At 45.4% G+C, this 131,947-nt stretch overlaps 5 protein-coding genes across 5 annotated transcripts; 4 read left to right on the forward strand and 1 right to left on the reverse strand.

The window, feature by feature from the left end:
- Positions 1-22,431: 22,431 nt before the first annotated feature.
- Positions 22,432-24,144, forward strand: HIC2 (HIC ZBTB transcriptional repressor 2; the record flags this gene model as incomplete). The annotated part of the gene is made up of 1 exon (XM_083373257.1): positions 22,432-24,144. The coding sequence occupies one exon, from the start codon at positions 22,432-22,434 to the stop codon at positions 24,142-24,144; it is 1,713 nt and encodes a 570-aa protein (XP_083229383.1).
- Positions 24,145-62,897: 38,753 nt separating this feature from the next.
- On the forward strand, positions 62,898-82,764 carry UBE2L3 (ubiquitin conjugating enzyme E2 L3). Its single transcript, XM_083373321.1, has 4 exons — positions 62,898-62,948; positions 76,387-76,482; positions 80,606-80,792; positions 82,342-82,764. Exons 1-4 carry the CDS (start codon positions 62,922-62,924, stop codon positions 82,494-82,496), a joined length of 465 nt encoding a protein of 154 aa, XP_083229447.1. The 5' UTR covers positions 62,898-62,921; the 3' UTR covers positions 82,497-82,764.
- Positions 82,765-86,747: 3,983 nt separating this feature from the next.
- On the reverse strand, positions 86,748-94,111 carry YDJC (YdjC chitooligosaccharide deacetylase homolog). Its single transcript, XM_083373296.1, has 5 exons — positions 93,808-94,111; positions 90,969-91,128; positions 89,893-89,992; positions 89,282-89,459; positions 86,748-88,522 (listed from the first exon to the last, which is right to left on the reverse strand). Exons 1-5 carry the CDS (start codon positions 93,969-93,971, stop codon positions 88,165-88,167), a joined length of 960 nt encoding a protein of 319 aa, XP_083229422.1. The 5' UTR covers positions 93,972-94,111; the 3' UTR covers positions 86,748-88,164.
- A 10,851-nt stretch (positions 94,112-104,962) lies between these two features.
- Positions 104,963-111,463, forward strand: CCDC116 (coiled-coil domain containing 116). Its single transcript, XM_083373249.1, has 4 exons — positions 104,963-105,113; positions 106,307-106,906; positions 108,377-109,063; positions 110,358-111,463. The coding sequence occupies exons 1-4, from the start codon at positions 105,054-105,056 to the stop codon at positions 111,201-111,203; spliced, it is 2,193 nt and encodes a 730-aa protein (XP_083229375.1). The 5' UTR covers positions 104,963-105,053; the 3' UTR covers positions 111,204-111,463.
- Positions 111,464-112,921: 1,458 nt separating this feature from the next.
- Positions 112,922-121,311, forward strand: SDF2L1 (stromal cell derived factor 2 like 1). Its single transcript, XM_083373313.1, has 3 exons — positions 112,922-113,192; positions 117,786-117,982; positions 119,777-121,311. Exons 1-3 carry the CDS (start codon positions 112,976-112,978, stop codon positions 120,053-120,055), a joined length of 693 nt encoding a protein of 230 aa, XP_083229439.1. The 5' UTR covers positions 112,922-112,975; the 3' UTR covers positions 120,056-121,311.
- The last annotated feature ends 10,636 nt before the right edge of the window (positions 121,312-131,947 follow it).

A 131,947-nucleotide genomic window follows, 5' to 3' on the forward strand; every position in this document is an offset into this window, starting at 1 on the left:
GTGCTGGAAGGGAGTGGGTTTTGTGGAGAGGAGGAGGGGTCTTTGGTGCTCTCTGAACTTGGTTGTTTCCAACTAGGGAACATCATCAATGCTAGAAGGGAAGGGAATTTGGAGGAAGAGGAGGAAGAAAAAAGGGGGAAGGAACGAAGGAAGGAAAGAAGGACTGTGAGGACCTTAGTGCTCTGAGCTTGGTTGGTTTCTTGCAGACGTTTCATGACCCAGCTAGGTAACGTTATCGATGCTAGAAGGAAATGTAATTTGGAGGAAGAGGAGGAAGAAAAAAGGGAGGAGGGAAGGAAGGAAGGAAGGAAGGAAGGAAGGAAGGAAGGAAGGAAGGAAGGAAGGAAGGAAAGGGGGACCTTATTGCTCTGAGCTTGGTTGTTTTCTTGCAGACGTTTCATGACCCAGCTAGGTAACGTTATCAATGCTAGAAGGAAATGTAATTGGAGGAAGAGGAGGAAGGAAGGAAGGAAGGAAAGAAGGAAGGAAGGAAGGAAGGAAGGAGGGAAGGAAGGAGGGACCTTAGTGCACTGAGCTTGGTTGTTTTTTTGCAGACGTTTCATGACCCAGCTAGGTAACGTTATCAGTGCTAGAAGGGAGTGGGGTTTGTGGAGTGGAGGAAGAGGAAGAGGACCGTGGGGTCCTTGGTGCTCTCTGAGCTTGGCTGTTTCCTTGCAGACGTTTCATTATCAAACTGGGTAACATCATCAGTGCTAGAAAGGAGCAAGGTTTCCTCTCTGTTTATGTACTAAAGCAAGCCTCACTCTCTTCTGGCCCTGATGATGTTACCTAGTTTGGTTAATGAAATATCTGCAAGAAAACCATCAAAAAAAGCGGGGAGAAACCCAGGACCCCACGGATGCAATTATAGTTGCGGTCTCCTTGGGGAGCACAGTTGTGCAGAGGAGAAGGACAATCTCCTGAAATCACCGGTGTCGGCTTTAATTGCAGGCCTCTGTTTGCCACTGCAGGCTGAGCGAAACTGGGTTTCAACACGCTTGCTTTGCAAACAGTTGTGGTGTTTGTCGAGGATTAAAAACCTTCTCGGCCTGAGTTTCACTGGGTTGGGTCTTGGAGGCAGATGCCTCTTTCCACAAACTCACTTTGTCTTTCATCGACCCCAGCCGCTTTTGAACAACCTCGCGCAGTTTCAAAGGGTCGTGTTTTTTTTTCCCCCTTTTTCGTTCCAAACCTATTATTTAAATCAAGTGAAGGCTGAATTGGGGTTCTCATTTTTGAAGGAAAAAAAAAGCTTCCAGTAAAACCTGCGCTTTGTAAATTCTTAACTTTATATGGGGGTAGGTAGGCAGAACAAGAAGGGACGCTGTGGCTCAGTGGGTTAGGACGCTGAGCTTGTCGATCAGAAGGTCGGCAGTTTGGCGGGTCGAATCCCGAGTGCCGCGTAACAGAGTGAGCGCCTGTTACGCGTCCCAGCTTCTGCCAACCTAGCAGTTCGAAAGCACGTAAAACTGCAAGTAGAAAAATAGGGACCACTCCGGTGGGAAGGTAACAGCGTTCCGTGCGCCTTTGGCGTCTAGTCATGCCGGCCACATGACCACGGAGACGTCCTCGGACAAGCGCTGGCTCTTCGGCTTTGAAACGGAGATGAGCACCGGCCCCTAGAGTCGGAAACGACTAGCACGCATGTGCGGGGGAACCTCTACCTTTACCTTTTAGGCAGGACAAGAAGCAATGGATGGACGCTAAAGCAAGGAGAGAAGCAACCTAGAACTAAGGAGGAATTCCCTGGCAGGGAGAAGAGTTAGCCAGCGGAACGACCTGCCTCCAGAAGTTGTGGGTGCTCCAGCACTGGAGGTTTTCAAGAAGAGATTGGACAACCACTTGTCTGGAATTGGGCGTAGGGTTTCCTGCCTAAGCAGGGGGGGTCGGACTAGAAGACCTCCAAGGTCCCTTCCGACTCTGCTCTTCTGTATTGGTTTCTGGTATAGGTAATTGACAAATTAACAACCACAATTGGAACCAGAACTTCCATCACGGAGTGAGATGGTTGTTCAATGAGTCACCCCCATTTTATGACCCCTCACTGTTAAGTGAATCATGGCGGTTTTAAGAGAATCCGGCTCCCTCCCCATTCTCCTCCTCCCTCTCTATTTCCTCCTCCTCCTCCTCTGTTCTTCCTCCTCTCTCCTCTCTCTCTCTCCCTCCTCTTCCTCCTCTTTCTCCTTCCTCCTCTTGGTTCTTCCTCCTGTCTCTCTCCCTCCTCTTCCTCTGTTCTTCCTCTTCTCTCTCTCTCTCCCTCCTCTTCCTCCTCTCTCTCTCCCTCCTCTTCCTCTCTGTTCCTCCTCTCCCTCCTCTTCCTCTCTGTTCTTCCTCTTCTCTCTCTCTCTCTCTCTCTCTCCCTCCCTCCCTCCCTCCTCTTCCTCCTCTCTTTCTCCCTCCTCTTGGTTCTTCCTGTCTCTCTCCCTCCTCTTCCTCTGTTCTTCCTCTTCTCTCTCTCCCTCCTCTTCATCCTGTCTCTCTCCCTCCTCTTCCTCTCTGTTCTTCTTCTTCTCTCTCTCTCTCTCTCCCTCCTCTTCCTCCTCTCTTTCTCCTCCCTCCTCTCTGTTCCTTCCTCCTCCTCCTCCTCCTCTCTGTTCCTCCACCTGCTCCTCTCCTCCTCCTCCTCCTCCTCCTCCTCCAAGGTCATCCAACTGGCGTTGTGCCTAAGGAGGGACTAGAACTCAATGACCAATTAATTTGGGGGGCCCTTAGAAGAGTCTTAAATCCACTGCCATTAACCAGTGGCAGAAATTGATTTTTGCTTGGTTGTTGACTTGCCAGCAAACCCAACCAAAAACATCTCCCTCTTTTTGTGTCTTTCTTCCCTAGGCAATGTTAGATGTTGCCCCAGGCCGAATTCCCCTGTTGGTAGCTGAGGTAAGAGAGATCTCACTTTATTTCCTGGAGCTGCTTACCAAAGGATCCTTAGACACCTATCGGGAGACAAGGGCTACCCGAAACTGGTTCCCTGGCTTCACATTCCCTTAAGTCAGAGGCATTTTGAGGTTCACATCCCAATGGGACCGCCAAGCTCACAAGTCACCCCATCCACACAACTTGCTTTAACCAAGTGGATGTGGAGATGAAAGAAACCAGATTCCTAGGGGGGAAAAATGGAGCAGAAATGTAGCCGTGAAGAGGGCGGGCAATAATGGGTGGGTGGGTGGTAATAACAGCAATAAGAATAGAACTGTGGCAAAAGGAAGCAAAAGTAGTGCCGATGGCAATAGGTGCCTTGGGTGCAATCCCCAAACACTTGAGCACCATCATCGGCATTGACAAATTCGCCATCGGTCAATTGCAAAAGGCAGCTTTACTGGGAACAACGATAGCCATGACACCATCAGAAACATCCAACTCTACCCATCCCAGGTCCTTGGTGAGGACTCAATAGGTAGACCAACATGCCAAACCCAATCTGAACATCTGGATGACTGCGATGAACCATAATGATCGGCCATGACAAAATCCCCATCGGTCAGTTGCAAAAGGCAGCTTTACTGTGTACAGCTGACCTCCTGCGACGAGACCTTTTAACACCATCAAATGTCCAGATCTGCTTAGCCCAAATCCTTGGAGGAAGAACTCGATAGGTGGAGAAAAGGATCAGATCCAGTCTGAACGTCTGGCTGACTGTGCAACCAACCATAATAATAGCAATAATAATACCATTTTCCAGAGCAGGTCTGTGATTAGAACGGAGGTTTATAGTAGACTATAGGGACGCGGTGGCTCAGTGGGTTAGGACGCTGAGCTTGTCGATCAAAAGGTCGGCAGTTTGGCGGGTCGAATCCCGAGTGCCGCGATTGCCTGTTACTCATCCCAGCTTCTGCCAACCTAGCAGTTTGAAAGCACGTAAAAATGCAAGTAGAAAAATAGGGACCACTCCGGTGGGAAGGTAACAGCGTTCCGTGCGCCTTTGGCGTCTAGTCATGCCGGCCACAGGACCACGGAGACGTCCTCGGACAAGCGCTGGCTCTTTGGCTTTGAAACGGAGATGAGCACCGGCCCCTAGAGTCGGAAACGACTAGCACGCATGTGCGGGGGAACATTGACCTTTTACCTTATAGTAGACTGGAATGAACATGTTGGTGGAGCTGAGTTTTTTTTTTCTTTGAATTTTTAGGATGGGAGCCTGGGTTCCCTTTTGCCATTTTTTTTACGTGAAGCGACAAACTTAAGTTAGGATTTCTTGACCTGTGCTGCCAATGTACTGCCATCGTGCCTCCAAAATTGGACATGGAGGTCAGAGGAAGACTCTAGAGATCACTTGCAAGCTCAACGTAATAGCTACACCAGGCTTTCTCAACCTTGGCAAGCTTGAGACGGGTGGACCTTCAACTCTGGCTGGGGAATTCTGGGAGCTAAAGTCCACCCATCTTAAACTGGCCAAGGCTGAGAAACATTGAGCTAGCTAGACTGTCCTTGGTCCATGTTTCTGCTCCATCTTGAGCTTGCAACAGGGCAAAACATGGGGAGATCTCTCAATAAGCAAGAGCTTTTGATTGTTCTGAAGAACGCCGGTTATTGATTTGGAGGGGGTGGGGGTGGGGTGGGGCCGAAGGAAAAGCATCAATCGCGCAAGAATCACAGGGGACATCCACAGTTGGACTTCACGTTCTCCAGCCCATCATTGGGATCCTCCTGGAGCCAACGCTCGGTTTTGCAGTTGGCTTCTTGATGCAGAAAATGTTTAGGCCGTGTCATCTGCATTCCCCTGTTTTAAAAGGGGGAGGCGAATAATGAAGTGATGGTCTTGTTGGATGAGGGCCAGGGGGAAGTGGCAAACTCAGGTGAATTGCACATCTGCAAACTTGACGGTGGGAAGAGACGGCTTAGTGTTGGGTTTCCATGGAAATGTTTTTGGCAAGCCAGCCCTCGCCCTCCCCAGCTTGCTTTCCTGGACATTTCCTGTTGTAATCATGTGTTCCATCTTTTTGTCCAAGAGACACATGTTTCATATTTTCCCATAACCTTCTCCTGACCCGTTTGGCAAAGGAGCAGATACAGGCTTGTCTTCTGCCGCCTCTCTCCTACTCTTGATTATAATGGCTTACCCAGAATGGAAAAAGTACGTGTCAACTTTGGTCTTCCCCTTCGTCTAGTGTCTCTGTGTGTGCGTGAGTGAGTGTGTATTCTCCCTTGGAACCTTACTTTGTTGAGAGAGGGGGTCAGCCAAGATCCAGGCATTTGATGCTGCTCAGAAGTCAACTTCAGTTTAGCTTCTTGGTTCGGGCTGTTTCTTGGTTCCCAAACTTTTCCTTGAAAAGGTTGAGGAGCGGCTGTTGACTGGGACCAAAACTGAGATGGTCCTCACCCCCATAAGTTGGAAGAAACGCCCTTCCAGGCCTACCTAAGTTTGGGTTTCTGCTGTTGAGGAAAGAGATGAACATCAAGGAGAAATTGGACTTCTTGGGCTGAGCTACAGCATTGCCTTTGATGGGAACTAGTCGAGGAGACAATTAAGGAGGAACTTCCTGGTAGTTGAGAGCAATTAATCAACAGAATATCTTGCCTCCCTCTCTGGAGATTTCAAAAATAGGCTGGGCAACCATTTGACTGGGATGGCATAAGGTCTCCTGTCTTGAGCAGGGGGTTGGATTAGAAGACCTCCAAGGTCCCATCCTCCTCCTCCTCCTCCTCCTCCTCCTCCTCCTCCTCCTCCCTTGCACGTGTTCGGTTTGGTGCCTCACTTCTCCCTTTGGGAGGCGCTCAGCTGTGGGAAACACAGAGGCCAGATTAGGTGTCTTTAGCACATGGATCCTGTGTCCGATTACATTACCAGCCCCTTGATTTTGCCTCTGCTTCTCTCTCTCTCTCTCTCTCTCTCTCTCTCTCTCTCTCTCTCTCTCTCTCTCTGTGTGTGTGTGTGTCTGTCTCTGTCTCTCTTTTTCTCTCTCTGTCTCTCTCTCCTCTGTCTGTCTGTCTGTCTCTCTCTGTCTCTCTCTCTCTCTGTGTGTGTGTGTGTGTGTGTGATTCAGTGGTTCCCAACCCTTTAAGGCACCAGGGGCCGGTTCCATGGAAAAAGGTTTTCCTGTGGACCGGAGGCGCGTGGTTTTCTGTGTTGCCTGCATCCCACAGAGGGCACTTCACTTTTTCGCACGGACCGGTACCGGTCGACAGTCCCGGGGGTTGGGGACCCTTACTCTCATTGAATATCCGGGCCGGCGCAGAACTTTTAGATTGTTCGGGAAGCAAATTGGAAACCCCGGCGACTTCCTGCATTTGAACTCGCGCTGCCCATATGCTCAGATTCCTCTTCTCCGCTTGGTGTGCAATTCTCGCCTGCCTCTTCCTTTCCAAAATATTCCTTTTGGCAGCTGTCGTGGAAGCAGCGCTTGGCTTCCAGATCTCACCTCCTGATTGCTTCCAGAGAGGGTCATTGCGATGCCAGAAAAGTTTCCTCTCCATCCTGATCCATGCCAGATGTTCTCATAATCTCGGGACAGGATCATCCGCGGGCTTACTTGGATTCTGGAGAGCATTTCCTGCTGGAAAATGGGTGCTCTTTCTTACCAGGTGCCGTGCTGAATAGAACTTTTCCCAGGCCTTAAAAAATTTTTTTAACTAACTAAGCCTCACCTCCATGCAGATGTCCCGCATTTGCTCATTCTCCAGAAATCCTCTTTTAATTTTTTTTTAAAAATGACATCATTCTCTTTTCAAGTGCTACAAATCAGTTTTAATTTACCGGCGGGGAGTGGGGGGCTGGGGTGGGTGTACAGGATCCAACCCAGGCCTAACATTTGCTTTTTTGGAAGGTGGCTCTGCCAAGGGGCGGCGAGGGTGGGGGTGAGGGGGGGTGAACGAGCCACCGAGAGCCAAGTGTGCATTCTTGCATTTTTGGGAGCACAAATGTTCTTTGCTCCGCGCATTCTGCAAGGTCAGAGGCCAAGGGGGTTTGCCGTGCGCTTTCGAAAAATATCTTTGCCTTTTGAGGGCAGTTATGAGATACCCAGATAGGGCAAGCTCCAGCTGGTGAGCCGAGGTAGAAGCCTAATCCTTGGCTGGACGTCGTCGTCTTCTCGCTGCAAATGTGTCAGTTGATATTTAAAGGGACACACCTGTCGAGGGAAGGGCGTTGCGTGCCTTGGGAAAGGGGGAGGAGGGCACGGGCGAAGGGGTGCGGGGGATGCTCCGTTTTTCATCCGACTGGGGCGATATTTGCACGAGATCTATAGCAGAGACGTTTCGTTCTCCTCTAGTGGGTTTTTTTTTTCTTTCTCTCCTCCGAAACATTTGGAACAGGCTGGAATTCTCCAATAATTCCCCCAGGTGAGAGGAGTTATTATACACAGGTAGCTCCTGACTTACGACTGCTCACTTAAGCAATTGTTTAAAGTTATGACAGGTCTCCCGGGGGTGGGGGTGGGTGGGATGGAGGTAAATCCTCGACTTACGACCACGGGGGAGCCCAGCTTTCTGTCATTAAGCGAGACCGCTGTTAAAGATAGTTTGGCCCTGTTTTACGACCTTCTTTGCCACCGCTGCCAAGTGAATCACTGCAGCGGTTCAGTTAGTAACACGGATGTTAAGCGAATCTGGCTCCCCCCCCCCCCCATTGGCTTGGCTTGTCAGAAGGTGGCCAAAGGGGATCACGTGACCCAACACACACACACACACACACACACACACACACACACACACACACACACACCCCGGACACTGCGACCGTCATAAATATGAGTCAGTTGCTAAGCATCCAAATTTTGATCATGCGACTACGGTCATAAGTGTGGAAAAGGTTTTTTTCCCCCAGTGCTGCTGCAACTTTGCACGGTACCTTGACTTACAACCCTGATTCAAAATTCTGGCGGTCAGGAACCCCACCCCCCATCATCAGAATAACAGTGTTGGAAGGGACCTTGGAGGTCTTCTAGTCCAACCCCCTGCAGAAGCAAGAAACCAATTTCAGACAAATGGTTGTCCAAAATCTGTTCTTAAAAGCCTCTGGTGCAACTGTACTTCGGTCACCTTACTAAACCAGGATTTGTTGAATAAGCCACAGTAAGTTGGCAGTAAGGCAGAGCGAAACACACACACACACACACACACACACACACACACGGGTGTCAGTTTGCATTTTACTGGATGGAACGGATTGAAAACCTGGCTCAACGCTTGGAAGGCCCTTGATGTTGATCCCGAGAGATTTAATGTTCTCTCCAGTCCGTAAGCCGAGTTTCCATCCTCTCCTCTGCAAATGTTGGCTTGTCGGGAGAGTTCCAGAGGGGATGCAAATCCATAATGGAGCCGGTGAAATCAGGAGATGATGAATGAGCTGGTGAGGGGTTTTTTTTTCTCCCTGACTCAGGATAATCAGAGAGCTGAGTCCTAAGTTTTAGGCTGATGGATTGCAAGGAAGAGTTTTGGTTGTTGTTTTTTTTAAAAAACACAACAACAACGTTTGCCTGGATTTTAACCAAGAATAAATGTCACGCCTGCTAACTAGACCAAAATCGATCTCTGCTTTTATTGAGATTGGCTGTATAATAAGACCTTTCTGATTCGGTTGAACCTTTTCTTTCTATCTCCTCCTCAAAATTCAGTGAGTTGGGGAGGTCTCCACCACTTCCAAGTGGGTTACTTCTGGACGTTCAAAATGCTGCAGCCCATTTTGCCTGCATGGAGCTCCTGTTCCAGGTTGTCCTCGCCTTACAACAGTTCATTTAATGACCCTTCAAAAAGTCAACTCACGACCCCTTTTAACACAATTATCGCAGCATCCCCAATGTCGAGGGATCCAAATTCAGAAGCTTGGCAACCGACTAATATTTATGACGGTCGCAGTGTCCCGGGTGTGTGTGTGTGTGTCACGTGATCCCCTTTTGCGACCTTTCGACAAGCAAAGTCAATGGGGGAAGCCAGATTCGCTTAAGAACCGTGTTACTAACGGAACAGTTGCGGTGATTCTCTTAACAACTGTGGCAAGAAAGGTCGTAAAACGGGACAACGTTCACTTAAGTGCCTCAGCAGCGTAAAGGTTGGGCTCCATTGTGGCCATAAGCTGAGGACAACCTGTAAATCTCCTATCGAGATTATCTTCTTTAGCATCTTCACAAGATGCTTCAAATGCAGTGAGCAGCGTTTGGGAGCGAAGATTATTAAACATTCATTAAAAAACAAAAATTGGTTTCCCAGTGCTATTTAAGCCGTGTTGGCTTTAACTCACCAAGTGTCCGGCCTGAAAGATTCGAAGTGAAGATTCGATTAAAGTGATTTATTGCTAAAAATCTATGCACAGGAATCTGCTGCGCATTAAATAAGAGTCAACTTATCCACTTGTGGCTATGTAGGGATTCTAGGCTGATGCCTCTTTTGACTCCGCCTCTCGGGTTTTGCCATCTCTTCTCCTACATCAAGCCCTATACAGATAGCCTTTCATCCACGGCCATGACTTGGGCCTAGACTCTGGTTTGTAAGTTGTGGCAGCTGTTAAGCAGGTTACCACATGAGCATGCCCAATTTTACGACCCTTTTTGAGCAGTTGATAAGCAAACACTGCAGCCCTCAAACAAATCCCAAAGGGCATCTTTTGCCCCAAACTGGAATCGAACACCAGAAACTAGCAAATAACACACAGTTCACACACACACACACACACACACACAAACACACCCCCCCCAAAAAAAATATTGAAAAAAAATCACAAGTCGCCTGACTGCAGGACCCAGCAAATGGCCATAAACGCAACTTCCCAAAATGCAACCACGTACCTATAGATGTGTAGGTGTGTGCAGCCATTGTAAATTTGAAATGGGGTCATAAATGCATTTGGGGGCTTCCGTCATAACTCTGAATGCTGATTGCTACCAGCCAGTCCTTAAAGTGAGGACTTCTATTTAATTTTTAAACATTCCTCCAGATGTCTTCATCCATGCAAACAGGCTGCGTTCTTACCATCTTTTTAGAATTACATTGCGTTTAAAGCGGGGGGGGGGGGGTGCCACCATATTCTGTTGCAAAAGTCGTCATTTGTACTTTCTGCTTTCCTTTGCACTCTTTAAGAAGTCAGCTCTTAACTCCTGATTTATTTACTCATTGCACACACCTACACAAACCACAAACCAACCTGATATAGAGGGGGTAATCAATCAGCAGCTTCGCTGGGATCCCAGGATTTAAAAAAAAACCCAAGAAAAGTCCTACATAACTTTCATAGAAACTTAAACTCTGTCTCTAAGCCTGTTGTGTGATTTGTCGTAGCAGCCAGACCAGTTCAGCTTGCCTTCTGTCTGAGATACAACTGGGAAGCTGCCTTAGCAAGAAAAAAGAAAAGAATTCTTTTGACAAAATTGTGCAACTGTCTTCAAACCCCAGACTTGCCTTTTCTAGTTGTTTTAAGTTGCTTTGTATATATAATAGAATGTAAGAAAAGAGGGCTGTTTTCTTTTAAAGACAGGATTTCGTTTTGTTAGAAAAATCTGTTTGCTTCAACACTTCTTCCAAATTTATTCAAGTAGTATTACCTGAATTTCAAACTACACCGTGGCTAAATGGACTTTGCACTTTGAAAATCTGCATTTAATAAAAGGTAACCCAAAACATGTAGAAATCCAGAAGGGAAACTGTTTGGAAAAAAATTGCATAGATTAGATAAAAGATCATTCAAAAATATGTGCAGATTTTTTTTTAAGCTACAAAACGTTGCAGGACCAGAAAGAAGTAGCATGATGAGCAAATTGAATTGGAATTAAATCTGAAGATATTGCTGGCGTAGGTTTGTGAGACAAAATATTACAACGCAGCATTACAATAATTTAAAGTGATTTTTTTCTCCACAATAGTTTGGTTTCGCTTCAGATTCTATCATTCTTTCTCAGCTTCAGAGCTGAATTTAATACTCTTTAGCGTTGTCCATATCGCAGCCTGAGGAGACTTTAATTCTATTTTTTTAAGGAAATTAAAAAGGATGAAAATTGCCTGGCCCCTCTGAACCAATTCGCATCCCAATTTTTGTGTGGTCCGATCTCCAGCGTCAAAAATCTAAACTCTTGCTTAGAGCCAAGTTGGTTAAGGGAAGGTGTTGAAGATGTACAGAACAAACACAGAACGTGGAAAATGTGAACAAAGTGTTTCTTTTCTCCTCTTTCACATTTTAAGTTCTCACTTAAACGGAGCCCACAGAGAATCAGGATGATGGAGAAAAAAAGAATCTTAGTTAATGAGAACATGAATTCTGCTGGTACAGGAATGGAATGGAATGGAATGGAGTAGAGTAGAGTAGAGTAGAATAGAATAGAGAGAAGAGAAGAGAAGAGAAGAGAAGAGAAGAGAAGAGAAGAGAAGAGAAAAGAGGAGTGGAATGGAATGGAATGGAATGGAATGGAATAGAATAGAATAGAATAGAATAGAATAGAATAGAATAGAATAGAATAGAATAGAATAGAATAGAATAGAATAGAATAGAATAGCAGAGTTGAAAGGGACCTTGGAGGTCATCTAGTCCAGCCCCCTGTTCAGGCAGGAGACCCTATACCATTTCAGACAAATGGCTGTCCAGTCTCTTCTTAAAAACCTCCAGTGTTGGAGCATTCACCACTTCTGGAGGCAGGTTGTTCCACTGGTTAATTGTTCTCACTGTCAGGAAGTTTCTCCTTAGTTCTAGGTTGCTTCTCTCCTTGGTTAGTTTCCATCCGTTGCTTCTTGTCCTGCTCTCAGGTCCTTTGGAGAATAGCTTGACTCCCTCTTGTTTGGGGCAGCCCCTGAGATATTGGAAGACTGCTATCATGTCACCCCTCATCTTTCTCTTCACTAGACTAGACATTCCCAATTCCAGCAACCGTTCCTCATATGTTTTAGCCTCCGGTCCACTGATCATCTTTGTTGCTCTTCTCTGCACTCTTTCTAGAGTCTCAACATCTTTTTTACATCGTGGTGAGCAAAACTGGATGCAGTATTCCAGGTGTGGCCTTACCAAGGCATTGTAAAGTGCTATTAATACTTCACGTGATCTTCGTTCTGTCCCTCTGTTAATGCAGCCTAGCACTGTGTTGGTGTTTTAGGCAGCTGCAGCACACGGCTGGCTCGTATCTAAGTAAGTCCTCAACTTATGACAACAATTGAGATCCAGATTTCCATAGGCAAGTGAGGCAGTTGTGAGTTGTGCTTCATTTTATGTCATGGGGAGTTTTTTTGGTCACAGTTGCTAAACAGATCACTGACCATTTTTCACACTTATGACCATGGCAGCATCCCCATGGTCACATGGTTTACATTCGGATCCTTAACAAGTGGTTCGTATTTATGACGATCGCAGTGCCTCAGGATCACGTGATTCCCCTTTTGCGATCTTCCGACAAGCGAAGTCAACGGGGAAGCTGGGTTCACTTAACAACCGGTTTACTAATTTAACAACTGCAGTGATTCACTTAACAACAGCAGCGAAAAAGGTGGTAAAATGGGGCAAAACTCGCCTCACAAATGTCTCACTTAGCAACGTAAATTTTGGGCTCCGTTGTGGTTGTAAGTTGTGGGGGTGTGAATACATAAAGGTGGAAATTAAGCATTGAGACTCGGAGTATCTCAGTCCCAGACTGACAATTTAAAAAAGGCTTCATCCCCTGCACCACACACGCAGTTGCATCAAAAAAAAATATTTTTTTTCTTGAATTGTTTGTAATTATTTTGGAGTAATTATCTTTTTTAAAAGGTATATGGGCCCGGTGCCGGCTAGGTCTTTTGAACTAGGTTTCTTGGGATTTCCATTTTTTTAAATGAAATGCCAGAAATGCAATCACCAAATAGATGTAATTATATAATTAAGATAAGGAAAACTTCATGGAATGATGAACGTTTCTCCTCCAGTGAGCCCCCCCGCCCTCTCCCTTCAATTGGTCTTTCTTTGTTCTCTTCTCCTCCCCAGTGCAAATTAATTTAAAAATATTATTCTATTTTTAAAAGGGGTTAAAATAGCCGGGACTGGGTAACGGGTTATCCATTTCAGTCAATCAAAATTTTACACTTTGCTTTGCTTTACTTTACTTTACTTATTTTATTTTTTATTTTAGCTTCCTATTCTTCTTCTCCTTCTCCTTCTCATTTTTATTTTTATTTTTATTGTTGTTGTTATTAAATGAAGAAACGTGACACTGAAAAGCAGAGATTCGTAGAACTTTCTAACCACAGTTCAATATTGTAGCATGGAAAGCGGCTGTGAATTTTGGAATTATAGTAGGACCTGTTGTGAAGAAACCGCCCACTGTGTTGTAATGGTGGTGGATCTTTTGAACAAAGTTTGCTATCAAGTTCTTGGAGCTTTGGGAGATCAGGATTAAGATATTGATCAGGTTTTGCACAGGTGTTTTGCCCCAGGGCAATTGCCGAAAATGTGTTAGCAATTCAGATCAGTTCAACATTTTTTTTTTAAATTCCATTTATATCCCACCCTTCTCCGAAGACTCAGGGCGGCTTACAAGCTTAGCAGTAGCCTTCATTCTATGTATATGCCTGCTTATTAGGGCTTTCATACACCCCCCAAGCGGCATTATTACAAAGTCAGCTTATTGCCCCCAACAATCTGGGTCCTCATTTTACCTACCTCGGAAGGATGGAAGGCTGAGTCAACCTTGAGCCTGGTGGGACGCGAACCTGCACTCATTGCAGGCAGCTGGTGTTACTTAAGGAGGCATTAGCCCACTGCTCCACCATTTTAGATCAGGGATGTCCATCCTTGGCAACTTTAAGACCCGTAGACTTCAACTCCCAGAATTCCCAAGCCATCTGCTTCTTAAAAGTTGGTGGGAAAACTGAAGACACCCGTGGAGCCGTGATGTGCGGCCGATGCACACAAACTGCAGGTTGGTGTTTTTCAAGCAGCAAAAACACAAGTTTTTCAAATTTAAGACGGGAGGACTTCAACTCCCAGAATCCCCCAGCCAGCGTGTTGGCTGGGGGATTCTGGGAGTTGAGATCCACATATGCTGGCTGGGGAATTCTGGGAGTTGAAGTCTGCAAGTCTTAAAGTTGCCCAGGTTGGACATCCCCGATCTAAAACGTTGAACCGATCGGAACGGCTAACACATCTTAAACAATTTTACATCCTTCACACATCCTTTGGTGGGATGTGGGCCAACAGGTTTGCAGAAAAACATGTTAAATATCTTGGTATTTATCTCCTGAAGCCTAGAAAAACCCAACTACTGGGAATCCATAAAACCAGGTTTTATTTATTTATTCATTGTACATTCCTTGATAAGCCCTTTAGAAGGATGGGAGCATCATGTGCTGGGATTGTGTTTGTTTTTGCAGAGATTCAGATTAGACCTTTTTGCTGGCCATAAGCCTAAATGGACATACATATATATTTATTTTTACATTTCGGCAAACACAAGAATTCTCGTGCTTGCTTGCTTTTGATTGTGGCTTCAGTTTTAAGCCTTTCTCAAATATCGATTTACTCCTTGGAGTAGAATCGTCTCCTTACAGAGCAGGCATCCCACGTCTATCTAATCTAAATGACTTCTTGAGTTAGCATCTTGTTTTTCTTCTATTCTCTCTCTCTCTCTCTCCCTCCCTCCCTCTCTCTCTCTCTCTCTCTCTCTCTCTCTCTCTCTGTCTCTCTCTCTCTCTCTGTCTCTCTCTGTCTCTCTCTCTCTGTCTCTCTCTCTCTGTCTCTCTCTCTTTGGCCTATCATTTCTTCTTTTTTTCCCTCCACTCATTTCCCCATTGTTTTTCTTTTAAAAAGATACACTTTTAAAACTCTGGCTTCCCCATTGAGTTGGCTTGTCAGAACATCCTAAAAGGGTGGATCCCGTGATCTCGGGAACACTGCACCCGTCATAAATACGGGCCAGTTTGCCAAGGGTCCGAATTTTGATCCCATGGGGGTGCTGCAGGGGTCATAAGTCATAAGTCGCTTTTTTCAGCGCTGTTGTAACTACAGACGGTTGCTAAATGCAAGTTGTAAGTCGAAAACTACCCGGAATTTGATGCATCCTGGCCATGGTAGCACAATCAGAAGTAAAGCTAAGTTAGATATTTTAGCTGGGCTCCTGTTTTTTCTAGGTAAGGGTTAGTTCTGCTTCAGTTTGAAGGCAGGCAGTGTTGTTCAGTCTTGCGAGTCTTAAAATGATGGCAACATCTAGATGAAAAGATTGCATATCTATGAAGGAAGAGAACAAACTGTCGCTTGGGTCGATGGAAGAATGCAACGCATTGTGGCATCTTTTGCTGGAGGCCTTTGGAACACACGTCCCATCGTTCTCGACTGCCGGCCGTGGGAGTTGATAAAAGTCCAGAACATCTGGAGGGACCACGTCTTAGCGGGAAGGCTGGGTGAAAACCAAGTTAGTTTCTCTTCAGGTTACCCTTGAAACCTCAGAGCTGCAGTTTTATTGATTTGGTGGTCGATTTAGCCAATGAAAGTGGTTCAGGGCAAGGGACCTTTTCTCCAAAAGGTGTCTTTTTTTTTGGTAAAATTAGTGGCAGGCGGGGAAGACGAGTCACGAGAGGCGAAGGTCCACGACAAAAGGGTGTGGGGAAAAGGGATGTTGACGCTCCCAGCCTCAACCACTTGAAGCCGTGTGGACCTCAAGCTCCAGAATGCCCCAGTCGGCGTATGTGGTTTTCCAACTCCCGGAATCCCTCTGGCCTGGGGGATTCTGGGAGTTGGAAGTCTACTCATCTTAAAGTTGGGTTTACTGGTTGAAAAACACCAACGTGAAGTTGGCGTGCATCGGTTGCACGACGCTGCGCAAGACGGCTCCGCGGTGTCTTGGGTCTTGCCCCCCCCAAAAAAAATTTCAGGAAGCCGTGCCTGGCACGTCCCATGCAGGCGGGCTGCCCTCCCAAGCTTTAAACCGAGATTCGGAAATGACTTCCTCCCTTCTCTCTCTCTCTCTCTCTCTCTCTCTCTCTCTCTCTCTCTCTCTCTCTCTCTCTCTCTCTCTCTCTCTCTCTTCCTTTCCCCTTTCTGTTTGCTACGGACGTTTCCGTTTGATTGCAGTTTCTTAATTGCATTTAACAGTGAACTCCGCTGGTTCTCCATTCGGCGTGCCTGTTGCGTGTTCAATGGAACGGCATGGGGACCGTCGGAGGGTCTGGAATGGAGTTACCTTTAGCCCCGTCTACCTGCCATGGTAAGCGGCATCCACAACAGGACTAGCCTGCCTTTTTAAAAACCTCCCCCCCCCTCCCGAAGCCTTCACGTCTGCATCAAGCGCCCCCCCCCATCTGCTCCCTGTGCCCCTCCCCTCCTCCCTTGCCCTTTCGCTCGGACGCAGCTTTTGCATGGCGGTCGTTAAGCAGCTTTAGCGCGTGTCCACGCGACCCATCTTATGACCAAGCCCTGGTGGCGCAGTGGGTTAGAATGCAGCGCTGCAGGCTGACTCTGCCCACAGCCTGGAGTTCGATCCTGACCAACTCGGCCGTCTATCCTTCCGAGGTCGGTAAAACGAGGACTGCCTGTACTTGAGAAAATGCCTCCTTTTAAATATATATATATATATATATATATATATATATATATATATATATATATATATATATATATATATATATTTTAAAAAAATCAATCTTGCAGCAAGCCCACTTGGCTTGTGTCTTTGCAACGCGCCGGGAGTTGCAACAAGCACGGCTAGCATCTCTGCTCTGAATCCCAGAGGAGAGGAGAGGATGGAAAGAATAGGGCACGGCGCCAAGCAATCTGGCAAGAAGAAGGAAGGGGGCGGGAAACAGCCAGCAAAAGGGATTTTTTCTTGAGTCAGCAAAGCTGGGGCAGAGCAAGGCTGCTGTTTCCCTCCCCCCCCACCTAACCCTACCCCGTTGCAACAGAGGTCCCCGTCCAGCGTTCAGCTAGTGGCTGCGTGCTGCTGCGGAGGAGTTTGCATTTTCTCTCTGCATCCCCTGGCTGCTGCATTTCCTCCTGCATCCTTCAGCTTGCCCTGTTCTGCAAAGTGTGTGAACGGGGTGGAAGAGAGATGACCCCATACAGGCAGTCCATGATTTACAACTGTTTTGGACGGCACTGGGGAAAAAAAAAAAAGCGCGACTTAAGAACCATCTTTCGCCTTTAACAGTGATCGTAGGGGATGTTGCGGTATCCCCCGGGGGTCATGTGATCAAAATACGGAGACTCGGCAACTGGCATGTTCTTAGGACGGTTGCAGCGTCCCTCTGTGTGTGTGTGTGTGTGTGTGTGTCACGCGATCCCCTTTCGCGACCTGCTGAGAAGCAGAGACATGGGTAAGCTGGATCCATTTGACAACTGTGTTACTGACTTAACAACGGTAGCGATTCCCTTAGCAACCGAGGCAAGGCAGGTCGTAAAATGGGCCAACGCTCACTTAAGAAATGTCTCGCTCAGCACCCTAAACGTCGGGCTCCGTTGTGGTCGTAAGTCAAGGACTACTGGTTCTTCTCTTCTCTTCTTTTCCTTCCTTTTTCCTTTTTCTTTTTAGAAATAAGCTGCACATGCTCCACTTGGGGCTGGTAAGGCTGTCACAAACGTGGAGCGAGCGAGGCTGTGGAATTTTATTTTATTTTTAACGTTTTAGTTTGGGGGGGCGGGAAATGGAATAACTCTGCAGCAGGATGTTTGTAAAATGCCAGTTCTCTCGGCAGGCAATAGAAGCTTAAAGCTTTGGAAGGAAGCAAAATATTTATCTGTTTTTCTCGCTCTGGGGGTGGGAGGCACGGCTCCTAACTTTTACGGCTGCAGGAAGGACCATGTGGAACATTGAAAAGCTTACCAGTAAAGGGGAATATTTGCAGCTCAGAGTTGAAAGAGCTCGGGGGTTTTGTTGCAGACGTTTCATGACCCAACTAGATAACATCATCTGTGCTAAAGGGAGTGGGGTTTGCGGCGAGGAGGAAAGGGGGAAGGAGGAGGAAGAGGAAGAGGACTGCGGAGCTTGGTTGTTTCCTTGCAGATGTTTTATGACCCAAGTAGGTAACGTCATCAATGGAAGAAGGAAGTGGGGTGTGTGGATAGGAGGGGAAGACCAAGGAAGAGGATTGTGGGATCCTTAATGCTCTCTCAGCTTGCTTCTTCCCTTGCAGACCTTTCATGACCCAACTAGGGAACATCATCAGTGTGAGAAGAGAGTGGGGTTTCCGGAGTAGAGGCGGGAGAAAGAGGATTGTGCGTTCCTGGGTGCTCTCTGAGCTGGGTGGTGGGATTCAGATTAAACCCTTTCAGACAAACGGTTGTCCAGTCTCTTCTTAAAAACCTCCAGTGATGGAGCACCCAGAACTTCTGGAGGCAAGTTGTTCCACTGAATTGTTCTCACCGTCAAGGAATTTCTCCTTAGTTCCAGATTGTTTCTCTCCTTGACGAGTTTCCATCCGTTGCTTCTTGTCCTGCCTTCAGGCACTTTGGAGAATAGCTTGACTCCCTCTTGTTTGGGGCAGCCCCTGAGATATTGGAAGGCTGCTATCATGTCCCCCCTCGTCCTTCTCTTCATTAAACTAGACATATCCAATTCCAGCCACCGTTCCTTATAGGTTTTAGCCTCCGGTCCCTTCATCATCTTCGTTGCTCTTCTCTGCCCTCTTTCCAGAGTCTCAACGACTTTTTTATATTGGGGCCACCAAAACCGGATGCGGGATTCCAAGGGTGGCCTTACCAAGGCTTAATAAAGTGGTATTCAGACTTTACGTAATCTTGATCCTGTCTCTCTTGTCAATGCAGCCCTTTGTGGGCGAGGTTTCGCCATCTCTGCCTTCAGATCTGGCACTTTGCCTGCGCTTCCAAGAGTGAAGGATTTCTTCTTCTTCTTTTTTTGCGATGGTAACCTCAGCAAAAACGATGCTTTTGCTGACTCATCTCTTCTCTTAATTACTTCGCCCCTTAAAGCTTTTGGGGGGGCGGGGGGGGGGGAAGAGAGCAAATAATAACTTTATCAGAAGAATGCCCAAGGACTTGCTGAGCACTTCTCCTGGGGTTTTAATAAATCTCTTCCAGCTGTTTTTTAATAGATAGATAGATAAGAGAGAGAGAGAGAGAGAGAGAGAGAGAGAGAGAGAGAGAGGGAGAGATACGTAGATAGAGAGATACGTGTATATATAGAGAGAGAGAAAGAGAGAGAGATACGTAGATAGAGATACGTGTATATATATGTATATATATATATATATGTATATATATGTATATATATATATATATATATATATATATATATATATATATATATATATATATATATATATATATATAGAGAGAGAGAGAGAGAGAGAGAGAGAGAGAGAGAGAGAGAGAGAGAGAGAGAGAGATCAGATTTCTTTTTGATCCAATACAGTCTGGTTAGCAATGATTTGCTATAGTACAGCTAAGTAGAAATTCCGAGTTTGGAGGACAAAACTCTGCCTCCGTTCCCAAGGAATGTTGTCAGCAAGAGAGACTCCTATATCCTATTTTCCTGCATTCCCCTGCAGGGATTAGAAGAGGGCAAGAAGGACTTGAGGTTTAATCCAGCAAGAACTTGCATCACGTTCTGATGTCAGCTGTGGATATTAAAGCTGGCCCCCGACCCATCCCATGTCATTATTCTTTAGCTGATGGATCAATTCCATCTGCCTAGATTTGCGTAGGTGTGTGTGTGGGGGGGAGAACTTCAGAGGAAAGCCGTGGTGTGTGATTTGGTGGTGCACAAGCACTTAAGTTGGTGCATTGCAGAAACGTCGGAGTCAAAAGGCAATTCCTTTCCCCTTGCTTTCTCAGGAGCGGAAAGGCTTCTTAAGATGAAGTTTGCCAGTTGCAAACTTTATAAAAAGTCATCATCATAATGAAGTTGGAAGGGACCTTGGAGGTCATCTAGTGCAACCCCCTTGCTAAAGGTTTCCCTGCCCGATTGTTTCTAGTTCTAGGGCAGGGGGGTCCCAAAACCCTGGTCTGTGGACCAGTACTGGGCTGCAGCATGCCAGCAACCGGTCCGCACACCGGTTCCGTGGAGGGAGGTTTTTCCGCGGACCGGAGAGTGCGTGGTTTTGCGTGCTGCCTGCATCCCACAGATGGGGCTTTGCTTGTTTGTGTGGACCGGTTGCTGGCATCCCGCGGCCCGGTGCCGGTCCACAGACCAGGGGCATTGGGGACCTCTGATGTAAAGTTTAGTGGGGCATCTCTCCACAATAGCTACGTCAGAATGCTGGGAGGTAATTGTTCTACCTGGCTACTCAAAAACCCTTTGAGTGAATGGATTTGGACGTTACACTTAACAATCGAATTGGACTGACCCAGTTTTTGAAATCAGTTTGATGAATTAAGACGCGAGCTGGTTTCCACACTCGCCCTGTTTTTATGGCTGGAGAGAGCATACCGCTTTATATCTTCTTGTCCCGAATTTATCATTCCTCCCCTTCTTAAATTTGACTTTCTTTTTTTTTTTTTTTTTTTTTTGCCCTTTTGTTCCAGAGACGTGTGTGTTCTCTGACCTGGGCCAGCTGTCCCAAGCTGTTTAATTTTTCTATCCCGTTATTTCCCATCACGGAGATGTAATCAAAACAGAGGCAGACTTTTTAAAATCCTAGCTTGGAAGAAATAGACACAAGAAGTGCCCAGGGCCCTCCTTTGACTCTGTGGTCTTCCAAATTGAACGTTGCTAACTTAACAACCGATTACAGGAAGTCCTCGATTTACCGCGCTTCATTTAGTGACCCTTCTGCATTACAACGGTGCTGAAAAGGGGGACTTACGACCATTTTTCACACTTACGACCGTCGCAGCGTCTCCCATGGTCACCTGCTCAAAATTTGGACACTTGGCACCTGGTTAATATTTAGGACAGTTGTAGCGTCCCCCGGGGTGGTGGTGGTGGTGGTGTCACATGATCAAAATGCAGATGCTTGGCAACTGACTGGTCTTTATGTCGGTTGCAGCGTCTCGGGGTCGCGTTGCAAACTTCTAACCAGCAAAGTCGATGGGGGAGGCTAGATTCACTTGGTGACCGCGTGACTAACTTACAAACCGTCTTGCTTGGCCACAGAACATTTGGGCTCAATTGTGGTCGTACGTCGAGGGCTGAATCCTGAATCCCATTGTCACCAGCGTCATCCTGTGAAATCGGAACCGTCCTATGGTTGTTTTGTGGGGGGGTTTTTTTCCCAGGAGAACACGGGTCTTTTGAAATTTAGGCCAGCCTTTTTTGTTCCGTCCCTGGATTGAACTTTCTAATCTTGAAAAAGCAAAGAGAAAGAGGGTGGGGGGGGGAAGGAAACCACAATAGCATCTTATGGCTGCCCACAGGGATGGTCAGCTTTCGCGTACTGGTCGTTCCTGGGAGAAGACGGATCCAAAAACCCATCGAATTGCACACGTTAGATCTGAGCACTGTCTTAAGCCAGTGGTGGTGCTGGTGGCGGCGAACCTATGGCACCTCTCTGTGGGCACGCGCGCCATCGCCCCAGCAGGGTTCGCCAGAGTAGCGAGCACGTGGTGTTTGGAAACGGGGGCAGGAAGTGAGAGGACAAGCGGTGTTGCCCCCCCCAGGGATGCCCCGGAGATGGCAAGGGACTGGTCCCCGTCCTGCCCAGCCCGGTGGCCCCCAAGGCCTCGCCTCACCTCGCCTCACCCTGTAAGATTTAAATTAAATTTTAAATTTTATTGAATGTATATACCGCCCTTTCCCGAAGGACTCAGGGCGGTTTACGGGGTATATAAAACATCGATACAAAAATTAAGACCAATTTAAAAAGATTAAACTAAGTCCCTGCAACATGTAAAACCCCAGTTAAAACCCCAATTAAAACTCAGCCTGAGCCGGAAAGCTCGAAGAGCCAGGTCTTCAGGACTCGGCGGAATGATCGAAGGTCGGGGGCAGTCCTCAGCTCCACGGGCAGCTGGTTCCAGAGGGCAGGCGCCCCCACAGAGAAGGCCCTCCCCCTGGGTGTCATCCGCCGGCAATCTTTGACCGGCGGCACCCTGAGAAGACCCTCCCTGTGGGAGCGCACAGGACGAAGGGAGCTTGATGCCGGCAGCAGATGAGCCTCCTGCCCACCGCCCCACTCGCCAGAGAGCCCCTGGATCTCCCCCAACCCTGCCTGGCCACCACAGGCGTCCCCCCCCAAGAGCAATATCAAGTTGACCACTCCCGCTCAGTGGGCCACGCCCCCCTGTCCCCCCCGCCTTCCCGAGAGTACCACAATGCTGATGCGGCCCTGGCACGTTGCGATAAATAAGTGGGTTTTGGGTTGCAGTTTGGGCAGTTGGTCTCTAAAAGGTTCGCCATCGCTGTCTTAAGCAATAGATCATTCATGTCCCCCAGCCTAGGTCCCTGCCGGATTAGGTGAACTTTACCTCCCAGAATTCCTAGCTCGGATAACCATTAGCAGAGAATTCTGGGGATTGAAGTCCATTCCCCCCTTGGGTACCTAGGAGAGGAACAGTTGAAATTCCATGCCGATGGAGTTGCGAAACGGACTCACGTGTGTTGTGCTTCTTTTCCCGTCCTCTCTCTTAGGTGATCAGGTGACCAGGACAGGGAAGACAAGGTGGAGATGGAACTGCCAAATCATGCCAAACATTTGCTCCTGCAGCTTAACCAGCAACGAGCCAAAGGTTTCCTTTGCGACGTGATCATTGTTGTCGAAAATGCCCTCTTCCGTGCCCACAAGAACATCCTGGCAGCCAGCAGCATGTACTTCAAGTCCCTCATCTTGCACGACAACCTGATCAACTTGGACACTGACATGGTCAACCCGACCGTGTTCCGGCAAATCTTGGACTTTATTTATACTGGGAAGCTCTTAATGACCGACCAGCCCGGGGAACAGAACTTCAACGCTCTCCTCACCGCCGCAAGCTACCTCCAACTTCCTGACTTGGCGGCCCTTTGCAGGAAGAAGCTCAAACGCAGCGGGAGGTCCTTCACCGGCCGGGCTGGTGGAGCCTCCAGCGTTGGGCGGCCGCCTCGGAGTCAGAGGCTGGCCACCGCTTCCGTCATCACTCGTTATTCAGGGTCAACCGAAGGGGTGAAGGGCTCTCAGCCGAAGGAGATGCCAAAGGCGAAGGTCTCAGGGGATGAGGTCTTCATGAACAGTTCCAACCAAGAGAATTCCCACGCCTTGAGTAGAGGGCTTGGAGAGGGGAGTAACAGCACCAATGGGAGCTGCGTGGACCAGGAACTTGGGCTGGACCTGTCCAAGAAAAGCCCCTCCCTGCCCACTGCAGCCCCCCAAGATGAGCCCCCACACGGCGAGAGTCAGCGTGGCTCCCCCCGGCCTGCCTCAGCCCCCACAGCCAACAGTGCCTCATCGTTCGAAGACGCCACCTCCGGAGCCCCACCCACCCTAATAGACAACTGTGAGCCCATGGAAATGGATCTGAGCGAAGACCGCCAGTCTCTGCCCGAAGGCAGCCAGCGGAAGAGCCTACGCCATTCCTCGCGCAAGAAGGAGTGGATCAAGAAGGATTGCGCCTTTGACCGGAAGGAGGGTGGGGGCAAAGGCTGCGAGGAGGGCGAGGGGATGCCCAACGGCATCCTGATGGGCCCCTTGTGCAAGTCCGCAGAGCGCAGTCTAGGCTTGAGCCCCTACGGGCCGGAGCCACCCTTGCACGCCTGCAAAGAAGACGTGGAGAACGGCAAGGAGAACAGCGAGGACAGCGGGCAGAGTGAGAGCGAGAACGGCGGTCACAGCAGCGCCAACTACGTCTACCGTCAGGAAGGCTACGAACCCGTCGCCTTTGGGGACAACTTGTACGTCTGCATCCCATGCGGGAAGGGGTTCCCCAGCTCGGAGCAGCTGAACGCCCACGTGGAGAAGCACACGGAAGAAGAGCTGTACATCAAGGAGGAAGGGACGTTTGATGACAAAGAAGAAGAGGCCGAGGACCTCTCGAACCCCAACCAGCCCTACGCCTCGGAGTCGCGGCCGTTCAAGTGCTCGGTCTGCGAGAAGAGCTACAAAGATCCGGCCACTCTCCGGCAGCACGAGAAGACTCACTGGCTGACGCGGCCCTTCCCGTGCAACATCTGCGGCAAGATGTTCACCCAGCGGGGCACTATGACTCGGCACATGCGCAGCCACTTGGGACTCAAGCCCTTTGCCTGCGAGGAGTGCGGGATGCGCTTCACCCGGCAGTACCGGTTGACCGAGCACATGCGCGTCCACTCAGGGGAAAAGCCCTACGAATGTCAACTCTGCGGCGGGAAATTTACCCAGCAACGAAACCTCATCAGCCACTTGAGAATGCATACCTCTCCTACATGAAGCCAAAGTCTCTCCAAGGAGCTCTGAGCCCCACCCACCTGTCCACCATAAATATCCCTTAGACTTGCTGCTTTAAAACAAACTATACAAAACACGGGACGTTCGTCTCCCCCCCCCTCTTCAGTCATGGAAAGCAACAACCAAACAAAGCTTTACTTCTTTCTTTCTCTTCCTTGTTTTCCCCTCTCCCCCCCCCCCCCCGGTTTTCCCCCTTTCCCCTCTCCCAAGAAAAAAAAATCCCCCAGCCCCAATTTAACTTCCAGACTCCTTCCGTTTGTATCAGCTTTTCTCTCAGGGCCTGTCGGGGAGGGGGGGGTCAAAAGTGGAGCAAGGAACGCCACTGGAGTTGACGTGAACCTTCAGAGGATCTTCACTGTAGGGAACGGGGAGGGGGGGATGTTCTAGGAACTCCTTCCTGGTTGATGCCAAGTCAAATTGAGGGCCCCATGGGAAGGGAGAAGGGTGTTGTGGGGGGGGCTAAGGTGGTCTTAGTAATGGAAACTAGGGACTTGCCCTCACTGCCTCGGATTACTTTCTCAGCACTTTGGAATTGCTACGATAGGACTTCCACCACAGTATTATTTTTCTTTCTTCTGGCCAACTCCAGGGATGCCCTTTTGTGGCCAACGGACGGCCTTCTTGGGTTGTTGTTGGTTTTTTTTTTTTTTGCTTCTTTAATCCTTTGGGGTTTTGAATGGGGGGGTTTAGTTGGATCTAGTTTAAATGGATGGTCGTCCCTCAAAGCTGCCATGGGAGACGTTCCTTGCCGATGGAAACCAGCCTGTTCTTCCTTGGTTCTTTCCTTGGGGAAGGCGGTGGGTCTCTTCGTGTCTCCTGAAGAGCAGAAGGGACGTTTCCATTGGCTGAAAGAGAAGCAGGTCCTGTGGCCGCCCTTCCATTTTGACGTGGCGTGGTGCTGTCCATCTTCCAACTGTCCCTTCTCCGTCAAGTTCTAAGGGAAGAGCTGGTCCGCCTTAACCTTCACACCCCTAGTCTTGGAACTTCTTCTGGTCCAACTTTCCTTCTCAACCTCTTTTGATCTCTCTAGCCTTATCCATGACTGAATGGGGGGGGCTAGTGACACCCCCCCCGCAGGAATTTCTTTCAAATGTGCAGGGGGTCATATATCTGTGTTAATTTCCTTCCCCCTTCCCTTCCTTTAGTTTTTGTATGAATATTTTTTTTTTGCTTAGAGGTACTTGTTCTATTAAGAGGAAAACATGTTCACGTTGATGTAACTGTCGGAACGAAAAGCTCTGAGGGACCTCGGGCGGGGCAGCGGGAATTGAAGTAGGCTGGAATGGCTACAAGTTCCTTTAGGTACCTTTTCATTTTTTTTATTATTATTATTATTATTATTATTTTTAAAATTTGGGGTGCGTGTGTGTGTCTGTCTGCACGCGTGCATGGGTGTGTGTATGCGTGCACTTAGCTTTCTCCTCCTTCACTAAAGAATTGGGTCGAGATGGCAAGACCTACTTCCTTTTTCTACCTCTTGAATTCACAAGAACAATAAGATGGTTAGTGAAATAATTAGACGTGGTGTTTTGCCCCAGCCCTCCCAAACTATCCCTCCAGTGGTAAAGTTTAGTGTACAAAGTAGAAATTAAACTAAGGTTAAGGGACTACTTTTTTTTTTAACCACCTCATTCTTCCATCAGAAAGTCAGTTGAAAAGATAGAAACGCAAAAAGCATGGCCAAAGACGATAGGTTAGACTCTTAAGCTGGAGATCCGGAGAAGATACATGGTGCCACCAAATTGAGGTTTCTGTCCACACACACACACACAAACCTTTTTAGAAAAGCTTCTGGGTAGCCTTGTTTATTGAACCTGGATGCCGTGGTGGGAAAAACGCCCTTTCTCCGTTGCTTGTCCATCATTAGATAGATAGGTGCCAGATAAGACGAGACAACGGCGTAGCTGGTGGTCCCACTAGGATCCAGAGTGCAATAAGAATGTGGAGAACCCAACCAAAGTCTTTCGTTTCGTTTCCTTTTTTTGGTGGTGGTGGGATGGTGGCCTGGGTGGGTGCTTCTTCCACCTTTCATCTTCATGCTTAAGGGCGTGCACGGATCCACATGTTCAGGTTGGGGCGACCAGGAGAACGGAAAGCCATACACTTGTGAAAAGATCTCCCCACCAACAGCTGCTATAGGTGTAGGAGATGAGGGACAGAAAACCGCCCGCTGTTTGGTGGCCCTCGACTTTGTGGGCACGACCAGGTATGGAACGCGATGGCTGCACCCCAACCCGTACAGGTGGGACTCTAGCGGTTAAAAACCCCGACACTCTCTTGAGCGTCAAGCCTGTCTGAATGGAGTAAGGTTTACATTGCCCTTGCCTCTGCTTTAACTTCCTTGCTTGAAACCATTGTTCTGTTTATAATTGTTATGATAATGATGATGATGATGATTAATATTATTGTTATTACGGTTAGGGGGTCACCAAAGCCCTATGTCTTTTTTTTTTCTTAAAAAAAGAGGAAAAAACCCTTTTTGTCTTTAAGTTTAGACCAAAAAAAAAAAAGAAAGTCAGCGTGTTCAAATAAAACAAAGGGAAGTTTGGATTTTTCCATTCCCACCACCACCGTTAAACCTTTTCCTCCCCTCTTTATTAGGATAGAGACAAACACGTATTGAATTAAGGAAGCCTAGATTCCCCATTTCTCCCACTATGCATTCAGATGACCAACCATTTGCCCTTGTCCAGGGAAATTTGTCCTCTTCTTCCCTTCCTAAGGATCTTTACCTCACGTTTCCTTGCAGACTATTGTTTCAGTTCCATACGTCCTCCAAGTTTGGGGATTTTTGTGTAGTGCCGCAGCTCGATTTATTATTTTTTTTTATTTTATTTTTTTGTGGGTCACTAATTTGTGTCTCATTTTTGTGGAACATTAATGTGAAAACTGTACTCCCCACCCTCAGCAACCCATCTTCCTGTGAAACCTCATTCTCTCTTTTTTTCCATTTTTCTAAAATTTGACGCATCATTCCTTGCTTTTTGCAGGCAATGCAACACTCCCACCAACAACAACAAAAAAGCTCCACCAGATCCCCATCAACCCTTTATCCTTAAACTTTATGCACAGAGCACTGAAACACATTTCATATTTCCAGATAATTGTTGAGGATCTCTTCCCCCCCCTTCCCCCCCCCCGTTCTTGAAGGTGGAGACAGCTGCATCTTGATGGAGTTGTTTCATCTAGTGGTAAAGAAGGGGGTTTGTTAGCAAAAGTGCTTTATGCCAAGACCCCAAAGGTTTAATGAGCTGGGAGGAACCATGCAATGCCCTAGATGTGTGCAGAATTTCTCAGTTCTGTGACTCAAATGTTGCAGCCACCATCTGGCTTTTGAGAGGAACCTCAATAGATGGTTCACTTCTGGTTAAAACAAAACAAAACCTCGAGTCAGCATTTGTGGAGTAGTAGTTTGATAGTAGAAAGCCTCAATGGGCTGTCTTTTGACCTGATGCTCGGGCATCATAATTTTCAAGAATACAAATCCCCAGACTACACTCCCACTTCTGTTCATCTCCAGACTTTATCTGACTCTTGAGATGCCTTCAAAAGCCACGTCTTGGGCTAGCCAACCGTCTGGTCTAAAGTTGAGAGTTGAGGATGATATTTTGTTCCTACCTCACCATCCTTTCAGAAAAAGGACACTTAAATCACCAACCCCCAACTATCTTTGTTCCCGAAGCATGGCCATTGCTGGCCCATGTCGTTCTTTCTGGAATGGCTCCTCTTCCAGCTGGTACTGTTTTGATCTTTAGGCCAACCGAGCTGAAGAACTTTAGGAAGTATTAGTTATTAAGCCAGAACTTTGGAGGTCCAACCACCTACGGAAGTGAGTTATCAACTTCCGCGTGGTACTTCTACTTTGCCATCCAGAAAAGGCCCACTTAGTTAATCCAAAGAGGAGCCCAGGAGCGTGGGACAAGTGCAAAGAGGCAACCATGCCTCTGTCTTTACTGGAAATGTTGAGTTGAGATTCAAGACTTCAGGGGTATTGAGGCTGGGCGGAGGAGATAACTTCAAGTTGACTTAGGACTTTTTTTTTGTTGGGTTTCCGATTGAAGTTTTGGAATCTTGGAAGTTTCAGGACCCACGATAATTGGGTCGCCTCTTCTTCCTTTTTTTTTTCCTTCTTAAGCTTGCTTTTTTTTTCTTTCACCCCCTCTCAGCACTTAAACAATACGACAAAAAGTCTGTGTACAGCGTGAGTATTGTACAAAAATGAAAAAAAAAGGAACGCCCCCGTTTCTTTTTCATTCTTTCACCCCTTTTTGACAAAAGTAGCCGTGTAGAAGTGTTCCATAGATAGAATTTCGATGTCCTTCCCATCCTTTCCCTCCCCCCCCGATTCCTCCCTCAAGATGGTGACAATAATAATGAAAAAAAAATCAAATAATTCTCAAAACTTCAGGGAATGTTCAAGGCTCGCTTAAAGGGTCTGGACACTCAAAACTACATTTATATGACATAGTATTGTATCAAAACGTTTTCTGTATTAATGGGGGGGAAAAAGCAAAACACTAGTTTCATATTTAAGATTTTAAGAATTCTAGGGTTGGGTGGGGAAGGGAAGTACACGTGGTTTCGGTTTCTCTTTCTCTTTGTTCCTTTTTTAAAAAAATTTATTTTAATTTGCTACTTTTTTTGAGATACAGAAAAGAGCCTCTTGAGGTTGGGTTTTGTTCTGATTTTTTTTTTAAAAAAAAAAAGTAAGATTACAGAGGCCTGACAGCTTAACACTCTATGCTTTAATCAATTTAGATCCAGAATGTTTTCGGAGTTCCCAGAGTGGATTATAAATAATAATAATAACTTAGAAAAAGTTGTATTCAAAGATAGCTCCTATCCAAATTCACACGAAAATACCCCCCCTATTTTTTAAACCAAAGCACATTTAAATGACTATGGAACCTCACTTGGCTCGGAAAAAAAAATTAATATATTTATCTCATTGTTTACATAAACTTTTACAGTTACAGACCTCAGCAGATCTAAGGGCCAGTCAAAATTAATGATTGCTTTTTCCGTTGGTTTATCTGACAAAAGAGTCACAGGTACGGTGTGTAGGATGTTTGGTATGTGCCATTTTTTTGTAAAGGAAGAAAAGAAAAAAAACAAATCACCAGTTCAATTAGAACTAATTTGTACTCCAGGGTTGTTAAGGTGGTTTAGGAATAGGAAGAGGAGCCCTTAAGATCTTCAGAAGAACTTTGCGTTCCATCAGCCTTGCCAGCATGACCAGTGGCCAGTAGAATCACAGTAGGGACGGTAGTCCTTCCATCAAATGATGTTCTTCGAAACCATAGGACCACAAATCGGGTGAGAACGAACTACCATTTGTTTTAAAAAAAAGAAAGCAATTTATCACAAAAAGCCGTGACAACTTTCCATAGCAAATTGCATATGGTGCTGGACCCCTCCCCCAAGAAGTTCTCCAATCAGAGGGATGGAGACAGTGGCATGTTTCCTCCAGGTGGTCCTCTGTGAAATTGTCCACGCGTGGTAGAGAAGACCAAGAGGACGTCTCTCTCGGGAGAAGAAACGAGCGTTTAATGTCAGGTGTATTAGGGTGCTGGCCATCTGTCAACGTTCTTGAAGAATTGTCCCAAAGTATGTGTTTAACTCAGTTTTACCTCCCACTAAAAAGAGGGGGAGAAGTTTGCTGAAGACCTTAAAATGGTCCAGTCGATAGCTTTGATCTTGGGCATGAGTCTCAAGAAGCCCTGAGGTTGCTTCTCCGGTGCTCAAGGACATCCTCTGGTGATGTCCCACAGGTGTAACTTTGCTAAGTAAGTGGAGATCAAGGCTTAGAGGAAGCCTTGAGTTCCAGGTGACCTCCCAATTTTTTGCTGTATTTACAGCACACTTAACATTTGGCAACATCTGGAAGATATGGTGATGTTTCCTAGCTCCTCCAGTATTAGGCGTCCTCTCTAGCTTCTGGATTGCTGCTTCTAGCCCAAAATGTTTTTTTCAAGTTAGATGACAGTTGTGTTTTTGCTGGGGAGATGCTAGCGAATTTGAGAGAGACCCTCCTCAATCTGGTTTGCAATCTGGTGGACTTCGAGGAGAGGGAAAATGTTTTCAGTCTGCGCTAGCTAGGGATGTATCTGATCAAAGAACTGTAAGAGTCTTTTTCTTATCAATTCCCCCCCCCCTTTTTTTAAAATGTGTATTTTTCCTGCTCCAGTGAGTTGGCCAGATTGTAAACTAGAGTGAGTGGATCTTAGCCCGAATGTTTAGAAATGCACCTTCAGTCTTATTTTCTGTAAAGAAAAAAATAATAATTCTCTAATGAGACATCTTTTGAATTATTATTATTATTATTTTTGCATCATGCAAGTTTGAAGAAAAATCAAACTTATCCATTCTTCACGGAGTGCTGTTTTTTCCTCTGCTTTTTTTTTCTTCTTCTTCCCCCACGTCCTTTATAAAAGCAAAAGCGAACGCATAAAAATAGTCTGAAATCTTTAGGGTGCAAAAAAAGGTAGGGAAGAGGCTGATGGAAAACAAACTTTATTAATTTTGCCTGGTCTTGAATATCTAACAAAGATGGTGCAAACACTATTTGACAGTGTTGTTTGTTTTTGTATCAATATGTATGTGCTTTATTGAATGTATTTATTTCTCAAGATTCTGTATGCACAGTTTTGCAAGGAGAAAAAAAAATAATAAATAAACCTCAGCATTTGCAAAAAGACAAACGACGCATCAGCAGGGTCTTCGCTACAGGATTTAAAAAAAAAAAGTTTAAAAAAAGTTTTAAAACTTTAAAAAAAAAAAACCTCAGAGACTCTCTGGGCATAGCCATAAACCATAAACCTGTGAAGACAATACAAACCGTGGACTTTTGTAGCTCTTTATTATTATTATTTTTTCCATAAAAGACAAAATATTGTTTTCGCTGTATTTAAATGTTTCCAGTTATAGCAACGTCAACTCTTATACAATTTCCTTCCTTGTTATTTTTTTTTTTTAAAAAAACTCTCATTTGTTTGTATGTGTGAGGGTGTGTACGTGCATGAGTAAACAAATGTTTAAAGCGCTTTTTTTTTTTTGAGCGGTGCAGGTCAAGTCTAGGTTAACAGTATTTTTTTATTAAAAAAAAATCTGCCATGTCACTTCTGTTCTAAAAAATTTTTTTTTAAAAAAAGAGGAACTTCAGCTCCTAAGAGGAAACATTTGGGGCCTTTGCTGCAGAAAGCAAAATCGGTGATCTTGAGAGAATGTATCGTCGTTAATGTTATTATTATTATTATTATTATTATTTCCCCATGCCGTTCAGACCAATCTAGAGAGCAGTTTGGAGAATAGAGCCTTACACAGTTCTAGGAAAATCTTTTCGGAGGTTGGCAAATATTTCCTCCACAATGCCTAACGGAGAACGTTTCTCCTCTTCTTTTTGGTCATCGGTGACCTTCTGATGTTTACAGTGCAAGCAATAATAAGCAATTTGGGGAAATGGTTTTGTCTTAAGGGGGCTTGTAAGGGATGGGCACGGGACACCGAAAAAGTGTTACCCACCTGGCTTGCAAGAACCAAGGAGAACGGTGACATCCAGCTGTCATTTGTGCCCTTCCACATGCTCAACCATCAACTGGTCCCAATGCAGATCTCCAAGCTCTTGAGAAAGCTCCACCCCCCCCCCCCGGGGACATTTTGATACCAGTTTTGGAGAATTCTGGAAATTGTCATTGCCACTCAAAAGCTGAAAGTCCCGGGAGATTGGGAGCTACTAATAAAACATCTCTCCTTCTGGTGCCTTTTCATCCTGCTAAGCTGGAGTTGAGGTGGACCATTTCTTAGCCGGACTAAATTAACTCATTTCAGGTGTGCATTGATGGGAGCGTGTGTGCCTCCTCGTTCTCTCAACTCCCCAAAGAGCAAATTGGGAGCAAGAACGGGAGCCGGGGGGCAATTTTTATCCTTGTCTCTTGGTGGTTTGAAATCCTGCCACCCTCTGTGCCGAGTTCTGAACGCAGATGATTTGGGGAAGGAAAAACAAGTCAATTGAAAGACTGAAGTGTCTCTTAGCGCTCTCTCCTTAAGTTTACACGTTTATTAAAATCTTCATTTCAAGACGCACACCGTATGAAGAGGAAGGACTGCAGCAGAAGTTTCCTTCGGTTTTTCATTTTGGGGGGGGGGCAATTTCCCATTCATGCACTACATTAACTCATTGCAAAGTCCTAAGACACAGCTATTGTGCAGCCCCCCCTGGCCAATTTTTTTTAGGAAGACCTTTTTTTTAAAAAAAAATGAAAATAGGCTGCTTTATCTCACTTTCTTCCCCCCCCCCACTTCCCCCCTATCTGGAAAATGTCCAAGACCATTCCTTCTCGGAACACAAGAGGCATCTTGGGTGAGATCTGTGTGCAATTCTAAGCTTGGGCTCTTTGCAAATCCCTTTTTCTACCTCACTTATATCTCTAAAAGAATTATCAAAAAGGAGAAAGTTCCTCCTTTTGGCAAATAGTTCCATTTTTTTTTTACTAGCGTTTCCCATTCCAACTTCTTTCCGTCTTCTACACAGTGTTGCACATGTGGCATTGACATATTGGCAGCTGGAAGTTATTCCCACCAGGAACAGATAAGATGGATCCAAGATTTTCTTTCTTTGTTTTCTGATGTGTTTTTTTTTAGTTGATTCCTGCTGGGCAAAATTAATGCAAACATCCGTTCCTAGGTTTTGCTTTTAACAGCCACTTCTGTCTATGGCATGGATGTTGCTCTTTGAACCTCATGGACTTGACGGTGAGTCAATTTCACTCACGGCGAGTCAATTTCACCAATCTGGTTTGGGCTGACAATTGGAAGAGAAAAAATTGCCAGTGTCGAGTAGGTGGCTTTGCTGAATTGTCAAGGTCGACTGGAGAAATGGGAATCTGTGGTTCCCCTGCCTCTTTCTTGAGCCTTAATTTCTCTCGCTCGCTCGCCCGCTTTCTGACTGAATCCCCAAATGTTTTTTTGCAAATGTAACTGACGTTCCTATCAAACCGTTCTTGTTTCCTTCAAAAGCTTGAATTCAGGTTAAAGAGTTGCAGACGGCTGTGACTGCAACTCGCGTGTCATATGGGGGGAAAATAAATAATAATAAAAATGCAGAAATTATAATATGATCTCAGCATTCAGTAATTTGCAGTCTTAATGTACAGTAATGAAAAACTGTTATTTTATGAACTTTTCATTAAAAGGTTGATTGAAAAGTAGGATTTGTGGGCTGGCGTTTCTGGGTTTGCTCATTCTTCATGCACATACAACTACCAGGTGAGTAAGTTTTAAGATTCCTATTTGCATCTCTGTTTTAGAAAAAGGAAAGTTTTGTATTTTGATACTTCAATACAAATGTCTTTGTGCCTCTTGATAGAAATATTTTGGCAGGTTTTCTGCAATCGAACCATACATAAAAATAAAGGATAAGTGACTTAAGAGAGAAGGGAACTTGGAAATTGCCTTTAAATTATATGACATGCTATTATTGCACTAGGTTTGAGGCGATTTTCTGGCTGCGATTTTGAAGTTTAGCAGTTTTGCTAAATTTTGAAGTTTCTGCAGAAACGTTTAGTGTGCAGCATTTAAAGCAATAGGATCACATTTTGGCCATCAGTCCCCTGCTTGGTTCAGGAATCAGAATTAAAACATCACCAAGGACTGTTTTTCCAAAGCCTGCTTGAAGTCAGTCCCATGAGGTAGACCAGAGCAAAAAATTGATCCCACAAGAAAACTAAAATTTTATTAAAATTGGCTGTCCTCAACTTACAAACATGGGTTTAGTGAGCGTTCAACTTAATCGTTGTTTTAGCAACTGAAAACTTGGCTTATGACCGGTCCTCGCACTTATAACCGTTGCAGCAATCCCACAGTCATGACAAAAGTCAGGCACTTGGCAACCGGTGTGTAGAGGTGATTGTCAGCTTACAGGAGTTCGCTTATTGAGTGTTCAAAGCTAACAACAGCACTGGAAAAAGTGATTTATTCATGTTTTTTCAGAGTTAGGACTTTTGCGGCGTCCCCATGTTCATGCGATCAAAATTCAGATGCTTGGGAACTGGTTCCTAATTATGACCAAGGTCACGTGATACCCTTTTGTGACCTTCTGAGAAGCAAAAGTCCATGGAGAAGACAGGTTGGCTGAACAACCAGGTTACCAACTTATCAACGGCACCGATTGACTTAACAACCTTGGCAGGACAGGTCGTAATTTGGGGCTCGATGATGGTCATAAGCCGAGGACTACCTGTATTTGTGATGGTTGCACTGTCCCGCGATCACGTGATTCCCCATTTGCAACCTGACTGACCCAGCCGGTTTCTGACAAAGCCAAGTCAATGGGGGAAGCCAGATTTTCTTAAGGACCTTGCGACTCCTTTAACGGCTGCAGCGAGTTGCGTAAGCTCGGCCCAAACAGTCAAAACTGAGGGCGAGTCGCTTAGCCACCTTTGCTTAGCAGTAGAAATCCTGGCCTTGGCTGCGGTTGCAGGTAGAGGTCTATGTGTGTAGTGACAATCTTGCAAGTTTGACTAGTCTTGGCCTTCTCCCCTTCGTACACGCTGGTGAATCAGGGGCTTCTGAATGCTGTCGTGTTTCTCTGGATTAAAAAAAAAGGTTTTTCGGTCCCTTGGTCACGCTCGTAGACATCATTGTCCTTACTCTGCACTTGAGCATATCCAGGAAACAAGCTCACCCCACAAGCCTCGGGGAAATTGAAAGATTCAGGCAGCTCAAATGAGTAGAAAGATTTATTGCAAGCTTAAGCTCCTGGCAAGAACCTGACCAACCAACAGTCAAGGGAAATGAGCGGGAGATAAGAAAGGCATTCAAGGTGGGCTGGATTTAGATCCCTTGTGGGCGTGCAGGCACTCGTGACTGATGACACCTTTGACCACCCATCCCTCGGGCTCGGCCTGGTCATCTCCTACATCACCCTCCTCTTGGATCATTGGCTCTGCAGCCCCCTTGTTACTAAGCAGACTATTTAACCCCCCTTCCATCCAAACAATATACTACAGGTAGTCCTGGACTTACAACAGCATGTTTAATGACCGTTTGAAGTTTCCACAGCCCTGAAAAAAGACCGTTTTTCACACGACCACGGTGGCCTCCACACGGCCGGGTGATCAAAATTGGGGTGCTTGGCAACTGGTTTGTAATTAGGACGCTTGCTTTTTCCCCTGATAAGCAAGGCCAATGGGGGAGCCAGCTTCGCTTAACGACGGTGTTACTAACGTGACAACCGCGGCGGTTCACTTAGAAAGGTCGTCAAATGGGGCAGAACTCTGCAAGTGTCTCACTTAGTGACATAAATTGTCATAAATCGAGGGCTGCTTGTAATGTTGGCTTTCGGTGGTATTATTATTATTATTATTATTATTATTATTATTATTATTATTATTATTATTATTATTATTATTATTATTATTATTCCCCCTCTCTCCTTCAGCTTCCAGGCCAGCTGCAGGATAATAGTTTTGTATGTGGTGCCCTGTAACCTACTTCCTTTAAATTCCTAAACTCTTCTCTTTTTTGTTTCTTCCTTCCGGAGATATTCTCAAGGGTGGCGTATATTTTAAAATGCCTGATGCTTGGACCTCTGCACGTTGGTTGGCTTGCCTGACGAGTTGCAAAGTCAGCAGGCCTGCTTAGAAAATCCACTTCATCTGTCCTTGGGAGATGCTTTTGCCCAAGAAGAGAGAGAGAGAGAGAAACAGAGACAGAGAGAGACAGAGAGAGAGAGAGAGAGAGAGAAACAGAGAGAGAGAGAGAGAGAGAGAGAGAGAGAAAAGGATCTGGTAGATGTTTGATAGCTTCGTTCTGTCACAGGACGCACCAACTTGGGATATGCTAGTGTTGTGTTTTTTTTGTTAGCGAAAGCTAAAGGCCAGCTGATTCTTGTAGTATTATGAAATATTCCGTTGTTAAAATGCAGCTGTCGATAACGGCTGCCGCTTCCAGGTAGGTTCACTCCGTTCCTGCTGCTGGGGATCCTGTGCTTAAAAAGAAATGCAGAGAAAAGGATTTAGAGGAGGTGTAAATGAGACCCTTGGATTCCTTGAAATGTTGAGATGGATCAACCGACGTTTGATTTCGTCTTCGAGATCCGGGCCAAGTTGCCATGCCTGTGTTTGTCAAGCTGGGCATTTACAGAATACAGAACGACAAAAGAGTTGGAAGGGACCTGGGAGGTCTTCTAGTCCAACCCCATGCTCAAGCAGGAGACCCTATTCCACTGGGGACAAATGGCTGCGTAGTCTCTTCTCAAAAGCCTCCAGCGATGGAGCATCCACAATTTCTGGAGATGAGCTATTCAACTGATTAATTGTTCTCGCTGTCAGGAAATTTCTCCTTCGTTCTAAGTTGCTTCTCTCCTTGACGAGTTTCCATCCCTTCCTTCTTGTCCTGCTTTCGGGCGCTTTGGAGAATAGATTGACTCCCTCTTCTTTGGGGCAGCCCCTGAGATATTGGAAGGCTGCTATCATGTCCCCCCCTTGTCCTTCTCTTCATTGGACTAGAGCAGGGGTGTCAAACTCAATTTCATTGAGGGCCGCATCAGCATTGCGGTTGCCCTCAAGGGGCCGGGTGGGTGTGGTCGGGGTGGGCGTGGCCTACTGGGTGGGTGTGGCTAGAGTGCGTATGGCCCGCTGGGTGGGCGTGGCCAGCTCTACATCGTTGGCATCAAGGGTGCCTATGGGGGCCTGGGCAGGAGTGGGACAGATCTGAGGGTCTCTGGCAGAAGGAGGGTCTCTGGGCCAAGGCAGTGGGGGCTGTTCCCTCACTGTTTCCAGGATGGCTTCGCGGGCCGTGTGAAACCACTTGGCGGGCCGGATCCGGCACCCGGGCCTTGCATTTGACATGTCTAGACTAGACAGACCCAATTCCTGCAACCCTTCGATCATATGCTTTAGCCTCCAGTCGCCTAATCGCCAGGAGACTGGGAATTCTAGTTCCTCCTTAGGCACAACATCCGGCTGTGTGACTCTGGGCCAGTCACCAGAAAAATCAGGCATTCTAGTCCTGCCTGAGCTATGAAAGCCAGCCGGGTAACGTTGGGGCCAGTCCTTCACTTTTTCAGCCCAACCCACCTCACAAGGTTGTTGTAGGGGGGGAAAAGGAGGAGGAAATAGCGTTAGGTATGTTGCCCGCCCTGAATTATATCCCAAAATAATAATAGGCAGGATAAAAAAAATAAATAACTATAATAAATAAGGGCTGGGTTTTGTCTGTGGAGATTCTCAAGTCATCCGGGTCAAGGTGATTTTTTTTTCGGGAGGCAACTGGACTTCCTTGGTTTTTTTCTTTGAAGACGTTTCACTTCTCCTCCAAGAAGCTTCTTCAGCTCTGACTTGGATGGTGGGGATAGTGGGAAGGCTCCACACCCATTTGCACCACTCAGTTGAACCTGAGGACACAGGTAAAGCTCCAACTCTCTAAAAGGATGCAAAGGACCAGCTCTCTGCAAGGAGTATAAATCCTTCCACTCCCCACCATCCAGCCAGAGCTGAGGAAGCTTCCTGAAGGAGAAGCGAAACTACTTCAAAGGGAAAAAAAGCAGTTGCCTCCTGAAAAAAAAAATCACCTTTGGGCTGGGCTATTTTCATTTTAGGTAAGGGACGCGGTGGCTCAGTGGGTTAGGACGCTGAGCTTGTCGATCAGAAGATTGGCAGTTTGGCGGGTCAAATCCCGAGTGCCGCGTAACAGAGTGAGCGCCTGTTACTCGTCCCAGCTTCTGCCAACCTAGCAGTTCGAAAGCACATAAAAATGCAAGTAGAAAAATAGGGACCACTACGGTGGGAAGGTAACAGCGTTCCGTGCGCCTTTGGCGTCCAGTCATGCCGGCCACATGACCACGGAGACGTCCTCGGACAAGCGCTGGCTCTTCGGCTTTGAAATGGAGATGAGCACTGGCCCCTAGAGTCGGAAACGACTAGCACGCATGTGCGGGGGAACCTTTGCCTTTATTTTCATTTTAAGGCGTGCCGTTTCCCAACACCTGCAACAGAAGCCCTCGCTTTTAGAAAAGGCGCCTACAGCCACCCTTCCTCGTACCGAGCGATCTGCTCTCTCATTATCCACTTATTAAAAGCAATTCCCTTCCTCGCCACCCTCCCTTTCATTTTTGCCACGTCAGCATTTTTTGCAAAGAGCCAGCATCTGTCCTGGCCCCCTGCTTGCTAGCTTCTAGATCAGGATGCTTGCTGGCTTTGAAAAATGGCCCGTTAAAATCTGCCTCTTCCCCAGAACGCCTTTTAAACCTCGGTTTCTTTAAATCGAGGTCCGGTTCACCCGCGCCACCCTGTTCTCCTTTCTCTTCACTGGTTTTCTGGCCTGCTTTTCACTAGCCCTCGTCGGTTGCCTCCAAATATTAGATGAATCTTTCCCAAGGTTCCTGCTCTGGGCCTTTGCTGGTATTTTGACTCAGCCTTCCATCCTTCCGAGGTAGGTAAAATGAGGACCCAGATTGTTGGGGGCAATAAGCTGACTTTGTAATAATGCCGCTTGGGGGTGTGTGTGAAAGCCCTAATAAGCAGGCATATACATAGAATGAAGGCTACTGCTAAGCTTGTAAGCCGCCCTGAGTCTTCGGAGAAGGGCGGGATATAAATGGGATTAAAATAAAAAATTCCGACGAAAAGCTTCCCAGAGCCGTTTCCAATGGTTGCTTTCTTAACCATCGACTTTGGGTACATTTCCTTGACTTCTTAGAAGCGCTATGAGATCACGCTTGGCTCTCGGTCTTCCTCTGCCCTTAAGTTGCTTGGAAGGGGCTCCGTTTGGGGAATTAGGGTTACAGATGGAAGCTTATCAGCCCTCAAGTGGAAAGCTCTGGCAAGGAAAAGCAGGAGAAAGAACCATACGTGGCCCAGATGCAGTTGGAACGAAGTCTTAAGTTGACTTGGATACTCTCGGAACGGAGCGAAACAAGATGCGTCCTGCTGGATCGAGCTACGGTGGATCAAACTCAGGTCCAGCAGCCAGCCAGATGTTCCTGGAGCTCACAAACGGCCCCAAAGGGCAGTAGACCGGGCAAACCATTTGACCAAGATGGTATAAGGCAGGGGTCCTCAAACTTGGCCACTTTGAGACTTGTGGACTTCAACTCCCAGAAGTTGACTATTAAGGGCGTAACTTGAGGACTACCTGGGCATACCTGGCCGTACCAAATCCCGAAGGCATTCTTGTGGTAAACCCAATGGGTTTAAAAAGCAGAGCTGTGCAAGGCATCCGATTGTACTCCAGCAATGGGACACGCAAGCAGCCAACGCAGCATCTGTCGGGAACTCTTGAACCCTGCAGAATTTTGGCAAGGAAAGCAACTATTGTAAAGCTTTTTTTTCTTCTTCTTCTTCTTTTCTGGAGGGAAATCTAAACAATTAAAAACAGGTCCTCAGGTTCTTTCTTTATCAAAAATGTGTTAGACCTTGGCCGTAGTCTCGAGAATAGCATGGCTTATATTTTAATGCTGTTTTATTCAGCTGATAGAAGGTTATTTAATAACTGCTTCGTTTTACCAGCGGGAGTTTCATTTAGAAGGCAAGTTAAAAATTTAGATTTTTGTGGAAGGGTTCCAAGTGTTGCATTTTCTATTTATTTTTTTTTAAACCTAGTTGAAATAAACCGGCGCAAACCTTGACGGTTTAATGGGGGAAACACGCCATGACTATATATTGCATGGGCCTTGACTTAAGACTAAAATTGAGGTCAGAATTTCCATTGCTAAGCCAGGCCGTTTTTAAGTGAGTTGCGCCCCGTTTCATGACCTTTTTTGTCACCGTTGTTAAGTGAATCATGAGGTCACGGAACAAATCTGGATCCCCCCATTGACTTTGCTTAGGAGGGTGCTGACTTTTCGATCCCTCCTTATCTAGGTTTCCTGTTAAATACAAGGCAAAAATCCCATGTGGGGGGCAAATCCACTTAGATCAGAGGTCCCCCAACCTTTGGGGCACCAGGAACCGGTAACGTGGAGAGATGTTTTTCCACGGACCGGAGGGTGCGTGGTTTTGTCTGCTGCCTGCATCCCACGGATGGGGCTTTGCTTGTTTGTGCAGACCGGTTGCTAGCATGCCGCGGCCCGGTACCGGTCCACGGAGCAGGGGTTGAGGACCCCTGACTTACAGTTAAGGTTAAGTCCCCATGAATTCAGAGAGCAAAATGGACATCGCCAATGGATTCCTGGCGTGTTGGTATGCTTAGAAGATTTGCTGACTTTTGAAGCCCTCCTTATCTGCCTTTTACAGAAAGAGGGGGGTGAAAAAGTACATTGAAAAATCCCATATAGCCCGTTCTATCTACCTTCCGTGGTAACATACATGGGAAAATCCCATTGGGGCGCAAATCTGGTTAGGGTTTACATGAATTGGGAGAGTGGAAGATTCCTCGGTGTGCTTAGGATTGCTCTGGCTTTTCCAGCCTACCTTATCTAACGTTTCCGGGTAAAAGACACGAGGGAAATCTCATTGTGGGACAAATCCACTTAGGATGACGACAGTTTCCCCATGACTTGGAGAATGAAATAGGCATTGTCAATTGAAAAAATTGCTTAGGAGGGCTCTGACATTTTGTGGCTGCCTTTATTTACTCCCTCTGTCTCTGTCTCTCTCTCTCTCTCTCTCTCTCTCTAACAGCTGTAAAGAAGAGAAAAGAAAGAGGGAGGGAAGAAGTGAAAGGAGGAAGGACCCCATCTCTCTATCTCTTCTCTTCTCCTCCTTCTCCCTCTCCCTCTCCTCTTCTCTTCTCTTCTCCTTCTCCTTCTCTCCTCCTCTTCTCTTCTCTTCTCTTCTTCTCCTCTCCTCCTCTTCTCTTCTCCTTCTCCTTCTCCTTCTCCTTCTCCTTCTCCTCCTCTTCTCTTCTCCTTCTCCTTCTCCTTCTCCTCCTCTTCTCTTCTCTTCTCTTCTCTTCTCCTTCTCCTTCTCCTTCTCCTTCTCCTTCTCCTTCTCCTCTTCTCTTCTCTTCTCTTCTCTTCTCTTCTCTTCTCTTCTCCTTCTCCTTCTCCTACTCTTCTCTTCTCTTCTCCTTCTCCTTCTCCTTCTCCTCCTTCTCTCCTCCTCTTCTCTTCTCCTTCTCCTTCTCCTTCTCTTCTCTTCTCTTCTCTTCTCTTCTCTTCTCTTCTCTTCTCTTCTCCTTCTCCTTCTCCTTCTCCTTCTCCTTCTCCTCCTCTTCTCTTCTCTTCTCTTCTCTTCTCTTTTCTTCTTCTCCTTCTCCTTCTCCTTCTCCTTCTCCTCTTCTCTTCTCTTCTCTTCTCTTCTCTTCTCCTTCTCCTTCTCCTCCTTCTCCTCTCCTCCTCTTCTCTTCTCTTCTCTTCTCTTCTCTTCTCTTCCCTTCTCCTTCTCCTTCTCCTCCTCTTCTCTTCTCTTCTCTTCTCTTCTCTTCTCTTCTCTTCTCCTTCTCCTTCTCCTTCTCCTTCTCCTTCTCCTTCTCTTCTCTTCTCTTCTCTTCTCTTCTCTTCTCTTCTCTTCTCTTCTCTTCTCTTCTCTTCTCCTTCTCCTTCTTCTCCTCCTCTTCTCTTCTCTTCTCTTCTCCTTCTTCTCCTTCTCCTTCTCCTTCTCCCTCTCCTCTCCTCCTCTTCTCTTCTCTTCTCTTCTCCTTCTCCTTCTCCTCCTCTTCTCTTCTCTTCTCTTCTTCTCTTCTCTACAGCTGTTTTCCATCTTGGTGTAGGAAGCATGTTTAACAAAAGAAGAAGGGGGGGGGAAACTTCCTTTCCATCCTGTTCCTCCTGAGGTTTATTTTATGAGGAAAAAAAATAATCCCATCCAGGGTGGAATTTTGGCAGAGAACAGGCTCAACCAGGAGGACGTAATTCTGGAATCCCTTTGTATCCTGCGTGGAGGCAATGGCCAATCTTGGCTGATGCTTGCAGAAGCCAAGATGCGCCTGGGGCAGACTCTGCAGCGGAGGGCTTGCAATGGCACACTCCCCCCCCACCCCATCTTTTTTCCCCTCCTCTCCTCTCCTTCCTTCCTCCCAGCCCCCACCCCATATTCGGGTGCTTAAGGGGAAATACTTGGCGAGTTTCTCCTTCTCCCCGCTGCTTCTCGAAACCAGCCGCAAGCAAAAGCAGAGGTGTGTTTTTCTAATCCCCTTTTTCCAGCCTCCCAACACACACACACACACACAAACACACACACACACACACACACACACCGCACGCATCCCCCCAATCATGTGGAAAGAAAACTCAGGAAGACAGCTGTAATAATATCAGAGCCTGGCGTTTCTTGCAAGGCTAATATTTGGCCGAGGCCTTCTGTAAGCCGATCGGGCTTTGCAGTGCCGTAGGGATGGTTTGCACCCAACAAAGCTCCCCGCCTGTAGAAAGCTAGCTCGTCAAGGCTTGAAGGAGATTCCTCTCTTCCCCCCCCCCACCCGCCCCCAGAATAGAGGGTGGGGAAAAGGAGTTACATCTGAATTAAAATTAAAATTAAATCCGTGGTATTCTCTTAAAGCGCCTCATCTGTTAAGGATTTAGGTTCTCCTTCTGGTCAATTAAGCCCTTGGCCCTTCAACGCTGCAGCCCTTGAGCTGAGAAAATTTGCTAAGCTCTGCTTTCCAAGGTCAGTGAATCATACCCCAACTTCCCCAGCTGGATGCTCCGATGGGCTGGGATTATTTTAAAAAGGAAAAAACAACCCAATTCGTGCCCAAATTCTCGGGAAATGACAGTCCTCCTTCTTAGGAAGAAGATTGTCTTACTCATAGCTGGTGGGGTTTTTTTTTTTAAACTGTGGCCAACTTTCCTTGCCAGCACAAATGATGCCAACCCTCTGGTCTTTTGAGATCTGCTGGTCTACAACTCCCATCGGTGGGTGGGGGTTTTTTTTTGGAGGGTGGGGGGAGAAAGGTGGGGAGATGCAGTCCTAAACTGGTCTGGCCAGGAGGATGAGCTCAGCTATCCCCTTTTTTAAAGCCCCCCCCTCCCTCAGGGTGAAATGTTCAACAAAGACCCAAATTGCTGTATACTGAGTCACCGTCTGGATGAGAATCAGCATTATGTCTTCAAATGACATAATTTCTGAAGGTGGAACAGCCTTTCTTGGGGAGTGTGGTGGGGGGAGGACGGGAGTTTATGAGAAAAAAAATAATCTTTGGGATAGGCAGTAACCCTCCCTTCAAATCTGGCTCGGTTTTTTTTTACCTTTCAGGGGAAGTGGTAAAGCCACATTTTCTTTTGGAGTAAGAAGAGATGCGGTGTTGCAATCAGCTTCCCTCTGTCAATTTGCCAATCTTATTTTCCACCCTACAATGGGCCACCGTAACCCTCTAACTCCAGGCTCTGCAGCTCTTTCGTCTTTCATCTCTCTGGGTGAAAAGTTCTAGGTAGACAGACAGACAGACAGACACAGAGAGATAAATATGGATGGACAGAGAGATACAAACCGAGACAGACAGATATGGATAGACAGACAAATGCAAACTAGATTGACAGAACAAACAGATTAGGTGGGGTGGATGGATGGATGGATGGAGATAGAGAAAGAGAGACTGATGGAGACAGAGATAGATAGATAGATAGATAGATAGATAGATAGATAGATAGATAGATAGATAGATAGATAGATAGATAGATTCCAGTAGATACAGCAGATAGACAGATATAGAAAATGGATGGATGGATGGAGAGATAGATTATAGAGATAGATAGATAGATGATAGATAGATAGATAGATAGATAGATAGATAGATAGATAGATAGATAGATAGATAGATAGATTCCAGTAGATACAGCAGATAGACAGATATAGAAAATGGATGGATGGAGAGATAGATTATAGAGATAGATAGATAGATAGATAGATAGATAGATAGATACCAGTAGATACAACAGATAGATATAGGATGGATGGATGGAGAGATAGATTAGATAGATAGATAGATAGATAGATAGATGATAGATAGATACCAGTAGATACAACAGATAGACAATATAGAAAATGGATGGATGGAGAGATAGATTATAGAGATAGATAGATAGATAGATAGATAGATAGATAGATAGATAGATGATAGATAGATAGATACCAGTAGATACAACAGATAGATATAGGATGGATGGATAGAGAGATAGATTAGATAGATAGATAGATAGATAGATAGATAGATAGATAGATAGATGATAGATAGATAGATAGATAGATAGATAGATAGATAGATAGATAGATAGATAGATAGCAGTAGATACAACAGATAGACAATATAGAAAATGGATGGATGGAGAGATAGATTATAGAGATAGATAGATAGATAGATAGATAGATAGATAGATAGATAGATAGATAGCAGTAGATACAACAGATAGATATAGGATGGATGGATGGAGAGATAGATTAGATAGATAGATAGATAGATAGATAGATAGATAGATAGATAGATGATAGATAGATACCAGTAGATACAACAGATAGACAATATAGAAAATGGATGGATGGAGAGATAGATTATAGATATAGATAGATAGAAAGATGGATGTAGATACAGCAGATAGATATGATAGAAGATGGATGGATGAACAGTTTAAGTATAGAGACATAAATAGATAGACAGACAGACAGACAGACGGTTGTAAAGGGACTGGCTTCCCCGTGGCCTTTGCTCATCGGCAGGTCGCCAAAGGGGATCACGCGACCCTGGGGTGCCGCAACAGTCATAAATACACGCCAGTTGCCAAGCCTCTGAATTTTGATCACCTGACCAAGGAGAGCTGCCATGGTTGTAAGTGTGAAAAACAAGTCACTTTTTTAGTGCTGAACTGCAGGAACTGTTGCAATTTGAGGACCACCTATTCCTCTGCACTGTCCCGCAGAGAGTGAATGTTGTTCATGGGTCCCCCGGGTCTCACAGGTAGAGCTGGTTTTATTCCTGTTTCGAGCCACACCTGGCCCATCTCTTGTTTGCCAAGCTTTCACCCCGGGGTGAATTTTTGCAGGTAAGCTGTCAGGTTCACTGCTTTTCCTTCCCCTCCTCACTCATCCTGCTCTCTCACCCAGCCCTTAAGTGGTTTTTCTGGTCCAATTGCTCCTCACAAGAAGCTCTTTAGGTCCTGGGGACTGGAAATCGGAAAGGAGACCAGGCTGAAAACTTTGAGCCAAAGCAGGTTTGCCAGGCAGGTAGCAGTCGGTACTGGCCACAATTTGACTACAGAATCTCCAATATATATATATATATATATATATGTGTGTGTGTGTGTGTGTGTGTGTGTGTGTGTGTGTGTGTGTGTGTGTGTATTATCTATATATCTGTATCTATATCTATATTATATCTATATATCTGTCAACACTGCTAACACCATAACACTGTCTGTCTGTCTGTCTATCTATCTATCTATCTATCTATCTATCTATCTATCTATCTATCTATCTATATCTATCTATATCTATCCATCCATCCATCCATCCATCTCTATCTCTATATATCAACAATAATTCATCACAGCACACTAATTATATATATATATATGTTATTAAATGTTGTTTAGCATTCAGAATACACTTGCTCGGTCCCAGACACGGGACAAATCTTATTTCCTGTTTCAGCCTAGCCCAAGGCCATCTACAGGCAGTAGCCACAGCAGTGGAAGCTCATATTTGTGTAAATTTTTTGGCTTGCTAACAAAGAATAAAGGGAGATCGATATGATCATTTCACTTATTTGTTCTCATCAGTCAGCCATATATATATATATATATATATATATATATATATATATATATATATATATATATATATATATATATATATATATAATTTTAATAGGTTTGCTCCTATTATTCCTAACAGAAACAATTCTGCCTTAAAATCTATATAACACACTAATAATATTAATAGAGTCTTTCAGGGGTTGTCTGCTAAATGTCTGTAAAATCCAGCTTGGCAGATAGTCCTCGACGTACAACAGTTCGTTTAGAGGCCGTTCAAAGCTACAACGGCACTGAAAAAAAGCGACTTTATGTCCAGCTTTCCCACTTAACGACCGCCATACCAGGATCAAAACTCAGCCACTTTGGCAACCGACTCGTATTTATGACAGTCACGGTGTCCCCCTAACCCTTTGGCGACCTTCTGACAAGCAAACCTGATGGGGGAGCCGGATTGACTCAACCCCCGTGCGACTAACTTAACAACGGCAGCGATTCACTTTACGACCTGGGCAAGAAAGGTCGTAAAATGGGGGAGGGGGCCCAAAACTGACTTAACCGATGCCTCGCTTAGCAACAGAAACGTTGGGCTCGGTCGCAAACGGAGAGCTGCCTGTATCTTTCTACGGTTTCCTGGAAGGCGTTTGCAGTCTGGGATGGTTGCCCGGCTATTTACAGAGAGTTCTTAGCCGCCGAGCTGAGTCTGCAGCGCTGGCGGTCTGTGTATTTGAGGAATGTGAAAACCTGGCACAGCCCGACGCCCGACTCAGCCAAAACGATGTGTTGCGGCACGGCTGATGTTAATTTAAAACAAGGAGGAATCCATTATAGAGGCAAAAGGGACAGGAAAGCAGAGGGAGATGTCCCGATTTAAAGAGGCGATTAGTTTAAAGGCTGGTTTTTCCAGAATTGAAGGCTGGCGGTGGGGCAGGGAGGGGGGAAGGAGAAACTGTCCCGGAGCGGAGGGCTTTCTCCCCTCTTAAAAATGACAAAGCACTCTTGGATCAGGAAAAGCTTGGATCAGAAAAAAACAGCCATTTCTGTCTTGTGTTTAAGATTCAAAGAACGCAGGAAATGTCATCAGGCACATCTGGTAGATTTGCCTGGCTGAAAAACAGGCCGGCTCCCATCTCTGCCCTTACCTCTGCTTTGTTGCCAATGCTTTTGATTTCATTAGGGCCGTTGTTGCTTTGATAACAAGTTGAAGTGGGAGGTAGGGGATGGGGAGAAACGCAGGAAGCTGCACAGAGCCAGGCCAGAATCAGAATACAGCTGGAAGGGACCTCGGAGATCATTTAGTCCAACCCTCTGCTCAGGCAGGAAACCTTATCCCATTTCAGACAAATGGCTGGCCAGTCTCTTCTTGAAAACTTCCAGTGTTGGAGCATTCACCACTTCTGGAGGCAGGTTGTTCCACTGGTTAATTGTTCTAAATGTCAGGAAGTTTCTCCTTAGTTCTAGGCTGCTTCTCTCCTTGACTAGTTTCCATCCATTGCTTCTTGTCCTGCCATCGGATGCTTGGGAAAGTAAGTTGGTCCCGTCTTCTTTGTGGCAGCCCCTCAAATACTGGAATACTGCTATCACGTCCCCCCCCCCGGTCCTTCTTTTCTCTAGACTGGCCATACCCAAATCCTGCAAACGTTCTTCATACGTTTGAGTCTCCCGGCCTTTAATCATCTTAGTTGCTCTTCTTTGCACTTTTCCCCCCAAGGTCTCAACATCTGTTTTTGTAATGTGGTGACCATTAACCCTTGAGGATTGCAACAGTGATGGGCCATGTTACACAATCCGACAATTTATAGAACCTTCATTTACTTTAGAAATTTGGCTAGGACAACATCCCCCCAGTTGACTTCCAAAAGGAAGGTCAGTCAACAAGCATTATGGAACTGTCCAAGGTGCTGTTTTTTTTGTTGTTTTTTTGCTGTCTTCTTCCCAAGGATTCGCGCAATGCAAACTTGAGAAGTCTAATTGTGTTGGATTCTCTGTGTTTACAGAATCCAGAATGACAGAGTTGGAAGGGACCTTGGAGGCCTTCTAGTCCAACCCCTGGCTTATGCAGGAGACCCTATACCAGCGGCTCGCCACATTTTCTATACTCTGCACCCCTAGTACGCTTCTGATATATTCTCGCACCCCTTACAAAAGTGTGAAAGAACAGCACTAGATTATGTCTATATACGCTGTAATTTTGAAAACCCAAGCTTTCACACAGCCCTGGAATATCGTCTCGCACCCCTGGTTGGGAACCCCTACCCTATACCCGGTACAGTGGCTGAGGAATTCTGGGATACAAGTCATAAAAGGGCTGAGTTTGAAGGCCCCTGCCCAAACAGAATGCATCGCTGCAATCTAGACAAGAAGCGACAATGGTTTAGGTCAGGACATGTCAATTTGGAATTTGTGCAGGCCGTTCAGATCCACCCGCCCTCTTCTACCGACTTTGCTTTGATCTCAGCTCTTCTGCTACCCAAAGAGGATGTCACTTCATTGAGTTGCAAATGGAAGGGTGGGTGTGAGTGAGTTGTGATTCCTTTTGGAAAACCATCACGGCATTGTGCAATATTTGCATTTGCAGTTAGGGAGGTTGAGGGCTGTTGAAAATACAGGGCTCAAACATGCTTCCTACATATCTTCTCATCGGATCTGCAACAGGTCTGCATCCCACCCTAGTCCTAGTCCTCCAAACTCTTATTTCTTCTTACTATTACTTGTACAGATTTTATTTTCCTGGGCTCCAAGATCACCGCAGATGGGGACTGCAGCCAAGAAATTAAAAGACACTTGCTCCTCGGGAGGAAAGCCATGGCAAATCTAGACAGCACACTAAAAAGCAGAGACATCACCCTGCCAACAAAAGTGCGTATAGTCAAGGCTATGGTCTTCCCAGTTGCAATGTATGGCTGTGAAAGTTGGACCATAAGAAAGTCTGAGCACCAAAGAATGGAGGCCTTTGAACTGGAGAAGACTCCTGCGAGTCCCTTGGACTGCAAGGCGATCAAACCGGTCAGTCCTAGAGGAGATCAACCCGGACTGCTCTTTAGATCCTGAAGTTGAAACTCAAAGACTTTGGCCACCTAATGAGAAGGAAGGACTCACTGGAGAAGAGCCTCATGCTGGGAAATGTGGAGGGCAATAGAAGAAGGGGACGACAGAGAACGAGGTGGCTGGATGGTGTCACTGAAGCAGGAGGCGTGAGCTTAAATGGACTCCAGAAGATGGTAGAGGACAGGAAGGCCTGGAGGAACGTGGTCCATGGGGTCGCGATGGGTCGGACACAACTTCGCAACTAAACAACAACAACAAATTACTTGTAGAATTTTCCCTGTTATTTTTACAGCATTCTACCGAGGATCCCTTTTCCTCTTCCACCCTCCAACATCCTAAATCACAAGGGATGGGCCACGGGATTATTTGCTACAGCAAAACAATCCTCATTTCCTGATCCAAGGATAGGTTACATCACACTTCAGAGAAGATCTGGACAGGGCGAAGGACTGGCAAACAAGAAAGAAAAGATTATTTTAATTTGTAAAGTATCCTAGGCGAAGGATACGGAACAAAGCAACTCTAACCCCCTCCGTTTTTTAATCATGCTGTTCCTGCTTCTCCACACACTCGCCCTCTCCCCGCCAAAAAGCAGACGTAGTTCAAAATCTGTTTAATCCCTTCCCAGTCTTGAACACTTTTGGGTTGTATCTAGAGACTGTAAGGCTTGGAGTGGGATATATATACTGATGAAAAATATTGGAAATAAGTATATTTCTTTTAGCCTCTGTGCGGAAGGATGATCTTGTTATTACTCTTCCTGAACCATTTTTGTACCGTTGTCAGGAAGGAAGGAAGGAAGGAAGGAAGGAAGGAAGGAAGGAAGGAAGGAAGGAAGGAAAGAGGGAGGAAGAGAAGGAAGGAAGGAAAAACAGGAAGGAAGGAGGGAGAGAAGGAAGGAAGGAAGAAAAAAGAGGAAGGAAGGAGGGAGAGAAGGAAGGAAAAACAGGAAGCAAGGAGGGAGAGAAGGAAGGAAAAACAGGAAGGAAGGAGGGAGAGAAGGAAGGAAAAACAGGAAGGAAGGAGGGAGAGAAGGAAGGAAAAACAGGAAGGAAGGAGGGAGAGAAGGAAGGAAGGAAGAAAAAAGAGGAAGGAAGGAGGGAGAGAAGGAAGGAAGGAGGGAGAGAAGGAAGGAAAAACAGGAAGGAAGGAAGGAAGGAAGGAGGGAGAGAAGGAAGGAAAAACAGGAAGGAAAGAGGGAGAGAATGAAGGAAAAACAGGAAGGAAGGAAGGAGGGAGAGAAGGAAGGAAGGAAAAACAGGAAGGAAGGAGGGAGGGAAGGAAGGACTTCCAACGTTTTTCAGTGCAATAGTATACAGAAAATTTACACTTTCAACCTTTTGCTTTGCATTTCTCCTTCATTTAAACCATTGACATGTCAATCTAATCATCCAAACTCCAAATTTCATTTCCCCCCGCCCCCCATTTCAAACATAAAAAGTCCAGAAGCAGTTTCCAAGTAAGTGGAAACGAAAACTAAACAAATTCTCCTTTCTCAGTCCATTTTCTCATCTTTGGCCGTGCCATCCCCTTTAACCACCCCTTCTTCCAGGGTGAAAACAGATGTCTCTGTCCACCTTTGGGCCTATAAATTCCTCGCCGGTGCCTGGGGGGGGCAAAAAAAAAAAGAAAAAGAAAAAGAAAAAAGAAAAGGGCCTTGTGAGAATGAACGATACAACACCGGCTGAGTTTGCGTGCCAAGGACCCAAACCACATTTCCGTGCAGCGTGCTACAGGATCTCCGCCGACGTCTTTCAGCTTCTGTCTCGGGGAGCTCTCAGAAAATTGTCCGCCTCCGCTCAAGCCACCGTTCCCTGAATTGTGGTTTTAAGGGTTAGTGCAAAACCCAGAGCTGGCATTTTCCCAGCCTAAGAAAAATATCTGTTCCCACAGCTGGCAAAGCAGCTTGGAAAGGGTGGAGCAAGGGTTAAATTGCACCGGAGGGTCTCCTGGGAATTATTTGTGCGTGAGAGAGAAAGAGAGAGGCGGCGAGAGCTTGGCATGGGGGCTTCTCCTCCCCACCCAGCCTAAATCCAGAGGCCTTTTTCCCACTGCAGACACCTGTTTCTGCAGCCCTTCCCAGAAATATACCTTCATCTGGTGCCCCTTGCCAAACCTCTCTCTCTCAACAGGGTGGGGTGGGAATCCCAGACAAAAGTCTTGCTGATGTGAGCCAACGTTTCCCCACCTTGCTCAGAGGTTTTAACCCTTGAGGACTGCAACGGCGCTGGTGCTTGATGCATCTCGCCCGAGCGACGCATTAGGAATTGGGTGGGAAAGATCGGCCCGCTCTCTTTGATTTCCAAGCTTGGTTTTAGAGCAGAGCGCCCCTTGTCTAGCCTCTGAGCATGCATGCTGCTTGGCATGGCTCCCCAAAGGCTAAAATAAAGATAAAGAACAGTTCCAGTCATTTGAAACGTCTCATTTAATGAAAAGAAGGACTAAGGGCGACACGATAGCAGTGTTCCAATATTTGAGGGGCTGTCACAGAGAAGATGGGGGTCAAGCTATTCTCCAAAGCCCCTGAAGGCAGGACAAGGAGCAACGGATGGAAACTCATTAAGGAGAGAAGCAACCTGGAACTAAGGAGAAACTTCCTGACAGTTAGAACAATTAACCAGTGGAACAACTTGCCTCCAGAAGTTGCGGGTGCTCCAACACAACACAACACAAAGGGATGGACACCCATTTGTCTGGAATGGTATAGGGTCTCCTGTTGGGCCAGGGGTTGGGCTAGAAGACCTCCAAGGTCCCTTTCCACTCTGCTATTCTTCTCAGAGGAGTAGGAAAGGATATGGGGGGCTACACCGGATTCTGGGTTTGTTTTTTCCAAAGATTTGCCGAAGGAGAAGGATACTTCGCATGACCTTGATTTTATGCCTCTGTTCCAGGATTGTTTGACCCTGTCCTCGGGCTCAACCTGGTCATTTGCTAAATCTAGCAAAAATTGGCAATTTGCCCCTAAAATTACAGCCACCTGTTCAAAAGTGACTTCTAGGAGCCTTGAGGACCGTATGGCTGCCTCTTCTATGCCCACTCTCCGTGACGGATCGTCAAGGGGCTTCACAAAATAGAAAAGAGTTAGGAATCTGTTGGAAGTGGTATGAGGGGAGAGAGAAGAGAGAGAGAGAGAGAGAGAGAGAGAGAGAGAGAGAGAGAGAGAGAGAGAGAGAGAGAGAGAGAGAGAGAGAGAGAGAGAGGTCCAAAGGACAAGTGTGGAAAGTCATGAACTGTAATAACATCTCTTTTTTGCGAGATTTAAGATCTAGTTATTGGGAAGGGTTTTTTTTCTTCCTTTTTTTGCTTTTCATCAAACATCCCAAATGCAATTGGCCCTAGCTGTTTTGCTCATTCCATTTCTTTCTTTCTTTTCAGTAATCAGTCCCAGGTGTGACATTGATCACAACATCTGGCTCTGCGCCTCCCTCCCTCCCCATTCACAAATGGCAGGAAAGCCGACAAGCTAAATCTCAAATATTTCACACTCCACTTTCTGCCAGAAGAGATGGGAGAAATGTGTCTTGCATCTTGTCACTCGGTCCAAGCAGAGAAAGCCAACGCTCCGAGCCTGCCGCCTTCCGGACACCTCGGAGTAGATGGAGAACAGGCGGCGACGCGCCTTGAGGCCGTCATCTGTCGGCCTTGCATAGTCAAGCAGATGAGAAGCAAGAGTGGATGAGTTAAATAGAAAAGAGCTGGAAGGGACCTTGGAGGTCTTCTAGTCCAGCCCCCTGCTCAAGCAGGAGAACCTATACCTTCTCAGACAAATGACTGTCCAGTCTCTTCTTAAAAATCTCCAGTGATGGAGCACCCACGATTTCTGGTGGCAAAGCTGTTCCACTGGTTAATTGTCCTCACTGTCAGGAAGTTTCTCCTTAATTCCAGGTTGTTTTTCTCTTCGATCAGTTTCCAACCATTGTTTCTTGTCCTTCCCTCTGGTGCTCTGAACAACCTGGTCCCCTCAGCCTTGTGGTCGCCCCTCAAGTACTGGAACGCTGCTATCATGTCACCCCTGTTTCTTCTTTTCTTTAGTCACTAGCCAAACCGAACTCCCGCAGCCGTTCTTCGTATGTTTTAGCCTTCAGGCCTTTGATCGTCTTAGTTGCTCTTCTCTGAATTTTCTCCAAACTCTCGACCTCTTTTTTGTGATATGGTGACCAAAATTGGCTGCAGTATTCCAGGTGGGGTCTTACTAGGGCTTTATAAGGCGGTAATCGTCCTTCGCGAGTTAATTGACAAAGGTACATCGGCAGAATTTTGCGAGTGTGAAAATACATTTCAATCCCCATTATGCAGCGGTGGGCTATGCCGTCTCTTAGCTGATTCTTCCCTCGGCTCTTCACCCAGGCTTCCAAGGTCTTTCTCACATGCCATTACATCGTCCTGTCTGGAGCCTAACCTGGCCACTTCCAGTCAAGATTGGGGGGAGGGGGGCTGTTTGTAGAAGAGAACTCCGGGGATCTTTCTGCAAAAGATGCTCGTCTCCATTTTTATAGCCGAGGGAAGCCAGCATTGTCCGAAGACATCGCCATGTTCATGTGGCCAGCATGACTATATGCCGAGGCACACGGTACCCCTGAAGTGGTACCCATTTAATCTACTCACATTTGCCTGCTTTCGAACTGCTAGGTTGGGCAGGAACCGGAGCGAAGAACAGGAGCTCACCCCATCATGTAGTAGAAAGTAATAATAATAATAAGTTGGAAGGGACCTTGGAGGTCATCTAGTCCAACCCCCTGCTCAGGCAGGAAACCCTATACCATTTCAGACAAATGGCTGGCCAGTCTCTTCTTAAAAACTTCCAGTGTTGGAGCATTCACCGCTTCTGGAGGCACTTCTGCTTTGGTTTCAAACCCAGACTTGTCAGCTTTCTAGCTGACAAGCTCGGCATCTTTAACCCCTGAGCCGTCACCCCCTCTATGTGCATAATGTAGAGGGAAACAAATTTTCCCAGGAAAGATGGCAAAAGAACACTTGCCTATCTCCCCATACAGCTCTGGATACAAACCTCCCAGATCCATTTCAAACCCGGGCTGCCCTTTTTCGCCCATTCCTTTGCACAAAAGATGTCCACCTACTGTTGGGACGCCGAAGAAAAGGACAAAATTCAGGGCGAGTTCAGAGGCCAACCTCACCCTTGTTCATTCCAGGGGACCCCCCCCCCCCGCAACCGGCTTCCTCTCCTTATCAGCCAAGGCTTAGCGAATACCACATTTATTCGTCTGGTTTAGATCTTTTGCATTATCACCATCATCATCATTATCATCATCATTTTTGCAAGACTGGAACTTTTCTCAGACTGGCAAATTATTACCGTGCTGTAATGCCACGATGGAAGAAAGTTCACTGCCTTTGGCACAGCCAGGACTATTTGCTTTATCGTTACTGCTGTTGTTGGTCCCAAATGCATTGCAGATGTTGCGGGCTGCGAAGTGCAGCCCTGGCGATTTGGCAGCCGGCCAGCCAAATGCTAAAAATCTTTACCCGCCGCGGGTTGGAAGCAGCAACAGAGGGAGATCGAGTCACCGTGAGGGCAGCAGCAGAGAAAGGGGGCCCAGCTCAGCTCTCCACCCTTGGCATGGAAAGTGATTCAGATCAGCTTAGCTGGCTCCCAAATCAGCTTTAAACAACCTGAAGGGAGGGAGGCTCTGGAGATGCCTGAACTCTGACCCAGGGTAACCACTCAGACACGTCAGTCTGGGAAGCTGGGTTTGATTCCATTTAATGTAGAAATGAGAGCCGGCTTTTCTTCAACAGGCAGGCCTCAACACTTAAGAATGCAGTCTTGTTAAAATAGGATTGGACTCCTTCGTTCTAAGAAGTTGCATTTAGCAGGCAGAGGCTTGCTAGAACCTGGGTCCTAATCATAAAAGAAAATGGGGTCTTTGGTGCTCTCCAAGCTTTGTTGCTTTCTTGAGATGTGAAGAATTAGGATAGGATAGGATAGGATAGGATAGGATAGGATAGGATAGGAATTAGAATGGAATGGAATGGAATGGAATGGAATGAAGAATAGAATAGAATAGAGTAACAGAAAGAATAGAATAGAATAGAATAGAATAGAATAGAATAGAATAGAATAGAATAGAATAGAATAGAATAGAATAGAATAGAATAGAATAGAATAGAATACAATAGAATACAATAGAATAAGGAATAGAATAAGGAATAGAATAGAATAGAATAGAATAGAATAGAATAATAGAATAGAATAGAATAGAATAGAATAGAATAGAATAGAATAGAATAGAATAGAATAGAATAGAATAGAATAGAATTATAGAATAGAATAGAATAGAATAGAATAGAATAGAATAGAATAGAATAGAATAGAATAGAATAGAATAGAATAAGGAATGGAATGGAGAATAGAATAGAATAGAATAGAATAGAATAGAATAGAATAGAATAGAATAGAATAGAATAGAATAGAATAGAATAGAATAGAATAGAATAAGGAATGGAATGGAGAATAGAATAGAATAGAATAGAATAGAATAGAATAGAATAGAATAGAATAGAATAGAATAGAATAGAATAGAATAGAAATTAGAATGGAATAGAATAGAATAGAATAGAATCTGGAAGGGACCTTAGAGGTCTTCTAGTCCAGCCCCCTGCTCAAGCAAGAGAACCTATACCATTTCAGACAAGTGGTCCTTGGTGCTCTCTGGGCTGGGTGGCTTTCTTGCAGACATTTCATTACCCAACTAGGCAACATCATCAGTGCTAGAAGGGAGTGGGGTTTGCTCTCTCTTTATATACAATGGCTTGCCCTGTCAATATTGATTAGGCTGTTCTTTACTGTGATGCTCTGAGTTGGTAGTTCCTTGTTTACGGTTTGATTTTTGCTCTGGTGTTGAATCTTGGTGTTCATCTCTATTAATCTGGACGTTGATTGCTGACAAGGTGGTGTTCTTGGCCTTTTTGTCATTTCCGCACACCTGAAGTATAATTCATAATTGGATGTGTTTTAAAGATCAAGGGGTGTTTGTGCTCTGTTTGTGTGTGTGTGTGTGTGTGTGTGTGTGTTTGAAGATTCCGAGGGAAGTTCATTCTTTTTAGAATATCAGCCAAGCATGTCTATAAGCAACGCAACTCAGGAGTCAGACAATTTTCTCAGAGGACTAGGTTGACAGGCAGCGAAGAAGTCTCTCCTAAAAAAATAAGTGAGGTCCAGGCTGATTGAATGTCGTTGGCCCTGCATGAAAACTAAGCTTAAAAACTGCTTCGTGGGGTTGGCCTCTGTGAAGTGTGTAAGCGCTGCCTTTTTTTCTGTAAGATCTGGAAGAGTTTTTGAGGATTTCATCCAGACGCTTGAACCGCACGGAGTCTTGAGGCCTTCCAGTCCGTTGTGTCTTTTGGAAGACCAGGTCAACGTTTGACCTGGAATTTGCTTCTCTTTTTCCTCTCTTTCCCCCCCCCCCTACCTTTTGTCTCAAGAGTTCAGATATTGTCCAAGGCATCCGACAGCTTTACATATTACGCTCACATAGTCCGGGCAGCGATCCAGAACTGTGAGCAGGAGAGGAACTGGATAGCCCAGCCAGGAAATTTTACATCCATCAATTGAGGACTGGTGCCAAAGCTGACACGAAAATGCAGTATGTACGCAAGGCCAGCAACTTCACACACACACACACGGTCTGCAGAGATTCAGCGCCTCCCTCTTCCATATATATATATTTATTGCAGAAATCTTGCTGGAATGGCAAAGAAAATTGTTATTGGAAGTGCCTGGAAAATTATCACCTCCTTTATCTGGTTGGGGACGCTTTAGTGAAAGCAGATTGCAATGCAAATTTTCACTGCAGGCACACCCGTGAGTTTAGAATTATGATCGTTGTTATATAAACGACAATGTGAAAACGCAGCTGCTGGCTCTTTAGATGGTGTTGGCGGTAATTTGCACTGCCTTCTTCCCAAGAACCTCCTAGGATATCGTAATAGATCAGCGGAGTACAGGGTAGGTTCTCGACTTACGACCACAGTTCAGTCCCAGATTTCCACTGCTAAGCAAGGCAGTTGTCCAGTGAGTTTTGCTCCATTGCACGAACTTTCTTGCCAGCGTTGTTAAAGTGAATCACTCCAGTCGTTAAGTTAGTGGCACGGTTGTGAAGTGGATCTGGTTTCCCCATGGGCTTTCCTTGTCAGAAGCTCACAAAAGGGGATCGCGTGACCCTCCCAGGGATCACGTTATGCAACTGTCATAAATGTGAGCCAGCTGCCAAGCGCCCGAATTTTGATCAGGTGACCACTGGGGTTGCTGCGACGGTTGTGTGAAAAATGGTCATACGTCACCTTGAACAGTCGCTAAAGAAGAGGCTAGACCAGGGGTAGGCAACCTGGGAGTTGAAGTCCATGAGTCATAAAAGAGCCGAGGTTGCCTACCCCTGGGCTAGACAGTCACTTGTCTGAGATGGTAGAGGCTCTCCTGCTTGAGCAGGGGGCTGGACTAGAAGACCTCCAAGGTCCCTTCCAGCTCTATTCTATTCTATTCTATTCTATTCTATTCTATTCTATTCTATTCTATTCTATTCTTATTCTTATTCTATTCTATTCTATTCTTATTCTATTCTATTCTAATTCTATTCTATTCTATTCTAATTCTATTCTATATTCTATTCTATTCTTATTCTATTCTAATTCTATTCTATATTCTATTCTATATTCTATTCTATTCTATTCTATATTCTATTCTATATTTTATTCTATTCTAATTCTATTCTATATTCTATTCTATATTCTATTCTATTCTATATATTCTATTCTATTCTATTCTATTCTATTCTATTCTAATTCTATTCTATATTCTATATTCTATATTCTATATTCTATATTCTATATTCTATATTCTATATTCTATATTCTATATTCTATATTCTATATTCTATATTCTATATTCTATTCCATTCCATATGAACAGTTGTAACTCAAGGACTTCCTGTGGTTGATCAGGGTAACTGCTTAGTAAACTCTTGTGCAACCTCGAGGATTCTTTTAAAAACCCAAAACCACATTGCTCTAGCAAACTCAAGCAATCCAAAATCTCTTCGGGATCAGCCATGTGGAAATGCCTATCCGTTTTCCCCCATCCGAAAAGGAAAAAGGAAAAAAAAGTTCGCCTGTGAAAGTCACGGAAAGAGAACGATGGTTGTTATTATTTATCACAATTTCTGGCTCTGAAGTGACAGGATTTAGCGGAGGGCCTGACGTAACGTCTCCCCAGCGAGTCGAGTGGAATTAGCAGGTGTGACCAAAGTCTTGGGGGAGGAACGGGAGAGATAAATCTCTGACAAAGAGGCAAGATTGGTGGTGGGTATTTTTTTTTTTTGTATTTTTAAATATATATCTAAGATCAAAGATTTAGAGACAGGACTCCAGCTGGGTTCATCTGACGCTGAAATGTCCTGAAAGTTTTTCACCCCTCCGAGCGAGACATCTGTTTTTGCGTCTTACCTCGGATGGTTTTAGATTTTTTTTCTCCTGACTTTGGAAGGAAGAAGGGATGGACTTCTTGATTTCATCTCTCTGAAGGTTTTCTGAGTAACAGAAGAGAATAACCAAGTTGGAAGGGTTACCTCAGAGGTCTTCTAGTCCAACCCCCCCCGCTAAAAGATTTGGCAGTCCAATCTCTTCTTAAAAACTTCCACAACTTCTGGAGGCAAGTGTTCCACCGATTGTTCTCACTGTCAGGAAATGTCACCTTAATTCTACGTTTGATCTTTCCTGGATTGATTTCCATCCATTGTTTCCTGTTCTGCCTTCAGAAGTTTTGGAGAAGAGGTTGACCCCCCTTATTCTTTGTGGCAACCCCTCAAATACTGGAACGCTGCTATCCTGTCACCCCTAGCCCTTCTTTTCATTAAACTAGACAGACCCGAATCTCAGTTCTAATCCAGACAAAAACATCCTGTGTGTTTTCAGCAAGCCAGACCAGAAATATTTGATTTCTCTCGGTCCCGTTCCCTGCACCCTTCTCAATTTGAGGAAAATCCTGACGGACAGACGCCATTGAGATGTCTTCCTTGAGTCGACGGCCGTGGTGGGGAAAGCAGAAAAGAACATGGAAGATGGGCTTTTTGAGGCCACTTGAACACCACAAAGGTCAACATCGTCCAAGAAACGTGGATTTCCCCTGGCTCACTTCAATTAGTGCAATCCTAGGCTGCATTAACAGAGGGACAGAATCAAAGTCACGTGAAGTTCTAGTACCGCTTTACAAAGCCTTAGTAAGACCACACTTAGAATACTATGTCCACTTTTGGTCACCACAATATAAAAAAGATGTTTAGACTCTGGAAAAGAGAAGAGCAACAGGGATGATTTGTGGGGGAGGGGGAGCAGAGGCTAAAACATGATGAACGGCTATAGGAATTGGGTATGTCTAGTCTAATGAACGCGGTGTTTAAGCGACGTGGTGGCTCAGTGGGTTAGGACGCTGAGCTTGTCAATCAGATGGTCGGCAGTTTGGCGGGTCGAATCCCGAGTGCTGCGTAACAGAGTGAGCGCCTGTTACTCGTCCCAGCTTCTGCCAACCTAGCAGTTCGAAAGCACGTAAAAAAAAATGCAAGTAGAAAAATAGGGACCACTACGGTGGGAAGGTAACAGCGTTCCATGCACCTTTGGCGTCTAGTCATGCCAGCCACATGACCACGGAGACGTCCTCGGACAAGCGCTGGCTCTTCAGCTTTGAAACGGAGATGAGCACCGGCCCCTAGAGACAGAAACGACTAGCACACACGTGCGGGGGAACCTTTACCTTAAGTCTAATGAAAAGGACTAGGAGAAATATTATAGCATGCCTTCCAATCTTTGAAGGGCTGCCACCAAAAGTGGGGTCAACGTATTCTCCAAAACACCTGAAGGGAGGACAAGATGCAACGGATGGAAACTAATCATGGAGCGAAGCAACCCAGAACTAAGGAGAAATTTCCCGACAGTGAGAACAATTAATCTTGCCTCCAGAATTTGTGAGCGCTCCATCCCTGGATGTTTTTAAGAAGAGGCTGGGCCACCATTTGTTCTGAGATGGAATATAAGGTCTCCGGCTTGGGCAGGGGGTTGGACTAGAAGACCTCCAAGGTCCCTTCCACCTCTGTTATTGTTATCTTAAGAGGAAAACTTAGCTCCGGTTGTAAAAGAGAGCGTCCCCTAGATTATTTTTGAGGGTTTTCTGCCATCCAGTGGCACACATGAGCATTACTTAGGAAATTAAAGGCACCACATGCCGTTGGAAGAGTATCAAAGCAGCCCTTAAGATCCTGAGAACTCAAAGGCACTTTTTATTTTGGGTGACTCAAACAATACATGCAGTCCTTGACTCACCACCATTTGTTTAGCGATCATTTGAAGTTGCAGAGTCACTTACTGACTGTTGCAGCATCCCCACATCACATGATCAAAATTCGGGCTCTTGCGCAATCGACGGTTGCAGCAATCTGCTAATGCCACTCTGTGCTTCTTTGGTGTTTAACTGCTAATTTATTTATTTCATTTATACCCTGCCGTTCTACTGCAGGAAGAATGCCAAGACAACTACAAAGGGAATTGTCTGTGCCGGGAAAAGCAACGTGCATCTTTCTTGCATAATCAAAAAGCCGTCCATTATTTTTGCTTCACCGGCTAATTTAAGCTACTCTGTAAAATAGGTTACATGGATTATTAATGGCTTCAAAATCTTACACCGGCTGCTAAGTAAGAAAGTACTGGTGCTATCCTTGCCCACTACTCTCCTATCAATACACAGTTGTATTTTTAAGCATCTAAAAGCAGCCAGTAAGAAAATACACATCAAAATCAAAACAAACCAACCTTTATCAACCGGAGCTGAGCCTTAGGAATTTGCTGATCTACCTATATTTCCGTTTACATCCTATGTTTCTGCATATTGTATACAAAGCCATCAAGAACAATGAAAGACATCATACTCTTAAGGCAATTTATTATTTTACAAGACAGTCTCAGTCCACGGTGCAAAGGAGAAAGAATATTGCTTGCTTTTAGGGGGTTTAGTTTTCCAGGCCTGATCAAATGCACATTTTAAAAATGTTTTGCTCTAAATTAATCGGAGATATAACCAGATGAGGGCAGCAAATCAAATCAAATCTAACGCAATCAGAAAGCCAACAGGAAAAAGGGACGAGTTTCAGAAGATTGCAAAACAACGGGTTCACTTTTAAAATACTGGAGGAATAGTTGAATCAATTTCACTCTCCTCTTTATTTTCTACATTCTTCCTTTTCATTGTCCTTCATTCTTTTTCTTCATCACTTTCTTCCCCCTCCTTTGCAGTTTGCACTTTTTTCTCACTTTCTTCTTGGCCATCAAGATGTTGTTCCTCTAATTCAGCGTTTCCCAACCTTAGGAACTTGAAGATGCGTGGACTTCAACTCCCAGAATTCCCCAGCCAGCATAGCTGGCTGGGGAATTCTGGGAGTTGAAGTCCACGCATCTTCAAGTTCCTAAGGTTGGGAAACGCTGCTCTAATTCACCTTTCTCCTCCTCTCCTCTATTTCAGCTTCCTCCTTCCTCCCTCCTCACTTGCTCCCATATCATCACCCTGCCTCCTCCTTCATCATCTCCACATTCCTTTTTTCCTCTTCCTTCTTCCTCACCGTCACTTTGTTCCTCTTCTCCACCTTCTTCTTCTCCATATTCAGTCTGCCTCCTTTTTTTTTCCTCCATCTTCTTCTTCTCACTTGGTCCTCCACCATCATTTTGTCTTCTTCATCTCCACACTCCTCCCATTCTACATCCCTTCTTTCTTCTTCATCACCATCAAGGCTTTATTGCTTCTCCACCTTCACGTTTTTCTCCCTCCTCTTCTTCCCGCTTGGTCCTTCACCGTCATCCTCTCTTCTTCGTCATCTCCACCTTCTTCCCATCTTTCAACCCCATCTTGCTGTTCATCAATACCCTCACTTTGCTCCTCTCCCCCTTCCTCCTCCTCTTCTCCTTTTTCCATCCTCTTCCTTGCTTGCTCCTCCATCATCTTGTCTTCATCTCCACCTTCTTCCCACTTGTCATCCCTTCTTTCTTCTTCACCATCTAGAGGTTGTTGCTCCTCTTCGCCTTCCTCCTCCTCCTCCTCCATCCTCAGGACCTTCCTCCTTTTTTCCATCCTCTTCTCCTGACTTGCTCCTTCATCCTCCTCTTCTTTGTCATCTCATCCTTCATCATCCCTTTTTCTGCTTCATCTTTGCCATCACTTTGTTCCGCTTTTTCACCTCCCTCCTCCTCTTTCGCTCTCTTCCTCCTTTCCTTCCCACTTTCTCCTCCACCCTCCTCCTCCTCTTCTCCACCCTCTCCCCCCTCCCTTCCTTCTTCACCCTTTTTCTTCCCCTCCTCCTCTTCACCTTCCTCTTGTTCTCCTCTACTCTTCCTCCTCCTCCACCCTCTCCATCCTCCCTTCCTTCTCCTCCACTCTTCTCCTCCTCCACTCTTCCTCCTTTTCTTCTCCACCCTCTTCCTTTTCTTCTCCTCCACCCTCTTCCGCCTCCCTTCCTTCTTCACCCTCCTTTTCTCCTCCTCCTCCTCTTCTTCTTCTTCACCTTCCTCTTCTCCTCCACTCTTCCTCCTTTTCTTCTCCACCCTCTTCTTTTTCTTCTCCTCCACCCTCTCCCTCCCTTCTTCACCCTCCTTTTCTCCTCCTCCTCTTCTTCTTCTTCACCTTCCTCTTCTCCTCCTCCACTCTTCCTCCTTTTCTTCTCCACCCTCTTCCTTTTCTTCTCCTCCACCCTCTCCCTCCCTTCTTCACCCTCCTTTTCTCCTCCTCCTCTTCTTCTTCTTCACCTTCCTCTTCTCCTCCTCCACTCTTCCTCCTTTTCTTCTCCACCCTCTTCCTTTTCTTCTCCTCCACCCTCTCCCTCCTCCCTCCCTTCTTCACCCTCCTTTTCTCCTCCCCCCTTTCTTCTTCTTCTCCTCCACCCTCCGATTTCCGCCCTCCCGACCGCTCTCTCTCCCCCCCCCTCCCAGACTCGCCTCGCGCGGCCCAGCAGCCCGCTTCTCGCGCCCGCCCGCCCGCCCTTCCAGGAAGCGCCGCCGCCGCCGCCGCGATGCATTGTGGGGCGGCGGCAGCAGATCCAAGATGGCGGCCAGCAGGAGGCTGATGAAGGTAACATCCAGGCCGGGCCGTCGGGCAGGGCCGTCGGCAGGCGGGGCGCGGGCCGGCCGGGGCGCGGGCGGCCGAGCGGGCGAGCGGGCCGGAGGGGCGGCGGGCTCCTCCTCGCCTTCGGGCCCGGCTCGCCCTCGGGGCCGCGCTTCCGCCCCGCCGGGGCCTGAGGGGGGGCCAGGAGGCCCGAGCGCGCCGCCTCGGTGGCCCGGGGGGGGGGTCGAGGGGGGGTCCCGCTGCCCAAGCGGCGGAGGGGAGCGGCCCGCGCTTCGGCCCCGGCTGGAGAAAGGGGGGGGGTCCCGCCGGGTGACTAAGCAAGGCGGGGCGGGGGGGCATAAATAAATAAATAAATAAATAAATAAATAAATAAATAAATCTGAGCCTGGAGGGCCCCCCCCCCGAAGAGGAGGGGGCAAAATTAGGGCGGGGGAGAGGGAGGGAGGGAGGGAGGGAAGGGAGGAGGGGCGTCTCCCCACTCCTGCCCCCCCTCCTCCTCCTCTTCCTCCTCTTTCCCCCCCCCCCCGCGGCTTCGGATGGGCGGCGGCGCCTTCTGACGTTACGAAAGCGGCGCTGGGCGAAGCGGCGGCCCGGCTGGGCTGCTCGGCCTCTCTCTCTCTCTCTCTCTCTCTCTCTCTCTCTCTCCCCAGCGTCCCCCCCCCCCCGCGACACAGACACAGCTGGAAGGTCCTTCCCTTGGCTCCGGTTCCTCGGAGGGGGTTCCCTCCCTGTCTGGCAGGGGAAAGGGAGCCACCAGGAGATCCTCCGGTTAAAGAAGGCTCCCCCTTGGGGGTTTTCTGGCCGGCGTTTCAGGGGCCAGTTAGGTCTCTTCATCGGGGCTGGAAGGGAGTGGGGTTTGGGGAGAGGGAGGGAGGAAGGAAGGAAGGAAGGATGATGGGGTTTCAAGGTACTCTCTTGAGTTTGGTGGCTTTCTTTGCAGACGTTTCGTTGCCCAAACTAGGTAGCATCATCAGTGCTAGAAGGGATTGAATTTAGGGAGGGAGGGAGGGAGGGAGGGAGGGAGGGAGGAAGGAAGGAAGGAAGGAAGGAAGGAAGGAAGGACGGACTATGGGGTCCTGGGTGCCCTCTGAGCCTGCTTGTTTTCTTGCAGATGTTTCATTGCCCAAACTAGGTAACATCATCAGTGCTAGAAGGGTATGGAATATATGGAGAGGAAGGAAGGAAGGAACGGAAGGAAGGAGGGAGGGAGGGAGGGAGAGAGAGAGAGAGAGAGAAAGAAAAAGAAAGAAAGAAAGAGAGAAAGAAAGAAAGAAAAAGAAAGAAAGAAAGAAAGAAAAAGAAAGACTACAGGGTCCTGGGTGTTCTCTGAGCTTGCTTGTTTTCTTGCAGACGTTTCATTACCCAAACTAGGTAACATCATCAAGGCTAGGAGGGAGAGGGGTTTGCAGAGAGGAGGAGGAGGAGAGGAAAAGGGGGATTGTGGGATTACCTAGTCGACTAACAAAACATTTGCAAGAAAACAAATCTCAGAGAGCACCAAGGACTCCACAGTCGTCGTCCTCCACCACCACCACCGCCGCATTGCAAACCCCACATCCTTTTAGCACTGATGACCCTTCCTAGTTGGGTAACGAAAAGTCTACAAGAAAACAACCAAGCTCAAGAAGCGAGAAGGACCCCCTCACAGAAACAAGGTTTGATGGGGTACTTGAAGGGTTTCTGGGTTAAGGTCTTTTGCTGACTCTAATAAAAGGGGGTTCATAAATGATTAAAGGTCTCTTTCTTCAATGCATGGCTTGATTATGGATTCCCCGCCCCCCCCCCCCTTCTCCCCTTGGAGACTTTTACAAAGGTAGTGAACAAATCAATGTGCTGCTGCATCTGGTGGATCTTGCTGAACCATCCAGAAACAGAAATCTGGGTTAAAATTAAAACAGTTTATTTAGCACACTGTGAGAAAGCATCCCCAAATTTAGATGTCAACTGAAGTCTGCTTACAAAAACACAAGTCTCTGTGTGGGATGAGTGGGGGGGTGACCTTCCCCCATCCTCAGCTCCTCCTTAAATTTAAATAATCTCTTTTCTAGGATCAGATAATAAATGGAATCACACCGTAAGCGAGTGGTCTGCTTCACGCAGTATGCTAAATCACCCCCCTCCAAAAAAAATCTCTCCTAAACTAAGGTTAAGGCTAGGTAACCCTAACTGCCCTGCTTAATGCTATTGTGCAAAGTTAAGTTTGCAGGTGAGATGGTTGGCTTGGTCTTAATTTATTTAATGTGCTCCTAAAACCTTCAGGTCTCTGAAGTTGCTTTGTTCAGCCACAAGAAAACAATTCAAAAGGATTGCGTTTATTAACTACCCGGATTGTGTAAAGTGGAAAATTCATAAGAACAGATTTGGCAGAATAGAGGCAACAAAGCGGTCCATTTGGGTCTTAAAAATAATAAGCTGGCAAGGAAGAACTGCAAGTCATATAGACATAACACCACACAGCGCTGAATGGGATTTACACATGTTACAATCTGTGCACGTTTGTGTTAAACAATCCAGTGAGGTTTATTTCCAGATAACGTAATAACAGCATAAACCCTGTCAATGTCAGAACTTGCTTAGGCATCACTTAAATGAATTTGAGATACAGTTTCTCTTTCGTTCTTTTTATAGCAGGCTATCTACTTTCTGTTTTCACTTTCTAACTTCATCCTGTCTAGCATTGTGAGGTTTGGGAAATGGGAAGATACTTTGCAACCAAGCTGTTGTTGCTGTGTTGTAAATTTTGTTCGTGGCTCTTAAAATATCTAGATTAGAAGTTTCTCTTGGAATGGACCTTTTATCGTATATTCCTTGCTGTTAATAGGGGTGTGTGTGGGTGTGTGTGTGTGTGTGTGTGTATACATACATATATATTTTTTTCAGGTAAAACGTTTGCTAGCATTGCATCATAACGAGAGTTGTGAAGTTGGCTACCACGCTTTGATTGACCTTTTTGTTTTAGAAGGCTTAAATCTCTCATTCTTAATATATTTTTACATACGATTTTAGATTTGGGATAAACCTCTTAACGTTTTAAACTCCACGAACAAGATTTAGTTAGAAGAATTCAAGAAATACTTGGACTTTAAGTAATGATGTCACTAATTGGATATAATTGTCCAAATGCTGCCTGAAATTGGAACATTTCTCCCACATTCATCCACCTACAGAGTAGTCCTGGTTGGTGCTTCTGTAAACTTTGAGAAGGGAAAAACTGATTTTACAAATATAGTAGATATTATTAATTTTGTCATGTACTCTGTACTTTATTGTAATTGCTTGTTTGGACACTGGTGTGTCAAAGTCATATCCTTATAGTTAGCAGCAAAAGTAGAGTTTGGCCCTTTCTGTTTTTAACCCTTTATTTACTTGCATGTTTATAGTTAAAACAGGTAGTCCTGAACTTACAACAGTTTAGTGACCGCTCGAAGTTACAGCGGCCTGAAAAAAAACTGATTTATGACTGTTTTTCATATTTAGGAACTGTTGTAGCCTCCCCATTTCATGGGATCAGAATTTGAATGCTTGGCAACTGACTCATGACGGTTGCAGTGCCCTGGGATCATGTGATCCCCTTTTCTGGCAGGCCAAGTCAATGGGGAAGCCAGATTCTTTCTTAACAACCGTCATAATTTAATAACTGCAGTGATTCACTTAACATCTGTGGCAAGAAAGGCCATAAAATGGGGCAATTCTTACTTGGCAGCAGAGTCATAATTCGAGGACCACCTGTAATATACCGTACGTTTTAGGTGTGTGTCATGTATGTGTTTCACTTTGAGAGCGGGCAACTCAATTTCATTTTTTGATATGTGGCGTTGTGCCCGCAGTAAAGAAAAATGACAATAAAGATTATCTTATCTATCTTATCTTTCTTTTCCTGAAAAGAAAGCAAGAAGGTACTTCAAACCACATGCAAAAAATATGCTGGATTTTATACATTCCCAACCCAGACGCAAGGGTGACATACAACCGACACAGTTCATAACACTGCCAGTATATTTAAGCATTAAAACAAGCATGCAAACCTTGTTCATCAGAGCTGGAGTACAGAGCCAGTTTGGTCTAGTGGTTAAGGCACCAGGCTAGAAACTTGGAGAGCTGAGTTCCAGTCCTGCCTCAAGGCATGAAAACTGACCCGGTGACTTCGGGCCATTCACTTTCTCTCAACCAATTCACTTCACAGGGTTGTTATTGTGATGAAAGATATGCTTGCTGCCTTGAGCTGTTTATAAAAACAATAACGGTGGGATACAGATAGATGCATGAACAAATCAAACATTGCTTATTTTGCAGAATATTGGAGTGTATTGGACAACCCCCCACCCCAATAACCTATAGTCCTATAACATTGGACACCCCCCCAAACTGAGTAACTAGGTTTTGGATGTTAATGTAATACAGTTTGCAGGTTTATTGTATTACTGGATTTGTGTTCCCTCCTTTGTTGCAGGCATGTCTTTTTTCTTCCTTTTTCTTTTGCTAACACAAAGGAAGCAGCTCCGTGTTGTGTTTAATCTAACTGAAAACGAAACTGTATTATTAAAATTCTGTGAGCTAGGAGAAGTAATGTTCCTCTCCGGCCTTCTTTTGGTGCAGTTGTCGATTTAATGATATCTGTGAATTGTAGACTAATTGAACGGAGAGTTGTTTTTTTTTTATAAAAAAAACACACCCTCCCTTTAATCTTTGTGCCCTTCAGTAGCACAGAATATTAAAAGAGCTGATTGTTCATTAGTTCTGTAATTTAAGCCTGTCTTGTGTTAATATTAATTTCAGGCAGAGTTTACAGGATGATCAAAACCTCTGGAATGTTTCTGAAGCCTTGGCTCACTTTATAGGAACCTGTTTTAATACATACCTGGCTTGTATTCCCGCTCCTGAACTTGTGATGGTTTTTTTTGTTTTAATGCCACAAAGAAGAATGTGTGCTGTAAAAGTTTGGGATCCTCTCATAAAGTGGATGGTAATTCTGCAGTTTATCCTCCCCCCCCACACACTCATTTACATACAGATGCCTAAATGAAGGTTTATTTACTTTTATCACATTTATATCTCACGGTTCCTATGAGGCATTCGCAGCAGCATTATTACTCATCATTTTAGCCTCACAGTGACCACACTGTAAGATCACCGTTGGGCCGAGACAAGGTTACCAGCCAGAATTACCCAGTAAATCCAGAGTTTAGAAGTTATCCCCAATCCCCTACTTAATGATGTACTTAACTTGAAATATTTCTCTTTCCGAAAGAAATACGCTCTGAAATAGTTATTCTTACAGGTGATTTTTGATCTCGCTTTCTATATGGAGAACAGAAAGTGGTGGAATTAATGATAAAAGTAGAAGTTCCTAAACCTTGTTATTAAAAACCAGCCTCCTTTAGGCAAGCAGTTGGAGATGTGAGACACTCCGGCATACATACAAGCCTAGATATCGTGGTTAGTCACCAGGAATGAAGCAGGCTGAGCAATCTAAACATAATCTGTGTGATCAGAAATTCCACATCTGAAGGCAAAATATTTTTAAAACTTTCCACATCGAAACGGATGGCAGAAATCCGTAGAAGCGTTCCAAATAATAAGAGAAGCATCCTTCTCGGAATAGGAGACTTTAGACAGCGCAGCTAATGTTTCCTGAAGATTGCACTTGCTTAATTTTCCTAACAGGAACACTGGAGCTAGGAAATTGATGTTACCTGGTGGTGAAGTCATTTGTTTGCATTTTAACTCTGCTCCCTGAAATCCTCATGCCTGCTTAAGTGTTAGAAATTGATGACAAACCAAGTGACTTTGAGCTTTTTTAAAAAAAATGTTCCTATTTAATACAGTCAACAACAGCAAATGTAACCTTATTTTTTTTTTATAAAAAAACCACCCACAAGCAGTCAGCCCTTTTTTGGCACCGCAGCAGTCAAAATGTTTCCATTTCAAAAAACCTACATAAATAAAATTCTTCCCCTCGCAGAAGGACAATAAAGGGGAAACTCCAATGCCTCCCACAGGTATTAAATGATCAGTGTTAAGGTCCTTTCTTGTATCCCCAGGATTTGCGTTTCTAGTGGTGGATTAAAACGTTAAGGCACGGGAAAAACTCTCGATACAATGCAGGCGATCCTCAGGTCACGACCGCATTTCCGTTGCTAAGCAAGGCAGCTGCTTAGTGAGTTTTGCCCCGACTTTTCTTGCTACAGTGGCTAAGTGAATTACTGCGTAAGTTAAGTTAGTAACACGGTTTGTTCAGTCCATCCGGCTTTCCCATCGACTTTGCTTGTCAGACCGGGTCACAAAGGGTGGTTGACACGACCCCAGGGCACTGCAACCGTCATAAGTGCATGCCAGTTTCCAAGCATCTGAATCCTGATCACATGACCATAGGCGATACTGCAACAGGACTGCCTGTACTGTGGCCACTCCTTCCTGAAACAAAAAAACAACACGTTTTTTTTATAGGCAGGTTGTGCGGCTCAATTTCTCTACCTTGCGTGGATTTCAACTCCCAGAATTCCCCAGTCAGCTAGGGACTTCTGGGAGTTGAGGTCTATGCGTCTTAAAGCTGCCGGGGTTGAGAAACATTGGTCTGGCTGTAACCTTCCCGCCCAATTGAAGCTTATAAATATTTCTAGAAGAAGCTCGACGCTTCAGAATTTAATCATTCCAAATAAGACGTAACTTAGATACATCTTGCTGTGGCCACTGCTGATATTTTCAGCCACGGGTGTAGCTGACCAACTGGTCTTAATTGTTCAGGCATATTTGAATATGGAATGGCATTTCAGCCTGAATTCAGACGCACCCCCAAGCTGTGAACCTGCATCTTGAATTGAAGGGTAACTTTGTCCAGCTGAAGTTGAGTCCATATGCCTGGATCTGAGCACCTCCTTTTTGCCCTGTGCTAAAAACAGATCCTAGGGATGCGGTGGCTCAGTGGGTTAGGACGCTGAGCTTGTTGATCAGAAGGTTGGCAGTTTGGCGGGTCGAATCCCGAGGGCTGCGTAACAGAGTGAGCGCCTGTTACTCGTCCCAGCTTCTGCCAACCTAGCAGTTCGAGAGCACGTAAAATGCAAGTAGAAAAATAGGGACCACTCCGGTGGGAAGGTAACAGCGTTCCGTGCACCTTTGGCGTCTAGTCATGCCGGCCACATGACCACGGAGACGTCCTCGGACAAGCGCTGGCTCTTCGGCTTTGAAACGGAGATGAGCACCGGCCCCTAGAGTCGGAAACGACTAGCACGCATGTACGGGGGAACCTTTACCTTTTTTAAAAACACATCCTAATTTGGAACTCAGCAGTTTGATGGAAAGGAAATACAGAACTGAAGATTCTTGGCATAATGGTGGCACTGTTTAGTTTTGGCCTAGCGTTGTAACTTTAAAACATGGTTTATTGAATAAGCTTTGTTAGCTAAGCTCATGAAATCTGTCTATATCTATCTAGCTATCCATACATCATCTAGCTATCCATCCAACCATCCTTATCTATCTTTACCTAGCTTACCTAGCTCCAGCTATCTATCCCTATTTATCTACACCTATCTATTTTATCTATCTCTTGTCTGCCTGCCTGCCTATCTATCCCTTTTTGTCTACACCTATCTATCTTATCTAGCTCTATTTATCTTTCCATCCATCCCTATCTATCTACATCTATCTAATCTAGCTCTGTCTCTATCTGTCTGTCTATCTATCTATCTATCTATCTATCTATCTATCTATCTATCTATCTATCTATCTATCTATCTATCTATCTATCTGTATCTAATTTATTTGATGCCCATCTTGTAACAAAACTACTCTGGGCAGCTTACAGCATTAATTAAATCATAATTAGCTACTCATAGTCACTTCGAACTGCGAGATGGGTGGCAAATAAATTTGATAATAAAAAAAATGTTTTATAAATAATAGACGGGAATGGCCTCAGGCCTTAGAAATGGAACTAGAACATAGAGCAACATAGCCTTTCAACTGAAGCAAGAATCATAGTGGTTTCCTTAGCAAGCCAGAGATGCACCAGGGTTTGAAGTTGGCTAACGGTTGTTGCCTTTAGAGCCACGAAAAGGTAGAATCTGATATAATGCTGGTTTATTCCTGCTTACAGTCATCACTAGTGGGGAGAGCCAAATGGGTGGTTAACCGTGACTCAGGAGATATTTCATGTGGCCGATATACCAACAATAATCCTGGGAGAATTCATCCCCGCCCAAGGTCACAGGTTCTCCCATGAGTCTTGTGATATATGACTATCCGTTGGCATTTTCTTTTTATTTCAGTTTCTAAAAGAAGCAAGATAATTGGCCTGGGTTCTGACGAAACTCTGTGTAAACCTGTGCAGAAAGTGTAAAAGTATGGAACACTGGATACGATCAGTAAACGGTGACACACTCCTAAAACTTTCCTAGCCACATATTACGACATCGTCTTTAATTCTACCGGGGTGATGCCAACTCCTTGGGAAATTCCTGACTGCTGAACGTAGCCCAGTGACTAAGTTTTAAGATCTCCGTCTTGTTTTTTTCACTTCTTGAATTTGGAGCACTCGATGGTTTGAAAGACTTACTCTAGTTTGGCTTTGAAAGTTTGCCTTAAAAACAAGGAAGCAGCAAGCTGGTTTATTAGTGTTTGCCTGCACAACTAAATGGTCAAACATTTACTCGGCTGACCTTCTGCAGAAGCTTGAATGCATCAGGCACACACCCGTGAAACCGAACCAAGATTTGTACACTGTATGTCCGAACCCTCATGAGAGATTTCTATTCTTGTTAGTAGTAAAATTAATAGTCGTACCTAATTATATCCATATTACTATGTGTATTTTGTGGGTGGTCTCCTGTTCCAGCCAGATCTTCATGGCTTCACCAAATCATGTGAATTCATGATGGTGATGTTCTTGACCCAAGCTTAAAACAGAATCAGAGAATAAGAATTGGAAGGGTCCTTGGAGGTCACCTAGTCCAACCCCCCCCCCCCGCTCAAGCAGGAGAACCTATACCACCTCAGATAAGTGACTGTCTAGTCTCTTTTTAAAAACCTCCAGTGTTGGAGCACCCACAACTTCTGGAGGCAAAGCTGTTCCGCTGGTTAATTGTTCTCACTGTCAGGAAATTTCTCCTTAGTTCTAGGTTGCTTCTCTCCTTGATCGGTTTCCATCTTGTCTTGTCCTCAAGTGTTTTGGAGAATAGATATATTCTCCAAAAACAGCATAGACTAATTCAAGTCTATTTATTTAACTGACATTTTATTGGCTGCTCTGGTCTTTTTCTTTTTTTTTTAACCTTACGAGCAGAATAAATTAACACTCAGGTTTATACAAAGTTAAGTTTGTTTCTATGTTTATATTGTAAATGGTCTTCTCTTGACCTGAAAACCTCTTTGAAGGTTAGAATTGTCAGTTGGGAAGTCCGTCTCAGATGGAGTCGCTCTGATGGGGGGAAAAAAGTGGTGATTCTCCTAAATTAGATATCCTGCCTTCCATTTAGGCTTCTGTTGCATTAAAATTTATTACCGATTGGCAGTCCCCGTTATCGGCTGCATCGCAGTCTTTATCATCCTATCTTTACCCTTGTGTGTATTCCCTTGGAGTGACTTTTAAGCACTTGCTGGAAGTGAAAAAGATGTATTTTTTAAATTTATTTTTATTTATTTACAAATAACTCGAGGTGGTGAACGTATCCGGCACACCTTCGTCCTCCCAATTTTCCCCACCGCAACAACAACCTTATGAGGCGTGTTGGGGCAAGAGAGAGAGAGAGTGCCCAAATGTAATGCAAACTCTTGTGGTGCCAGCCACTAACGGTGGAAACCAACGTTGCGCAAGTGGTTTTGCTGATCCATGTATGCCGTGTGTCATCACGGACATCCATCTGTCTGAATGTGTGTCCTAGGTAAAGTGGTTATCTTTGTAGCCGAACAATCAACAACAATCAACATCTTCTTTGTGTGTTATTCTTGATGTTTCCTTTTCAAGCTTTTGTTGCTCTGTTGGGCCTTTGCTAACTATATTCAATATTGGGATAGGAGCGGTGGCCTCAATTTGAAAGAAAAAAAAACAGTCTTTCTTCCTCTCCTTTTTCTTAGGATGGGAGGACTGTCGCATGCTCATTTGCTGAAGGAGAGGTGTTTTTTTGTGTTTTTTTTTACTAGCTAAGGGCATAACTCTTATTTGGGTTAATTTCCTCTTTTTTTTTTCTTTCCTGTTTAAAATGTTTCTTTCCTTTGTAGTTCTGGCCAAGTTGACTGCCTTACGTTGGCTGCAGTTGTAGGGAACGGTGCTGCCTTTCTATCTGATGTTTCTTTCAGGCTGCAATGTGATATGCGGTGGAAAATATATAATATAATCTGAATAACAGAATAACGGTTGGAAGGGACCTTGAAGGTAGAATAGAATAGAGCTGGAAGGGACCTTGGAGGTCTTCTAGTCCAGCCCCCTACTCAAGCAGGAGAACCTAGACTGTCTCAGACAAGTGACTGTCTAGCCTCTTCTTAAAAACCTCCAGTGATGGGAGTGCCCACGATTTCTGGAGGCAAGCAGTTCCACTGGTTAATTGTCCTCACTGTCAGGAAATTTCTCCTTAATTACAGGTCGCTTCTCTCCTGGATTGGTTTCCATCTGTTATTCTTGTCCTGCCTTCAGATGCTCTGGAGAATAGAAAGAATAAGAATAGAATAGAATAGAATAGAATAGAATAGAATAGAATAGAATAGAATAGAATAGAATAGAATAGAACAGATAGATTGTAGAATAGAGTAAAATATAGAATAGAATTAGAGTAGAATAGAATTAGAATAGAATGGAATGGAATGGAATGGAATAGAGTAGAATAGAATGGAATGGAATGGAATGGAATGGAATGGAATGGAATGGAAGAACAGAAGAACAGAACAGAATAGAATGGGCTAATGCCTCCTTAAGTAACACCAGCTGCCTGCAATTAGTGCAGGTTCGCATCCCACCAGGCTCAAGGTTGACTCAGCCTTCCATCCTTCCGAGGTAGGTAAATGAGGACCCAGATTGTTGGGGGCAATAAGCTGACTTTGTAATAATGCTGCTTGGGAGGGGGTGTGAAAGCTCTAATAAGCAGGCAGATACATAGAATGAAGGCTACTGCTAAGCTTGTAAGCCGCCCTGAGTCTTCGGAGAAGGGCAGGATATAAATGGAATTAAAATAATAATAAAAAAAGAATAATAGGGTAGGGTAGAAGAATAGAGTAGAGTAGGAGTAGAATAGAATAGAATAGAATAGCTGGAAGGGAACTTGGAGGTTAGGGTTCTATATAAAGTAGTCTTTATAAATTTATCCAACCAACTAGCCGTTCCTAAACCTCCCCATAGCAGATATAAATAAAATTCAGTTTTTTCTGTCCAGTAAGAAATATATCATTTCTGTCCATGGAGGGAAAAAAAGGAACCATTGAAGGTTGTTTTAACCATCAGGATTTATAATCCAAAGTGTTCCGTATGTTTCTTCTACAAGAAAATAAATCCACCATACAGTTCTGAAAGCCAGTATTTGTATTCAAAATTCAGACAGGCCAAATTTAGAATAGTGGAAGCAGGCGATTTTAAAGAAGGCTCCTGCCACCTTCCTTCAGCCTGTTGGAGCAGAGAGGGAAGTAGACGGATCCGTTAAAGCAGAATGCCTCGATTGAAATTTGTCGCGTATAGTAACCGGGCGGTTAAAAAAGGGAAGTTTTTTTTTTTAAAAAAATCGTAAAGCGGTTATTATAAGAAGTGTTCTGTGTTTTAAGAGGCAGAGCTATTTTAAGGGGAAAACTTAATTGAGGCAAGCGCGCTGAAAAGTCTACGCAGAAATTTTAACCTCTCTTCGCACACTCTGCTTAATGGAAAGAAAGGTGTGCGGGAACGCATAGATTGTGTTGCTCCCTCCTGGGAGGAGGTTTCAAAGTATTCCTAGCCGGAGTACCCGATTGTGTAGTAGCTTTGTTCCCTATGCCACCTGTCTGGTAAACTCGCCAGATTCGTTTTTCCCGCCATGCACAACTAGACTGTTGTTTCTCTTTGTCCTATAATATATGTGGGTATATGCATAATTCTGAATGTATTTTTGTCATATTTGTGTAGTGTATGTTGGAGGTGGTGGTGACCCCTTGAGAGCTGAGTGTGACGAAATTTCATTTTAATGTATGCCGATTAGTGTACATTCAAAGTGACAATAAGGGTTATTCTGTCCTGTTCTGTTCTGTTCTATTCTTTCTGTTATTCTATTCTGTTCTGTTCTGTTCTGTTCTGTTCTATTCTATTCTATTCTATTCTATTCTATTCTTTGTTTTCCTATTCTATTTATTCTATTCTAATTTCTATTCTATTGTACTATTCTATTCTTTCTGTTATTCTATTTAGTCTATTCTAATTTCTATTCCATTCCATTCCATTCTGTTCTAATTCTATCCTATCCTATCCTATTCTGTCGTTTTGTTTTGAAATTCCAACCACGCTCAAAGCAAGCAAGTTATCAGAGACACAAATAACTTGAGTTTTTATCCTGCATAGTGTTGCCTTCCGGAAGGTGACTCTATGTTTCTTATTTAATCCCATTATACTGGTTAACCTCCACAATGCCTTCAAGTCTCACAGTGTAAATAAACAACCTATCGCCAAGCTTTTGAGGCTGAGAAGCTGATAACAGGACTGCCTCGGTGGGGTATTTTTTATTTTTTTAATTTGGGGGGAATACTTGTCAGGATTTTTTATTTTTTTTGGGGGGGGAGACGTATTAAATTGTGGAGCGTTCCTCTCTCTTCCAGGGGAAAGGGTTGAAGTTACTGGATAGTAACTACAGCAGCCTTTCATTTAGTGACCATTCAAAGTTACGACGGCAGCGGAAAAAGTGACTCGCGACCACTTTTCACCCTTTACGACCATTTCAGCATCCCCAGGGTCACGTGATCAGAATTCAGAGGCCTGGCGACTGAGTCACATTGATGACAGTTGCAGCCTCCCAAGGGGTGACATGATCCCCTTTTGCGACCTTCTGACAAGCAAAGTCAGTGGGGGAAGCCAGCTTAACAACTACACTACTAATTTAACACTTACAGTCATTCACCTAAGAAGTTGGGCAAGAAAGGTCGTAAAACAGGACAAAACTCACTCAACCAACGTCTCGCTTAACAACATAAACAGCATTGTGGTCATATGTCGAGGACTAACTGTATAACGTTGTGCCAGAATGCTGGTTGCTATTAAGTCTGAATTCTCTGTGAAAGTCAAAACGGGGGCCTTTTCCAAATTGTTCACAAATTTTAGCTTATTTTCCCCCCCCATACTAAAATTATGGCATAACAAGAGGAAGAAAAAGGGGGAGACAGTTTGACTTCAACTAAGACAGTATGAAAGTAAAAACAATGTACATGTTTTCCTGAATATTACAACCGATTATTTTGGCTGATTTGGTTAATGTGATTTTTTTTTTCTGCTCTGCTTGGCTTGTAGGAGCTTGAAGAAATCCGCAAATGTGGAATGAAGAACTTCCGTAATATCCAAGTTGATGAAGCTAACTTATTGACTTGGCAAGGGCTTATCGTTCCCGTGAGTGCGAAAGAAACCTCTTGCAATTGTTAAAATGCATCAGGAGCTCTTAATTTTCCTAAATACCCCCAAAATGTTTTAAGTTGGTCCTTGCAGAACTGGTGGAGCAAATCAGTCGATTTTCTTAAGAAAAAAAAATATATATTTCCTTTGCAGGTTTCGGAGGAATGCCACCCAGATAATTAAATTAGCTGCCATCCACCTTTGCGTAAAAATAGTATTTATAATTTAGAAAGCCCTTAAGCCTCTAAATAATTGTGCAGTGGTTAAAAAAAATAAAAAGAAAGGGAGGTCCCCATTGTGCAGTTAACAAGACACAAGAGCAAAACTAGATAAGAAATTTTTTAAAAAACTAGAACAGATGGTTGGTAGATTTATATGGAATAACCGAAAGCCGCGTATTAAAAGAAGAACGCTGCAGGAGCACAAAACAAGGGGAGGACTGGGGCTCCCACATTGGGAGCTGTATTACCATGCCTCTGCCTTGGCTTGGATTAGGGACTGGGTTGTGTTATCTAGAAGGAGGGTGTTAACTATTGAAGGATATAACTTAACACAGGGATGGCATGCCTATCTCTGGCCAAGGAAGAATAGTCAATATAAAGTTTTCTCTAATCATTATATTAGGGATGCATTGATAAACTCTTGGCGTACGGTAAGAGGGTGGATATATATATAAATTATAAAAATATATATTTCCATTGCAGGTTTCGGGGGAATGCCACCCAGATAATTAAATTAGCTGCCATCCACCTTTGCGTAAAAATAGTATTTATAATTTAGAAAGCCCTTAAGCCTCTAAATAATTGTGCAGTGGTTAAAAAAAATAAAAAGAAAGGGAAGTCCCCATTGTGCAGTTAACAAGACACAAGAGCAAAGGAAAAAAAAATGGCTGTGAAGGAAAAATGAAAGTGAGGACAAGCACACCACAAAACTCTTAAAAACTTCAAAGTGGGCCTTAGAATAGCCAGCCAAAATAGCAACTAAGGAGACTGCGATGTGGGTTTATTGTTAGCGCCTCAGAGAATCCCAGCTTTCAGTGTAATAATGTAGGTATGTGAAACCTACGTAGAATTTATTTCAAGAAATTTAGATTTCATTCCCTAGCACAGAATTTGATTTATATCTGTCCCTCACATCCCACAGGTTTTGGGCAGGACAGGAAATGCTCTCGTAAGGTAGTCCTTGACTTACAGCCATTCATTTAGTGGCCATTTAAAGTTAACAGCAGCACCGAAAAATGACTTAGGACCGTTACTGCATCACATGATCAAAATTTGGGCACTCGGCAACTGGCATGTACTTAACAACTGTTGCATTGTCCTGGGGTCATATGATCACCGTTCGTAACCTTTTCACTTAATGACCGCATGACTCCTTTAATGCTTGCAGTAATTCACTTAAGAACCGCGGCAAAAAAAATATCATAAAATGCAGCACCAGCCACTTAACAAACTGCTTCGTTTAGCGACAGAAAATGTGAGCTCAATTGCAGCCATACGTTGAGGACTACCAACTTGTAATTCTTGGTTTCAAAAGTGACTTCCTTGATGGCCCCTGAAAGTCGCTTTTCCAAATGGTAAAGGACATGAGGACTGGCTGCGTGGCCAGAGAGCTAATTTCCAGGATTAAAGATCTGCCCCACATAAATTTAAAACCCATTTTTATTTATTTCAAGCTTTGTGTCTCTTTGGAGAAGCAACAGCCTCAGTTGTCACAGAGTTTTTGCTTTGTATTTTTCCTTGCCTCCCTCCTTGCAAGCAAGCGACCCGATCAAATTTCCCGTGCTATTAAAACAAACAAGGAAATTTCAAATAAATGAGCAAGGTTTCAAGCTGTTACTTGATAGGAAAAAGGAGAACTCAGCTCTGGCGCCTTTCACTCCCAAGGGTTTTTTATTATTATTATTATTATTGTTGTTGTTGTTTTGATGATTTTATTTGATAAAGGCTTTGATTTCATTCTGATAAAGGCAAGAATGGTTTTGTCAAAGCCTAAATCAAGGCTGTGAGGTGGGAGGGTCAACCTGATATGTAGCAGGAGACGCCTGGGACAAAGAAAGATAAAGTCAAACTCCTAATATACATCACACATTTGCAGCACACAAACGCGTGGTGCTCACCACCTTTGTGTTGAACCGAGAAACCATCCGTCAGCAACTGAGTCATTTCATCTTTGCCCTTCAGGTGGAACTCAAAAGGCACTTGGGGGGGGGAATGTGCTCACCCTGCAATCTTGGGTGTCATCTAAGGACCACTTTTAATGCACCAAACCTGGACCCTCCTTTAAATCCTAAATAATAATAATAATAATAATAATAATAATAATAATAATAATAATAATAATAATAATAATAATATATAAAGTTGGAAGGGACCTTGGAGGTCATAAAGGCAGTCCTTGACTTCCAGGAGTTCATTTAGTGACCATTCAAAGTTACCACGGCACTGAAAAAAGTGACTTATGACCATAGTAGCATCAGCTGTCATAAGTCAAGGACTGCTTGTATTCAAAAGTTGTGTCCATGAGTGAATAATTTATTCTGAATGATATATTTCCTGTCTCTTTTTTCCACACAAATAATAATAATAATAATGATGATGATGATGATGATGATGATGATGATGATGATGATAATGTTGGAAGTGACCTTGGAGGTCATCTAGTCCAACCCCCTGCTCAGGCAGGAAACCCTATACCATTTCGGACAAATCGCTGTCCAGTCTCTTCTTAAAGACTTCCAGTGTTGGAGCATTCACAGCTTCTGGAGGCAGGTTGTTCCACTGGTTAATTGTTCTAACTGTCAGGAAGTTTCTCCTTATTTATCTCTATTCCCCCAGGCTTTCCCACCCCCACCTCCCCCAATCCTAAATCTTGAATGTGTTACACTCCCAGAATGAAGGAGTGAATATTCTCCATTATCTTTGAATAGAGATACTTTTAAAAAAATTGTCCAGTTGTATCTTGCAGTTCTGTTGTGGGTGGCTTTCATTTCTTTTTAACAAGTCACTGCTTAAAGAATAATAATCCTTCAACTGTTTTGCCCAGATGCTACTATTACAAGATAAATCCCTCCTGCAGCTTTTGTCAGTACATTCATAATCTTTTTTGTCTTCTGTAAATCTGTATTGAATCTGCATGGGTGTGAACACTCCTTTGTGGTAAACTTTTATTTCATTTCAAGCAGTTGTTGCACAGGCACCCTTCTCAAAGCCAGAACTCTGGGCCACTTACCACCCAAGAACAAAACGATATATACAGCAATAAAAACAAGAGAAACAGTATAAAAAGCCCAAAGTTAAGACACCCACCTTCCCAGCTTTTCAGGAGATTGCATAAAACAAACTGGCTCTTGCTGATAAAGATTGCAATATGTGCGTTTTTTAAAAAAAATCAGATTTTTTTAAAAAAAATTAAGTGAGTCACATTGCTAAAAATGTGGGTGGGGGGAAGCAGGGAAGAGAGACTTTAAGAAAAGGGCCAGTGAGGATGGTTTTGAAAAGACTAGATTTAGGTCTAAAAACATATCACTAATAGTAACACAAACCCACCAAAGTTTTTTTTTTCTTTCTTTTTCTGTTTTTCTGCTTCCTTCGTTCTCAACTTATCCTTCTGTGGCCCTGCAAGAATCCTTTTAAAAGAATCCTTAAAAACTTTTTTTTTTTTTTTAAGTGATGGATCGCATCCAGGTAATCCTCGACTTGCAACCGCAACGGAGCCCCAGATGTACGTTGCCAAACGAAACATTTGTTAAGTGACTTCTGCCCCATTTTAACAACCTTCCTCGCAACCTTTGCGTGAAGTTGGCGAATCTGGCTCCCCCCGTTGACTTTGCTGGTCGGAAGGTCGCCCAAGGGGTCGCGTGACCCTGGGTCAATTAGTACATGCCAGTTGCCGAGCATCTGAAGTTTTGATCACGTGACCATTGGGGATGCTGCAGTGGCCGTGTGGTAAACGGTCATAAATTTTCGGTGACGCCGTCCCTTCAAACGGTGGCTTAAAAGAACGGTCATAAGTCGAGGACTTCCTGCATATCTGAGCACCTCTCCATTCAGCTTTCCTCTGAATTCATTCTTTTATTGCCTGGGGCCGCTTTTCATACATTCTCTGTTGCTCCCCGTAGGACAATCCTCCATACGACAAGGGTGCGTTCAGAATCGAAATCAATTTTCCTGCAGAGTACCCATTCAAACCTCCCAAGATCACATTTAAAACGAAGATCTATCACCCTAACATTGATGAAAAGGGGCAGGTTTGTCTGCCTGTAATTAGTGCTGAAAACTGGAAGCCGGCCACTAAAACCGATCAAGGTAAGAGACCGCGAGGAATTGATCGCCATACTAAATCTCCTCTTGGGAAGGGGTTCTCTGTCCTGGATCTACAAGCCACAAGCATGCATGGCCGTCTAAATCTTTAATGGAATCATCTTTGAGGGCAAAGGAATTCTGGATTTTTTTCTTCTCCTTCCCTCCCTATCTTAAGTTTAAAATTTGAATTGTGTTCTGTACCAGCCTGCTACCGGCCCTGCAGAAAAGGCAGGGACAACCCCTTTACAAAACGGCAAGAGGCTGGAACTAAGCCTGCCAAATTTATTAACATAAAACAGAGCAAAACAAGACACCAACCATGAAACAGGAACTATTCAAGCGGTTGCCTTCAGCAAACCAGCCCTCCCACGCATTCCCCTTTTATACAGTTCAGGGCGTGGCTTCTCTCTGCCTCCTTCCGAGGTGCCCCATTGCCTTCCTCTGTTTACTCCTGATTGACTGCCTCCTGCGTCGGGCGTCCTTGAACAGGGCCAGCTGTGGGTCATCTTCATCCACGCTGTCAGGCTCACACAGCTGGGTCTGCGTCGTGACCAGGTGGGAGGGGCCTGGCTGAGGGCTCTCATCAGCAAGCTCTTCAACACCCCCCTCCAACCCAACTGCCGAACCCACAGGCTGACCCTGAATCACAACAAATTGATCGCAAAGAATTTTTTAAATTAAGGAGAGATTTAGCACCCGTTCAGCCAATTCTTAAATGGTTTGTTCTAATAGTCCAAAATGAGCTTGATTTTCCTCAGCCAGCAGTCTTTTATTTGCACGTCTACTTGAGTGTGGTCTCCGAAGAGTTTCTCTCTTGTGTTTCAGGAAAGGAAAAGCTTTACACACCCATTATTTTTGCACACACAGAGCAGTTCCTCCATTCCTAAATCTGAATGTACCGCCCGTGCGGTGGCTGACCCGGTTAATCAAATAAACCAGTGATGATTGTCACATGTAATGGCTCCAGATGTAACGTAGCTGTTCCATTTTGCTTTTAAACAGGTCCCATCAAACCCAGACAAGGGTGGGTTTATTTAGCCAGCCGTGGCCAAAGCTTGGCTTGTAGGCTGCATTCAACCTTTTAAGGACAAAGTTGAGCCAGAGCCTAAAAAGCAGCAGTTCGTGCGAACGCTTTCCTTTCCGTTGGCATTCAGTTCAGATTTTAAACACGGTCGCTTACGTGATGGCTTTTCGGTCGTGTGTTCGATACGTGCGTCGGAAACTTGCCCAGTTTCTCTTTCGTTAAAGAATAGAATTTGGAAAACATGTCCGGAGGACTTAAGCATTATTACCATTTCCAAAGATTTGAGTGCCATCTGCTCACAATCGCCTGAACTGCGAGATGGGGGGGGGGAGGGGTGGCAAATAAATTTGATAACCTATGTACGAATCAATGAATCGACAGCCTTGGGAATCTGTCCTTGGCGAATCGATGGTTCTGCCTCTCTTTCACAGCCACACTGATCTCTCTCTTTCTCCTCCTTTCCTTCCTTCCTTCCTTCCTTCTCTTTCTTCCTTCCCTCTTTTTTTCCCCCCCTTTTTCTTTCGACAGTAATCCAGTCCCTCATAGCACTGGTGAACGACCCCCAGCCAGAACACCCCCTTCGGGCTGACTTAGCCGAAGAATACTCTAAGGACCGTAAAAAATTCTGTAAGAATGCCGAAGAGTTTACAAAGAAATATGGTGAAAAGCGACCAGTGGACTAAAAAAAAACAAAACAAAAAAACACAACACAACAAAAACAACAACAACAAAAAAACAACAACACCTGACCGAGTTGATGTCAGCAATGTGTGATAGAAGAGCTGAAGAAGTGCATTTCAGACACACCCACAAAGCAGGACTCTCTATGGAAATTGACAAGTGTCACCTCTTGGTGTTAACTTGTGGCTGTTAACTAACTTTCTACCATTTCTTAATCAAAAGTGGTCTAGGTAATCTGTAAAGAAAGGATTAAAAATTTAAGATGTTCTAGTTCTGCTTTCTTTGTTTAAAATCACTGCTTTAATGTACTTTTAAAGAATGCTGTTTCTTTTTTTTTTTCTTTTTCTTTTTCTCCTCGTCACAATTTATCAGGAAGAAAAAAAAAAAGGTCTTAGGCTTATAACTTGCCCTTAAAAATTCAGAAGGTCGTGGCTGTTATTTCTTATTTTCCTTTGCAATTCTTTTTTTTTTCTTCCCCCATTTTTGGGTTGCCCCTTATCCTTCCCTCCTCCCTGCTCCCCCCCCCCAGACGAAAGCAAAACTACACCTACTTAGCAAAAAAAAAAAAAAGACATTTGGGGGGAAAATGAGCTGTTTCTTTCCCCTTTTCCCTGTCTTAAAACGTTGCACTGTGTTTCGTGGACGTGGGTCCAAGTTTTCTCTCGACTTCAGTTTTGCCGTGTCAAAATCCGGGCCCACATGTACTACGTACCACCAGGATTGGCCCCCAGATCTTTTTCGTAAACCTGGCTGAAGCGTTTACAATAATGTTTATTAAATGGGGGAACGCCAAGATTTGTGCGCATGAATGAATTGTAGCACCTGGCTTACATTCTGTTTAGGGGGAGGAAATTTCGGCACAAAATATTCTTTAGCAAAGGAATAAGCCAAGTGTCATTTTCTCTCTCTTCCCCCCCCTCCCCTCCTTTTTAAAAAAAAAAATTTTTTTTTTGCTCCTCACCTTTATTCTTAAGTATCTATGCAGACTACCTAGAATAAAGAAGGACTCGAGTCCATTTGCAAGAATTTCAAATAGGGGACCAAGAGGTACCGAAACAATCAGTCTACCAACCCGTCAAAACCCAGTACGCCTCCAAGCTGAGAAACCTAACTGGAGAAATCCTTGAAAAACTTCAAAGTTCTGAGAAACAGAAAACCCAGTCACAAAATCTCTTCAACCTAACCTCTTTCCCTGTGCAAACGACAAAGCTTATTTTCTCCTAGTAATGGGTTGGTTTGCTCGATCCTTCGTCCAAGACGTAAGCAATTTCCATTAAGCAATAACCCACCCATCGTGAAATTGAGCAGTGGCCTTTCTCCGTAAAAAAAAAAAAAATTACCTGTCTACAAAAAAAAAATTTAACCTGTCCACAGAATTAATATTGATTCAGGGGGGCCTTGATTTAACCCAACCCAAGTTAAGGGGATAAAGTTCTTTACCCCGGAGATCCCAACTGCCCTGTTTAATGTAGTGTTGCGTTTTAGGGTGGGCAAAATGCAACTTGGTTACGTGACACAATGATGAACCCATCCCCTGGCTGCTCAGTTTTAAAATACCTGGCTTTAAGTGAGCATTTCAACCCGTTTCTGTGATGGAAAAAAAACGCAGTGAAGGGAAAAAAAAGTAGGTATCGATTCTGTTTGGCATGTCTTTGTTTTCATAGCTCGCTCAGCATTTCGTTGGGTTTTAATTTTTCAGGAATCTGGAATCCTTGTTCGGTCTTTGCCATCTTTAAGGACAAATGTACGGTTGGAGAGCAGTAGAAATAGCATTTCAGGTTTTAATTATTTTTGCGTACACCCTTCCGTCTTCTCCACTCCAGCTTTTGATTTTAAACTGTTTAAGATTGACAGCCAAGTACCTCTGTTGGAAAAGTAGGGGGGAAAAAAGGCAGGGTTTTTTTTCCTTATCACTTGGGGTATGAAACATCTGTTTTAAGTGTTCTTAGACACATTCTTTGGTAGGCAATTAAAGTTTAAAAAAAAAACTTAACTGGACACTTGCATTTCCTTAATTGTGTGTGTAGGCTTGGTGACCAGCACTGTCTATTACCGAAATCTCCACAACTTTTGTGTCTTCATTTGCAGAAAGTTGGAACTGACTTTGTTTCATTCACGCTCACTCAGATTCAAAATAAACAAAAAAAAATGCCAAATTTTACCTGTCAAACTGAAGTGTATGTAAAATCCTGCATTGCATGACGTGAAAAAGAGCATGTCTTTTTCTTATTTTCTTTTTTTGTAGGTTGATCCACATGCAGCTCTGTACTCTTTTTTTTTACTTTGAGAGTGGTGGTGGTGGGGGAAAGTCAGTCTTTCTTTTTTATATTGCAGATATCTCCGGTTGAGTTGCAAACATGTCGACAGATGCTTTCGGAGCAGAGAAAGCACAAATTTGGATAATTTTAAGCAGCTCGCATTCAGAATCTCCTTCTGATCTTGGTTAATTTGAACCACAGGGAATGTAAACAATCTACTAACTTTTCCCCTGTGGGTCAGACTCTTGCATTCAACCCATAAAGGTCTGCAAATAATGCCTTTTCCTCGATTTTCTGCTACCGATCTAGAGAGTGCCCTTATTATCTTTCCTGGCAACCCAAATGTAATCTCCTGGGCTAGATCTGCAGCTAAAAAAGGCTTGCTTCTCTCAAAGAACATCTTAAAATATCCCAGCCCACCCTGCTCCGATTTCTATGAGATTCCCCATTTCCTTTTCCTTTTCTATTCATCCACCTCCTGGCTTCAAAAGTCATAGGATTCCAAAATGGCATGATCCTCACCCCCCAAAAAAACAAAAAAAACACCAAACCAGGGAAGTTTTGAAGACAAGATTGACAGCGGAGGGCCTGTTTCGATGTACCCGAGCGGCGATTTAGAACATAGAATCCTAAGGGACCTCCGAGGTCTTCCAGTCCCAACTCTGCTCAAGGCAGGAGACCTTATACATCCCAGGTCAAAGGTTGTCCAGGTCTATGTTTGAAAACCTCCCGTTCTCATTTCTGCAAGAGGTGAGCAGATGGATTTGCCCAAACCAAATTTTCCAGCTGCTTGCTGATTCTTTTGCTTCCGACACTTGGCTTGTTAACCGGTCCTGCTGTCTCGTTCCGGCTGTTTGGACGTAGGAAGAAATTAGCTTTGTTAGAATTAAGATTTTGAAGCCATGGATTGACTGGTTTAAATGCTTCGGTGGCAAATGACCAAATTTTGACCAGATGACCCCACGTGGGGATGCTGCCTTACGTGGAAGGACCAACTGGAACTCACTTTTTTAAAGTCCCATTTTAACTAAATGAATAGTTGTAAGCTGAGAATTTACCTGTACGGAATTTTTGAAATAATGACTTTTTGATGAATGGATTAACTAAATAACACTATTGCACTTCTGTGTGCTAAGCTGAATCAATCCTTCCTCTCTTCCTTTCCTTTCTTCTTTTTCTTTCCTCTTTCTCCTCTTTCCTCTTTCTTTTTCTCTTCTTTCTTTTCTTTCTTTCTCACCTCCCAAGCTTATCAACTTTCTTGACATCTATCCTGGCCAATGTTTGTTTGTTTTGTCAACGTAATTTAAGTAGCACTAGTTAAAATGCCCAGCAAATTCTCTCTTTTGTTTCTGTTATATAAGAACAAACTAGCCAAATTAGGTTGGTTGGCTCAGTGGGTTAGGACGCTGAGCTTGTCGATCAGAAGGTCGGCAGTTTGGCAGGTCGAATCCCGAGTGCCGCGTAGCAGAGTGAGCGCCTGTTACTCGTCCCAGCTTCTGCCAACCTAGCAGTTCGAAAGCACGTAAAAAATGCAAGTAGAAAAATAGGGACCGCTACGGTGGGAAGGTAATAGCGTTCCGTGCGCCTTTGGCATCTCGTCATGCCGGCCACATGACCACGGAGACGTCCTCGGACAAGCGCTGGCTCTTCGGCTTTGAAACGGGGATGAGCACCGGCCCCTAGAGTCGGAAACGACTAGCGTGCATGTGCGGGGGAACCTTTACCTTTTATAGTACATAAGATAGCTAGAAAGGAGAGGTAGATTTTTCTTTCATCCATCTTAAAACATGGCTAAATGCTGGCACATTCTGCCACCGCTGTTAATGCTCCTTTAGTTTCAACTAGTTGCAGGCCAGAGGAGTGACTGGAAGAAACTCAAATTTCCCAAACTGCTCCCAATCAAATGCAGAGCTAATTAGTAAGCAGTTATTTATCCATAGAAAAGAGGGTGTGTGTGTGTGTTTTTTAAAAAAAAACAACAATCTAGTTTAATTCACCATTAGCCCCAGAGTAATTACATGAATAAATAATAATTCAGTGTCAACAGAGAACTCCAAGAAGCTTGTGGGAATTAACAAGAGTCCCAGAATTGATTTGAATGTTTAAACAATCAGCCAAAGGAATGTAATTCTCAAAGCATAAACATTATATTGGAGACCTATTACAGATAATACTCAACTTAGGACCTCCAACAGTTTAGGACCAGAATTTCCATTGCTTAGAAAGGCAGTTGTAAGTTGAGGCTCACCTGTGCAATGTGAAATAAGAAAGAGAAGTAACAGCAGCCTTTTTATACTTACTGGATCACAGCTGGGATTAGGAACCTCCTGTGGAAGTCCAGGCTAAGTTTCATCTTTTAAAACAGGAAATTTGTTTGTTTCACCGGGCGGTGAAACAAACCTTGAGAAAGGATCATCTCTGTAAAAGGGTTTGCACAAAGCAACTGAGCGTGCAAAAGGGGGGAGCATTCAATTGCCCAAAGACTGGTTTATTTTATTTTTCAAGCCTGGGAAGGCTTACCTAAACAACAGCTTGCTTTTCTTTTTTTTTTTGAGATTAAACCACCATCAACCCAAGGCTTAAAAAAAAAAAAATTCGGAACACTCCAAACCCTTTTTCTTCCTCCTAACAAGCATTCGTAATGTTTCGATTATGTCTTACAGATAGAAGAGATAACTTGATTCGACCTGTTCTATTTGCTATTCAAATGGTTGGGTTTGGGGGGGTGTTTCCCCCCCCCCCGCTAATCCTTAAAGAAAAATCGCCATGTTACTAAGCGAGAACAACCTAAAAATAACATTTTGATTCTTCCAAATGCCTTTCTGTCTCAGAATACGATGCAGAAAGAGAGACTTAACCTGGCTGGGTTCGTACATCATGCCAAGCCTAGGCTTGTTTTAATTGTGATTTGTTGGAACCAGGCCCCAGAGCTTGCCTCTGGCATGAAAACAATTGTCACGTTAAAGCACAATCCAGGAGTGCACTGATGATGTTACCTAGTTGGGTCACGAAACGTCTGCAAGAAAAGCAGCAAGCTCAGAGGGCACCAAGCGCCCCTCATTTCAACCCTGAGTTACTTAAAATATCCTCCCCTCTCGATATACCCTAAAATGCCAGGTCTATGCTGGCATTTCTATCAAGAACAACGCCGTCATTCTCGCCTGCTTCTATAACCATCATCTCTGGAGATCCCGCTCTGCACGTTGCGTGAAGACTACCACAGTCCTGAGTTCTCCCTCTTGAGATTCTCCAGTTACAAAAATAAAAATGATAAAACGGGAGGAAGAAGCACTCTCTTGCCTGCAGAGAGGGCAAAAAGTTCCCAAAGATCTTCTGCTCCCACCGGAACCATCCCTGATCCAGCATCTTCCCAGGATGCAGTTCAACACGGGAGCGTCCATCGCCGAGGGGGTCAGATAGCGAGATCTTTGAAGGCACAGAGCTGAATATTCCTGATCCTGTAATGTTTCTGGAGCTCCGGGTTGGTTAACGTCTCGAGTTCGTGCCGGCGTTCCCACGACTGCGAAAAGTCATCCGGGCCTTCTCCGCAACCTCCAGTCGGGGGGATGCTGGGGTAGCCTGGATGAGTCATGAGTTCGAGCGTCACCGTCCGGAGTCCTTGATCAGGACTTAAGAATGAAGATGGCGGAGGAGACGTCGAGTCCTCTTTGGCCCGATGAGCGGTGGTGGCATTATCAATAGCCTCTAAGATGCTCTGGACGGACATGTTTTTCCCCATGGTGCTGAGGCCTATATATATATCTGGCCACCTAGAAGCGGTAGACAAAAACCTGCTTAAATCTCCGACATACAGGTAATCTTCAACTTACAACAGTTCGTTTAGCGACCGTCCAGATTTGCAACGGCATTGAAAAAAGGGACTGGTGGTCAGTTTTCACTCTTAGTGGCCGTTGCGGCATCCCCGCGGTCACATGATCAAAATCCAGACGCTTGGCAACCGGCTTGCATTTACGACGGTTACCGCGTCCCCGGGATCCCCTTTTGCGACCTTCTGACCAGCAAAGTCAATGGGGAAACTCGATTCATTGAAACAACTGTGTTCCCAACTTGACAACTTAACAGCTGTGGCAAGACAGGATGTAAGAGGGCAAAACTCGCTGAACAAATGTCTGGCTTAGCAACGGGAATTTTGAGCCCTGCCTGTATAAGGCATCCTTTGCTGAAGACTTTCTTTATAATCAATATTTTTACAAAAGGCAACTGGACTTTTTTTGTTTTTCCCCCACCCACCCACCTCTTGAAAATGTTTCTCTTCTCATTCAAGAATCTAGATCAGAACTGAAGCAGCTTCTTGGACGAGAAGCGAGACATTTTCAAGCAAGAAAAGTCCACTTGCCTTTGGGCAAAAAACACCTTAGGGAGTTCAAACAGTTGCTTGAACGAACGACCCTAAGTCGAACACGTACCTGTAGCCGGACTGTCATTTCAAAAATTACACATTTCCTGGTTGCGAATTAGGTTTTTCTACTCTTTAACTTAGAAAATGACCTGCTTTATCCATGTCCCACCTTATGCCATGCTTTTGAAAGACCTCGATGGTGTTCAGCGAATCCTTCTCCACTCCCAAATAGAAATCCATCAAAGTTGGCTCTATCCAGCCGCAGCGTGGAAGATCTGGTTCAATAGGAACGCGTGTGTAAGTGATCCCGTAACCTTCCAGCACCTCTGCAAATACCTGTCTGATCTCTGGAAGAGTCACCCAAGAGGAAGCGCATTGTTAAGAAGAACCGGTTTCCGAGAAATGCAAGCCTCCAAGGTTCTGAGGAGCATTAGGGAGGCGGTATTTATTTATTTTTATTTTAATTCCATTTATATCCTGCCCTTCTCCGAAGACTCAGGGCGGCTTACAAGCTTAGCAGTAGCCTTCATCCTATGTATATGCCTGCTTATTAGGACTTTCACACACCCCTTAAGCGGCATTATTACAAGGTCAGCTTAATTGCCCCCAACAATCTGGGTCCTCATTTTACCTACCTGGGAAGGATGGAAGGCTGAGTCAACCTGGAGCCTGGTGGGACTCGAACCTGCACTAATTGCAGGCAGCTGGTGTTACTTAAGGAGGCATTAGCCCACTGCTCCACCAAGGCTCAATAGACCAACCGAAGCAGATTCTACCTACCTGGGAGAACGTGGACATGTTGGTGTCCATCCATGTGATGCGGTAAATGGCCGGTCAGTTCACAGAACAACTCAACCTGTGCTATTAATTCCTGTTTCACCTAAGCACAGAAAAGGAGGAGAAGCTGTAAATTAATTGCGCGAATATTCTCCTTTGTAAAAATGGAATCATTGGATGAAGCCTACGAAATGAATCGGGCACAATGAAAGCTTCTGAGGGACATCGTGGCAAGCACTGGAATGAGGGGTCCTTCTTGGTCTCTTGAGCTGGGTTGTTTTCTTACAGATGTTTCATTACCCAACTAGGTAGCATTATCCGTGCTGTTCCCTTGTTGTTGAGTAATGAAACGTCTGCCAGAAAACAACCCAGCTCAGAGAGCACCCAAGACCCTACAGTCCTCCTCTTCCTCCTCCTCCTCTCATCCAACTCTCTTTTAACACTGACGATGTTACCTAGTTTGGTAATGAAACATTTGCAAGAAAACAACCAAGCTCAGAAGGCACCAAGGGCGCCACAGTCCTTTTCCTCTCCACACACCCTGCTCCCTTCTGGCACTGATGATTTTACCTAGTTGGGTCATGAAACGTCTGCAAGAAAACCATCCAGCTCAGAGAGCACCAAGGACCCCTCATTTCAACTCCATGCTACAAAGCTCTGAAATTCTCTTCGAACGACGCTAACCCAAAAGAGCACTTGTGATTTCCTGCCCTTCTTAGCAGAAAACACGCAAATTGTTGTGTGGACTCAAAAACAGGCTTTGTACAATTCAGGAAAAGAGAAACCCGTGACCCACTAGAACTGGGGTCTTCAAACTTGGCAACTTTAAGACTTACGGACTTCAGCTCCCGGGCTGGCTGAGGAATTCTGGGAGTTGAAGTCCACAAGTCTTAAAGTTGCCAAGTTTGAAGAGCCCTGCGTTAGAAACATCATCTCCTTGATGAATTTGGCCTACACCGAAAAGAAGACCAAACTCAACCATTTTTGAGTTGCCTGGCTCAAAGTTGGCATCCTTCACAACGTATCTCAACCACCTTTGAAAGAGCAGATGGAGGTGTGTCTCCTTGGCTTCCCCTCACCTCGGCCATATTTAGAAGTCCTTCGTTTAAACATGTCCGAATTCCCATCTTTCCATGGAAGAAGCCCCCTGGGTTGAGTAGGCTGGACTTTTTCTTCAGTGCTGGGCACACTGGGGTGCCCTCAGAAAGGTTGGCATGGAGTCCTATTGGAATGCAGTGCCTACAGAGACAGAGAGAAAAAAAATGAAAAACCCTCAACAACTTTTGAGCATCTGCCAAGGAGAAAAACTTTGCAGGATCTGTTGACTTTGAACCCATTCCCAGTTCAAGATGGTGACTCATCAGATTCCTCTTCCGTGACATAATCTGTGGGATCAAGCGTTAGTAGCAGGAACTGTAGTTTTCCTTGCATATTTCCAGGATGTGGTTGAAGTGTGAGCAATACCTATTGCCTCACTATCAAAAAGGATATGAAAATATGAAGGGCCATCTCTGACAGATCAGGTTTCCAGAGTTTGGATATAGACAAGAAGATTGCATAAAGACTAACATAATAGGGTGGGCAAGGAGAGACCCCAGTACACATTTCCATTTGCTCATGAAGCTTCTTGGGATAACACTGGACTTAATTATGGCCTCTCAGCCTAACTCCCTCACAAGTGTTGTGATGAGGATAGAATTGGAGGAGATCCCACCCTGGGACCGTATCAAAACCTCTTGGAAGTCACGGATAAAATCTGGGCACTGACAAAATGTCCATCGTTGTCAATCACAAAAGGCTCCGCTGCCGAAATCTGCACATCTTCTAACGCCGATGCCTTACAACGTGCTAGGGAAAAATCTAGGCATACGAATACCAGCAAAAGAGCCGGCTGCTGCGATTTCACACTGTTGTGTATATAATAATGAGCTCCCAGTGGAAACTTAAAGGAGTATGTATGGAAGAAATTAGCAACAAGGGAAAGAGAACAATCTCAAGCTGATGCAGGAGGAATCTCAAAAGGTTCGCGAAGAGTCAACACAACGCAATAAATTATCTTAGATTGGTTGAGATGACGGGAACAGAAGCAGACCAGGATTAAGTTAGATAAAATCACCTGATTAAACACTCAAGGATTATTATTATTATTTTTTTTAAAAAAGCTGCCATCGGACTGCTTCTACCTCTTCAAAAAATATAGAGTATTTTCATTGTGCAGCATCTTTAGTTACCCTTCCCCATTTCTTTCTTTTTATACATATATAAATAGTTTATTAATTTTCTAGTTTTACAATCAAGTACTTAATAGACAAGGGACACGGTGGCTCAGTGGGTTAGGACGCTGAGCTTGTCGATCGGAAGGTCGGCAGTTTGGCGGGTCGAATCCTGAGTGCCGCGTAGCAGAGTGAGCGCCTGTTACGCGTCCCAGCTTCTGCCAACCTAGCAGTTCGAAAGCACGTAAAAATGCAAGTAGAAAAATAGGGACCACTCCGGTGGGAAGGTAACAGCGTTCCGTGCGCCTTTGGCGCCTAGTCATGCCGGCCACATGACCACGGAGACGTCCTCGGACAAGCGCTGGCTCTTCGGCTTTGAAACGGAGATGAGCACCGGCCCCTAGAGTCGGAAACGACTAGCACACATGTGCGGGGGAACCTTTACTTAATAGACAACGTGTTGTCTGGGTCCATGAGTAATTCAGTGATATATATTAACTTCTTCAATCTAGATCCGTTATTGCACCATCACATGGTTCCTCTCTTCTACCAGTAGTACCTGTTTTACCCACACTAGGCAAATACAGTTCTTGTTATTAGTAAATATCCAATTGAATACCAACATCTTTGTTACATTTTTCTCATAATATCAATAATACCAGTTTTTGATAACTTTTCTCAAAATGTATCTTCATTGCGTTTGCCCTTAATGTCCAACTTTTAATTTCCCATCAGTGTTCAAAGTGTCTCTATTGTTTATCATGTCAAAGTAAGTTATATTTGGGTAACCAAAATCTTCCTTTATTCCAACTTCTTAAGTGTTTTCCTGTTTCCCTCCCATTTCTTTCTGAGCAGTGTCTGTTTGGGGGCTGCGTGAAAAAAAAGAAAGAAAGGCAGGGTCCTTTGGCCTTAGGAATTTAGCGCTGCCTTGCAATCTTGGCCCCAGTTACTTATTTCAACTCCCAGAATCCCCCAGAATCCCTGAGAATTCTGGGAGCTGAAATCCACACCTCCAGAGGGCAGCCCAAACTGGTGCGGGCGGTAACGCAGTTCTTCTCTCAGCTTTGGCAACTTTAAAGACGGGTGGATTTCCAACTCCCAGAATTCCCAGCCGCTGGGGAACTGTGGGAGTTGAAACTCCGTCCGTCTTAAAACTGTGACGCAGGTGATCCTCTACTTACGACCACCACTGAGTCCAAAATTTCTGTTGCTCAGCAAGAATCACGGGCATGCCAGTTGTCAAGCTTCTGAACTTTGACCGTGGGGAAACCATGTGCCTCAACCGTCCTAAATACCTGCCAGTTGCCAAGCTTGATCCAAAGTTTGATCGCCTGACCTATTAATTGATATACTACGGAAATATAAAAGTTTAATTACGGACTGTTAATCGACCGTGATCGATTGTACGTTCTTTCTGGAAAAACTTATGAACCAAGACGACACGCCGTACAGCAGGTACTAAGAATTGTTATTGGGGGAAAAAAATCGATAAAACTTTATTTTAAAAAAAAAAGTTTGATCACGCAACCACGGGATGCTGCAACAGTCGCAAGCGTGGAAAAAGGGTCATAAGTCGCTTTTTTTTTTGGATGCCGTAATTTTGATTGGTCACTAAATGTAGGGCTGTTAGGTACCTGTAGACGCACTTTTGGGGTCTAAAGATCTGTTTGGCTGACACCAAAGAAAGGTTAAAGGAGAGACTCACTTCTGGGCCAGCTGAACGGCGTCGGACACGGCACTCCCGTTGACCAGAAGCGAAACGTTGGAGACGGCACCGGCCAGGAAACACTCCACAATGCCTTGGTTCCTCCTTCGGCAATAGCCAAAGTCGTCTCCGGTTACGATGAGCTTCACCCTGGCTTTGGGCATCCTTAGGAGTCAACCCTGGGAGCAAAATTCAGCCAGAAGTCCTGGCGTTAGCCCCTTATCTCTTCCTCTCCCCCAAAGGGAAGACAGGAGCAAAGAAGGAAGCGATGAACCGCGGGACCTATCGCCCCGTTCCAGCGTCCCAAGGAAGCATAAATCTAAGGACACGTCTTCTGCTCGCTTCTGCTGTTAATCTCGCCGTCAGCAGGGGTGTGTGGGAAGTAAGTACCGCCACAGGCAACGTAACTTAAGAGGATTAGCCAAACTCGCCTTTCTGGATGAAGCAGGAAAAGCACAGTGGTTGGGGTTTGAGTTGGGGTTGGTTTGTTTTTTTTTAACCCTCGACACGGGGGAATTGTTCGTGGGAACAATTTGTGCAGCAGAGAATGGACACCAAAGAACGGTGCCCTATAACTCAGCCCAGCCCCTTTCAACTAAGGCAAGGTCATTTGCAACAGGTGGGGAATTGTACAGTTCAGGCACCAAAATTTTTAACTCAAGAGGTGTGGGGGGGAGGGGGGGGGAGATGGGAGAACAATAAAATGTCCTGTCCTAAAAAAATTTTTTAAAAAAAATAAAACCCAGAAGCTTTAGGGAGTGAGCGCTAACACCTTAGCAGAGGCCTTTAACAAAATGGGGAGGAAATGCTAAATTGGTGACTTTTAAACCAACCCGATTTTGGCACGGATTTTGCCCTCTTTCAGCTTAGCCTGCCTCAAAGGGCTGTTGTAAAAGATCAAGCAAGGAAGAAACCGTGAAAAAGCTCCACCTTAGGCATGGAAGCAGCTAAGTGACTTTGGGCCAATCACCACGAAGACGGTGAGTTCTAGTCCCTCCTTAGGCATGAAACCCAACCAGGTGAGTTTGAGTCAATCAGCAGGAGACGGTGAGTTCTAGTCCCGCCTTACGCATGAAACCCAACCAGGTGAGTTTGAGCCAATCAGCAGGAGACGGTGCGTTCTAGTCCCGCCTTAGGCATGAAACCCAACCAGGTGAGTTTGAGCCAATCAGCAGGAGACGGTGCGTTCTAGTCCCACCTTAGGCATGAAACCCAACCGGGTGAGTTTGAGCCAATCAGCAGGAGACGGTGCGTTCTAGTCCCGCCTTAGGCATGAAAGCCAACTGGGTGACTTTGGGCCAATCACCAGGATACGGTGAGTTCTAGTCCTGACTTAGGCATAAAAGCCAACTGGGTGACTTTGGGCCAGTCCCTCCCTCTAAGCCCAACCCACCTCACAGGGTTGTTGCTGTGGGGAAAATAGGAGGGGGGAAGGAGGATTAAGTGTGTTCCCCATTGCAAGTTGTTTATAAAAGTAATAAGGGCAGGAAATAAAATTAAATAAAATCAAATAAATAATACCTGATTTAAATGAACTCCGTATACTGACGGATTTGGGCAGAAAAAGACACAGAACAAGGACAGGTTTAAAGCCAATATTAAAAATTCCCACTCCTCCCATTTTTTCCAATCTAACTAGAACTTATTAAACAGGGCTAAGGCTTCTAAGGATTCAGTTCTCGTAAAATCGCACTCAGCTCAATCCGGGTTTGAAAAACGGGCAGCGTCCAGAAAACTCGCAGAAACTTTCAAACACTCCTGCATGTCGAAATCTTAACAGATCCGGTGGAAAGAGGCTACGCTAACCCAGACTAACTAACTAACCCAGTTAGTTAGCTACAGGTGGCTTCGTCCGAGGCCGTGAATTCAAGAGCTAATATTTGAATAAAAAAAAGGTGAATTGCCTGAATTTTCGTCCTCAACACTTCTCCTTTCCTACAATGTGTTCACGGGTGAAGGAAAGCCATACTCACAATTTCTTCCCAAGTTTAGTCTTTGGGCTGCGGGGAAAGGCAGAATTCTGATCTGAGAAAGATGCAATTGACCGACCAATTTTTATTTTTATTTTTATTTTTTTTTTAACCAGGGAATTTTCTCTAGCAAAAATTGACCAGGTCTCCTTTGGCTTCCAGAGCTGAGATCACAGGCTGTCTACAAATACTGGTTTTTCTTGAAGATATCCGGGTGCTATCAGGAAGTAACCAACTGAAAATCCAGAAACGGTGCAACACTGGAAACGGTTGGCAGGAACTCCCGTTCTCCAGGGTCGGTTGCAAGCCAACACAAGGTGATAGGTTTAATTTTCAAACTTGATCTATCTTCTTTCTTTCATTCTATCTTATCTTTAATCTCCATCCAACCCCACCCACCCCCACCCCCCAAATAGTGAAAAGCAAGGCTAGAAAACAATTCAGACGTGTTCTAGCAAGTTTAGGAAGCTGGGTTTTCATAAAGGAAAGCCAGAAAGAGATCAGCGGAGCATTTTTTTTTAAAAAAAAAGCCCTTACAAAAATCAACTGCAATAGACAAGTGACACTGATCACTGCAGAGGATATAAATTTATGCCTTGACGAAAAGAATCCTTTTCATCGCCTCCTCCTTTGCTCCTTAAAATGGAAATATTTTCGCTGCCACACCTTAAAAGTGTCCGTTAAGGTCACTGCATATAAAGTTTCTAGTAAATATTCTGAACTGGTTTTAAACAGAAAAGAAGCACCACGCTAAGGGGGCTTCCTACATTATTTTTCCCCTCTTTTCAAATGCTTCCAAAATAATTATTTCAAAGCCGCCGGCCTAGAAGCCAAGAGACTGGGAATTCTAGTCCCACCTGAGAAATGAAATCTGGCTAGGTTGACTTTTCTTTCTCAGCACAACCCACCTCACAGGGTTATTGTGGGGAAAGTAGGACAAAGGAGCATTAGGTACATTCGCCATCTGGAGCTACCTATAAAAGTAATAAAAACGTGGGATAAAACACACACACACACACACAAGTAAATGAAATAAATAAAAAAAATGGGTTCAGCTGAAGGCAGTGGTCTTTCCGGAAAATAAATCTACGCCTTTTGGATTCTTTTTGGCTACCACAAAGAAGAGGGACTCAAGCTATTCTCCAAAGCGCCCAAAGGCAGGACAAGAAGCAACGGATGGAAACTAATCAAGGAGAGAAGCAACCTGGAACTAAGGAGAAACTTCCTGACAGTGAGAACAACTAACCAGTGGAACAACCTGCCTCCAGAAGCGGTGAATGCTCCAACACTGGAGCTTTTTAAGAAGAGACTGGACAGCCATTTGCCTGAAATGGTATAAGGTTTCCTGCCTGAGCAGGGGGTTGGACTAGATGACCTCCAAGGTCCCTTCCAACTTTATTATTATTATTATTATTATTATTATTATTATTATTATTATTATTATTATTATTATTATTCCTTGCTTGTCTGCTTTTCATGCTGAGGATTCTTGACCATAACCGTGGATTATTTTATGATCCACAAAATGTCTGGCATGAGATTATTATATTATTAAATCATCACCATCATTTTGGAAATACCTTGAGACCCGATTATACCACCAGGCTTGGGAATTCTAGACTATCAGAGAAATTCTCCATTCAGGCTGATCTTTTTCCTCTCTCCCTTGCAGTTTTGTATATTTTACACATTAGTTTTTCGTTCGTAATTTGACTCTTTCATGTCTTTCCATTGTTTTCGTTTTTGCATTGTTACATATCGATTGCTCGTTGTACTCTGCCGAAGACGGGCGGCCATATAAATGTGATCCGTAGATAAATCACAAATGAACAATTTAGCTTTCCGTGTCCTGTAACAGAACGGTCAAATTCACACAGCACACGAAAACGATTCATGCAGGTTTTGGCTTAGGGCGATGTGTGAATTCAGACCTTGCGATTAGAAACCGTAAGATAGGTTACATATTTGGGGTGAAGGGAGCCCATTGTTAATTAGTTCGGGCTTAAAGCAAGATCCAAGGGTGCTTCTCCAAGAACACAAACCACGATTGAAATGCAATTCCCATTAAATTGAATCCTATGGAATCTTGCAATTGCCATTTCCTTCTCAGGGGCTTAGATGTTCGTTACATTCGTTCTAATTATGGTTAGTCATTCTAAAGTGGGGTTTAAGCATCAGAAGAGGTAAGATGTCAAGGTCTATATAACAAAATAACTGATTCTTCTCGTTCCCTGGTTTTCTGAAGTCAAGCTTTTCTTGGCAATCGTATCCAGGCTAAGTTTCTTCTGCTACTACAGATAGTCCTCGACTTAACAACAGCTCATTGAGTGACTGCTCCAAGTTACAACGGCGCTGACAAAAGTCGACTCACGACCGTTTTTCACACAACCGCTGCAGCATCCTCACGGCCAGGTGATCCAAATTCACAAGCTTGGCTTCGTCTTTATGACGATCGCTGGGCCCCCAGGGTCAAGGGGTCCCCTTTAGCGACCTTCTGACAAGCAAAGTCGATGGGGGAAAGCCAGGTTCACTTAACAACCGTGTTACAAACTTAAGACCTGTCGTGATTCACTTAACAACTGTGGCAAGGAAGGTCGTAAAAATGGAGCAAAAGTTACTTGCCTGTCTCACGTAGCAACATAAAACTTTGGGCGCAATTCTGGCTGCAAGTCGAGGACTACCTGTATCTCGTCTACTGTCCAGACCTGAGGTTTCCTTGTGGTGCCCCATCCAAGCCCCGACTCAGCTTAATTTGGGAGGGGAGAAGCCTGGCATGTGGGAAAACAGGCCCACCTTTCCAAGGGGATCCTCTGCTCCCTCTGCCCATCCCCCCCTCCTGCATCTTCCCTTGGATGGGACCTTCGAGGTCATCCAGTCCGGCCCAGCTCAAGACTCTTCCTCATCCCATCCCAGATTAACAGCTTTACCCCAGTCTCCCGATCCGGATTCCGTCCTAACTTCCCGGGCTTTCTCCCAAACCACTCCGAATCCCATCTGCCGCCGGGATGCCACCCCTTCCGGGCCGGCCTCCGACGCGAAGCCGGAGTAAGCAGCGTGGCATCCAGATGTTCGACACATCCGCTTTGGCACGGAAGAAGGCGGACATCTGAACCGGCGGCGGGGGTGGCAGGGCCGGCAGCTCTAGGGGTGCAAAGAGACTCGATCGGGGTCTGCAACCTCGCCTTCCCCCCCCCCCTCCGCGCGGGCGGTGCATTGCCACCCTTGCCACCGGGGGGCGGGGGGCAGCCCGGGGGCATCTATCCGGCCCTGGCTAGTCGCTGAAAGCAGGATCGGATCGCAGCTTGCTTTGCACCTACTCCTTCCCTTCGTCCACCTCCTCCCCCACCCGCGACCACCCACCCACTCACCCACCCACCGGCTCTTTCCTAGAAGTCAGCCTCGGTGCCCAGGCCGGGCGAGGAAGGGCAAGAAGGGAGAGCCGCTCTGCTTCAAGATTTGCACCCGGCGGGCCATGCAACGGCCTCTCTCGTCTGCAAAAAGGGAAGGGACCCCACCCCACCCCACCCAAAAAAATCAGGGATCCTGGCACTCACCCATGACGAAAGGCCGCAGCGCCCATGCCCGAAGCGCCTTTGCAAGCTCAGCCCCGGGAAAAAGCGAAAGCGACCCGGCAAAGGCGCGGGGGAGCCCTCTGGTGGCCTCGACGGGAACTGCGCGCGGCTGCCAAAGGAAGCGCCGGAGTCGCCGCGCTGCTGATTCAGCGTCCTCTCCCCCACCGCAGAGGATACTGGACTACATTTCCCAGCATTCCTCGCCTTGAGCCACGCTGGGTGGAGGCTGCTGAGAGTTATAGTTCTGGAGCCACAGGGGGAGGAGGGGTTTGGAGCGATGGATGGATGGGTAGATGGAGAGAGGGGTGAATGGAGGGAGGGATGGATGACTGACTGGTTGGTTGACTTATTGATTTTTTTTTAATTTTTTTATTATTATTTTTTAATTCCATTTATATCCCGCCCTTCTCCGAAGACTCAGGGCGGCTTACAAGCTTAGCAGTAGCCTTCATTCTATGTATATGCCTGCTTATTAGGGCTTATTACAAAGTCAGCTTAATTGCCCCCAACAATCTGGGTCCTCATTTTACCTACCTCGGAAGGATGGAAGGCTGAGTCATCCCGCCCTTCTCCGAAGACTCAGGGCGGCTTACAAGCTTAGCAGTAGCCTTCATCCTATGTATATGCCTGCTTGTTAGGGCTTTCACCCCCACCCCAAGCGGCATTATTACAAAGTTAGCTTATTGCCACCCTACAATCTGGGTCCTCATTTTACCTACCTCGGAAGGATGGGAGGCTGAGTCAACCTTGAGCCTGGTGGGACTCGAACCTGCACTAATGGCAGGCAGCTGGTATTACTTAAGGAGGCATTAGCCCACTGCGCCACCAAGGCTCTTTTATAATTGATCTGTCTATCACATTTCTATACAGCCGATCTCACCTAAGACAGCCCGGGCAGCTTAGGTACAATACAGCTAGTCCTCGGCTTACGGCCACAAATGGAGCCCAGAATTTCTGTCGCTAAGCGAGACAGTTGTTAAGCGGGTTTTGCTCCGTTTTGCAACCTTTCTTGCCGCACTCGTGAAGAGTTAGCAACACGGCGGTTAAGTGACTCAGGCTTGCCCCGTTGACTTTGCTTCTCGGAAGGTCACAAAAGGGGGTCCCATGACCCCGGGACTCTCCGACCATTATAAATACGAGTCAGTTGCCAAGCGCCTGAATTTTGATCATGTGACCATGGGGGGGGGTCATAAGTCAGTGTTTTCAGTGCTATTGTAACTTCCAATGGTCACTAAGTAAACTCTTGTAAGTTGAGGACTCCTTGTCCTGACAGAACTAAAAAGCTTTTTCAATAATGGAAATATATACAGTTGCAAGAAAAAGTATGTGAACCCTTTGGGATTATGTGGTTTTTTGCATGAATTGGCCATAAAATGCGCTCTAAACGTCATGTAAGTCACAACAATAGAAAAACACAGTCTGCTTAAAATAATACTACACAAACATTAGCTGTTGTCATGTTTTAATTGAAGATAAGATGGAAACATTCACAGTGCAGGATGGAAAAAGTATGTGAACCTTTGGACTTAATAACTGGTTGACTCTCCTTTGGCAGCAATAACCTCAACCAAACGTTTCCTGTAGTTGCAGATCAGACCTGCACAACGATCTGGAGTAATTTTGGACCACTCCTCTGCACAAAACTGTTTCAGTGTAGCAATATTCTTGGGATGTCTGGTGTGAATCGCTCTCTTAAGGTCATGCCACAGCATTTCAATCGGGTTGAGGTCGGGGACTCTGACTGGGCCACTCCAGAACGTGTATTCTGTTCTGTTGAAGCCATTGTTTTGTTGAATTACTTGTATGCTTTGGGTCATTGTCCTGTTGCATCACCCATCCTCTGCGGAGCTCCAGTGGCGGACAGATGGTCGTACGTTTTCCTGCAAAATGTCCTGATAAACTCTGGAATACATTTTCCCATCAATGACAACAATCCGTCCAGGCCCTGAGGCAGCAAAGCAGCCCCAAACCATGATGCTCCCTCCGCCATGTTTTACTTTGGGGATGAGGTTTTGATGTTGCCGTGCTGTGCCATTTTTTCTCCACACATAGTGTTGTGTGTTTTTCCCAGACAACTCAATTTTGGTTTCATCTGTCCATGTTTGAAGTTTGCAAAAGAGCACCTGGATGTTCCACAGCATTACTGGCAAAATATACTGTGGACAGATGAAACCAAAATTGAGTTGTCTGGGAAAAACACACAACACTATGTGTGGAGAAAAAATGGCACAGCACAGCAACATCAAAACCTCATCCCCAAAGTAAAACATGGCGGAGGGAGCATCATGGTTTGGGGCTGCTTTGCTGCCTCAGGGCCTGGGCGGATTGTTGTCATTGATGGGAAAATATATTCCAGAGTTTATCAGGACATTTTGCAAGAAAACGTACGACCATCTGTCCGCCACTGGAGCTCCGCAGAGGATGGGTGATGCAACAGGACAATGACCCAAAGCATACAAGTAATTCAACAAAACAATGGCTTCAACAGAACAGAATACACATTCTGGAGTGGCCCAGTCAGAGTCCTGACCTCAACCCGATTGAAATGCTGTGGCATGACCTTAAGAGAGCAATTCACACCAGACATCCCAAGAATATTGCTACACTGAAACAGTTTTGTGCAGAGGAGTGGTCCAAAATTACTCCAGATCGTTGTGCAGGTCTGATCTGCAACTACAGGAAACGTTTGGTTGAGGTTATTGCTGCCAAAGGAGGGTCAACCAGTTATTAAGTCCAAAGGTTCACATACTTTTTCCATCCTGCACTGTGAATGTTTCCATTTTATCTTCAATTAAAACATGACAACAGCTAATGTTTGTGTAGTATTATTTTAAGCAGACTGTGTTTTTCTATTGTTGTGACTTACATAACGTTTAGAGCACATTTTATGGCCAATTCATGCAAAAAACCACATAATCCCAAAGGGTTCACATACTTTTTCTTGCAACTGTACATGCATAAAAAGGTAAAGGTTCCCCCGCACATGCGTGTTAGTCGTTTCCAACTCTAGGGGCCGGTGCTCCTCTCTGTTTCAAAGCCGAAGAGCCAGCGCTTGTCCGAGGACGTCTCCGTGGTCATGTGGCCGGCATGACTAGACGCCAAAGGCGCACGGAACGCTGTTACCTTCCCACCGCAGTGGTCCCTATTTTTCTACTTGCATTTTTACGTGCTTTCGAACTGCTAGGTTGGCAGAAGCTGGGACGAGTAACAGGCGCTCACTCTGCTACGCGGCACTCGGGATTCGACCCGCCAAACTGCCGACCTTCCGATCGACAAGCTCAGCGTCCTAACCCACTGAGCCACCGCGTCCCTTACATACATAAATACATACATACATATACACACACAGAGGTATATACATATGTATGTATATATTATGTCTACATGTGTGTTATGTATGTGTACATTTTTGAGAGCAGGCAACAGAATTTCATTTTTAATGTGTGCCTGTGTGCCCACAGTAAAAAAAAAAAGACAATAAAATCTCTATATCGGAAGGTCCATAATTTTCAATCACCTTATCCCAATCCCGTGACTCCATAAAACAATGGGTTAACACTGCAATCAAAGATCAAAAACAATCTTTTTTTAAAAAAAACCCAGTTTGAACAAATCCCCGAACCATTTGCCACCTGGAATGAAAACTTGCAAGTTCTGGATTCTGAGGTCTTGTGTACAGGTTAAGCATCAGAGCCTTGGTGGAGCAGTGGGCTAATGCCTCCTTAAGTAACACCAGCTGCCTGCAATGAGTGCAGGTTCGTGTCCCACCAGGCTCAAGGTTGACTCAGCCTTCCATCCTTCCGAGGTAGGTAAAATGAGGACCCAGATTGTTGGGGGCAATAAGCTGACTTTGTAATAATGCCGCTTGGGGTGTGTGTGAAAGCCCTAACAAGCAGGCATATACATAGAATGAAGGCTACTGCTAAGCTTGTAAGCCACCCTTAGTCTTCGGAGAAGGGCGGGATATAAATGGAATTAAAATAAAAAATAAAATAAACGTAAACGTCCATGGAGATTCTCAAGTCATCCAAGTCATAATTATCCCAAAGAGGCTTTTTTTTTCCAAAGAGGCAACTGCACTTCCTTGATTGTTTTTTCTTTGAAGACGTTTCGCTTCTCATCCGAGAAGCTTCTTCAGTTGCCTCGTGAAAAAAAAGCCTCTTTGGGACATCAACAGCATGTTTTATGCAAATGGATGAAATCGCCAACGCTTCAACAGAACTGCTGATGTAACAAAGGAGAAGAAGATTCTTTTCTCCTTCTTGCTTCTTCTTGTTCTTCTTCTTCTTTCTTCTTTCAAGCCGTAAGTCACTCTTTTGTCTCATCTCTAAAGCTTGAAGTCTGAATCGATTTGTTCGTCCTCGGCGAAACTTTTGACTACTCTTCAACACGACGAAGAGCTCCGGAGATTAGAAATCCTCACCCATTCTTTAATTCTCAAATGCCTTAACTTTCTTTAAGGCCATTGGTAAGGAGGATACACGGTGCTTTTCATTCTTTTCAAAAGGGGGATTGATTGATTGATTGATTGATGGATGGATGGATGGATGGATGGATTGAGCATGTGGCATATCATACATGGACTAGCAATAAGTGTTCATAGGAAGGCAGTGGTGGGTCTGTATTAGACCATGGTTTCTGAGTTAGCATTGGTTGTGTGAACCCAGCCAGTGGTGGTTTAGTCAACCAAACACTTGTGGTTTGTTCAGTTAAACGTACTTCATCCGTTGATGTTGGGCACGGTGTAATCTTCTCATTTTTTTTGTTCATTTTCCGCTTCAGTACTTCGGTATTTTGCTGGCATTTTTTTTCACAGTCTTTTGTTATGGAGATACTTGGATGGAAGGAGGGATGAAAGAAGGAAGGGAGGAGATGGAAAGGAAGAAAGGAAAGAAGGAAAGAAAGAACAGGAGGAAGGAAGGAAGAAAGGGAGGGAGGGAGGAAGGAAGGAAGGAAGGAAGGAAGGAAGGAAGGAAGGAAAGAAAGAACAGGAGGAAGGAAGGAAGGGAGGGAGGGAGGGAGGGAGGGAGGAAGGAAGGAAGGAAGGAAGGGAGGAAGGAAGGAAAGAAAGAACAGGAGGAAGGAAGGGAGGGAGGGAGGGAGGGAGGGAGGGAGGGAGGAAGGAAGGAAGGAAGGAAGGAAGGAAGGAAGGAAGGAAGGAAAATGAGAGGATAATTTTTTTCTGTTTCTCGTTAGATTTTATTCCTTCAGCAGCTCCCAATTCTTTGGAAGGAAAGACCTTCCTGGGATGGTGGAACTGATATTTCTCAGGATATTTCTCCCAACTTTTGAAATTCTTATTTGTAAAAAAAAAAAAAAAAAACCACACACACTATCAATTAACCGACTAATTGATCAGTTTATCGTTTTGACCACCAGTTTTAGCAAATCAGATAATTCTGCCTAAAAGAATCCAAATATACGCTCAAATGTGCAAAACTCAGAAGAGGGAAAGGTTGTGATTACAGCAGCTTAAAACGTTAGGAGCTTTTGATAAATAAATAAAAAAGCACCTCTCTGTTGTTGTTGTTTTTTATTGCAAAGCTTGAAATAATTCCATTTTATGTCGATCAGGCCAAAAAAGGATTTTCCTATTAAGAGGCCCCGGGAATATTCACACGCTGAAAGAGGGCTACACTAAAAATGATCTTTTTCCCCCAGGAAGGAGGTGTGAAGATCTTTAAGGAGCTGTTCTTTCAGCACTATGGAAGGTCACAAATATTCTGGCTATCTAGCTGATGACGAGAGCTTCAGAAGACCTCAGGTGAGGACCAAGGAAGGACCAAGGGCTTCCCTTCACATGCCTTTGTAGAAACAGGACTACCCAAACTGGGAGCTTACGGGAGCAGATGGCACTTATAAAAGTCTCCAGCATCAACACAGGGGAAAAAAATCACCCGTTAGCTTCTCGGGAAAGCCAAGTTCTCCACGAAAATCAGTTTCCTGATTGTAAAACAAAACAAAACAAAAAGGTAGATCCAGATCCAGGAATTTAAGTCTCTGCCAGGAGCCTACTAAACTTCTGCAGATGTTTGTCGCCAACTCAACCCACCCAGTAAGAGTTTGGTCCCCAGCGGCAATCGTGCCTTCTCATTTCTTCCCAATTTGGCAGTGTGGACTTTGACTCCCAGAATTGCCCAGCCAGCACGTTTCCCAGAGAATTCTGGGAGTTGAAGTCCACACATCTTCTGAGCTGCCAAGGTTGAAAAGCCCAGATTTACTGTAATAATCTTATCAATCCATCACAGCCTTTGGTTCCAGGTTGGACACGTGGGCACCTCAGCTTCTGATGCTCATAAAAGTGAGTCAATTGAGGTTAGCAAAAGTGTGTTAAAACATATCTGGCAACTGTTGGAGACGTAGACCAAAACCAGGCACTTACTACCGTCTTTGGTGGACGTGCCCTCAAACCAAAAGATATTGGTCAAGAACACACATCTAGTTAGAGAAAATTACTAAAGGACATATAGATTTGAAGCCAGAATTATTTTTCTTAGGCATACTTGTAGGAGTAAGAGTGTATATATCTAATATTACATGTATTAACTGCAGCGAGAATCCTATTTGCTCAACCGTGGAAAAAAATGAAGATTTCAGTTAAGAGTTAATTTTAAAAAATTTAGATTGTGCAAAAATGGATAGATTGGCATTGAAAACGAAAGAGAAAGAAGATTCGCTATACTTTAGAAGATGGGATACCTTTGATCAACGGCTAGAAAGACGAGGTAGAGAGAAAGGAATTTGACATATATAAGTAAGATAAATGCGAGTCAATTGCTATGTTTTGATCACGTGACATTGGGGAGGCTGCAACGGTCGTAAGTGTGAAAAACGGTCGTAAGTCCATTTTTTTCCAGCGCCGTTGTAACTTGGAATGGTGACTAAAGGAATAATTGTAAGTTGAGACCTTCCTGTGCTTGTGTTTGTTGACTACCAGCTGTTCTGCCTGCCTTGCAGGACGGCAACGACCACGCCAGTCCTAGAAGAGGTCCCTGCGACTGGAGGAGCATGCTTCGGCCTCCGTCTCGCTGTCAAGACCGAAGCCCAGAGTCGTCCAGCTCCACCAGGCCCCTCCACAGTTTCTCCCAGGGAGACCAAGGGAAGCGAAAACGACACCAGAGCAGCAACAGCAGCAACCACCACCACCACAGCAATCAGAGAACCAGCGACCTGGCCAATGAATTTTCCGAATTTGTGGACTTCTTAGCTGACGAGGACGTCCTGGAGAGCCTTCAGCAGATCGTGGAGGACGCCGTCAAGAAGCTCCGCGACGTGACGTCCCAAAGCGGGGAGCCCATCTTTGACCTCCAGGAGGAATCCGCCTCGAGCGTGGAGAGCGAGACGTGGTCTTATTCCTACACTTCCACGCGTTCCCAGATCCAGTACCAAGCCACCACCACCGTGTCCAGCTCGGACGACGACCGGGACAAGCACTTCCTGAGTTCAGAGTCGTCAAAGGGAAGGGGCAAAATTTGCCTCTTGGATAAATACGTCTCCAGGCTCCCCAAAGTCGGAAAACAGGCTGGTCAGGAGCTGTCAGGAAGAATCCATGCGGAGGTATTTTCTAAGTCGAGGCCATTTTGTAAGAAGAGTCCTGGGGGCCCAAAGTTCTGAGGTTCGGATTTGTGTGAGGGAACCCAGTGCCAGAAAAGGAATTATTATTATTTTTTGCCTTAAATTTTCAATCCCTGGTACTAAAAAAAAAATAAAAAAATCAGGGGCATCTGAACGTGGCTGTTTTAAGACTTGTGGACTTCAACTCCCAGAGTTCCACAGCCAGCCATGCCTGGCTGGCTGGGAATTCTGGGAATTCTGGCATGAGGGGGATTGGTGGGGTTTTTTTTTTTAATCATTTTTTTATTGGGGTTTTTACTATGTATTAATTGTATTTTAATCGGGCATGTATTTAATTATCTTTTAATTTTTGTACATTTCTGTGTTTTATTCTTGCCCTGTACACCGCCCTGAGTCCTCAGGGAGAAGGGCGGTATAGAAATATTAATAAATTAAATTAAATTAAATTAAAGGAGACTCCTGGCATAGAGGAGCCAGGCCATTATCAGCCTGGGTTTGGTGGTAAGTCTGCAAATCAGATGACGTAATGGGAATGCTGGCAGTCCTCATGGAGCCCTGAATTTCTGCTGCTAAGCCAGCCAGGTGTGAAGTGCGTTTTGCCCCATTTTATGACCTCTCTGGCCACAGGATCACGTGACCTTCCCAGGGACACGGCAACTGTCATAAATAGGAGCCAGTTGCCAAGACTTAAAATTTTGATCACCTGACCATGGGGATGCTGCAATGGTCGTTAAGTGTGAAAAACAGATATAAGTCACTTTTTCTAATGCTGTTGTAACTTCAAACAGTCAATGAGCGTTTGTAAGTCCATGTCTACCTATAATCTTGAGGAATGGGATGAAGAGGCAAATTGGGTCTGGCTCACTTAGTCACTTAGTCTTTCTTAGCAAGAGAAATTTTGGTCCCAATTGCTATAAATCAAGGACTACCCATATATGAAACAGGCTCTGTCTTTTATCAGGCTCTTATCAGACAGTCACTTGTCTGAGATGGTCTAGGTTCTCCTGCTTGAGCAGGGGGCTGGACTAGAAGACCTCCAAGGTCCCTTCCAGCTTCTCTTCTCTTCTCTTCTCTTCTCTTTCATTCCATTGCATTCCATTCCATTCCATATTCTATTCTATTCTATTCTATTCTATTCTATTCTATTCTATTCTATTCTATTCCTTATTCTATTCTATATTCTATTCTATTCTATTTTATTCTATTCTATTCTTATTCTATTCTATATTTTATTCTATTCTATATTCTATTCTATTCTATATATTCTATTCTATTCTATTCTATTCTATTCTATTCTATTCTATTCTATTCTATTCTATTCTATTCTATTCTATATATTCTATTCCATTCCATTCCATTCCCCCTGTCCCCAAAGACGCCCTTTTGGTGACTAGGATGAATTTGTTCTCTTCTGATTTCTTTCCCCATTCTCTCTCTCTCCCTCCCCCACAGTCATTTTCCGAACAGTCGGGAGAGAGCTACTTCCAGCAGCAACATCTGCACATCTGGGCCAAGTCCTTTGAGCATCCCAGGAGGGAGTTTTTTGCCAAGCTGCAGAGAGCCCTTCCTCAAGACGCGTTCTCCTTTGAGTCGCTCCACAAGGAAATCACCAGCGTCTTGAAACGGCCGATTCAGCATGGCCTCCCGCTGCACTACGTCTGCCATGAGCACCTGCATCTGTTGGAGTTCTTAGAAGAAACCAAGATCCTGGAAGGTCTCCAGGATGTCATCAACCAAGCGGTGCTCAAGATTTTGGAGGCCACCGTGACGGGCGGCATCGTCGATTTCTTTGAGGAGCGCGGCTACTCTACCTCCTGGGATTCGGAGGAGGAGAACGTTTCCGAAACGTACGAGAGCGAGGAAGAAACCTCCGAGGGCGACAAGCTGTATGTGATCTGCAAGAAGAAGGAGGAAACCCACTCGGAGGAGGAGGAGGAGAAGGGAAAACGCACCCCACCTGGTCTCCCCAAAACCAAACAGAAGCCAACCACTCCGGAGGAGTCCGCTCGCAAAGCCAAGTACGTCTCGCCCAAAACGAAGGAAACTCCAACCAAGCCAAGATACGTCCCACCTCCCCTCCCGAAATCCAGACAGAAGAAGCAAGAGCCAAGCCAGGCTGAAACGGAGACCACCAAATCGGTATCATCGCCGAGGGTTTCTTCTCTAAAGCTTGGGAGACACCGAGACAAAGTTGAGGGCTCCTCGGTCATGTCTGAGCCGCCGTTCCCAGAATGCTGAGCTGCACAGGCTAGGGATGCTGGGGACTGGGCTCCTCGTCCATTTTGGAGGGGTAGGGTGGTGGTGGAAAAAGCTGGCCTAGGGGGTCTTCTCCATGAGTCAACGGTGGTTAAACCCATGGTTGGACATATGGGGAGATTGTTCTCCTTATAGAGCAATTATTTTGGTCCTTGGCTTATGAATCATCTGCTCGTCTCTGCATCCTGATTCCTTCCTACTTTTCGGAAGACGTGTTTAATCTTGGCTAGCAAAAGAGCAGGGAAGAAGCCTTTGTTCTTTAGTTCCACTGAGATCTCCCCCTTCTGCAACGTAGCCTCCCTCTCGAGATCCCATTTCAATAACAGAAAGCAGAGGGAATGCTGCTCGGAGCAAGCGGGAGTCCTTATCAGCCAGTAGGGTGTTCCCGAAAGGAGCTGAAGGAATGAAATCGATTAGGTACTAGATCACATTAGATCAAATCAGGTTAGGGTTAGAAAATCGGATTTGTAGAGGGGAGATGGACTGCATTCAATTAGATTGGATAACTCTGGGTTAGATAGCAAATGGATCGAACTGGCCTGGACTAAACTGGGCTGGGTTGTGTTGGTCAGACTGGTGTCAGGTGCACAAGATCAGGTCCACACTGCAAGGTCCAAGTGGTCTTGCACCGATTTGTTGCTCTTTATTGTACCGAGGTATTTATTGTGAAGTAACTTATTGGCACTCATGTCTGTGCACAAGGATCTTCTCAATTGCTTGACTTTAGCTAAGGGTCAGCGGAATTCAAAAGAGCTCGTTTGTGGCTACTTAGGGATTCTAGGCTGATGCCTCTTTTAACTCCGCCCTAGGTCCTGCCCTCTTTTCTCCTATGATTAGATTGGATGAGATAGCAAATGGATTGGATTGGTTGCATCGGATTGGATTAAGCACCTGTAAACAGGTCCTGCCTCTAATTGTCAGTGTGGCCCATAAACTATTTTCTAAAGAAGGCCAAAGAAAGAATACAATCCCAGTGGCTTTTTAATAGTCTGGCATATCCTTGTCATGCCACAGAAGTTTATTTTCATTTGCGTTTCTCTACGCTCTCTTCAGTGGGACCCCTTTATCCCAGACTGCCTCCCCTGGAAACCTGTAATCTCTGAGCAGGTTTTTATTTTAAGAGCTTCTTTTGCACCGGTCCCTTAAACCTGGTTCTCCTTTTCTCCTACTTCTTCAGACCAGGCATATCATCACTCCGAAGGACATCAAACGAGCTCGTCTCCAGGGAAAACCTCTTCCCAAGCAGTCCATCATCGACTTCCTGATCGAAAACGCCGCCAAGCTGATCTTGTACAAGTACAATTACGAAACGCTCCTGGCCGAGAAACTGGGTTTCATCTCGGTCCCGGTCACCAAGGTCTTGCTGGAGATCATGTTCGGCTACAAGAAAATCAAGGGCAGCGGGATACGTCTCTCTTCTCAGATTGACTGGACCAAAGTTTACGACGAGATCTCCAAGAAGCAGCCGACCAAGCCCAAAGCGCCCAAGCAGGAGAAGAAGAAGAAAGGGGAAGACAAGAAAGAGAAAAAAGGCAGAGAGAAGAAAAAAATAGAGGAGAAGCAGAGTCTCTTCACCAAGCCATCAGACCTGCCCAAAGGAAAAATGGTGGCCGTCAAGCTGCACGGACACCAGAGCAGCAAAACAGAAGGCGTCTCTGAGCAGGGCGGGGCGGAGATTTTTGAGATCATGCCTCCTCAGTTCCCATCGGATGCCGAACAGGCCTCGGCGGAAGAGACCGGTGGCACCCAGCTGCCAAGCTCAAAGCTATCTCCTCCCAGTACGAAGGTCTCAACCATCACTGTAGATGATCCTAAGAAATCAGGCGCTCAGGATTTGGAGAAATCTCCTTCCGCTCTCGGCACGCCAAAGTCTTTGTGGTCCGCCCGAAGAGCTAGCCCTGCCGTTGTGTTACCGGAGGTGGACGCCACCAGCCAGGGATCTGAAGCTCAGGGCAAGAAAGCTTTCTCTCCAAAGTCCAGCTTGGCCGGAGAAGGGAGCAAGACGGTGCTGCCCAAAATCTGAAATTGAACTTCTGTCTGATTAATAAAGGATATACATTTGTCTACAGACGTCAGACCAGTGCCTTCCGCCTTCCACTGCATCTAACCGGTATCTCGCCCGCAAGATGACCAGCCCGTTGAACTTTCCGATGTTGAGTTTTGCTTTTTGGCTTTAATTCGGGAAACGTTGAGTTTTATTCTTCAGAAGCTAGCCTATCTTCCACCTGGTTCGGAGATGTCTTTGAGTTTTACATACTTTTTTAAAATTCTTTTTTAACATTAAAAGGCCTTTTTTTTTTCTTGGCTTCCCATCTATCCTATACTTTACTTTACCCATGTAACGAAGCCACCTTAGAAAGGAGTATTTGTAGCTCAGGGTTGAAGTGAGGGGTCCTTGGGTGTTCTCTGAACTTGGTTGTTTTCTTGCAGACGTTTCATGACCCAACTAGGTAACATCATCAGTGCTAGAAGGGAGTGGGGTTTATGCAGAAGAGGGAGGGAGGGAGGGAGGAAGGACTGTGGGGTCCTAGGTGATCTCTGTGCTTGCTTGTTTTCTTGCAGACGTTTCATGACCCAACTAGGTAACATCATCAGTGCTAGAAAGTGATGGGGTTAGGAGGTGGGGGGGGGAGGAGGAGGACTGTGGGGTCCTGGGTGATCTCTGAGCTTGGCTGTTTTCTTGCAGACGTTTCATGACCCAACTAGGTAACGTTATCAATGCTAGAAGGGAGTGGGGTTTGCGGAGAGGAGGAGGAGGAGGAAGAGGATGGAGGGGGGAGGAGGAAGAGGAGGAGGAATGTGGGGTCCTTGATGTTCTCTGCGCTTGTTGATTTTCTTGTAGACATTTCATGACCCAACTAGGTAACGTTATCAATGCTAGAAAGGAGTGGGGTTTGTTCTCTTTGTCACTCTATATCAGCAGTCCCCAAACCTTTCTATAACCTGCACCCCCTTTTTCTTTTTCTTTCTTTTTTTTTCTTTCTTTCTTTCTCTCCTCTTTCTCTTTTCCTTTTCTTCTTTCCTTTTCTCTTTTTTCCTTTCTTTCTCTCCCCTTCTTTCTCTATCTCCTTTTTCTCTTTTTCTCTCCCCCTTTCTTTTTTCTCCTTTCTTTCTCTGTCTCCCTTTTGTCTTCCTTTCTTTCTCTCTCTCTCTCTCTCTTTCTTCCGCCTAGAGCAGGGGTAGGCAACCTCGGCTCTTTTATGACTCATGGACTTCACCTCCCAGAATTCCTGAGTCAGCAGAGCTGACTCAGGAATTCTGGGAGTTGAAGTCCATGAGCCATAAAAGAGCCGAGGTTGCCTACCCCTGGCCTAGAGGTTAAAGGGGCATGCCAGCTGACATAATACACCAATAAATAGCTGCCTTTTTCATCTTTTCAACACGCTAAGAACGATCAGATCTCCCCCAAACAGGAGACATTTTAATCCGCGCCTTCGTTTGAGCCAATTAAAGATCACGTGACAGGAGGGCGGAATTCGAACCGGCGTCCTCCTCAAGGTCTCCGGTTCTGGACGGCAGCGGCCACCTTTGAAGGCCCCGCCCACCCTTCCACCCTCAGCCTTTCCGCCCGGCCCCGCCCTCTTTCCTGGCCGCCACGTCGCCGCAGCCGGTTGGTCGGCCCGCCGCGCGCTTCCAGCCTATCAGCTCTCCGGCCTCGCGCGGCCGGGAGGGCGGAGCCGGAACACGTGCTCCGTGTTGGCAGCCGCCGATTGGCTGCCGCCCAGCGCCGGCACCGGAAACGGCTTCTGAGGCGAAACTGGAACCGCCGCCGGGAGAGCCACGGCAGGAGCGGAGATGAGGCGACCGCGCGGCGGCGCTTCTTCCTCGGCCCGGCCCGGCCTGCTCCTCGCGTCGTCGCCGCCGCCGCTGCTGCTGCTCGTGCTGCTGGCCTGCGGGCCCGGCGGGGCGAAGGAGGCCGAGGCGGGCGCTGTCACCTGCGGCTCGGTGCTGAAGCTGCTCAACACGCGGCACAACGTGCGGCTGCACTCGCACGAGGTCAAGTACGGATCCGGTGAGGAGAAGCGGCGGGCGGGGAGCTGGGCCGCCAGGGGAAGGGCGGACTGCAGCTCCCAGAATCCCCGGCCTGGGGTGGCCGGGAACCCCTGGGGGGGTGGGGAGGGAGGAAGAATAGAAGGGAGGGTCTTTCGGGTAGACGGCTCCTGAATGGGGAGTCTCTCTTATGAATGGGGGATGTGGGGAAAGATGGGTCTAAGATTGCAAGGGGGGGGGGAGAAGGAATGGTGGTGCCTTTTATTCAGATAGAGACTTCCTGAATGGGGAGTCTCTATTATGAATTATGAATGGGGGATATTGGGAAACACAGGCCTAAGTCCTTTATAGTGGGAGAGCTGAGGGTGCCTTATAATCAGAGAGAGACTTCCTGAATGGGGAGTCTCTTATGAATGGGGGATATGGGGAAAGATGGGTCTAAGAGTCCTTGATTTGCGGGGGGGGGGAGAAATGATGGTGCTTTGCATTCAGATAGAGACCTCCTGAATGGGGAGTCTCTATTATGAATTATGAATGGGGGATATTGGGAAACACAGGCCTAAGTCCTTTATAGTGGGAGAGCTGAGGGTGCCTTATAATCAGAGAGAGACTTCCTGAATGGGGAGTCTCTTATGAATGGGGGATATGGGGAAAGATGGGTCTAAGAGTCCTTGATTTGCGGGGTGGAGGGGAAGGAATGATGGTGCCTTGCATTCAGATAGAGGCCTCCTGAATGGGGAGTCTCTCTTATGAATGGGGGATATGGGGAAAGATGGGTCTAAGAGTCCTTTAGTTGCAGGGGGGGATGATGGTGCCTTGCATTCAGATAGAGACCTCCTGAATGGGGAGTCTCTATTATGAATGGGGGATGTGGGGAAAGATGGGTCTAAGAGTCCTTAAGATTGCGGGGGGGGGGGGAAGAAATGATGGTGCTTTGCATTCAGATAGAGACCTCCTGAATGGGGAGTCTCTATTATGAATGGGGAATATCGGGAAAGATGGGTCTAAGATTGCAGGGGGGGAGAAGGAATGGTGGTGCCTTGTATTCAGATAGAGACTTCCTGAATGGGGAGTCTCTATTATGAATTATGAATGGGGGATATTGGGAAACACGGGCCTAAGTCCTTTATAGTGGGAGGGCTGAGGGTGCCTTGTATTCAGATAGAGACTTCCTGAATGGGGAGTCTCTTATGAATGGGGGATATGGGGAAAGATGGGTCTAAGAGTCCTTGATTTGCGGGGGTGGTGGTGAAAGAAATGGTGGTGCCTTGCATTCAGATAGAGACCTCCTGAATGGGGAGTCTCTCTTATGAATGGGGGATATGGGGAAAGATGGGTCTAAGAGTCCTTAAGATTGCAGGGGGGGGAGAAATGATGGTGCTTTGCATTCAGATAGAGACCTCCTGAATGGGGAGTCTCTATTATGAATGGGGAATATCGGGAAAGAGGGGTCTAAGATTGCAGGGGGGGAGAAGGAATGGTGGTGCCTTGTATTCAGATAGAGACTTCCTGAATGGGGAGTCTCTATTATGAATTATGAATAGGGGATATTGGGATACATGGGTCTAAGTCCTTTATAGTGGGAGAGCTGAGGGTGCCTTGTAATCAGAGAGAGACTTCCTGAATGGGGAGTCTCTTATGAATGGGGGATATGGGGAAAGATGGGTCTAAGAGTCCTTGATTTGCGGGGTGGAGGGGAAGGAATGATGGTGCCTTGCATTCAGATAGAGGCCTCCTGAATGGGGAGTCTCTCTTATGAATGGGGGATATGGGGAAAGATGGGTCTAAGAGTCCTTGATTTGCGGGGTGGAGGGGAAGGAATGATGGTGCCTTCCATTCAGATAGAGGCCTCCTGAATGGAGAGTCTCTCTTATGAATGGGGGATATGGGGAAAGATGGGTCTAAGAGTCCTTAAGATTGCAGGGGGGGGGGAGAAATGATGGTGCTTTGCATTCAGATAGAGACCTCCTGAATGGGGAGTCTCTATTATGAATTATGAATGGGGGATATTGGGAAACACGGGCCTAAGTCTTTTATAGTGGGAGGGCTGAGGGTGCCTTGTATTCAGATAGAGACTTCCTGAATGGGGAGTCTCTTATGAATGGGGGATATGGGGAAAGATGGGTCTAAGAGTCCTTGATTTGCGGGGGTGGTGGTGAAAGAAATGGTGGTGCCTTGCATTCAGATAGAGACCTCCTGAATGGGGAGTCTCTCTTATGAATGGGGGATATGGGGAAAGATGGGTCTAAGAGTCCTTAAGATTGCAGGGGGGGGAGAAATGATGGTGCTTTGCATTCAGATAGAGACCTCCTGAATGGGGAGTCTCTATTATGAATTATGAATGGGGGATATTGGGAAACACGGGCCTAAGTCTTTTATAGTGGGAGGGCTGAGGGTGCCTTGTATTCAGATAGAGACTTCCTGAATGGGGAGTCTCTTATGAATGGGGGATATGGGGAAAGATGGGTCTAAGAGTCCTTGATTTGCGGGGGTGGTGGTGAAAGAAATGGTGATGCCTTGTATTCAGATAGAGACTTCCTGAATGGGGAGTCTCTCTTATGAATGGGGGATATGGGGAAAGATGGGTCTAAGCCTTGATTTGCGGGGTGGAGGGGAAGGAATGATGGTGCCTTGCATTCAGATAGAGGCCTCCTGAATGGGGAGTCTCTCTTATGAATGGGGGATGTGGGGAAAGATGGGTCTAAGAGTCCTTGATTTGCAGGGTGGAGGGGAAGGAATGATGGTGCCTTGCATTCAGATAGAGGCCTCCTGAATGGGGAGTCTATCTTATGAATGGGGGATATGGGGAAAGATGGGTCTAAGAGTCCTTTAGTTGCAGGGGGGGGATGATGGTGCCTTGCATTCAGATAGAGACCTCCTGAATGGGGAGTCTCTATTATGAATGGGGGATGTGGGGAAAGATGGGTCTAAGAGTCCTTAAGATTGCGGGGGGGGGAAGAAATGATGGTGCTTTGCATTCAGATAGAGACCTCCTGAATGGGGAGTCTCTATTATGAATGGGGAATATCGGGAAAGATGGGTCTAAGATTGCAGGGGGGGAGAAGGAATGGTGGTGCCTTGTATTCAGATAGAGACTTCCTGAATGGGGAGTCTCTATTATGAATTATGAATGGGGGATATTGGGAAACACAGGCCTAAGTCCTTTATAGTGGGAGAGCTGAGGGTGCCTTATAATCAGAGAGAGACTTCCTGAATGGGGAGTCTCTTATGAATGGGGGATATGGGGAAAGATGGGACTAAGAGTCCTTTAGTTGCTGGGGGGGGGAGAGAAATGATGGTGCCTTCCATTCAGATAGAGACTTCCTGAATGGGGAGTCTTATTATGAATGGGGGATATCCTGAAGGATTAGTGGGGGAGCTGATGGTGCCTTGTATTAAGATAGATAGACCAATCCTGAATGGGGAGGCTCTGTCAAGGGTCTACTGGGAAAGGTGAGTCTAAGTGTGAGTGAAATTGCTTTCTACTTCCGATAGACATGTCCTGAATGGGGAAGCTTTGTCACAAATGGAGGTGATTGGGAAAGATGGTCCTGAGTCCCATGTTTTTTTCGGGGGGGATTTGATGATGCCTTGTATTCAGATAGACACTTCCTTAATGGGGAGGCTCTGTGGCAGATGTGGGCTACCTGGAAAAGTTGGCCTAAGTCCCTGGAGGGTAGGGATGATATTGTTCAGATAGACAGTTCCTAAACCTGGAGGATCCCTCACGGGTCTAAGCCTCCTTTGGGTGGGGGAAGCTGTTGGCTTGTATTTCAGATAAACAGCTCCTGAATTGGAAGGCTCTACTACAAATGGGTGTTACTTGCTGAGGTGGGTTTACTCTTCCCACCCCACAACCCCAAGCTGGGCTGGGACCTTCCCCTGGTGTTGCCTCTTGGCTTTTGCCAAACTGTCCATAAAGGATTTGTCGAAGAAGGGCAGCCAGCCGTGTGTCTTTTCTCCATGAATAAAATCAGAAAATAAAAACTAGAAGCTGCAATTATCATTGGGGGTGGATGGGTAGTGTACAAAATGGGCTTTAAATAGGGTTGGAGGGAGTTTGCTTAGTTCTTCAACCTCTGGAAAGCTAACAAACATTATGCTTATTATTACTATACCAAGCTATAATTGCTATTTGCTATTGCTACCAGTTTGTTCCTAGTGGTCCCAGCCAAAGTTTCTGGATAAAGAGGAGGGGGGAAAAAACAAACGATGTCTTCTGTCAGTTCTCTAGCTTCGGCTTGGTAGATTGCTTCTGGCTATGAGGTTTCAACATCCACGTCTAAGGAATCAGTCAGACTCAGACCAGAGTTTCCATCCAAGTGAGCGCCCTTTTTTGAGTGATTGGCAGAATATTCTAAGGTAAAGTCCCTTGTCTGTCATTGAAAGCTAGTGTGCTTCTGTACTGTTTATTTTCTACATGTACATTTGGAGACCTTATTGAAGTTTCCTTGTACAGAGATTTCATTTTGTGCTCTTCCGTGTTCGCCATTGATGGATCAGGGAAAAGGAATGTAGCGCAACATAATTATTGTGTTTTCTGCCCATTCTTCTTGGGAATATATAATATCAGCACAACAATTCACTGATGAGAGGGTAACTGTTTTGTTATTAGGTAGTGGCCAACAGTCAGTGACTGGAGTCGAAGGATCAGATGATGCTAACAGCTATTGGCGGATCAGGGGCAAAATTGATGGATCTTGCCAACGAGGAGTACCAGTAAAATGTGGGCAGGCGGTCCGGCTTACTCATGTCAACACAGGGAAGAATCTGCACACCCATCACTTCCCATCACCACTCTCCAACAACCAGGTAAAACGAGTATATTTGATATATTTCAGCTGCATGGATACATTTAAATCTAATTGATTTCTACTATTGAGTTGGAGCTTTAGGAAGAATGCTTATCTGGTTGAAATGTCAATTATGCTTTTTAATTTGTTGCCTACCATTTGATACTACAGATATACAGCAGCGGCCCCCAACCTTTTGGGCACTAGGGACCGGTTCCGTGGAGAGGTTTTTCCGTGGACCGGAGGGGGCTTGATTTCGCATACTGCCCTCATTCTGCGGAGGGGGCTTTGCTTGTTTGCGTGGCCTGGTGCCAGTTGGGGACCCCAATGTACAGCATAACTCTGTACCAATTTAAGAAAGACGTCTTGCTATGCTTATTTTTCTTTTGATGAGACCGTGCCCTCAATTTTGCGAATTTTGTAACGAATTTATAACACAAAAATGAACCGTTTTGGACAGTTCTAATATTAAATCCGTATGCTTGTTTGAGCTATTCTGTTTGTTTCTTACTATGCAAAAATACATTTCCAACATAATTTGTGTGTGTGTGTGTGTGTGTGTGTACACACACACACACACACACACACACACACACACACACACACAAATGGCAAGATACTAATTCCGCTTAATGATAAAGGACTGCTTTGTAAAAGCAAGAGTCTTAATGCCATTTTTTTTCCTACAGTACAAATTGTGACCTTTTTTTGTCAGGCCCAAACAACCAAGCATACACATGCAGAGTTCAAGCAGTTGCCTATAATACAGGAATCTCCCCAGACTAGCAACCTTCTCTAGGGAACAATTAGATAAGGCTTCAAGGACCTGGGGGGGGGGAAGGCGGGGTGTCAGCCATTTCCTGTCTGGTTGAGTTCTCCACCTTGCTACTATCGATACTAGTAACAGCTCTGGAAAAATATATATATAGAACAAGAGAAAGTGTGAGTGATAACTCCCTAGCTCTGTAATTAATATTCTACTTGACATTGGTGCGAGTGGTTTGTTAATGACGCCACACAGTGTGTACTTTGCGGTTTAGACTATCAAAGTGTTTCACAGCTATTTGAAACTGATACAACAATCTGATTATTTCTACTAGGAAGTTAAATTTACTGAAGCTGCTACAGGGCTGAGGGAAAGTACTTTATCTAAAACACAACGGGAGGCCCCATTAACATTTTTTGCTGTTTTTTTTTGTTAGCTGCAAACCTTTGATGCCTTAAAAAAGGATAAAGTTGCTCTAGAAAATATTGACTTAGGTCGCAGTGCACTAAAGCAGAGTCAAGTGTATGTATTCGTGACTTAAAAGCCTTTGCCGTTTATGCTTCAGCAAGTCACAGTATACATGTAATTTGAATAGCTTCAGCAAGTCACCGTATACATGTAATTTGAATCGTATCATTATTTCAAAGCTAACCAAGTCCTCGTCCCAATTTATCACTTCTCACCTGGGTTGCCGTCTTTCAGTTTTACAGGCTAAACCACAAACCGCAGGAATTGTGTTCACGCTGCAGGCTAAACCAACACAATTTAGCTCAGGGTTTCCTAACTTTAGATCTGTGGGCTTCAATTCCCAGAATTAAATCCCCATCTGGTTGGCTGGGGAATTCCGGGAGTCGAAATCCACAACTCTTCAAACCTGGCCAGGTTAAGCTGACGGTCTTGTGCCTTCCAGGATCTTAATAAGCCACCATTGGGAGATTTTGTCTTGCAGTGTAAATCCAGCTTGAATCAAACCGACAAAGATGCCTTTGTCTTGACAGCCTTCTCTCTTTTTTTTCCCCCCTCCCACCCCATTTCTGCATTTGACAGGAAGTAAGTGCCTTTGGGGACGATGGCGAAGGGGACGATTTAGACGTGTGGATGGTGCAGTGCAGCGGAACGTACTGGGAGCGGGACGAGGCGGTACGCTTCAAGCACGTGGGGACTGATGTGTTCCTGTCCGTGACGGGGGAACAATACGGGCACCCAATCAGGGGCCAGCGGGAGGTCCACGGGATGAATTCCGCTAATCACCACAACTACTGGAGAGCCATGGAAGGGGTTTTCATCAAGCCCAACTCGGACTCCACGAAGCATGACGAACTCTGAATACGTGAAGGGCCCCCCCTCTCCCCCCCCCACTACTTCCTACTCTTGCGTAAATTCCCCTGCCACAAAGCTCAGCATCTTAAAGGCACGGTCTCAGGCTTAATTCCGAATGATCTAAATCCAACCCTTTTCCGTAGCCGCTTCCTCTCCCTGTCTCCTTCGTTTGCCGCCCCCCCTCCCCCCCTTTTTCCCCCCCCTGAAGGAAGGAAAAGTGATTTGCTGTGTATATTCTTAATTCCGAGGTGCAATAAAACGTAACTTTTATAATTCTTTCTCTTTAAATAGTCTTGGAAACGGTTTCCACCGACAGTCACGGACGCTGCGTTCCTGATCTTATTAGCTTATTAGGTCTCATCCAGTTTCTTTGCCCTTTTTGAAGAAGCCTGTGGCAGGGGAAGACCAGGAGAAGATGGGTAGAAAAATATATATATTAAAAAAGCAATACCGTAGATCACCCCCAGCTTTCTGCTGCTCTCACCCCTCCGATCCATCTGGGACTTTACACAACCTTTGGTTGTATTCATTTGTCTTATCTTTCATTTCAGTGGGAAATTGGCAACCTGTTGTTTTTTCCCCCCTTCTAATAAGAAACAGTTGCTTAAAGAAAAGGAATTAAGCTTTCCACAAAGTGCTTTAAGGAAATCCAGAACAAGCCATGGGAGGACAAGTGAAATTGCTGTAAAGTGTTAGGACGCTGGGATGCCGCCCCGTCTTTTGTGTTTATTCCATTCTGGGGTGTGTAAAAATTCAGCCTAGCGGAGTGGGAATTAGCAATTCAAAGCTACAGAAAACCATTCAAAATCTACCTTCCAGGACCTCCAAGCGAATCGCTACGTATCTCTGAACTCAGAACAGTAGGAAGAAGAAACGTTTAAAAAAAAGTTTTTAATTCTAGAGCCCGGATTTCTAAAGTCACTGATTTATTTCCTCTGCAATCAGCACTTGGCCGAGAAGTTTCTACCAAATCTAACCAAGTGGTAAATTAAGGATTAAGTGTCCAGAAATCTGAGCTTCACTGTCCAGCCTAGGTGTGACGCTTAACATTGTCTCTCTTGTCTTGATTTGCTGTGTTGCTTTTTTTCCCCCGTTCCAGTTGTCAATCGACGTTCTTCTCGTGGTCAACATTGCTCTGAATTTTCTGAGATGTTTTTCCCCCCTCTAAGGACTTCTGTACATCTGCAAAACCATCCTCAAATCTTCTCTTGTAACTTCCTTGTGAGGTGTTGGTGTATTTGAGGGGAGACATCAAGACCGCATAAAGTGAAAGTGCATTAGATTATCCCTGAGTATTAATATTCAAGGGCTTATGACTTCTCCTCTCTGTCCCCTTGGCAGAAATTTACTCCAGCGGTGAAATTACAATTCAGGCCATAAGTGGGAGCCCCCACGCCTGGAGCTTTCTTTAAATGAAAGTCGCAGTGTCTTACTGGTGTCTGACTCACCGAATTCACATATTTGTGGTGAAATTCCCTTGGCAAACAGTAAATTTGCCAGGAAAACCTCCTCCTGTATAAGGTTTCCTTATAAAAATGCTCGATCAATCCTTACCATTTGTGAATTTTGAGGGCCAATGTGGAAGACCATTTCCTGTATAGGTTGACCTTGACTTTAAAACCAATTTCTTTAGTGGCCGAAGTTAACAAGGGCACTGGAAAAATGGCTTAGGACTGTTTTTCACACTTAACAACCATCGCAGCAGCAACTGGTTCCGATTGATGACCATTGCCGTGTCCCAGGGTCATGCGATCCCCTTTTTGCGACCTTCTGAAAAGCTAAATTTGCTTAACGAACAGGGTTTCCCTGCCCGAGCAGGGGGTTGGACTAGAAGACCTCCAAGGGCCCTTTACCAACTCCTGTTATTCTGATTGCACGATTCACTTATCAACTGGAGTGAATCACTTTAGAAGTGCAGCAAAACAGGTCGTAAAAGGGGGCAAAACTCTGGTTAGCGATGGAAATTTTTAGTTGTAAGTCGAGGACTACCTGTAGGGTTGTGACTTCCACAAGGCTGGAAAGGATCCGTGTGCTGGATGATTTTGGAGGAAAGCTCTGGAATTGGATGGCGCTTTTGAGAAAATCTTCGGGAACCAGCTGCAAAAAGATTTGTAACTTCTGTTTAGACAGGCCTGGTTTGATACTCAAGCTTGTATCAACCCAGTGAATTAACAGTGAAGCCAAATTATTTTCATTTATTACATTTATCTGCCACCCATCCCATGGAAATTACAAAGGATGAAATCTGAATGGGGGATATGAGGAAAGATGGGTCTAGGTCCTTTAGTTGCAGGGGGAAGGAATGATGGTGCCTTGCATTCAGATAGACACCTCTTGAATGGGGAGTCTCTATTATGAATGGGGAATATGAGGAAAGATGGGTCTAAGAGTCCTTGATTTGTGGGGTGGAGGAGAAGGAATGATTGTGCCTTGCATTCAGATAGAGACCTCCTGAATGGGGAGTCTCTCTTATGAATGGGGGATATCCTGAAGGATTAGTGGGGGAGCTGATGGTGCCTTGTATTAAGGTAGACCAATTCTAAAAACAAAACAAAAAACCCCCCACAGGCTCCAGCAGAGTGGTACCTTAATATGTGTTGTTTTTTTTAAAAAAAAGATAACCTAGTATTGCTCCCCTCCTCAATCTTCCTACTAGCGTGACTACTAATGCAAGAATTCACTTTTTTTTTCCCCCAAACCCATTGGGAGGGAGGGAGGAGGAAAAATCAAATTGAGACAATAGCCAAAAAAGACAAGAGATGTTGCAGGTGCAGGAAGGTGGTGACCCAGCGTGACTTTGGAAAAATTCACGCGGAGGGATTAACAGGCATCCATTGAGGAGGAGAACCTGATTTTGCACGCACAGCCGAGGCCCACCAGAGCTTTGTGTTCCACCCCTCCGGCTTTGGGGCTTCTGTTTCTCCTTTCTGGGATCAGGAAGACCCGCCAGAAGCTTCTGGAGGCACCATCTTTGCTCGGAGATTCCCTTCTTTAAGGTTGCAAACGCCGCCAGGGGAACTGCGGAACATTTCTGTTGCCTCCGGGACAGAAGAATAGACAGTTAAGGGCCACGGTTGAGTCCAATTATTTCCGTTGCCATAGGAAGAAGCAGTTGTTAGGTGGATTGTGCCCCGTTTGATGATCTTTACTGCAGGTGTTAAAGGAGTCATGCAGTCATTAAGCAAATCTGGCTTCCCCGTTAACTTTGTTTGTTGCCAGCCAGCTGGGAAGATTACAAACGGTGATGACTAGACCCCAGGACAATGCAAGGGGTCGTAAATACATGCCAAGTGCCCAGATTTTGGTCATGTGACCCTGGGGATGCTGTTGTAACTGAACAGTAACTAAATGAATGGTTGTATGTCAAAGACTTACATGCGTGAGAAAAGAAAGGAAGAGGACAGAGGGAAGAAGCAGAAGAGAGAAGGAGAAGAGGAAGAGAAAGGAGGAGAAGAAGAGGAAGGAGGAGGAGGAGGAGGAGAAGAATTTTCTTTAAAAATGAATACAAGGCATAAAATCTATCTAGGAAACGCTATCCTCTGTTGAGCAAATGCAACAGGAAAATCCCATGTCTGTACCACTGAAATAATCCCAACCACTGTAACAGGATTGAGTTCTAGAAGTTCTTTATAACCCCAGAAATTATTTTATTTATTTATTTTAATTCCATTTATATACCGCCCTTCTCCGAAGACTCAGGGCGGCTTACAAACTTAGCCGAATTCACGAAGATTTTTTTTCTCCCCCTCGCAGCCATAGCCAGATGTCCCATCTGTTTTGCAGAAGTCACAAGCTCCAAAAAATCCGAACTAAGCCCCACTCCTGCTGTTTTTATCTGGGTGCAAATAATGCTAATTTAATCCTCTTAATCCATGTAGCTAATTTCAATCTTGCCGATTTCCGTGGATCTGCGCGGAAGAATGGCTACGTCAGGATCCAGACTGGTGTTTTCTATCACACACCCCTCTGGATACGCAGTCATCTACTTTAAAAGAAATTATGTGCGCAAAGAAGAAGAAACGGAAATGTGAACAGGGTTTCGTTTTAATTTTGCCTTTGACCCTAAATTTGCTAGTCTCGTCGCTGCCTTGTATTTTGTACTCTGATGCACCTTTGCAACTAAATAAAGCTCCATCACTATTACACACAGCAAAAGGACACAGTTGCAGATGTGGCTGTCTGTGTACTTCAAATATACGTTTCTTGTTTGTTTTTTAAAGGAAAGATTTTAGAACCTAAATCATCCATTTTAGCAACAGTGGAGCAAGGTAGTAACCACAAAGCACGCCTTTTTTCTTCGAGTATACCAATCAAAATAATCTTCCTATAATAAACATGTCAAAGATAGATAGAGGCCTATTGCTTTGATACATATATCTTGCTTGTTTTCTGTGGTCCTTTGGATACTCTCTTTAACTAGACAGATTTTTGAGCAAGACCTGCTGTTTGAAGCAGTGTTTGTCTGCTCCCCATCATGCTCATTGCCTTGGATGGTCCAAGGAGCCAGTCCAGGTAGTAGCGCTGTGTTGTGGTCTGTGCTGTCACACTGCACAATACGCTAAGTTTACAGTCCCTGGCAAAGTGCGACACGGATGAGCAGCACCCGAAGCAGACGCAATTCTCTTTTAGGAATGTCTTTTAGAGCAAGGGTCACCAAACCCCGGTCCGTGGACCAGAACCGGGCCGCGGCATTGCAGCAACCGGTCCGCAGAAAAACAAAGCCAAGCCCCATCTGTGGGATGCAGGCAGCACACACAAGCACGCACTCTCCGGTCGGCGGAAAAACCTCTCTCCACGGAACCAGTCCCTGGTGATGCCCAAAAGGTTGGGGACCTCTGTTCTAGAGACTCTTAAAAGGTTCTGCATTTCAGAAGAGGATGCAGCTTCCTGCCTGGAGGACACTGGGGTTAGTAGTTGTGTGCACTGCCACCGACAAGCTGTTTTATTTGGGGCTGGGTTGTGTGCCATGCTCCAGCATGAAGGCAAAACTGGGACCAGTCACAATCTTCGCTTGCTCTGTGACAGAAGTCTGCAAGCACTCTGGCAGCTTGAATTTTGTCTTCTGTTCGAACCTGCACGTAACCCACTTCTGTTGTAGGCCACGAGGGAGCTTCAAGACTGGGTGTAACCCCCCTGGCCGTGTCCAGGAAAGAGAGGTTTTGCCCGTCACTCTTTCGCAGATTGTAGTCCTTGCAACAAATCACTTAGTTCTCTGAGCTTGGGGTACCCCCTGCTGGATATTTCAGGAAAATCCTCCATTCTCTTAAACAGGGCACTCTCAGTTGCCTCTGCCGAGCCGTAACGCTCCTCTAATCGGTCCTAGATCATCTGAAGACCGGTTTCTGGGTCTTTTATGTAAACGTTCCTGATCCTCCTGGCATGCTCAGCGGGTCTTTTCCCAAAACATTGGTCAAAGACCTCTGGTCTAATATGTCCATCTCCTCAGTGCATGACAGGTCTCTCCTCGGTGCATTAGGCTAGACCCCTTATTTTGCATTTTGGAAGAAAGATTGCCAGATTCCGTACTTTTCTGGGTGATCGCCAAACTTTTCCAAAGTCCTTTGGTGATCGGCTCGTGTCTAGCGAGTCCACGATGGCTTGATTTGCGTGTGGCTAATGGGGGGTGATGCGCTACTGCAGCCCCAGTGTGGTGTGTGTGATCCGATCATCTCTGCTTTAGGCCAGCCTGTGTGGCACGGTTGAGGAGTGGAGAGAGTAACCTGCCGCTGCTATGGTTAGAGTCTTGCGGTGTGTAAAGAAGTGGATGGCCTTTGCTTCATATATTGGGACTTTTTCCTTCTTGCAATACTGAGTTGCTTCGTATCGGCAAGCATTCTCTCGTCTGCTGCGATGGGATTCTGGCTTGACTTCCTGCTTCGATATCGGCGGGTGTGCAGATTCCTGCGGTGAAGAAATGTCTCCACCTGATCTTGAACGATGGTACACATGCTCTATAGCAGGGGTCTTCAAACTTGGCCCTTTTATGACTTGTGGACTTCAACTCCCAGAATTCCTCAGCCAGCTTTGCTGGCTGAGGAATTCTGGGAGTTGAAGTCCACAAGTCATAAAAAGGCCAAGTTTGAAGACCCCTGCTCTATAGTGTGTCGTGTAGAATCTTGCTCTTCATGCTCTGAATGTCTATGGAGATTCTCGGCCCTCACGGTTATCCCAGAGGGGCTTTTTTATTTTTCAGGAGCCAACGGGACGTTCTTTTCTCTGAAGACGTTTCGCTTCTCATCCGAGAAGCCTCTTCAGCTCTGACTGGATGGTGGGGGGGGGAACGGAAGCATTTACACTACGACCCTTTTTCACACTTACGACCTTTGCAGCATCCCTGCGGTAATGCAATTAAAATCCAGATGCTTGGCAACTGACGACTTTTACAGCGGTCCCCTTTTGCGACCTTCCGACAAAGTCAACGGGGAAGCCAGAGTCACCTCACAACCCTGTTACTAACTTAACCGTTCCGGCAAGAAAGGCTGAAAAATGGGAGCAAAACTCACTTAGCGGCAGAAATATTGGGTTTCATTCTGGCTGCAAGTCAAGGGCCACCTGTACTAAAGTACTTATAAGCTAGCTAGCTAAACAAGGAAGAAATTAAGCCTGTTAAAATGTTCTTGAGGACACAGCACAGCTTAATTCAGTATCCAGTAAGAAGCGGCCGATTCTGAGAATTTTACTAACATTTTCTTTTCCCCTGGAAAATTCTCAAATTAACTTTTTTTTCCCCCCATTGCACAGGTTGGCTCCTGCCCTGAGTCTTCGGAGAAGGGCGGGATATAAATGGAATTAAAATAAAATAAATAAATAAACTGGAGTTTCGAAGGTGGTGGAAACTCCGTCGCCCCCTTGTTAATGTTGGCATTTGGAAGACGTCTTCCCAAGATTCAGATGGCTTTCTGATGCGTATCTTCGGATTTCAGCATTCGGAAGAGGTTTTCCAAGATCCAGGTGACTTTTTGTGTTCGTGCGTATGTGTTCCGGATTTTTAACGTTTGTTGGAAGATTTTTCCGAGGAACCAATGAAACTCTGGTGTGTGCGTGTGTGTGTGTTTTGTTTCTGGTGTTTGGAAGACTTTTTCCAAGGTTCAAGCGACTTTTTTTTTGGTCTTTCTTATATTCTGATTTTGGTGTTTGGGAGAGGTTTTCCTAGATCCGAGTGACTTTTGGGTACGTTAAGCGTGTATGCAGATTTTAGTGTTTAAAAGAGGTTTTTCCAAGGTTCAAACAAATGACTTTTTTTGTTTGTGCATTCTTATTTTGGCATTTGGAAAGGTTTTTTCCAAGGTTCATATCGCTTTTTTGGGGGGTGGGGGGGTGTTCATTGCAAACACAGGGAAGGGGGTATGTTTGTCAGGGACAAACCCCCCCCCATTTCTCTAAGCGAGTGTGGTGGGCTTGCTTTTTAAGGGAAGGTGCAGTGTGCGACACCCCCCACAAACACACCCCCAGGATCCAGATGGTCACATTTGCTCCTTCTAAACCTCCATTTGCCCCTTCCCCCCCCCCCGTTCTGAATCCCACCTCCCAAAAACTATTAGCAAAGGAAACAGGAAGAGAATTACTTTATCTCGCAACCTTGCAAATCCCAGCATTCTCGGTACTACGTGTTTTTGGTGGGTGTTTTTTTTTTTGTTTAACCACCGGCGACAGGAAACAAAAGCGAGGGAGATGGCTAGGTCTGGGAAAGCATCACAAAACTGAGTGCTCCCCACCTCATTTCCCCCCCAAAAAAAATTAATTCCCAGGATGCAACAACAAACCACAGTCTCCAGCCTGTAGTTCCATGCCAGGATTGGAGGATTGGAGGCTTTTCCAAGGTGGGCAAGATTCTGGCTTATTCATCTCCTGAAAAATCTTGTGAAGGGACCCTTGTCAGATGTAATAGTAATATGTAATAGTCTCTCTCTCTCTCTTCCCCCTTTCTCTTCCTCTTTCCCCCTTTCTCTTCCTCTTTCCCTCCTTTCTCTCTCTTTCTTTCCGTTTCCCTCTTTTCCTCTCTACCTCTTTCTCCCTCCCTTCCTCTTTCTCTCTTTCTCTTCCTTTTCCCCCCTCTTTCTTTCTTTCCCTCTTTCTCCCTCCCTTCCTTTCTCTTCCTCTTTTCCCCCTTTCTCTTTCCCTTTCTTTCCCTCTTTTCCTCTCTACCTCTTTCTCCCTCCCTTCCTCTTTCTCTTCCTTTTCCCCCCTCTTTCTTTCTTTCCCTCTCTTTCTCCCTCCCTTCCTTTCTCTTCCTCTTTTCCCCCTTTCTCTTTCCCTTTCTTTCCCTCTTTTCCCCTCTACCTCTTTCTCCCTCCCTTCCTCTTTCTCTTCCTTTTCCCCCCTCTTTCTTTCTTTCCCTCTCTTTCTCCCTCCCTTCCTTTCTCTTCCTCTTTTCCCCCTTTCTCTTTCCCTTTCTTTCCCTCTTTTCCTCTCTACCTCTTTCTCCCTCCCTTCCTCTTTCTCTTCCTTTTCCCCCCTCTTTCTTTCTTTCCCTCTCTTTCTCCCTCCCTTCCTTTCTCTTCCTCTTTTCCCCCTTTCTCTTTCCCTTTCTTTCCCTCTTTTCCTCTCTACCTCTTTCTCCCTCCCTTCCTCTTTCTCTTCCTTTTCCCCCCTCTTTCTTTCTTTCCCTCTCTTTCTCCCTCCCTTCCTTTCTCTTCCTCTTTTCCCCCTTTCTCTTTCCCTTTCTTTCCCTCTTTTCCCCTCTACCTCTTTCTCCCTCCCTTCCTCTTTCTCTTCCTTTTCCCCCCTCTTTCTTTCTTTCCCTCTCTTTCTCCCTCCCTTCCTTTCTCTTCCTCTTTTCCCCCTTTCTCTTTCCCTTTCTTTCCCTCTTTTCCTCTCTACCTCTTTCTCCCTCCCTTCCTCTCCCTCCCTCTCTCTCCCCCCCACCCCAGCCCCCCATATATCTCTTACACATTTGCATTCCATCTCCCCTCCCCACCCCCAAGCTGGCTTGCCGGAGACCTTTTGACCTCCTTCATTTATGGGTATTGCTTAACCACATGCGTCTTTTTTTTTTAAAAAAAAAGAAAAATAAAAGCTGTTCTTTGAGGACTGCCAAGCCAAGCGAGGGTGATGGGGGGCATCTGAAGCGGGGGTGGGGAGAGGGGAAGGAGGAGGTATTCCAAAGGTGTGGGGGGGTGAAATTATCCCCTCTGCCCGCCCCCCCCTGCTTTCCAGAGGGAGTGAGCTGTTTAGCAGTCCACCAAACTGGAAGTAATTCCTTTTTCTTTCTTTCTTCTTTCTTTCTTTCTTTCTCTCTTTCTTTCTTTCTTTCTTTCTTTCTTTCTTTCTTTCTTTTTTTACCTCTTGCCTTCGCCCCTTGTCCTTTCCTGTTTCATTCAAGCCTTGACAAATGGCTGGAGAGCAGCGACCCACCCTCCTGTGTCCACCCCCCTACCCACCACCTCTCCTTTCAAGTCCCCTTCCTCTTGATTGACTCAAGACCTCCTGGGACGGAGAGAGGGGGGGGACGGCGGCGGAGGCCTTGGGGTCACCACCTCCCGTTTCTTCAAAGGCCCTGCGGCTGCCTGCAGCTGCCTGCCCTAGATGGGGTTAGCAGCCGAGAGAAATGCAAAACAGAGGGAGGCCCGAGCGGCTACCTCCTCACCCAGTTCATTCCAGTTCGAACCGACGTTGGCCAGTTCCAGGCTGAGCAGCAGAGAAAAGGCGATGGAGAGAGGGGAGGGGGCTCCGCTTGGACCACCACCACTTCCTCCGAAGCCTTTGGGCTGCTACCCGGACAGCTTGGGGTTAACTGGGACAGCAATGTTTCGATTTATTTCGTTGTATTGCACCACCACTAGACATGGAACTCAAGGGGGGTGAATTATGTTTTGACACCCCTTCCTCTCCTCATTTTCCCCACAGCAACCTTGTGAGGTGGGCTGGGCGGAGAGAGAGAGGGATTGGCCCAAGCTGCTTTTCACGCCTAAGGCGGACTAGAACTCACCGTCTGCTGGGGAATTGGCCCAAAGTCACCTAGCTGGTTTTCACGGTTAAGGCGAGACTAGAACTCACCGTCTGCTGGGGAATTGGCCCAAAGTCACCTAGCTGGTTTTCACGGTTAAGGCGAGACTAGAACTCACCGTCTGCTGGGGAATTGGCCCAAAGTCACCTAGCTGGTTTTCACGGTTAAGGCGAGACTAGAACTCACCGTCTGCTGGGGAATTGGCCCAAAGTCACCTAGCTGGTTTTCACGGTTAAGGCGAGACTAGAACTCACCGTCTGCTGGGGAATTGGCCCAAAGTCACCTAGCTGGTTTTCACGGTTAAGGCGGGACCAGAACTCACCGTCTCCTGGGGAATTGGCCCAAAGCCACCCAGCCATCTTTCATGCCTAAGGTAGGACTAGAACTCACCATGACTTTGCTTGTCAGAATGTCGAAAACGATGCGGTGACCCCGAGACATTGGCAGCTGTCACAAACACAATGCCAGTTGCCAAGCGTCCTCATCACATGACCCCGGGAGGACGTACAGTGGTCGTAAGCGTGTATGTGTGGGGGGGAAACAGTCGCAAATCACTGTTTTCATTTGCGAAACTGTTGTAAGTTAAGGACCACCTGTATAACTTTAAACTGCCCCAAGTCACCAAGAGAGCGAGAGAGATGGGCGGTGTCTAAATTTGACTGGCAAGCAAAGAAATCAGTCAAAGCCAAGGAGGAGTTGGGGGTGGGGGTTTGGGGGTGGGGGGGAATGGTTTGCAAACCATCTGATCCGTCTAGTATATTTATTTATTTTATTTTATTTTATTTATATACCGCCCTTCTCCCGAAGGACTCAGGGCGGTGTACAGGGCAATGCAATAAAATACAATGTACAAAAATTAAAAATATTAAATACTATAGCCCTATTCAATAAATTAATACAAAACTATAAAATACCCCTAAACCCATCAGACCAGGCCGGCTTGTATATGAATCCCCCATCCTATCCCAAGGACCGAGAATCCCCAGAAAGAAGCAAATCCTCAGCTATGGTTTGAAGTTGGAGAGGGAGGGGTGTGTGTGGGGGGGGAACAGGAGAAAAGGTGCACTTCCAAGATTCCAAGGAGCAATAAATCCATTCCCCCCCCCCTTTTTCCCTGTTGATTTGTGGAGTGGCTGATGCCCTTTCATTATTGCACTGCTAGAGGTGAAGCAGGACAGGAGCGCAACAAAGAAAGAGTAGCAGACTGCCCCAAAGCATGCTTTTGGCACTCCCAACACACACTCACACACACACACACACACACACACACACAGAAACACAGAGACACAGACACACACACACACAGACTGCTGGCTGAGAACAGAGCTGAGGATGGTGATGAGTGAGCCTGCACATAAGCCTTTATTTCTATAAAGAATTCTAGTATAGAAGGAAAAGAAAGAAGAAAGGGAGGGGAGGGAGGGAGGGAGGGAGGGAGGAGAGGGAAAGGAAAGAAAGAAAGAGAAAGAGAGAAAGAGAAAGAAAGGAAAAGGAGGGAGGGAGGAGAGGGAAAGAAGGAAGGTGGAAGGAAAGAAAGAGAAGAAAGGGGAGGAAGGAAGAGAAGAAGGAAGGAAGAAGGAATGTGGGAGAGAGAGGAAAGAATTTTTATTTTATTTTATTTTATTTTATTTTTAAAAAAACACAGTTCCAAACCTCTAGGTTGTCTAGACCCGTGAAACAAATACAAATAAATCTGGGGTCCCCGGAAGGGGTTGCATTTTAAAATTGAAAACTTCCCCTGTTGCTGCTGCCTCTCCTGCTGCTTTTTTTTTCTTCCTTTTTAATGATTTGCTGAAATGCAAAAAGGAATCCATCGATGGTTTTTAAACAAATGGGCCCAAATACGAGGGGACAGACGGGCAACTTTCCCAGTCTTAAAAAAGAATTCGAACAAACAAACAGACTTTCCCTTGGATCCAGCCCTTTTCCCCCTAACCCCTTCCTTGCCCCAA

The sequence above is a fragment of the Vipera ursinii genome (assembly GCF_947247035.1).
Source record: "Vipera ursinii genome assembly, chromosome: 14".
NCBI lineage: Eukaryota > Metazoa > Chordata > Lepidosauria > Squamata > Viperidae > Vipera > Vipera ursinii.

Excerpts from the sequence above, each read along its gene's own strand:
- UBE2L3 (XM_083373321.1), top strand. The coding sequence starts at position 62,922 with ATGGCGGCCAGCAGGAGGCTGATGAAG. Across the intron at positions 62,949-76,386 it reads CCAGCAGGAGGCTGATGAAG|GAGCTTGAAGAAATCCGCAA; the intron begins GTAACATCCAGG and ends CTTGGCTTGTAG. Across the intron at positions 76,483-80,605 it reads GGCAAGGGCTTATCGTTCCC|GACAATCCTCCATACGACAA; the intron begins GTGAGTGCGAAA and ends TGCTCCCCGTAG.
- YDJC (XM_083373296.1), bottom strand. The coding sequence starts at position 93,971 with ATGCCCAAAGCCAGGGTGAAGCTCATCGTAACCGGAGACGACTTTGGC. Across the intron at positions 89,993-90,968 it reads GACTTCTAAATATGGCCGAG|GTGAAACAGGAATTAATAGC; the intron begins GTGAGGGGAAGC and ends TTCTGTGCTTAG. Across the intron at positions 89,460-89,892 it reads ACATGTCCACGTTCTCCCAG|AGATCAGACAGGTATTTGCA; the intron begins GTAGGTAGAATC and ends TGACTCTTCCAG.
- CCDC116 (XM_083373249.1), top strand. The coding sequence starts at position 105,054 with ATGGAAGGTCACAAATATTCTGGCTATCTAGCTGATGACGAGAGCTTC. Across the intron at positions 106,907-108,376 it reads CAGGAAGAATCCATGCGGAG|TCATTTTCCGAACAGTCGGG; the intron begins GTATTTTCTAAG and ends CCTCCCCCACAG. Across the intron at positions 109,064-110,357 it reads AAACGGAGACCACCAAATCG|ACCAGGCATATCATCACTCC; the intron begins GTATCATCGCCG and ends CTACTTCTTCAG.
- SDF2L1 (XM_083373313.1), top strand. The coding sequence starts at position 112,976 with ATGAGGCGACCGCGCGGCGGCGCTTCTTCCTCGGCCCGGCCCGGCCTG. Across the intron at positions 113,193-117,785 it reads CGAGGTCAAGTACGGATCCG|GTAGTGGCCAACAGTCAGTG; the intron begins GTGAGGAGAAGC and ends TTTTGTTATTAG. Across the intron at positions 117,983-119,776 it reads CACCACTCTCCAACAACCAG|GAAGTAAGTGCCTTTGGGGA; the intron begins GTAAAACGAGTA and ends TGCATTTGACAG.